At 41.1% G+C, this 110,323-nt stretch overlaps 1 protein-coding gene across 11 annotated transcripts; it reads left to right on the plus strand.

The window, feature by feature from the left end:
• Nucleotides 1-16,802: 16,802 nt before the first annotated feature.
• Nucleotides 16,803-79,493, plus strand: chl1b (cell adhesion molecule L1-like b). 11 transcript variants are annotated; one of them, XM_085776461.1, is made up of 31 exons: nt 16,803-16,925; nt 49,588-49,770; nt 51,791-51,808; nt 53,003-53,111; nt 53,346-53,536; nt 54,175-54,297; nt 55,284-55,454; nt 55,741-55,770; nt 55,947-56,058; nt 56,232-56,413; nt 57,804-57,935; nt 58,970-59,110; nt 60,034-60,145; nt 60,398-60,564; nt 60,645-60,810; nt 60,941-61,065; nt 61,409-61,510; nt 62,129-62,326; nt 62,565-62,635; nt 64,033-64,255; nt 65,719-65,834; nt 66,110-66,314; nt 66,447-66,569; nt 70,279-70,458; nt 71,578-71,607; nt 72,457-72,528; nt 74,765-74,872; nt 75,079-75,240; nt 75,601-75,732; nt 76,691-76,763; nt 79,066-79,493. In XM_085776461.1, the coding sequence occupies exons 2-31, from the start codon at nt 49,683-49,685 to the stop codon at nt 79,268-79,270; spliced, it is 3,867 nt and encodes a 1,288-aa protein (XP_085632587.1). In that variant the 5' UTR covers nt 16,803-16,925; nt 49,588-49,682; the 3' UTR covers nt 79,271-79,493. The 11 variants fall into 11 exon arrangements, with proteins under 11 accessions (XP_085632587.1, XP_085632577.1, XP_085632579.1 ...); XM_085776451.1 differs by lacking the exons at nt 74,765-74,872; nt 75,079-75,240; XM_085776450.1 differs by lacking the exons at nt 16,803-16,925; nt 74,765-74,872; nt 75,079-75,240 and adding an exon at nt 40,279-41,065.
• Nucleotides 79,494-110,323: the final 30,830 nt, after the last annotated feature.

A 110,323-nucleotide genomic window follows, 5' to 3' on the forward strand; every position in this document is an offset into this window, starting at 1 on the left:
ACAGTCACATTCACTTTTCTAAGAGGCTTGTCTCAATCTGCACTGCATCTCTGCTGAAGATACGCTCACATTACATACTGTAAATGCATTCTGACATAAATTAAATGATATTCTGCAAGCCAAAACCAGAGGAAATGTTGACAGGAGAAAAAGGACATGAGAATTCCCTGGATAGACAACGCTAACATAGCCTCAAAGATGCAAAAAATTGTTTCAAGGAACAGTTTAAAACCAACATCAGAAATTAAAGACACCAGTATGAGGAAGCTCTCAATAGCTGACTATGAGCTCCAGCCTGCAGGCGGAGGGAGGATAATTAATGTCAAAACAGTGCAGTGGTACAAACAGACTTCGGCTCTGCTCTCGGCCTGACATGGCTACAACGCACCAGCAGGCTTCAGAGCCCTTCCAGTGTTTCAGTGCAGACACATTCCAGCAGACTGCACTGCAACAAGCCGCCTCTGACTCGCCCTCTAATGAGGTTGGGGACTGTCAACAGCCTCCCTCAGTGCTTCTCCAGCCAGCCAGGGTGCTTGCTCCCTACTCACTGCCCTGCTCCCTCCGGGCCTGCCACACACTTTACACTCGCTGCACCGATTAATCAAATAAGACCTTCTGCTGCTCACTTTTACATTTTTTTTTTAAAGATTGTAGCCCTTGAGAAGTGGTCTTGACGGTTATAATAATTGGGAACTCGGCTGGGCTTGTTAGCAAGGCTAAAATAGGGTGGCAAATGTGTTTCCATGCTGTAATTAAATATTTGCAGCAGCAGCAGCAGCAGTGATGTTTGTCCATGTGCAGATTATGGACGCAAATTGTTATTGTATCAGGGATTTTTTTTTTTTTGGGGAGGATGACTGAACTCTCTTTCATGACAGACCACATCCTGCAGCACTCAAAGCCGAGCTACTTCAGCATTTTTATTAAATTGCACTACATTTGTTTCAGGATGAAGAGAGGGCCAAGGAGTTCTCACTGCATGCAGGAAGAAATTTCTTTATAATAACCACTATTACATAGCTTTTTAGTTCATGAAAAATCTCATATTGGTTTTCTTTCAAGACCTGTGATTTTCCAAAGAAGACTCCAGTGGAACCATGAAATAATATTTTTTATGTATCCTGCAGTAGAAGGGAAAAGGCAAGTGCAGTGCAAAACAGCAGCACAGCTCACTAAATATGCCACACAGTGCAATAATGGTCGTGCTCCATTGTTTCCCTTTGAGTATATATCACACACCAAGCCATCCACTTCCCTGTTAGTCAGAGGTAACTGTGTGGAAGCTCCAGTGTTCACAAAAAAATGTGAACAAAAACAATAATTTTAGTTTTGCCGACCACAGGACAAGGTAATACGGGCATTCTTCTTTATTGCATACATTGTTACATTAACATATTGTAACCCCTCCGATCTCTCTCTCTACTGTATAATGTCAGTGGAGGATAAGGTATCCCTCCACACTGTAAATATACTTCAGTGAATATTCTGAGTTGATAGTGTCACATAAATAATATGTGTAATGAGATACTGAGAAACCTATGAATAAATACACATCAAAATACAAATAGCAAAAGCGACACATTCAAGAGAAAAGCATGCTAATCTACAATATGGTAGACATCTTCCATGTTGTACAACTTGAATTAACCAGTGACTATCGCAAACAAATAAATGTAACTGAGCAAAAGGGAATTGTCTACATTCACAAAGCAGCATTAATGATGATGAAATAGAAATTAAAAAGAAAACATTAGATTTGTTGTTTGCTGTTTCAACACAACATTACCTAAATTCTTTTGTTTTACTTGAGTTGAACTTGAGTAGACTAACAACTACATTTCTTTCAGATGGTCATGAACATCACCTAAACAGCTAATGCTATAACATTATAAATTAGTAAAATATTTGGAATATTCCCTTTATTATGTGTTTTTTTTTCCCCCAAGCCATTTTTGGAGCCTTCAGTCCACTTTCACTGCATTCCTCTACTAGATTGTGAATGCCACTAATGAACTAATGATTATTTATAATGGTTTAATGTCAAACACTTAATTGGTGTCTAACAATTAAATACTTAGTAATTAGACAAATAAGTTCATATAAATAATTTAAGTTGTATTATCCTTTTTGGTTACAAAATACTAGCAAGACAGTACAGTAGAAGCATAAAAACTAACACTGAAAGTAAAGAGTCAATAACTCCTCAAGCAAGCGTTGGATCGTTCATGAACACAGTGTGAGAGCGAGGACAACACTGTCTACTGCTCTGCACAAACCATGCTGGCAACAAGGGGTGTAAGGAGCAACAACACGGTCTCCAGGGCTCATACAGAGGCTGGTGCTTTTTTTTTTTTTCTTGCACACAGAGAAAAGGAGCAGAACAGAACACAACAGATCTGCAAAAGCTTTGGATAAAAGCAAACAATGCGGTTTCTATCATATACGGTCAGAATGAGCACCCAGCGGGTTCTACATGCTTTACCAAAATAACATGAAACTACTTAACCAATCAATCACAACAAGCGTAAGAGCTCTAAATGTTATATTTTGGTATACATATTGTGGGAAGAGCTGTCTGTGTCTTGGTTGATAACCTGCATGCTCCAGTCAGCATCAGTCAAAGTGGTCAATATGTGCAGAGGCGTGAATTGCATGTTTGGTCTCTCCCCACAGAGCGACGGGTGCCAAATTAGGGGGCTGGCGGCAGATGGTGTGGGGTGTGAGATTAGACTGGCATTGACACATGGCAGGAGGCTGTGCTGGTGTGAAGTTGCTGTGGGTGAGAGTGGAGTTCAGAGATCTCTTCCATGGGAATTAGCACTAGCGCTGAGGAGGAGTAGATTTACATATGTGTCTGTATCACCAGTTCAGCTTCAGACAGTGTTTCTCCAGTACCTCGGGGGAAGAATGTTAAATGCAACATTTTTTTTTTTTTTTTTTTTGCTCTTAAAAGAATCCAAACAGTCAGCACAGTACTGTATGCTTTTTATGCTCCATTTCTCCCTCTGGACTAAACTGTGTGTCAGAAGTTTATATATAACAGGATGAATTACTAAGTAATCACTGACCAGCCCTACTTTGCATACGGCTGCGCTGGGAAAAATAGACTTCTTTATGTTATTGCTGCCATAAAGTAGAATGATACTGCTGCTCAAGTTCACTAATAACAATGCCGGCCCGTAACTCTTGAAGAAATATGATGTGTTTTATACATACAGGAGCACATTGGAACAACTGTATTTTTACTGGGGCAATTAAGGACAAGAACCTTGCTCAAGGGCATGAATACAAGTGGCTCTTTAGATTCATCTCCCTGGTGTTAAATCACTCGGCTATTGACCCTGTGTAATGCCTCCTGCTGAAACAGTAGAAAAAAGGACTGTAATTATATATTCAAGTGAAAATGGTGGGGGAAATAATGGGATACCCCAGTGGCAAGGGGAGCTCAAAGTCAAGAGCAGCTTGAAAAGAATATTAAATTTAAAAACATCACTTTTTGCCTCTGTGGGCAGGTGTTAATAAATTATGACGCTTGATCATTTTCAGGCATTTGACCAGGCCGACACAATGTGACACATCAGAACATCTGGTTTGTTAAGAAAAAGAAAAAAGAAAAGGAAAAATATTTCTGCCCTGAGTCCTATTATATTAAATCAGATGGGATGGGTTTTGAGGATTTGCATTTGAGGACTGTGTTTATATGCGTACGATCAAATACAGCCAGAGGAGGGCGACTGAGACAGCAAAAATGACAGTTAAAGGCAGGGTGTTTCTTTTCTTTTTAATTTTAAGAAATTGTAATTCTTCTATAGTACCAACAGAGGGAAGCAGAGCACAATTTTTATAAGCAGACTCTTCGTTGGGGGAGGGAAAGTAACTATACTCTGAAATCTCTGATAATTTCAGTAGATATGAGCCAATGAATCAATTTATGTCAGTCACTCACCACTGAAGAGACATCCGAGGTTATCTTTCCTCCACAATTCCCCTTCAAAATCACATTATGTTCTGAGGATTAAGATGATGTTCGACAAAGTAGCCTGCTAAACATTAATCCTTTAGCACATCACTGATCTTAGAAGTGATGCAAGGTCACACTGTGACACAAATTATTAGCACAGGGCAAATGTGAATCTACTTATCAAAGCCTGCCACTTGTGAGGGCAGCCTATAAACTATTCAACAGTCCAGAGCACATGTCAGTGAGGAGAAAAGCACAGAAAATATTTAACAAGAGCAAGGGAAAGTGATTTTTTCTGTTTTAAGATATTCAGTATAGATTTAAAAATATATTAGGATTTAAGGGCATTGTTATTTATTATTTGCAGACACTTCCCTATTTCAAAAGCTGTTTCCACAATGACAATTTCATGTGACGCTTAATGAATGTGATGTGCTCCATCTTTAAGATAATTAGGCTACATCAAACTTAGCTGTTGCTGTAAGGAGTGTAGATACACACATGCGAAAAAAAAACTTGAGGTCCATGTGATACAGATGCCCACGATCTAGCTCTGCCCTTTATTTAGCTTAACAGTTGCAAGCTAACTATGTTGGAGCTTTGTTTATAGGGTTAGGGTTAGGGGTTAGAGTTAGGGTTAGGACAATTGGAATTGGTTACATGAGTGGTTCTTCAAAATAAGAAATAGTTATTGTTATTGGCCAATATAACAACAAAAATGATAATAAAATAAAATGAATACATGAACACATGAGTTAAAGAGGAACTATGCAGGATTTGTAGCTTAAAACTATGCTACATTTTTACCATAATTAAACCGCTTTGGAGTAGAGGGAGAATGGAGACTCTCTGCCTTCCACATGCGTGTCACTTATTGCATCTCTAGGCTGAAAAACAACTTTGCAAGATCGGGGCCGCCGCCCCGAGGTCCCATGCTCTTGTCTCTGCACACAGCACCACAAACGCTCCCCGTAACCTGTAATCTCTTGTTTATGACAGATTAAACTACACAAATATCCACGTAATCATATGATAATGTATCTACCGCTCCATTGATTGATTTCTCGTCAGCTTTGTTGTAATCAAATGCACATGGCCAGGAGGAGGGTTAGCAAAACTGTGGAAAAGCGACCAGACTTGCATAATTCCTCTTTAAATGAGAGGACTCTTTTCATCTTCTGTGATGTTTTCAGTTTGCTGTTGATGTGAAGCTACTGGGCTACTACTAAATTTCAGAAAATGAATCCTCCACCTCCACACTGCTCAACCCTGGGAAATTCTCCCAAACTTTGATTTTGACGTCTTTAGGGATCCATGGTGTTAATTAGGGAGTCCGAACCCCCCTGCTTCTGCAACATTTTGACTGTGTTTCACACAAAAAAGAAAGAAAAGCAAGAAAGCACTTTGCGAGAGGCCACAAGACAAAACAGTCTATGTGGTTGCTCATACCAACAGAAACGACAGCCTACTGCGTAACACTGGCCTTTCTTTTGCATGGTAAACAACAAACTAAGTGGTTACCTACAGTAACACACAACCAAATGAAGCTAATAAGTAGAAGAAGATGCTGGTTTTTGTGTGGATAGACTTTCTTCACGGCTGATTTGACAGTTTAAGGATTGTTTGAAAATGTTGTTGCTAGTTTGTTGAGAGGTGCTTTTTTTTTTTTTTTACTAAATCTAGTTGTTAGTTTAAAGGTATAAGTGGAGAGCAGGTGATTGACTGAAAGGTGATTAAGTGCATAGAATCATGACAGAATATTTTACAGTAGTGAACTGTGTAAGTTATTATATTGTACGTACACACAAGTATTCAAACAATTAATTTTATGTTTCAAGGCTCAATTGCGACACAGAATCTATATATTCAGAAAATCAAACGTGTATTTCAGACTGGAATATGTGGGTGGGTCACTCAAACCATTTTGTTAATGAAATAATCATGCTCTTAATTAATTATTTGAAATTTCTATGATTACACTAGGAAAGCCTTCACTGCAACACAAGGATTCTGACTGCTAAGTTTTGTAATAAATATTCATGATGTGTACTGAGGTGGAAAATAAGTAGACACAAACACAGGTAGGGGCTGGTATACTATGTGGAGAAGGGCGGAAGAGCTTTTGTGAAGGGGGGACTTCATCAGAGCTTCATGTGAACACAAAGAGGCGAGACAGAAACTCGATTACTGCGAAATGGAAGTCTCCTGTCGTGTCACAGTGACAGTGTGTGTGGGGGCTGTGACTCCAAGATGATACCATCAAAGTCCTCCTTTATTTTGCTTGATGAGGAAGAGATGCCGCATCCCCAGAGCTGCCGGAGGGCATGCTGATGTCATCTGCCTGTCAGACACAATGACGGGAAGCCTCGCTGCTGCTGCTCCGAGCCGTCTGTAAATGAATGACTGAATGGAATCGGCTGGTGAATTCATCAGGTCCCACAACCGAAACTGGTCAAGGCACTGATAATGGACAGAGAATACATTTGCATTTTCCCAGATACTCCGGACCTGATATGTGCTGTGATATAAACCTGTGCCGGTGATAAGCCCTGAACCGCCCTTGGTGAATGCATATTGCTTTTCATTAGTGCTGCTGTGATGCTGTTTGGAATTCACATTGCAATATCGGGAGCTGCGCTTCTGTGCATTTGGGGGTTTCTTCGGTGATGTTGCTCGCTGCTCATGCTCCACCCTTGATCCTCAGAGACACAATAGAGCTGTGAGACAGAAAAGCAAGCAACTTCTTCAGAGTATTTTTGGAGGGAAATGCAAATCAAGGCAGGCTAAGTGTGTGTGCATGTGTGTGTGTGTGTCTTTTGAGGACTTTGTTGCACAGACAGATTTATCAGCAGGGCCTTTTGTGACCATCCCCAGCCTCCAGCACCTTTGGCTCCAGCACAGGCAGCGGGGACAAACACATGTGGTCTATCCAGATTATACCTCATTTGAGATCTACAATAGCTGCATTAGAGCATTTAAATGGAGCCCCTGAGTCATAAACCTTCACACTGCTGACAGGTCACAGATGCACGGATTGTAAACTGGCCGCTGCTCATTGAAGCAAACCGCAGGATAAGACACCCATGAATGCTTATAAGCGTAATTCTCCCTGATAAAAATAAATCCCAACCTCAACTACTCACCGCTGCCAGACAACATTTTAATGAGATGCAGCCAGATTGCTAATTGACTTCCCGAATTCCATGTAGCCTACATCTCCATGGCAACTAAACCAGCCATCTCGCTCTTCAAACTCACAGGAAAAGAAGAAAAGTTTTTTTTTAGAGCCTCCATTCAGTCTGCCCTCTTTTATTCTCCAAATAATACACTGATGATTACATTTAAACTCGGTGCTCACTCCAAACTATTAGCTGCTAATGTTATTCGTGAAATAATGAGGTTTAATCAGTGAAACACACGATTACACAGATTATATCAGCTAGGAGCATGAGTATTAATGGCTCAGATGTACAAGGCAGGACTGTGAAAGGAGGTAAGACCATTAAAAGAGGGACTGTAGTGGAAGGAGAGGGAGGAGGAGCAGGGATCGTCTGAGTGTCTGGCTCCCCACTGACACCAACATGGCCCTCTCTGTTCTCTGTCAAAGTGACATCAACCAGTCCTGAATCACTGCTGCTGGCCTCCTGGCGACGCCTCTGTGAATCTCTCCCCTTCACTGACACACTGACCCCCCATACGTCAGATCATGTGCAGCTTCAGACGGGTAACAAGATCCAGGATGTCTCGTCCTGCTCGAGCAACGCAGGAAGTGAGCTTTGCAGGAACATGCTGTAAATTGCACAAGAACAAGCTGCACACGCCAGCTTCTCCAAACAAACTCTTGATTTGGTTCTGGCTTTGCCGAGCCAAACTGTTTATAACAGTCACCCCATTTCCTTTGCTCATGGTCAATTTAACAGCAATGTTAGCTCGTCTTTTAAAAATACATATTACATTTCATGCAGATATTCATTGGAGAGTTGGTGTCTAGACCCTATCAGGATCAAAAGATAATCAGCTGGGCTCATATTTATGCGTTTTAAGTGGCTCCGTGGCAATGCAATATTGCACTCTTGTGGAGTTAAATTGAAAAAGAAAAATAGAAAAAAGGTAAGCAGTATATGATTAATATAAACAAAATGAGAAAGTCAGCGGATTTCAGTCAAGCTTTTTTCCCATTGTTTTTCAAATGCAAAATACACTTAAATTCAGCCAAGAACCGTCTATCTGCTGATGTCAGGGTTCAATTAAGGCCGTGAGACACTGATATGATGTCCACTAATTGCTAAAATGATTTTGCCACTGCCTGAAAATGTCACTTGTCACACTTCAAAATGTCACGACAACACTGTGATCATTATATCATACCGTAGAATATATGTGAATGTCTGAGTCTCAAGCACAAGAGGAAAGCCTTGAGCAAACATTAAGAGGGTTATACATTTGGTATTTACGTTTGTTTTTATTCATTATCACTATCTTAGTGGATAATGGGGATTGTGTGACTTTTCACTCTGACTAATTCCCCACATATTAAGGGGAAAGTGAGAAGACACTGAAGCAAACATGAAGGATTATTTTTATCGATTTGAATTGTTTCTTTTTAATTAGCCCCAGGCCTTAAGTCTTGATTAGATGGAGTGCTGGATCTAAAGTTATTGATTAGTTGGCAGACTCCTTTAAAGCCACTCTGTTGGTTATTACCAAACCTTTCTGCTTGCCTGTGGGGAGCATTTGCCCCACTACCATAGCTGTCGCTCCCCCTCCAACGGCTCCCAAAGACGTTTAATTGAAACAGACAAAATAACACCCCTGTTATCCCGTGGGCCCAATTCTATTACCTGCTTATGCATCCCCCCTGAGAATTGTGTGCAGCCGCAAACCAAGTGTAACACCAGTGCATCATTCATACCTTCAGACCTCATCTTGGGATGATCATACAGCCTGCAGGACCAGTCAGAGCGGAGCAGAGATATTTCCCTGTTTGTTGAATGAAGCTGCGGCATGACATCTTCCTTATCAGAAAGCAGATGATGTTGTTTATCCATTCACGCAATAATGAATTAATACAAACATCGCTGTGAGCTGCCACTTGTGTTCCTAGAGATCTGATATGGCCGTGCCTGTCGACCTATCTGCCCGAGTACTAGCGGAAAGGCAATTATTTGCATGATCACACAGTCATTGTGTTGCATCCAACCACAGAGAAATTTAATTATCTAATGGGAAATTCTTTCACAGGAGAAGAGTTGTTACTCTGCCCCACGTTCTCTTGCTGTAGTGGTTCGTGTCTTGGACTGCACAGCACGGTCAGTAGCATTTTTCAAGTCTCGAGTATGACAACAAGGTGCGATGTGTGAAACTCACACTGAAAACACAGCAGCTTTGCTTGGTGTTTACAGTAAATGTTCACAGTTGTTAAGTGCACAGCTTCTCCTCTTTGATTTCCACTGGAAAGGATAATTTAACTGATGGCGGATTAAGAGTATGGATGCTGCACTGCAATTGACTTTATTGTCTCATCCCAGTGGTAGCAAAATGGTAAGCCGCAACAGACAACCGCTCTCATGCACGCTCACAAAACCCACACGTGCTCTCATCTAATGATTACACTCCATCTTTATCTAGTGGTTCGGCAGTTATATTAGTGTTGGAAGTGAGAGAAAGCGTATTCCCCATTTCCTCTTTTGTTAAATGATTGACGGCAGTTTGGCACCAGTCTCCCACCTCAGCTCAAATTTCATCGCTGCAATATTTGGATTGCTATGGAAACGGCTTTCATAATGTGAGCTCCCCTCCCCTCTCCCGCTTTCATCCAGACACCACCGTATCTCCCAGTCTTTATTGGGTGAGAGGATGCTCCTTGTCGCTCTCATAAAGACTAAATGATTCCACGAAGGCATATGATGAAGCTCCACTAGTAGAGCAGTGTGCTCTCTGGGGAGAGAGCGCCTACGCAGAGAGCAATCTGCCACAGGAAAACGCCCTCTCCCAACCTGCCGCTGATATTAATTACGAATCGAAATCTACGGCTGTGCCTCCAGCGCTTCCTGTGTGATGCGGGGAGGGGCTACGAGAAGCCATGGGGAAGCTACAGATGTTACTCACACATTCTTATAGAAGAAAATGGGAGAGGCTCTTGCTTTATTCTGATTTCTTCGCTTCAGGTGTAGTAAAAGCTGAGCAATTGGAAGCCTGAGCAGAAAGCCTTCATGCAATAAATCACAACTGCCCCCAGTGATCATACAGCATGTGCTCAGCCGAGGATTCCTCTGGGTGGACTCCCATGATGTATCAATGTAATATATCCCATGTATGACTGCTTCCTGATAATCTTTATTCAGCAGTCGTGTGCCTGCGAGGGTAAAACTATACATTGATGAATAAACTATGTTAGAGCTTCTGTTCTATGGGGACATATTGAATGACTGGATCCATATCTACCAGTATCCACAGCAATGTTTTGGACTAAGAATACAGAATTAAAGAATTTAACATTGTGGTAATATGCCTTAATTCCAAAACTGAGAACATAAAAAAAAAACTCATGCCATTTCTCTTGCTGCAGTTTTGCACATACATTTAGGAAGAACAACCTCTGTGTCAATAAACTGGCAAAAGAAAATGATATACATGAACCGATATTTCTATCCACCACAGTTCTGTGTGGGTGCATCAAGAAGAATGGCTTGAAGCGCTATCCGTTTGGTCCCATGTGGTCAAACCCAACTCATGAGGAAAATGTATGTTTGTTTCATTTTATTTTTTGTCACAATTTATTATGTGTTTCATCTGTTTCCATTGCTTTCTGTAGAATTTTGTTTTTTGACATGATAAACTAATCTTTCCATACTTGAGTAGAAATACATAGACTGATGGCTGACTTTGGGATGCTGTGGTCCCCTGTTCCCATAATCAATGCAAGTTGTTTGCAGATGGGTAGACTTTGAGACATTTTCATCTTTTTCCCAGGCAGAAAAGAAATAAGTGTATTTCTCTGCATGTTGAGCTCTTGCTTCAGCTCAATGTGCTGTGTAAGACCAGTATGGAAGAGCAGAGATTTTACTCAGAGCATTAACAATGGCTCTGTTCTATTCAAGCGCCCCAGTAAGTCATGATATTTTGACAATGAGCCAGCAGGCAACAATACCTGATGGGACCCTGAAACTGAAGCAGCTAAATGGAATTCAGCTGGTGCTATTTTTACAATTTAGATCTCCACTTCTCCTGTGACAAGTCTTCTGTTAAAAAGCAATGCATAGTTGTGTTGCAGTATACTGGGTCATAATGACTTCAAGACTTGCTTTGCTACACAAAAAAAATCACAGAAATGTATTGTCACGCAAACAAAACAGGCAGATTTTTTACAGACTTATTAAAATTACAGCACCTTATTAACCTTGTGCAGTTTCTCTGTGTATGCTTGATCAGATAGTATGTGGCATGTTGTGTTTGTTGTTATCGGTGCAGACTGTACAATGAGTTAGTATTTGTGGACCAGCAGCTGTGGGTGAACAACTTGCAGTTCAGAGCACACGCATTTGATAACACTCTCTCTCTGAAGAAGATTTCCTCTCCAGTGGCTCCAGAGCTGACAAGCTGCACTACAACTTAGTGTTTGTTTACATCTGTGGTGTGTGAATTGCAGCCTGAGCTGTGTTGTGCTGGTTTCATTTTTATGAAGAAAAGCAGGGAATTTATTTTGTTGAGTTAGTCAGAGTAACAGAGCGGCTCCTCTAATGTTGTAACTCTTCGCCTTGATGATATTCATGAATATTTTAGATGTGGGGGTCTTGTGTAACGTTTACTGCACATTTCCCTCTTCACACAGAGCAACTGCTTAAGTGATGACTCAAAGAGCGCCTGTGTGGCCTGTTATACATATAATGAAACCACCAACTGAGCAACGAGAGGCTGGGAGTGGGGGCTTAAAGGACTTAGGAGTTGTAGGAGTTGGTGTTTCACATCAGTGGACTGCTATATCACAAGGTTCAATGTGATACAAAACCTATGTTAACTGTTTGTTTTACACAAGTGCAGTTCAATGTACTGGATGATCTCCATCGTGTTCTCTTCAAATAAATATCAGCAGTGAGAATAAATGCAAATAAAGAACAAGTTCCAAATGGGAATGAATGCACATGTTAAATCCTTTGAAATGGCCTTTGAATTCCGCCTTAGATAAATAAAACACCGTGCAGCATTTTTATGGGCTTTTGGCAACACAATCCATCTTAATTTTTGATGAAAGCCTATGGGCTGACTGGTATAGGGTGGCAAACAGCACACAGCCTGCATATTTACTTCCAGCTCATTTATTCTCATTATGCAGCCCTGCAGACGTCAATGAGGGGATTTCTGCCCCACAGTGATATTCCATGATACAGAAGGAGAGGGAAGGAGAGAGGAATGGGGGGGTGGGGGGGGCATCAGGAAAAAACAAGACGGAAGCGAGGCGATGGGAGGGGGGGTTCATTCATTCATGCTCTGCCCGTGAACTTTGACACCTTTGACAGAGGTACCCTCTGTTTTCAGACCCCACGTTGACGGCACTGCCTCATTCTTCTCCTCTCCCTCAGTCTCCATTAGAAATTTCACATTCGCTGTCACGTAATGAGGCCCTGCCCTGTCTAGCTGGAGAGATGCCATCATTTCATATCTTGGGTTTTCGTCCCTGCTGTAATTATGGCTTATATGGCCAACAGCATGTCACCTGAATAATGATGCAGTTTGAACATACATTATTTCTAAAGGTGAAAATATCAGTTAGAAAAATTGTCTTGACTGGATAGTTCAGAACATGCATGTGTCTAAGCAGAATATATGCATAATTACTTTGCATATAAATAATTGTGTAAAGTTTTTTTTAGGAAGATTGTTTCCTTTAAAAATGGAAATGTAAAATAATCTATTTTCTAAGCAGTTTGAGTCACAGCATAAAACCTTCAGTTTTTAAATGTTAATACTTAAAGAAGAAGTAAGCGATCCGGTCGTTTTGGCTAACTTCCTGTCAGCCGATGGAGTTAGCAGTCCACGCCCTCGTCCCTACGTCACCACATGCACGTGCATCCCTTGGCTGCGCACACAGAGAGGACCGTCCCTTTATGCCGTTCTCTCTCCTCATTGGATAAAGGTTGTAGGATACAAGGAAAGTTTTCTCCTCGGCTTACAGCAGAGCAGAGTGACTGACAGACCCGTGTTTCAGACCAATCACTCTATATAAGTGATTGCTGTCGGAAGATATAACTATTTAAGACTTATATTAACACAAACATTCCGCTTACTTCTGCTTTAATACTGTTAATATGTAGGCTAAAGATTTAATTTCTCTAGCATTCACTTTCCATGACTAAAGGCATCTCTGCAAATTAATGCAGAGCTTAAGGATAGACTGAATGCACTGTAAACAGAAACTTTGCTTACAACAAAAAGTAAGTTTGGAGATAAAATATTGTGAGGTATTGTTTATTAAGTTGTTGACACTCCCAAAACTCTGCTAACTCTGCACACAGTGATTTGATTTGATGCATTAGATTAGAAGAGCAGTCTCAGTTTCAGGATTCAACTGAACCACATCTACTTCAAACTTCTGAGCCCACACAATAAGTCAGCTTAAAAGTAACTTGTTCCTGTATAGGGCCCTGCAGCTCATAATCAGAAACTGGTTGGATCGGGATTTAAGAAAGGTCAGAAGAGAAAATCTTAGAATAACATAAGTGAGTCAGTTTACACATCTGTCCACCTTTTAACCTGGCCTCTGGAACGTCAGCTGAGAACTGGGCCCTCTAAACTACTTCATCACATTTACCACATAGAGATGAGACAGTTCCTGCAGAAAAAAGGAAGCAGATGTCCCACCAAATCTAATTGTATTTGATAAGAGCACTCACTGTAACACAGAGTCCTGCACAAAGGTATCTTGTTACATTTATTGCTCAGTTAAACCTTTGGATAATCCATTCAGAGTGATTATGATACCCTAAATCAGGTTATTTGGATTCAAGTCAATCTGTTCATTTCCCCTCTCAGTGTAACAGAGAGGTCTTCATCTCTCCTCTCTGGTGCCATTTGGCCGAGGATGAATCCACCGTGGATTGACCAAGGAGACAACCTGATTCACTACTCTCTATTCTGCACCTTTGTTACCTTTAGATCAATAGCATGTATTTGAATTGATGATGGTGTCTTCTGAATGTGCTTTATTTTGCCAATTTGCATGTGTTTTCTTGATTTGTAGTGTGTTATGCCCTAAGGGCCACCATAGTTACAGTTGCCATTCAATTTAATTACAATGGTGTTGTAGGTTTGGGAGGAAAACAACAACAAGTCTGGACTGGTTTCAGGTTCACACACACACACACACACACACACACACACACACACACACACACACACACACACACACACACACACTCATCACAGACCACAGCAAATGTGACAGGTTTGACATGGACACTCAGTCTTAGATATGAAATGAGATGGATGTGACCAGGGAAAGGCAGGACCAGAGCAATATCTCTGGAGGAGATGGCTGAACTACAACATTGGAAGATTTTTTTTTATTCCAGTTGTAACACCTGTATCCTGCCTTAGAATACAAAATCTTTTGATCTCTCAATACTGATCAAAGGCCTTTTTATGTCTGAAAACAAACAGCTGTATATCATGGGCTGTATTGACATTCAAAATGACCCAGTGAGTCAGAGATGACAGAAAGCGAGCACGTGAACATTACTGGCAGTGGTGAGAGGCTCTTTCCACCTCGTCATTTCCAAGTTGGAAATCCACTCCATCTCTGTCTGCGGCTCAGATTCATTGGATTGAATTGATTTCTAGCCGACCTTTACTGCCCACTCCTCTGATGCAAAGAGTTCTTAATGATCCTGTGCTGTCAGAGGTGCTGAAATCACAGATCCCTACAGAGACTATTAGTCTACAATACATGGGCTGCCATTATGATGAAAGGAGGGAATACTGTTGATATATCCAGCAAGTTGACACAACAACATGAACACCTGTTAATGTAATGCAATGAATCCAATACAGCAGCCATGCAGAGAATACAGCATTAGTGAAGTCTCAACCGTTCACCAGAAGGTATGGATTTTCCCTTATGGTCATTTTTGAGGCTTTAATTTTTAGTTTGGCAATAATATGGATTACACTGTGAATTGTTTTTGTTCTTTATAGTGTATGTGTCTGACAAGCTTTTTTTAAACTGTACAGTGCATTATTTTGTAATAATTCTGCAATAACAAAATCCGCTATGTTTTAAGACATTTAAAAGCACTTTATGTTATTATTCATCCATATATGGACATAAGTTTGGTTTTAACATGAACACAGTTCCTCCAAAACAAAGAGAACTTTACACTATCAACTGAATGGTTTTCTCACTTATGTAAAGATTATAAAATAACAGACAGACTAAAAAGAAAGGAGAGGAAAAGTAATATGTTGATAATGCACTGTTGAATCAGTACAATTTAATAATGTAAAGTTATTTTTAATCATAGTGGCTACTGGTAACCAAACAACAACTTTTGGTCTGACACTGATAACTGACCGTATACACTGATCTGCTCTTGCCTCATCACTGTCATTAAGCCTGATATTTGTACAGGCCATGAGTCTCTAGATAGAGGCCCCACTCTCTCAGTCAGTCAAATGCTTGCGTCGTCTTAGAGACGCAGCCAAGAGTTCACGCAAATATTGGTAGGGACAATTCTGTCCTTCCATATCACTGGTAGGGACGTGACCCTTCTGTTCATATGCAAACTGATGCCCTTGATCTATATTTTCTTTGCTGTTGTCTTTTTAATATCACAAAAAGATGTACAAACTACATTGTTTCCTTCACTGAAATAAATTACTGTGTGTGTGTGTGTGTGTGTGTGTGTGTGTGTGTGTGTGTGTGCATGAATATCAGAGTTAAAGTGATGGTGAAAGTGAAGATGTCTAATTTATACAACTAGTCGCGATGTAACAATATCCTACTCCAAGTTAAATTAAAAAGTATTTGTAGTTAAATCATTATAGGCTATCTTTTAGTTTCAGCCTCCAATATCCGTAAGGTTTGTGCACTAAAATCAAAATCTCTTGAGACCCTGTTGTTTAAGCCTATTGCATAAACAGATACTTCTGGGAGAAAATGCTGGATATTATGAATGAAAATTGTCACTCTTCTGTTATTCCTGCATTATTCAGGTGTCCTTGGGCGAGATATTTACCATTTAACTGTGAACATGCCTTGAATGCAAGTTATGAATTTAAAAAAGACCAATAGGCCTAAATACATGAATATTCTAAATAACCAACTAAAACATCCAGTTCTTTAGTAACCTACACAACAATATTATGATGCCTAATAGTAGCCTAGACAGTGAACATGTCATGGTCTACTGGACCCACAGTAAATGTAAACGTTATTTCATCTCATCCATATTTGAGCAGCAGCAGAGTTTAGTGCTCCGTTTTCCTCCCAGTCAGAGCCGCTTATTCCGGAGCTTGGGAATAATGTCGCTGTCACTGTTTTGGGGGCTGGGGAGCGCTTTAACCCGGTCACAACGTAGGGAAGTTGCGCACGGTTTTTCTACGTTGCCATGGGATTTTGTAAAAACCTATTGACTACGATAGGGTCCCTTCTTTCTTTTCTCCGGCTCTGTCTTTGTGGAGGAGGAGGAAGAAACTGCTATTACTTTTTTCTTACAGAGGCGGGGAGGTGGAGGAGGGTGTGTGAGTGAGAGAGACAGAGAGAGAGAGAGGGAGTGTGTGTGTGTATGGTGGGGGATAGTAGCATCCAGCAGGGGAGGGGGAGGAGAGGAGGTAGCTACTCCGGCTCACTGCGAGGCAAAGCGGCGTGAACAGTCAGACCTCCCTCTCTGCCCGGTCTGCTTCTTCCAGCGGAGGAGGAAAATCAACTTTTGTGAGAGGCTGCCTGCCACGGCATGACTTCCACCTGAACGTGAGTTGACACCTTTTTTTTTCTCTTTCTGTACTCTGTAATTGTTATTTTTTTCCCCCATGCACCCAACACATTGTTGAGTGTTGTCAGTTGTTGTTGCACACTTGTTAGAAATGTTGGCTGAAAGCTGTGAAACACGGAGCTCTCAGCTGGTAAAGCACGGGTTGAGCGGGCACCTGTGCAGAAATTGTAGATCCTGTGTCGCTGCAGGTGGCTGGAAATGAAAATTAAGAGAGGTGAGGTGAGATGAAGGGGTGTGTTCTAGGGAAGTGTAGTCACGACTGGTGTTTTATCTTCATTTTTAATAAGTAGACTTTCAGTTTAGTCACAAGCAGAGATGAGAGGAGGGGAACCAGTGGAGGGGCTAAGCTAGCTTAACCTGGTTTACCCACCTGCAGAGGCTACCCACCCACCCCTCCTTTTTTTTTCAATTTTTATTTAAGCTTAAACTATCATATTAAATATTTTACATTAACTATGTGATGCAAGGATGCAGGTGGTATTAGAGCTGATGGGAATGCTTTAATGTATCTCTGCGACAAAAGTTAATTTCTTTTATTACCTATTTATGTGAGTGCCTGATAATAATCAGTGAGTGCACATCACACTGTCATTCTTCTTATTTTCCACCACACTGCCCATCACTCATGTAATGATCTCAGCCTGCTTATCACTGCCTCTCTCATGCTGAATACCGAAACCGCAGGACTGAATCATACCTTGTCATCCAATGTGGTTGAACAGCATATTTCTCATTTTTGTATTGGCAGCAGATTTCTGCGGCTTGGCCGGCATAGAGGGACAGTTGTGTATAGAAGAGGGGGGAAGAAAAAAAAATTGCATGAGCAGACATCTGTGACTGCTGATGGTTGAACTACAGTACAGCAACATTTTACTGTGCAGATTTCAGTGTAGAGCAAATGCCATTTCAGCAGATTTATTCTTACACTGTGAAAAAGGTACCTAAGTGTTGTCAAGTGGCACTAGGAAAAAACATCGAAAGTCTCCAAAAGGTTGTTTTATTCTTGAGAATAAAATAAAGAATCCCCCTTTTCAGGACTTCCATTGTAGCTGGCGCCTGTGACAAACCACTAACTATTTGTCTTTGCAGAGAGCATTTCTTTTAGAGCAGTCAAAATAACCGAGGTTTACTTTAATCCCCTTTCACACTTAATGTAATTGCTCGTCATTACATGCATTGCTGTTGCACAAGTGTGAGGCGTGGATGGCACAAGATTAGAATGACTGATGAGACTTCAATGAGTGTGATTAAAATCACATTACACTGACATTTCAGTAGATTGGTGTTGTGGTTGTTACCTATAGCTTTGGTAATTGATGGGGATGTGGATGGAGCAGTTGTTGCTTGCATGTTTGATGTGTTTGTTGCATTTATAGATCAGATATATCTCACGTGGTTAACACAGTGATTCCCTCAATATGAATATTTACAATGTATGCAAATTTATCACACACTGTGTGGAAGTGCTACGCATTCGAATGTTGGTTTTCTCAGTTGTTGTTGTTGTTGTTGTTGTTGTCGTATTTGTGTGGTGTCTCATTACAGATGATGCCTTTGAGGGGATCCCAGGAAACAAAGAAACGTTACACAGTTTACCCATTATTTGATATTTGTATTCTTTTTGATGCCTTTCTTTCATTGTTCTCAACACACTCAGCCTGCCCTATATCGTCTGGAACACAGTCTGTGGCACATTTTCCCAAAAAATCAAGAAATGCGGTCCCATTGTAGTAAACACACTCCTCACTACAGCTTTTGCTACTAGTCGTAGTAGTGCGAGTGGTGCTGCCACTCCTGACTCTGATCCTGCTGCTGCTTAATGTTAAACACAACCTTCTGAAGGTCAGACAGCCATTAGTGAATATAATCATCTCAAGCTGCTCTTCAGGAGGAGCAGATCCTATTTATGTTGCCCCCCTGCTCCTCCCAGCAGCCCCGTGCCAAAAGCACGTAAGTTCTCCAGCGTTGCCAGAATTATCGCAGGTAAGTTGCCTGAATTTAATTTCTAGGCCAAAGACAAGAGCTCCTAATGGCACTTGTCATCACACGTGGTCCCCAGCCTCTCTGTATTCAGGGCAGTGGTGCTTTGTGTCCAGAAGTAGGTCGAATGCTTCTCACCAAACAATTTGAGCGAGAGCCAGTAATTGGACAAGCAAAGTGTCGACCATCTCCCAGCCGGTCCATGTCAGCCAGCCCCTCTCGCCACTTAATATGCAGCTCCAACCTGGCACATTTCATGGACCTTTTTCATCCTTTTAATCATTTAGATTACAAAATGCAGGAAACAGAACATCCTTTGTAGCTACAGACAGACTCATTCTTCATATGTTAGTGGTTGGCAGACTCAACCAGGAACAAATGTCTGCTCATGTGTCAAGAAAACACCCAGTTATGGTAACTGTTTGGATCAGACTTTCCTCCTGCACGTCACAGTATGATATCTGGCTGTCTTTGCTGAAAAACAGATTGAAACTCAGTCACACAGACGAGCGATAAAAAGCGCCGGAGCCTACGTCTCGCTGTGTTGTTTTCATCTTTTTTTGCGCGATCATCAAAAACTTGTTCGGAGGCAAGAGGTGCACTGAAGATGTGAAAGATGGAGGCAAGCTGTGATTTTGTCTTTACCCCATACAGGTGTGTGTTTGCGGTGATGCAGGCCTGTTTGTGCTCTCGAAACTTGGTGGGTTGTCCTTTGTGCATGAGAATGAAAAGGAGATAGGGAGAGAGAGAGAGAGAGAGAGAGACATTTCTTTACTGGCCTTAAACAGTGCACACTGACAGATGTATGCATGAAGACTCAGTGCAGCCTCAGTAATACATGGGTGTATGATGAGCCAACCAAAACTGGAACCTAAACTTACCACATATGATTTTGAAGGTTTAGCTTCTGTCTGTGAAACTTTGTGAATTTAAACCACTTTAAAATGTGTTTTCTGCTCAGTCATGAGTAGATGCATCTCTTATCAGCATCAGTGGTGTAATTTCAGGCTATAATTCAGTCTCTTGGATTGAATCAGGAGTATCAGATGGCTATTAGAGATTAGAGAGCAGGAGTGAATTGCTATATCAGTCTAATCGTCCATTTAAGCTGCCCTATCTAGAGCGTGTGGTGATGATTTAAAAAAAAAAAAACAGTGAAGACTATGTTTGTAGGTTGATTCGTGGATACCAAGTGTAAAACCTAAACTCTGATAACAAACACAAACACTACAGTGATACCTTTTGGAGTTGAGATGTTAACAGTGTGTGTCCAAGTGTAGCTGGCGGATGCGGCGGGAAGGTGTGGAGCCTAGCAAGTAGTACCCAGGCCCTAATTGAGGTTCAACTCAGGCACCAGCACTACAAGCAATTACAGTGACGATTCGTGCTCTCTGTGCTGCAGGCAGAGTTGAGAGTGCTGCAGCGCCATCGTACCTGAACACCACCCCACCACCACCACCACCACCACCACCACCACCCCTTTCATGTTTGTCACTTACTGACAGCCGGAAAAGGCACATTCTAGCCAGCATGCTCTGGAAATGTGTTTGGTTACATTAAATATTCATTTCCTTGTCTGCTGTCTGGCAATGTGCATATTTATTTATCAGATTTTTAATGATACCTGTGGCCGGTTGAGAGCAGAGAGAGATAGGAGAGAGAGAGAGCGTCGGTGATGATTCCCTCCTCACAGCCTCTGATGGGAATGGAGGAGGATGTGAAGATAAGAGGCTGCTGATCATCAGAAATCAAGGTTTATTTCTTATTTAACAGGCCAATGCATCATCAGGAGCCACTGGGTGAACGTGATCAATGGCTTCTGGAGCTGCACGGACAATTAATCAGTGAAGTTAATACTGAAGGACAAACCCGCAGTGAGGTCAATGTTATCTCGTGTGTTCAGCGCCTCTTTTCTCAGCAGGAGGGAATGAGAGGTCAGCAGCCAGCGCTGGCAATGTGTTATGGATATGTCTGCGCCTGAGGGTGGAGTTTAGCCCAATGTTGTCCTCATAAATACAACATGTAGCCCAGACATATTGTTTGTTGCCAGCTGTGAGGATTGTGTGCTTTTCATGCCTTTCATTACATTTCGTGCTTGCATGTCGCCATTCAGAAAAAAAACGGAGGATATCTCTTTATTGTTGTGTCCAAGCGACAGCATCCACTTGTTGTGTTTTACATCCTTACCCCTGGGCTTTTTGTGAATGCTTCTTTCGTGGAGATTCTTTACATCCTCTGTTGTATTCAATGCAAAGCCTGTGATTTGCCCTGATACCCATCCTCATAGGGTTTTCAGAATTGTAATTCTCTGTGTTTAATTAATCAACAGAGATTATGCTCACATGAAAACCATAACTAGTAAAGAGAACCAATAAGGGGATGTTTTATGAGAGCAATTCTAATCCCCATGTGCGCCGCTGTCAGCTCCAAACTCATTTTCCAATCGTATTGTCCCGATTCTTGTGTGCCTGCTCAGATTTATAATGCTGCTGTTGAATAACAGGGAACATATCCTCTAAATCCAATGTTTATGTTAAAAACCTTGGTGAAAAGGGCAGCACAACCATAAGATTCACCCAGGAACAACAAACATGACAGCAATGCCCCAAAGAGTAAGAAGTTATTGCCTTAAAGTCACCGGGATCCAGGGATGATTTCCATTTCAATTGCTGGCTCAATTTGGGATAACTCATGCATACAGAGAAAAAAGGAACAAAGAGCATAGAAATAAAACTGACAAATGTAGAGAATGGAACAGAGGAACGTGGTGTCATTGGCTTTGTGTCCCATGAAGGGTATTGTGTATGGCTTCATGGATAAGGTTGGAAGGAGACCCTTGGGACGTGGAAGTGAAGGGCACCAAGGATGAGGGGAGGACATGTGTGACAGGCAGAGGACATACAAGACAGAAGTGAAACACGCCTTATACTATAATGCTAGTGAGGTTGGTACTGTTGGCCAGTACCAATTGCTCAGTACAAATTCCCATAGTGCAAAAAGCATGCTTTGTCCAAGCAGCAGCCCAAAGGCCTACACTCCATTCAGCCATTCAGCTCTTAACCTCCAGCAAATCCAGTGGCCTTTGTGAAGCTCTAAGGAACTGTATCTTAGCTATGGTATCTATTAGAGCTTTATAAAAGGCACATGGAAGTCCAGTTGCCTTTTGTAAAACTCCAAGACTATTGTAAGCTTTGACTTGGTATTTCTTAGAGCTTTGCATTTTAGGTTGATAATTTAGTTATGAATCAATTTTAAATTTCAAGTTTTTTTGTCAGTTAATTCACTAATTGTTAATCCCTCAAACACATTTTGCAACTATTAAGCTGCATGTGTATATAGTCATCTAATATTTATCTTATTATTACATCCATCAAACAGATATTTCTCTATCTAGCTCATTACTTTGCTGGTTTCAGATTGCATTTCATCTGTACAAATCTCAAATGGCTGCTTTCTCTGAATACAAATTTAAAGTCTGGACCAGCCAAATAAAATGTCAGAATAGGATACTGGCATACAGACTTTTTTTTTTTTTTTACTCAGAACCCCATTCCCCTCCCCCCTGCACATTCAGATGTGATGTGGTACCTTACAAATCAATACTTGATCATTTGTATGAGATAATGTGTCCCTTAAATGCTGTAACAGCCTGTGTAGAAGTAGGTGGGTCATGTGTGTGTGTGTGCGACAGGGTCTGCTGTGCGGGGCAGCAGTGTCCAGAGGCGTCCCCAGGGATCTCATTACACTGTGCTGGGCTCCGCTGGGTACTGTAAGTGGACTGCTGGGAGCCCCAAGCCAGTGCAGCTACATGTATGTTGATTCGGTGTGAACATGTGAGCCGAGCACTTGCTCTGCATAGTAAGAGGCTGTTTACTGGCCCATTGAGGCCCAGAGTCAAGCACAGCGCTATCCTCCAAATGGGGGATTAGAGGGCAGATCAAGCATGATTAGAATGATGAAACAAAGAGGCTGAGCCTCTGAGTGGTCAATTAGCTAAGTCGGCTATGAGAAAGTAGCATAGTTCTTGTTTTGTTTCCTCTTGTAGTGGTTGTATTGGTTGATTTGCCTCAGATTGTCATTTTATGTTCAATCACAATGTGCAGACAACAAATGAACAAAATATTTTTTAGACCTTCCTTCCCAATATAAACTGAATGGAGACAGCCTGGTCCTGCAGCACTGTCTAGTTATTGTCCATTAGCTACACCATTGAAGTATTTTACTGCAGGTGCACAGCCCTCCTATCTGTGGCAGAACTGGACTATTTTCCTCATAACTTACATGTTCAGCAGATTTTGAGAGCTGAAATAGTTGTTGGGAGTCTTTGCACTTGTCCTTAAGGGTCTCCTTCCAAGAGTCAGAACTCAGCATGCCTCCTTCTTAATGTACTCACACCCACTCTGAGCAAATGTTGAGTGAAAGATCTTGCCAAGCTGGTACGAATCCAAATTAATTCATCAGCTTGGGGGAGCGCCGCTCTCCATTTTTACAAGTGTGACCCGCAGACCAGCCGTTATGAACTACACACCTTTTTGACCTCATTATTTTTACACCTCTAGATTCTTTTGGGTAGGAAACAAGACTTCTTGCCAGAGCACGTTTTTATGGCCCCATATCGCGTTGCAAAAGACCTCACCTTGTAACATTTTCTGCGGTTTACAATGGATTTTTAATGACTATCGGGGGATGGATTTGCTGTAGAATTGAGACCAGTCACAATGTCTCATTCTGGTTAGGTATTCTGAGGCTTAAAAAAAAACAGCCCGCTACTAAATTTCTAAGCATTTTAGTCACAAAACACTGGAACACGCAACAGGGCAGTGGTATGGATAAATACTGTTTAATTGCATTAGCTAATCAGTGTAATGCAGCCTTTCCTGAACAACTACGAGGGTAATGCTAATTCTGAGTGTAGTGCTCATTATGAAATGCCAACCAGTTAAGCATCCTCCATAATTGGAATTAATAATAATTATTTTCCTTTTAGACCGTAGCATGCAAAGACTGTAATGCAACAGATTGGACCTTGATTGGATGACAGTATAGAGAGAGCAGATCACAGTATAGATTTGTAAAGGTCTGTCTTAGAAATAGAGGGAATAGAATGAATTTCCACAGTAGACAAAACTTTGAAGGGTTTTTTCTCTTTTACAGAAATACAGCTGCAAGGTCCTTCTCTTGGCCATGATCCTGAGAGTTAGAAAACCATGTATTTTTGTATGTTTAGTCTTGTGTGAACTTTGTGTGAACTTCTACACTGAAAGAAAAACACAGAATACACTGTAAACTCTTACAGTTAGATTAACAACCTGAAAAGGAAATAAAAAAATGTTCTTTTCTCATTTAACATGGAAAGAACAGACAATTGTTTGATTCTATTAATATTAAACCAACCAATATTTAATAATATACTGATAATATTAGTGCTTTGCAGCTGTGGCAATTACTTCTAGTGGTTTGTCAGTAAACATTCATCAATGTAGAATCCACTTATCCTCCAACAAATTGTTTTATGTAGGCTTCACTCATATTTTATACTTAAAAGACATTGATAAAGTGAACTATCAAATTAGAGTAAGACAGAGTGATTTTTCCCCAGCACAGGAAATGCAATTACATCTGGCTCTACTGCAGGCATCTGTAGGCCATATTAAAAATCTGGGTTTAATCTGGTCTGGGTTCCAAGTGAACCAGTGGAGTCACAATTTTTGTGCTCAGTCAAAGTTGTTAAGTCTTTGTAAGAGGAAACCTACATGCGTTCAGTGTGAGTGCTTTGCCAATTTGAAATGGCTTAAAGGTTTGAGGCAGTGGCTTCGAGAAACAAAAACAGATCAATAGAGGTGATCCTAGTGGAATCCTGCTTTGATATCCTGGGCTTCAGCCTGGAAATGCTCCCATCAGTCTTCATGTGACATGTAGGCTATCACAGGCATGTTTTTCATTGTTTTGTTTTTTATTTTGCTCTTGGACACTCACTTCTCCATGGCTCACTTCCAGTCAGCAGGTGGTCTTCACTTGTATGATTCACCTTCATCACTAGAACTCCTTGAGATACAGCACTCGAGGCAGTTTGTTGTTTTTAACACTCACATTTGCATTTAAATTGACTTCATGCCACCATCATTTATTTTCTTGAGAGAGTGACACGTTCGTCGACGGCTTTGCTTCTAATTCTCTTGCATCTGCTCCAAGTATGATAACAGAAGCAGGATTATTATTCTGTGAAATGGTGGTCTAACTTTGTTTCATAGTGCACCGAAATCACACAGCAGCCCCAGACGGACCACTAGTGTCTTACAAATTCTTTCAAAACTGCAGATTAAATTCTGGTCAGTCATGCGTGATGGCTTTTCTCATGAATTAACTGTAGCTTAGAAGAAAAAATGTCTTCGTATTGGCGAGTAAAATGAACTCTGAATGTTGTTCGTAGGAATTTAGTCAAATTTTATTTCCATTTCTTCTACTGAGGTGAGAGGAACACTACGACAGAGCTGTGCATGTGGGACTGTTGGCGCTACATATCACACTGACTTGTAATGCAAACTGACGTGTTTCTCACACAGTTTTTGCATGCGCTTTAGTGTCAGCAAAAATGGGAATTACACCTGTTTAACTTGAAAAATAGATTTATTAATCTGAAGCTCTTTGAAGTCATGGTGATGTCACCTCTGTGATTTATCCAGCTTATAAAAATTGTTGAATAAGAGCTCTGCCAGCACTGCAGGGGTCATAATAATTTAGGAGACCACGGTGGGAGATGTGATGGGATCACGAGAGTGACAGTTTGACGCAGGATACTCGCACAGATCACCCCAGACAGTGACTATAATTGACACTATTAGCCTTGAGGTCTGTCAGTTTTTCTGACAGCCGGTGAATTCACGTGCACCCTCCCTCCACGATACATAACAAATTCATACCTTCTGTTTTTAAACCATTTTATGCCTCAGTAATTCCTTTCTAACAGCCACTTTCTCCAGCTGAGCCACAGTTTCCACCCTGTGTCATGGACTTGTGATTCAGAGACTGAAGTGGGTGAACCGGTGGCCAACATGCCCTCGTGAAATTCAGGTCTGCAGGTCTGATTCCCCTCAGGGTGCTTGTCTTCTTGCTGAACTGGTGCTGTATAGGCCCCTTGGCTCTTGCCGTGTGGCGTAACTCACCTGCTGTCGAAACATTTGGATCACATCCCCTAGTGCCGAGCAGTCCCCGGGTCTCCATTTGCAGCCAAGACCAAGGTTACAGATGGCTTTGCTTCTTCCTGTGGTTCATTGGTGGAAGAGGTACAGAGGGTCTGAAGGTTACGAGCAGGTCTTCCTGCGCTCCGTGTCGAATGTCATTACCAACACACAGAGGCCTCTTTAATACTTGAGCCCCCCTTTTTTCTTTACCACCTGCAGTGCGATGGGATTTTAGCCGGGGTCAAAAGTGTGCCAGAAGTACTGCTATTAACCCTGTGTATTGTGCCTTTCTATGAAGGGCAGTCCACTGGCAGCCTCTTCCCCTGTTTATAATAGAACAGACTGCATTCCTTCCAGTGAGCACGGACATCATCAGCTGCCTCTCAAAGAGCCTTCATGCCGATTTCGCAACAGTGGACACTGTTTTAACCCTCTTTTACACAGCCCTCATTTTTCAATCCTGTTTAGTCCAAAGCTGCTCTTCATTGGGGTTGGGTTCAGCCATCTCCATCATGAAGTAAACAACATCCCCGCTCTTACTCGCTACATGAGCAGAGTGTAAAGACTCATTCAAAGCGAGTGAAAAAAACAATGAGCCCTCTCCAGTGTGTGTGTGGGAGAGCTGTGTCTTAGCTCAACAAAGAACGACTGATGCCGTGTTTGCAAGTTGACAGAGTCATGTTAGCATCCCACTAAAGAGAGGAGGATTTTCCCAGCATTCACAGCAGCGCTATTTTGATCTGCTGCATCAGGGAGATGTAAATCACCACAGCGATGTTCCTCGCACTTCGTGTGTGGTGGTGTCACTCAAAACGTTAACCTGCACACATTTAACTTCACAACATCTTTTCTTGGACCAACTTATAAAGTTGTTTAATTGCTTGTTTATACACTATTAGTCTATGAATTAGAATTTTACACATACTGGCTGCGGTTGTAAGCGTAATTTAAATTCTCTACATGGTTTTCTAACACAGATGGTAGAGCAGCTGTGATAGAAAGAATTAGTCAAAAAAGCTCTCAGGCCCGGACCCTCCTACATCACTTTGTGACTGCATGATTACTACCCTGAAGGGAAAGAAACACACTGAATATGTGGCGTGAGTAATGGATATTCATCTACTGTCTGTGTGGTGATTCATTTTATATGTGGCTAGAGGAGTACAGTGTTACAAGGTGAGTGTGTGTTGCCTGTGGAGTCACATCTATCTGTTTATTTTTCTGTGAATTGTGAAACAGGGACCAATATTGATCAAGTCAACCGTAAGCATAGCTGTAGGCCGGGGGAGTCCATTACAATGCTCAGCCTGAAGAGACCAGACACTGTCCCCGACAGCAACTGGAGAGGGATTTGTTTTTCCCAATAAAGCAGGGGAAATGGTATCAAAATGCCCCCACCCGCAAACACAGGGGCTGATTTATAAGCCTGCATGGCTCCAGTTTCCTCCTGCCGTGTTAAAGCAGGAGGTGGTACCATTAAACTGATGGCACAGCTTTCATCCTTTTCCACGGTCAGTAAACAGCACCCAGGTAGAAAGCTCAGGTTTTACACTGGATTTCACTGCTTTGATTTGGTTAATTTGTAGATGTGTTTCTTTTTTTTTTTTTGCTTTGGACTTCAAAAGCAGCGTAAACGTACATGTAAGAGAGAGGGAAACTGGTTTGATCAAAGGTATACGTGCCCGCATCAAAGGGATGTTGTTCTGAGTCGTTTGGTTCTGGTCTTGACACCCTAAATCCAACAAGCCTACTATCTACACTAGAGCATGCTGGGGAATCCTTTTCCAGTCTGACCAGAGCCAGAAGCTCTGGTTCCCATAATGCAGAGCACAGCAAGTCCACAGCCATCATCATTAGAGCTGCACCACTGTGGACACTAATGGCTGTCCCTGTTCTGCTGCCTCGGCACATTCAGGGCTCATCTGAGACTTGGGGGGGTGTGAACACATGAATTAAATCAAGAGAGATGAATTCACTGGTTTTGTTCCTGCTTTAAAGCAAGACGCAGGACGCAATAACCCACTGAGCTGGGAGCCACCATGAGTGCATTTGTTGTGAGGTCTTCTTTCAACCACCCCTTGAATCATCAAAGGAGGCTTATTGAGGAGCCGGTCCTTGTTTATCTTCATTTAAAGGTTGGGAAAAGATGGCGTGTGTTTTTTTTTTTTTTACTCGTTTCAATATTGAGCAGAGAGGATGTGGGAGGAAAGATGAACAGTGGTGGTAGTGTTAACTGGGGGGATGGGGCTGGTAGAATTGATGGGCAATGTGTGTGCTATCCCTGGACTCCTAATTGTCTTTTAAGATTTCAAATAGCCTTATAAGCATCTCGAGATGGAAAACGCTCCAGCATCTTAAGATGCATGGTTGTACATAATCTGTGTGCAAATTTTAGGCAGAATGAAGATTTATCACCTCTGTTTTTCAGAAAGATGATAAAAAACAATATTTGAAAATCAATATAGGGTCATGACAAGGAACATTCATCAAATCTTTTTTATACATTTTTTTATTTTTTCAGTCATGGTAAAAAGCTTTAGATGGCCATCTTTTTCCAATTACATGCAAAGGCGGACATCATCCAACCCCGTTCCTGCTGTTTTTTGCAGTGACAGTATAGATTTTCAGCCATCCAAATGAACTCCTCACTGAAGAGCCTGCAGTCATTGTGCATGCCCTTTCCCTGGCTTTAGGCACAACCAGTCCCTCCTCCAAATGTACACTTTACAAATCAATAAGCTTTCACAGTAATTTAACTCCTATGTGTGTCCCTATAGAGCGTGCAGTAAATTCACTGTACATCATAGGTAGAGTTAAATCAGTGTTGTTCCCTGTTGTCCTCGCTACTGAAAGGCTGGTTAATTGATGTCATGGCACAGACTGTATGGTTTGTCACAGTCTAACATATTTATTTTACTCAGTGTAAGCCATTTACAGGCTTATACTTGTATGGAATGCAGAAAAATGGTGCTTGGTTTTCTGCATGGATTGGCTGCACTCATCAGGATTGCACATGAGATGCTACTTGATTTATGTGTTGGCTTTTGAATCCAGGGTGATTCTGGCAAGTAGGGCGTCATCAGTGATTAGTTCAGTTGCTGTGCTCTGCCCTACCTGATGCCGATCAATACTCATATTGAGGGAGATCGATCCCCTATATAGAGCAGGGGACGGGATCCCCAGTGCTGCTTTTTGGTTGGAGGCTGACTAAAGCTGGACTTCTGGGGCCAATGATTAATGATTTTCAGGATTAAAATATTCTCTTAACAATTTATCAGCTGATGTTCTTTTAGTTTTTATTTCAGTCAAAGAGAGCTAACAGACACAGTGCTAAAAAGTCAAAAAGTAAAGTATTTAAATTTTGAACATGCTGCTCTGCCAGCTCATTTGTACTCTGACTGACACATCTGTCTTTGTTAAGCCAGTTGCTGTCAATAATATCTGCCTTCCAATATGTTGGCCTGGCTCTAATTTTTGGTTTTTAATTACATTACCTTTGATTCCAGACCAGTAAGGGCAAACTCATTAGTTTTGTGGAAATGACATGACAAACCCAAAAACACATAATTAAGCATGCTGGCAGAAGGCTGCAGTCACTTGTCCAAGGTTGCTTAATTGTATAAACCCTCTGCTTTACATTGTAAACGTCCTCTGACAAACTTGTCTTGCTAAAATTCAAATTATTCCAAACAGCAAGGCCTCTACAGAAACCATATGTGGTGACATGGTTTTACAATTGTAATTTCCAGAGATATACTGTATCTAGTTCACTTGCTTTTTGATCAATTCTGCTTTTCAATAACCTCATTCTGTGACGGTAGTGCCCCGACTACCACGGACAACTGGTGAGGGAAAATCAAAGCCACCTACTGAGAAATGTAGGCACGTTGCTAAGATGCAGCGGACCGACCATTGTTCATCATTAGGCACAGCTGAAGAATATGCATTATGGATGAGTTAGCCATTGCGCATGTAACAGGTAAACTGATAAAGGTTTGGAGATGAAAGCTGGGATGTCAGACAGCGAAGAGCCTGCCTCAGACTGACCACAGATCCCGCTGCGTCCACAGCATGAGCCAGAATCAGAGATCAATCAAAGCCTTCGTTAATGGAGCAAACAGCAGAGAGGGATTCTGTTTGGTCTATTACCAGCCTTCTGAAAAGCAGCAAGGTAGAATACATTAAACACTTCTGTCTTCGTGACATGAAGCATCTGTAGGTATGTTAAAAAAAAGGAGTGTCAGTTGAAGATTAAATATTTAAGGCAAATGTATTCTCTTTTGGGTGTGGTTGGTTTCGTCCTTTGTCACAGCCAGAGAAGGTCATAAATGAAGCGCAGTTTCCTCTTATTGACTGTAATGTGATCTAAAACTGCCTTCACTCACTATGTGACCTTCAAGTAGGATACATTATTTCTATTCCATGTCTTTAACTTTGACAGGAGCAAAAACAAAATATAAAAAAAGTGTTTAAAAGACAGGAAAAAGTGTGGAATTTATTTACCATATTTATTTGGTTAAATTTTTCTGTGTACAAATAATAAAATGAGAAATAAAATGCGTAATTGCTGAATAAAAACAAAACATCTTCTAGGAAAATCTACTGTCAAATGTTCTCTTCATGCTGTCCCAACTTCAATATGTCCAAAACAGAGCAATTCCTAAACCCTTTAATAGAGTCTTTCAGGGAGGCACAGGAAGAGGAACAAATGCCTCTATTCAGCAGCGTCCAAAATGCTAATGCCTCCGGCTCTTAACACGTTTATAAGGGTTCCCATGTCACGACATGGCATAGTCCAACCCCTAATGGTGGCTATGGCTGTGGACAACATGAAAAAGCCAAGACACATGATGGGACATGAGAAATATGACAACAAGACTGCCGGTTTCCAGAGGAACAGAGCACATCTAAAAACCCTATTTTCCCTCTTGAAGATGGTCGTAAGCATGTTATGTCACAGCGAAAATTGAAATTTCTTTCCTCACAATCGCTCTTTTCACTGAAAGCTCTGTTTGGAATGCAGCTTCAGCCCTGACATTTAAAGTATCTATAAAAAGTTACTAGCGTTGCGCGGTTTTGTTATTACAACTGCCCACACATCAGTGTAGTCACGGACAAGTTAAAGGGGGAAACGAAGCATTAAAGTGACCAATAGCGCAGGTGTTGGCATTGGAACTATTGGCTCAAACCAGTGGGTTGTATTGAATTCTAGTAACTATGTGCCTCCATATGTAAATGATGTTAAAACGTGCTTCCGTATTGGACAAACTTTCAGCGAGCAAATAAATGAAGGGCAGGCAGGGCTTAGTGATTGCTTGGGAAAGTAATTACTCCTTATCTATATGGGTGCTGGGAGGCAGTCTGCAGAGCCAGGCTCCAGCCTCCAGGCCCTTTTTGGATTGATATTGTGTCAACCACTCAAAAGGTATTTCTCGAGTGACATTCTGGTCAACCTGTGGAACTGGCTCAATGTAGTATTGACCCGTTTGACTGATTAGTCAACGAAAACACGAAACTTCTCTTTCAAATCCTAATTCCATTTTCAATATGCTATTTCATGATCCAAGGCTTGTAGCTGTTGCAACAGTTGCCGGTCGACAAGGCAAACGCTGGGCTGACACTATTGAACTACTCTAGGGATGGGGTAGACATAGATGTAAATGGACTGTGCAACACTAGAACAACAGAGTGGCATGCTGCTATCAGTGCCTCAGGAGTGAATAAATGTGTCAATGTCTTTTCCCCAAGGCCAAAGCCTCATGCAATATCACTATTGGCAAACTCTTTTTGTGCATACCAGGTAACATTTGTGCCCAAGGTTTTTCAATTCCTCTGTTTTCCAGCATCGGTTTCATTCACTCAGAAATGGCAACGCTCATTGCTGTTTTCGGTGCCGCAGCAATCCGTGTCTCTACATTACCTTAAGTGATGTTTGTGACTGATGACTCATGACATAACTTGTGTGCTGCGTGCAGCTAGAGAGGAAATGGAGGATGTTACCCAAACTTCCTTGTGCTTTTGTCATCTGTTTTTTGGCGCTTTCTTTGCATATAAACAGCAGAAGCTGCTGGTTACCATCCGATGTGTGTTTAGCTACAGAACACACAGCAGCTGGTGTCCTCAGAGGAACTGCAGGGTCTTCAGTGTCTTGTGTAGTGTATTCGCTCAGACATAATATTTATTATTAAAAATTATACCATAATTTATTTAATGGAATTTGTTAGAATTATTGAAGGTCAGTAGTGTGAACATTTCCCACCATGTCTAAAGGCTGCTGGTCAGTGCAGTCAAACAGTTTGGTCAGATGTTCCCATGAACAAATGGACCACTATTATGACAATCTTGTAGCTTTGCTTAGTGGTATCGCCTTTTTTATGAACCGCCTTTTGTTGTCATTGTTCCAATTCTTTTCACATTGTACACTGCTACTTCACCATGACATCATTGACACAGCTTTCAATCTGTTGGCATGTGCATCAAAAGAAATAATCAGGTTGAAGTCACTGGTGCCTTTTATTCAAACAGAGCTCCTCCGTTTGTTGTTGTTGTGTTGCCGCCTGCCTCTGAGTGGCCTGTTGTGGAGCTCACAATGCTGTGTGTTCAATCATTAGTTAACCTGATTATCCAGACACCACGTGGAGTCAGCTACGTGTCTGGATAGCTATCGGCCAACCTGTTACTGGGATCTATTACAAACCACAAAGCAAATCTATATTGCCCTAGTGTTTGAAGTAGTGTGCGTAATGAGAGTACAACTCTGTGGCCTAGTCTATGGACAGAGGTAGCATGCCACCACAAACGATTTTTGTCTCCATTTCCTTCCCACACCCTGCCTTGTTGTAGGTTTGATTTTATGATCAAACTAATTAGATTTTATACCACTCAGTGCAGATGCTAGAATGCAGCATGGCTGTTGTGGAGTAGTACTCAGAACCTGAGGACTCCAGTCTCGCCTTTGCTCTATCCACTTGATACCTCTTGAGACCTGAATTATCTCCCCCTTTACTCATTTGAAACGTGGAGCTTTTTACTGGTATTACCTCTCAACCTCCTGCAGTTTAAGCCTTTACACAGGATGTAGTGCACATTTTTGTTTTGCTCTGCTTCACCTGCACTGTACAGCTTGAGCGGAAGTCAATTTGGTCACAAATTGTATAGACTGAACCTACAGGTGTCTGTGTTGGCTTTAAATCTAATAGCTCATGGGGTTGGTAAGGTTGCTTGTGCTTAAGAGAGATCCATGGAAAAGGCGAGGTTAAAGGTCTATTCTAAGGTGTTTTTATTACTTTCTTTGGATTTATCTGCAATAGGGTTTGTGGTCTGTGGTCTCTTGGTGTGTAGATATCACAGTTTTACCCCCATACACACTGGACCTTTAAATAACTTTTTTTCTTCTTTCCTTTTGTGTGATTCGTTAGGACTTCTTGACAATTGGGAGGCTGGGAAGAATAAGAGCAACACCCATCATTCTGATATGGGGGTGTTTATTCCCGGCCGCTAATTGTAGTCACACCAGCTAAATAGTCCGAATTAACTTCTGTTGTTGTTGTTATAGCGGTTCGTTAGCAAGTGAAATCAGATGTGGGTATGAGGTGTATTTCCAATGATGCAAGCTGTGTGAAATGTGTGAGTGTTAATATTGGCTTTTATTTGAATGTGTTTGCCAGTGATAGTGCATTTTCAGTTAACAGTTTGCTGATTTGTTTGTTGTTCTTGTCTTGCCAGAAATTCCGAGACAGAAATACGAAGTCTGAGTCTGACCTTAATGATTTTTTCAACTTGGCAGCTCAAAATTATAGTTTAACTGATACGATGTGAATGCAAAACAAGACATGCAGCGTAGATGTTTTGTTCAGTAACAAGACACTAACGCTTTTTGATATTGTAGTAACAAATAAGGATGTTTTTTAGGTAGTTTTCTTCCCCCAAACATCTCTTTTAAGCAGTAATTAATCAATTAAATTGCAATGTCACTTAATCAAAGAGAGCTACCGCGATTGATCTCCATCTCCATGGATCATTCTTGGTCATTGTTCAATAAAAATTTCCTGTTACCAATCACCGACTACAGAATAGGGTCACAAGTTTGCTGCTAAACATGCAGCCCAGTGTTGCCCTGTCTGGACTGAGATCTTTGACTTCCAGTTCCTGTTTCAGTGGCAAAGATGCAGAGGAAATAAGTCACGGTAAGAGCAAAAGGTCTGTTTTGTGTCATAGTATTTTAATGTTTTTTTAATCGCTTTGGACACTGGTGTGTAAAATGTGTGCAGTGATGTGTGTGGAGTGTTGCCAGCTGTTGCAATTGCACAGAATATCTAATAGGCGTTACCACAAGTACCTGCAGACCTGTTGCTTCACCTGCACTTTCTGCCACCATTCAACACATTGTTTTTTTTGTTTTTTTTTACTGCACCTTCCTTTTTCTCTTTGAGTTTCACGTCAGAGTAGAATACTTGTTGTATTTATCATTTGAATGTAAATCTATTTGAAATTACCTTTAGACCATAACAGGAGCTGAAAGAACTAGATCTTTGCAGCTAAGTCGTAAATCAGCGAAACAATACAGTATGTGGGAAAAATACTGCAAGTGCTTCTCAATGTGACTTCCAGTACAACAAACAGTAGACCTCCACCCACACACATACACACACAGAAAACAAAGTGATATTCTGTCTTCAGGCAGAGCTTTTGATGTTAGCCTGACAAAGGCACCAACTCCAAAAGCCCCTTTCACTGGATTTTTTAATGCCCCATGTGTCCTTTCAAGTTGTGGAAAGATAACTTTCTGGGTGTGCCTCGTGTTTCAGTCTGAAGCAGGCATTTGTTTCATTTGTTCAAGCATCCTTTCAAGTGGCAAAGGCTCTTAGAAACACGGAGAGCTTGTAGCTCTTGAATTCGGTGACACACTCCACATCTGTCACAGTGGTTTGATGGTGGGCAGAGATCTCCGCATACCTACAGCACAATGTCCTGTGGTTATATTTCCTATTTTATAGTTTGTTCCACAGCTTTGTCATTGCACTTTGGCACTGGTTGCACCTGAACCATAAAGCAGTGATGGAAGCCAGTCATTTTTTTTTATGATTGGCGGCTCAGAATTGCATCTAATGAGGAAACTGTACCTGCTTTGCCCCAAGTCGGCAGGTGCTGCTTTATTCTCATCCATAAATTTCTCTGCTACACTATTATTTATTAAGCCGACCGTGTCGTGCATGAGGTTCTAGGCAAATGTCAGGTTCTTGCACCTCCTCAACAGGCCCCCCTCCAGACAGGATGAATTATTTATGAAAGATTGATTCTAAGTTTTATAAACCACTACTACCCCGAGTCCCAAGTATGCTGGAACATATGTAACATAAAAATATAACTCCACACTGATAAGCTCAATCCATCAAGTGAAGCCAGGAGGCGTATTTGCATGGTAGCACGATTTCTGGTGTACTTAATAGAATTGTGCCTGTGGGCTACTACACCTGACATGGGCTAATTGGCTATCAAGAGAGGCTTTGAGAATAACAGGGCTACAGGGTTCCCACCAGTGCACACTGCCTGCGCCAGACGTAAAGAACTACGTGGCATTTAACTGTAGCATGGTGGTTCTTTTTAGATTTCAAGGTACAAATTGGAGAAACAAAGCTTTCCAAATTGTTGCTAAGGCTGAGAAACATTGAGACGGTGTTACCGGCCCACACACACACCCTGAGGTAGATGTGCCAGTGTTCTTTTTTATCTGCTCAGTGAGGATCACGTTTGAGAAGTTGTGCAGTCAACCTATTGACGAGCATGTCTGTGGAAAACACACACACACAGCCTCACCCACACCCACAACACCCCCCAGCTCTCCAAACACACACACACACACACACCCACCCACACACACCTCTTTAATTCGGCCCAAATATTGGTCTGCCTCCTCGCCTCTCGCTGTGCGTCCATGTGAGACAGATCCCGCCGACATTTTCCACCGCAGGATTAACTGTGTAGCGCGACGGGGCCGCTCTGCCTCAGCGCTCCTGAAGGGCTGACCCCGAGATGTGTGTGTGAAAAGGTGGCCAGCAGGGCGCTCCTTAAAAGGCTGTTAGATCCTTGCTGCTTATTATGAGTGGGCGTGCGACTAAATTATCTGTCCCGCTCTCCCCTTGTCACAGGACTATAGGCGGAAAAAAAGTTATTTTCCGGAAATAATTAATCCTACTTGTTGGCTTAATAATATTGTGGAGAACACATTGGTGCGGCGCCTTGAGTGTTTCCACATCATGAAACTTTTCTCTGACAGGTGGGCTGCTTCTGATGAACATGATCATCTTCTCATTTAGCTTCCTGCCTGCAGGACTTTTCCATTAAATTACAACTGAGCCCCCCTCTCTCAGGAGAAGGCAGGGGATTTGAGTGAACACTTGTGTGAGCAGGTTGTTGCATATGTGAGTGCATGTATGTGTGTGTGTGTTTGCATGTTTGCACACACACACACACACACAGTCTGTGTGCCAATGCGTGTATGCTGATCCCGCCAACCATTTGGAAGGCTGTGTGTCCAGGGTGTATCTCAAAAGCAGAGCCAAGCCCGGTTTCCATGCCTACACGTTTTCGCTGAGAGACAATGCGTGTATCTTAATGAATTCATTATTCAGGTTTATATTTGCCTCTGTACTCTCTGTCAGCTGGGTACACACTCTAAATAGCTGCGGAGTAGAGGCCTTTTCCAGTGCTAAAAGTGACCCGGGGGAAATAGCTTATTGATTCTTGGGGGGAAACATGATTAAATTGAGTTCTAAGTGGACACTTCATCTGAACTTGTCTACAGGAGAGGAGATAAGAAACTATAGAAGCCAGTCTGCTTTTGTCCAAGTTCTGGTCTAGTATTTCTGCTTTGATGTGCTCAGATTAATCGCTTGCCTTCCATTTCTATAATAGGCCGGCCATTTATGTTTGACTGTGGGTTTGAATTAAAGAAATAGCTCTTTATTTTTCTCCAGCCTTTTAAACTTAAAGGAGATGTGTTTTTCCCCATAAATGTGAATAGTTTCAATTTAATCAACAATATTTGTTGTTGTTCTGTAAGAGGCAGAGTGCTCAATGTTTGTAAAAGTCGTGTTTGCCTACTACTGTAGGTGTTTTGCAGCCAGAGTGAACAGACGTTGTTGTGCACACTGTGTTCAGTAGGTGTGCTAATCAGGAGAAGAGATCCCCTGATCACTGCCATGATCGCTGAGAGCACCATCTGTGATACTCTGAGGGCCGGCAGTCTGACTGAGAGAGCTGGAGAACAGTCTCTCTCCCGTCCCGTCCTCACCGGGCTGCAGTCAGATCCGTCTTTCTGTTTCTGGACTTGAAAGACCTGGAACCACTTAACACTTGCTTGCATCACATTTTAAAAACTACACCACTTTTAGAATATCAATCATTTTGTTTAGTATAAAACAGAATGTGTTCAGCAGCAACCCCCCGGACTGTATTTTGACTTATCTGTTTCTAGATACGTCTTGTTTGATCCGTTTCTTTGTAGTGTGCTGCACTGAATAAATCAGCTGTCAACACAGATCTGGAAATAATTGAGGAGACTATTAAAGTGCCATGGATAATGGAGAACTGCACATAAATGTGGGCAATTTCATCACAGGAATTTTGTCTGTTTTTCATTTGCAGTCACAGGTCATAAACTGCACAAGTCGCAACAATAATGGCAGTAATGACAATAATGTGCAGGTACTTCCTGAGTTCAGACGGTGTTGCAACTTGTTTGCGATGGAATTCCTAAACTGTGACCTGAACCAAACATGTGAACACCTCATCAGGTTATATGGTGTTGTTGTGACCAGCTGCACAGTGGATCAACACAATCAATGCCTGAGTGATCAGTATGAAGATCGGGGCACTTGTTACCATGGTAACCCATAAGATAACCATACACAGAAATGCACTGGTGTTCATATTGATTCAGAGTGCAGCGAATAAAGTGCATGATATCAGCCGAAGGCAGGTTGCCTTCCTTCTATCTGCAAGTGCCAGGTTAGAGGCTTATTGACTGTTTTTGACAGACTGAGTAACAGACGACTTTTTGGCGAAATGGGCTTTGTGCCCAAAGTTCAATTAAAAGCCTCACACTGTGTGTAGCCAGCGTATTTGCCAAATGGTGAGAAACGTGTAAATCAGTCTTCGTGCTTTCTCAGCAATCTGCTTCTCCTCGAGGGATATTGATGGCTCTGCCTTGACTCATTTTTTAAAAATTCCCTTCAGAGTTTCACCATTTGTCTCAGACTGACAGGTGGAGGGAGGTTTTGAAATATCACGTGAGCAAATGCACCAGAAACACACAGCTACGTTCTGGGGGTTTAGTAGGGGCCATGAACTATTGGTGCGACCACCTCCATTTTTCTTTAGCTTTCACTTTGAATGGGCTCGATGCGGTTTGTGATTCCCTCTCATTCTGTCTGACTTGCCTGTGGGGGGCCGGTGGGTCAAGGGAGCATTATTTAAATTCCAGTGACATGACATGGCTGCAGACCTCTATCTTGTAGAGGTTAGATAACACTTTGATAGCAGCTTGAGGTAGATAAGAGATGTGTTATAAATTAGATGTTGCACACATTTTCTGTGAATGTGCAGTGGATTTTCTCATTTAAATTGAATGTATGAATGAGTCCAATCCAATTGTAGCTAAAGGCCCCCACATACTCGGGCGTACTTGACTTGACTCCGCGGACGTCTGCGCGTACTCAAGGCGGACTCAGTGCGGACCCAGAGTGGATGTCCACCAGACCCGTCCATGCAAAGCTCAATATTTACGACCGCGTACATGTACTCTGTGTCACACAATAGACTGCTCAGTGGGAAATCTTCACATTGACCTGTTTTTAATGTGACACTGTACGCCCGACTATGAAACCTCGCTGCTCACAGTACGCCCGAGTATGTGTGCGTTCAAAAACTGTATTAGACAGGGAGAAGTTTCAAATGAAACATCAGGGGACAGTGAAGCGTGGTGACAGCAGAAAATATATGCTTGTTCGATTTATGAGAGTTTATGGAGTTATTTGATCTGCCTACACTTTCTCCCTGACTTCCTTTATGGCATTTTTAACAGTTGGTTCAAAGTGTGAATAAATGTTTGCCTTCTTGCCTCCGTAAGTCATGTCCAAATCAGTGAATCAACGGGGCTGGAAGTGTGAATGAGCCAGAGTAGCGGAGAAGAAAGGGGAAGAGGCTTTCCCCGGGGCAGTGCCCAGGACAATGTCAGGTTTGTCTGGCCTGAGTGCATGAACACTAAGCTTTTCGGAACTGGCAGCCCGCCCCGGTACCTACCCATCTCCCCTTGCTTCCAGAGCTGTCCAGCCCCGGAGCACTAAGCATTTGTGCAAAGTTCATAAGGCTTCCCTCTGTTTGTGTGGCCATAATGGCAGCTCCATCCTGTTGTAGCTCAAAGAGTGCTTATGGGCTGTGAGGGCCTGGCGCTGACGCTGCAGAGGCGTGTGAGTGTTCTCAGTTACTGACTCTGGCTGACTGCTCTCATTATGAAAAGACCGATGTAACCCCCACCGCCCCCTGCTTCCAAATCCCAGCTTCAAATATCACTATTTCCCTCATCATGTTCTCCGTCCGCCTTTTAAACCTAATTTGCTAAATGAAAACTCTCAATCTAGATGAAATGAAAAGCCAGTCCATTTACTTCAGTCTATTTATTTGAGCAAAGAAGCTCTTTCTGCATCAAATCAAGATGTTTTGTTAAGTAGAATAAAATGAATATATTTGAACAAGCTGCAAAATAACAAAATGCACTCGCTTTATCCTATAAGTGTACAATCTCACCTATACACCATTCCCCAACTGTCAGCATTTGCGAGGCCTGAGTGATAATAACCTTGTTATTCGTAGCTGCCAGTTCCGTCGACACAGCCGTGCCTACGGTTGGGTTTTTTTTTTTCTCAACGCGGTTACGACCCACATCAGCATAATTCAACCATGACCCTCCTCCCCTCTTTCATTTTCTGCCTTTCTCCCCCGTTAAAACCCAGAGTCTCAGACTAGGGTCCACACCATACATCATCCAGACTGGGGGCGCGTCCTCCCATCCCCCCTCCCCCGAGTGTCGTGGGAGAGCGAGGCTGCAGTTTTTTTTTGTGTGTGTGTGTGTGTGTTGGGCTGGTGGAAGGCTCTTATCGACAGTCTCAGCACTCTCAGCGCACTGAGCTTTCCCCCGACATGTCACCCAGCCTCCACTCAAGTCCATCTGTATAACCGTGGAGCTGGGTCCCTGTTCGCCAGTGCGGAACAATCAAAGTCCTCTTGAATCCAGATGCATACCCCCAAAAAACCCATTGGTTTTTCAACCAAATACCCTTATCTAAAGGGAAGATAAAGGGGAGGAGCATGGTTTAAAAGCTCCAACAATACTATCCTAATACAGGGTGACAATCTTCAGCAGTATTAGCAATTAAGGGGATTGTTACTGGGTGACAGAAGAAGATTTTAGCAGGACCAAAAACTCAACAGATTTTCACACAGCAGGTGATCTGTGCCCCCACCCAGTACACTCATATTTTCCTTTTTTCCCCCCCTCAATTGATCATCGCAAATAAACACTTATCCAGCCTTCAGGTGCTCCAAACATCTTTCATGATGCTGAACAGCGGGCAAGATGGAACTTGCATTCCACCACTCTCCTTTGTACACAGAATAGCCTTTAGATTGTTCTTTGTGGGAATGATTGTCAGTGGCTTAATGAGCGTCTTTGCCAAGCTAGAGGCTTTGGCAACATATGTGACTGCAGTGGCTCTTGCTCCCGTTCGTCTCCAGCAGCCTGTATGACACGGCACACAACCGGGCTCAGTACTCTCTGCTTTATGCAGAAATCTGATTTCACCTAACTCATGGTTTCCTTCTATTTTGGATGTTATCACTGGGAAAGAAGCGGTTGCACCTCTCATGGGGACCAGAGCTGAAGGCTGAAATAAAACCTTGTAAGTATTCTGTAGTTGCTGAGGGTGTGTGTGTGGAGCTGCTGCAGCACATTTGGGTTAAGCATGTTTTGGTCTTTCCACATGGAGGATTCACTTTAGGAGGTATTCAGTATTTACGTCCACTAGAAAGCAAAGTTGGCTGCTGATTTACATTTATGTCACTGGAATGTTGTTTTCTATAGGTTTTTGTATAACATCTGACTTCACAGTTTGTTTTTCTAAGTTTGTTTTTTAAGTGAAATGTCAGCATTTTCAAGTCTTTTTCTATCAGGGTTCAGACCTGCAGCCAAATCAACTCTCCAACTAAACAAAGTTCTGTTCACCACTTTGCATTTCCAAATAATTGTCACAGAAAAATCAACAGTTTACAAGACTGAGAATGTTTGCTTCATGAGGCATATTTGAAGTTAATATTTGAAGCTCGAAGCTTGAATCCATCTATCATGTTGGATTTTATCATTTATTCAGATTTAATTGTAAGGATGTGGCAAAACATGTAAAAAATAGTTTGTGCTTCGTGTTTATTTTTGATAATAACATTGAATGAAATGTGTTTTGAGTTCATTAATTGTGGTCTAGTGTCCAGAATTAACAGTTTTCAGCTCCACAATCATGGTTTTCTTTACTGTTATGAAACTAAAGTAAACAGTAAATGATGGACTGTGGGACGTTGTGTCATTTTATCACTATTTTCTAACATGCTCTGAGTAAATGTTAAATAATTCATTAGAAAACAATTGTCAAATGAATCAATAATGAACAACAACTGCAGCTCTAAGTAAGATTAATTGTTCATTCCGAGGTAAACACATTCAGATAAAGCGGTCCAGAACAAAGCTCATCTTTGGTTCCACAGGAAGAAGCACAGTTTGATTATGTTCAGGGTAATCAGGGTGATTCTGTTGTCATGTTTTCACACTGCATACTGTATTGTAACTATCAACTTCAAAAAGCCTTAAGCTTAAATGAAAGTCTGCTGTGATATAATACAGTATGTCTGGATAATGTCCAAGTCACACTCACCAGCCACAGACTGTATTCACATTCACTGGAGTTCATTTTGCCCTTGCTTCTTGCCAAAGCAAATTTACATCAAACTGAACAGTAAGACTAATGATTTTCAAACTGACTCCCTGGTGCAGCACTGTCGACCCCCAATTAGTCTTAGTTAATAAGCCATTTACTGTGGATTGAATCTTATAGTATGAACTTTCTTGTATCAGATTCTATGTGAAACCAAACCAATTATTTTCATTTGTTCGTCTCGGAGGCATCTTGCTTTGATGGGTTTGTTGGCTGATAAATGATAATAAAGAGGACGAGGGGAGCTGTATTTTTTTTTTACAGAGGAAGTCAGTGATAAGATGTACTGAATGAAACTTCCCGTCTCTTTTCTCTTAAATGTGCCTTCGAACATCAAAGCCAGAGTTGATTTTCCTTTCCATTCTGAAGTTTTTAACTTTGATCATTAATATTTCAACAAGTTGTGAGTTGATGACACTTTTGCTTTAAAAACAATGTAAAGTTATTGCTGGATGTTGAAAGTTTTATCAACATTTAAAGGTTCAACACTAGATGCAGTGACTTATTCCAATGGGCATCTTGTTTTCATCTCTACAGACCAGGAGAATCCAGTGTAAATACAGAGATTCATGCCTTGTCATATTTGAAAATCTTAAATCTTGAGCGTCTGGTCCTGAGCTCACTCCATTCGGTCGGTCTCAACACAGCCTCATCTCGACCTTATTAAGTGATGGAGAGGCACAGGAACTGGGCCACATATCCGACAGCTGTGTCAAACAGCTTACCCAGAGTAACACTGTCCAGATGCTCCGCTCCAGCACGGAACAGGAAATTCAAACTGCTGAATTAGAGTCAGTGCGGAACCTCTCATTTCACAGGCTGAAATTATGATTTTTTTTTTTTTAATATGCATATTGGACACCTGAAGGGATTAGAAAAATGGATGAAGCAGCAGAGGTTTTCCTGTAGAAAAGTGGTTTTTGCTGCAGCTGTGTATGTGTGTGTGTGTGTGTATGTGCTGTACGACATCAGAAATGCTCGGTTGTTGGCAGAAATAAATTGCTTCGGGGTCTGATGGAGGTAAGGATTTGGGATATAAGAGCCATCGATCATGTCTCGCTGTGGCACAGTTTCATCTGGGGAAATTGCCAGCATCAGTCAGACAAAGTGAACGAATGTAGAGAGAAGCAGCATGTGTTAGTTCGCCAAAAAAATAATATTCGGGTCCCCGCAGTCCCAACTTGTGAATTCATCTCTCTGCCGGCTACTCAGCGAGGATCACACACTAATGTGATTATTGTCCTGGGCAAGGGGCACTCCTGTGGGACTTCAAAGAGAGCAGATCAGAGGGGAAATGAAGGAAAGCTGTAAGCTGTGATGCAGACAGGTGCATGGCTCCTCATGAAACCTTTTTCCTGAGCTTGAAACATATTATTATCAGGTTCAGAGTGAGGTCTGAAAGTCTGAAAGCATCTGTTATGTGGTTTTATTATCATGTCATGTGGCGTTGTCGCACGATCACCATTCCCATTCTGCTTATTAATTATGCAACAGACTAGAATTAAAAGTCGTAATCCACAGCAGCGATAATGGTTACCTCCTGATATGGAGAGACTGCTGTAGTGGTGTGGTTTTCATTCCTGTTTAATTATCCACTGCAGAGTTTCATATTTAATGGAGACAAACAGCTTTCAGAAACACAAAAGAGCATCTTATCAGAGGCTGGAGGAGGAAACCGTCATTCCTTCCGTTTTATTCATGAACAGATGCAAAGCTTTTAGGGGGAAAAAAAAACCGTTCCTGACAAAATGAAAACCTCTAGTGGCTATCATTTTTTCAAAATCAGTTCCATCCAGAAACACGCTCACGTGTGCATGGTGGCTGCAGAATGTGTTGGTTTTGATTTCAGTCACCATGTTAACAGGTTAGAGCAGACACGCTGCCTGAAGGATGCATGTTCCACGCCTCACGGCTGCATCGCGTTATGCAGACATCCTACACCCTGAGGTCCCATTAGAAATAGACAGGAAAAAGACATGCTGATGTTAAACCGACTCAGTGGTTTTTGGTGTCCAGGTTGAATCTTAATATGACAGACATGAAAAAATAGAAATACATTTTAATACAAAATAAATCAGCGATTGATTCACAATGAAGAGAAATTCAATATTCGACTAGCCTGCAAACTATGTTCAGCAGTGTGTTCTCGATATCACATAAACTTCCAGAGCTGGTGACAGTATCATTGTAACTGTAGTTCTTTGTACTGTTACATGAAGCTGCTGCAGGGTCACTGCGCCATATACACTGTGTATCCCACTCTCTCCTGGGTGATGGGAGTTCATGCCGGGTCACGAGGGTCGTTCTTCATTAGTTCACAGAGAACACCGGGGTCAGACCCTGAACAGCTCATCAGTGCAGCCGCTCTATATCTGTCTACAACTGAGCCCCATTCCTCCACAGCTGAGAGCATCTCTTCCTCACTCCACCATCCTCATCCTCCTCCTCCTGTCACTCCTTCGCCCCAGCTCCAGAGCCATGTCCCCGCAGCATGCTGAAGCCACAAACCTCTGAAATATTAATGGTTTGATAATGGAACTGTCATGCTTTCTGAAGTGGAGTAAAATCTCGCCAAATCTCAATTAGACGAGCATATTATCTAATATTGCTCCCACTTCCTAATCTCATTTAGTGTCTTGTTTCTGTTATGTCTCCCGCCCCTTATATTTTAATAATGGATTAATTGCATTTCCAGGGTTGTAGTAGAATACTGACGTGCTTATCATCGCTAAAGGTCAGAGCAAATACTTCAAATTCAGAAGAGCAGGAGGGATGGAACAAAAATGCCTAAACAAAGAGGAAAATTAATTCTAAATAAAAAACAGTTTCACTCTCATGTGGATTTTGGTTTTTCAATGAGAGCCAGGCGGCGTGTCAGATGCACAGGCTAAATGAGCTATTGATTGCACACACAAAAAAAAGAACAAAATGACGACCCCAAAAAGCTGCATGCTCATTACACACATCTGAAGATGCACAAGTCAATTGGCGCTTAGTGTTAATCAGCTCGGTCGTTGTTTTAATTGTTCTCGAGTGATCAAATAGGAATCAGTGTGGAGGCATTATCAGGAGTGTGAGAGGGGAGCGTGGAGCTGCTGTCTTCCTGTTGCAGGTCTTTAACGAAGAGAATATTTTAATCCGGCCTGACAAGACGAGGATCTGCTTAATCCTATTACAGGCTTGCACTTTAAACTACAGTAGGCCCACACTTCTCGGCCTGTTGTCTTTGTGTGAGAAGCGGAGCAGCAGATGGTGCCAGCTCAAGAGCCTACTGTATTGAACTTGGACCGGTTGAGCCTGGACCCCGCCCCCTGCCCACCCCACCACTGAACAACACATCTACAAGTGTGTAAGAAACAACAAGTTGTGGCCTTTTTTTTTTTTTAAAACTTCACACATAGTATCCTTAGCAACCACGCGCAACGCTGGTTAATGTAGCTGTACGTTTGTTTATGGGTCACAGTGAAAGTGCGATGCCATGACCAGATGGCTGAACTATAGGAGTCAAGAGACAGACAGAGCCTGCCAGTCGCATGGTGCTGTGCCAGGATTGTTTCCTCAAGATAAAGAAGTGAAAGCTGCACAGTAATCACAGATGCAGGATTCAATAGCGTGAAGAACGGCTGAAGGACTCTTAGATACACTGACACAAGAACGAGCAGTATCCATTACGTGATACAAAGGGGGATAGGAGTTAGGTTTAGTTGCCATGGAGAGTTCTCTTCATAGGAAAATTGGAAATATACTGTTGAAAAATGCGGAAATCATATCAGACCTCATATCACCAGAAGTGAGGTATTTTCTATCTAATCACACGGCAGCTTTTTGAAGATGTAGCAGCTCACTGTGGGCTGCGAAGTGGCGATAGTTTGGTCAGCTAAACTCACTACATGCCACCGCTTTGATATCAAAAGTAGATATGAGAGAGAGACGAGCATCCCCGCTGAGAAAACTGATGCTACTGGCACATAAAGTTACAGCTCTGCAGCCACAGCCACTGATCATGTGAAGGCACTGGAGAATATAATCAACAGATTAATTATTGATGAAAATGATATTCAGCTGCAGCCTTATATATCACACACGCTTTTTTCCCTCCTTTTAATTGCAAAAGACATGGTTTCAATTAGGACTACAACTAATGATTACTTCCATTAGCGGCTAATCTCATCTGCTGCCTCATTTTTATGCTTTATCATATAGTCTATGAAATATCCAAAAAAGACAAAGCTGAGATCTGCTTGGTCTGCAGTGAACTATGACAATGAAAACCAGCCATAATTCTCATTTGAAAAGAAGCAGGGATTATTTTAGAGCATGTTTTCTTGAGAAAATGACCCAAAAAGTCTAAGTAATGATTTAAATCGTAAATTTTCTGCTGTACAAGATTGATAGATGCCATTTGAAATAATGAGTCAAAACAGACCCAAGATACAAGCTACCTGATGTGTCTCACTGCAGGATTTCTGGATTTAAACAGAAAGCACCAGACTTAATGTTGAGGTTTATCTTTGTATGACTTATTTATTCAAATAGATTCACTGTTTGCAGCTCATATAATCAGCTGACTCTACAACAAAGTTGTTTTTAAGTTGAAGAAAGTCTTAAAGCTCAAAGTAGAGAACACATTTATGTTGAATAAACAGTAATTCTGTAGTGCCGACATGTTGCCAAGTCTATATGCAGCTCATGACAGGATTTTTATTAAAGCTGGAAGCTCAAAAACGGAGTGAGCAGCCTTCTATTGTGGCAGACGCATCAATGATGACGGGCGAAATTGGGTTACAATGTCTTTGCATCAAATTGGTCCACATTCGAAAAGTGGTTTGGTCGTGTTTACGAGGAGAAAGTTTGTCGGAGAGTGCTCTACATATGTCACTCAGACAGGCTTTAAAGTATGGAGGCAGATTTTTCTTGGCCCATCTCGCTTGGTTTCCCTCTCTGCGCCCACCTCCTCGACGGAGCTTCTGTCCCCTCTGAGCCTTGGCTAAGTAAGGTTAGGGTTCATATTGGCCTTCCCACAGTGCGCAGCTTTTAACCTCCTGCCAGCTTCATCAATCTCCGGCTGGTGTGATCGCCGCTGAAAGGGGCGGGGATTAAGAACAGCCCCGCGGTCTCTAAATCAGCCGAGCTGGAGGGTTGGAGGTGGGGGGGGGATCTCTCATGTTTATGGTATAGGTCCGAGTCCGACACCCTCTGACTGCAGTGTAGACATTTTCAGCAGTTAAGCTCTGCGCGGACCTCCCTCAGCCAGATGGCGAGTTGGTTCTCAATAAATGTTTAACGAGGGGAGAACAAATTAAATCAAAAGGCAAGTGATCAAGCACAGTTTGAACAAAGTGTAATCCATCTAAGGTGTTGCCGGGTTGGTAAAGGATTTTTTGGCCGGCACAATAGGACAAGGAGAACACATTGTCTTGTGGGAATTGTAACCCTCCCTCCCACTCCTCTTAACCAGGCCAATCTTACCAACAAAGCACAAGCCAATTAGCACAAAGCCCTTACGTACCTTTTGGTTTTAATCTTGTGTTTAGTAGCATAAATCACTATGTGTGGGAAACACTGAAACAAAGGAAAGCCTCAGGCGTTTTTGTAGATGACTTATAACTCCGAGAGACCAATAAGCCCGAGTTGGGATAGAGGCAGGTGGATTTGTGTCACGTATAGCACACTGTCTCAAACCTCGTCTGCGATGCTATTGGTGGGCGGGGCAGGGGTCAGCAGTTGGTTCAGAAAAGGTCAATATTGAAGTCACAGGCGGAGTTAATACCATTACCATGAGGCACGGTTGAAAAGTTCAGAGTGTGTGTTCATAGTTCACCCAATGAATGAAATCGACTCTTTTGTTCTCTGGTCAATTATTCAATTACATCTCTTGAACAGGAGTCTGACCTCAGTGTTTCCTGTCCAGTTTGTTAAAGGCAGTGAGAGGATCAGGAAGAAGCAGGCGTCGGATTCAAGCTCCGTGGTGAACCGTAGCCTCTTTTTTTTCTAGACGGTACACAGCTGGCTGAGCGTGCTCCTTCGCTGTACTGTTCATCATCTTCATTACAACCGCTTGACAACACACAGATGCCTTTTTTGACATTAACTGGTTGCCCTGTCACCACTAACACAGTAACTGTGATTACTGAACTTCCTTTGCTCCTTTTTTTACTGTATTGTCTAGATGTTTTTAGTTATAATTTTCATCTCGGTTTCATCCTGCTTTTTTTAATATCATCACCTTTCTTTGTAAAGTTTGTCTTTAAAGGTCCAACATACAGTAAAAGTAAAAAATAATTTATCTATATTATCCATATTGTAGCATTTGTAGCACTGTCGTCAAGTGCTTTCTCATGGTAAGAACTGTTGACTGAGTTTCTCTCTGTAATATTATAAGGTCTTGTATTACAGTTTGTTACTACACATATAAATGAAATTGAATTATGTTTTATTAATCCCTGTAACCCGAGAGTATTATATGTTTTACCATTTGTCTAAAGCTCCTGTTTTGCAATTATTTCTCTTTTTGTTATGATGGTGCGAGTTAGCGGCTGAGCTAATTAGCACAGCATGACCTACCGAGCTGGGTCACAGCCAACACAGGGAAGACTAATGAACTGACACCCCACAGAGTTTCACAGAGCACAGACACTAAAATTCCCATACATCGCTCTTTTCCGTCCTCCTCCCTGCTTCACTTCTGCACTCCAGACTGATCATGTGCTCATTATGGTCCGGACTCTGGTTTGTTAGCTGGAAAATGATCCAGAGCTCTGTACTCTACCAGAGTCTGTCTGTTTTCGAGTGCAGACAGCTCGCTGTGACTGTTAACTATGTATGCGATTTATGACTCACACCCCTCAGGCAGCAGTATTTGCTGCAATAATAGATTAATGTTTGGCTGCATTGTTAATCTCTTTGAGTCATTGTTATCAGAATCATGCAGGCACTGATCAAAACAGCAGGACGATTAAATCGACTGAATAGTGTCTCAACTCCAGTGTTAATTCTGATTTCAATCTTGGCCATGTTTTGGAATAAATGGCTTTTTTTTTTCTCCCCGTCAATAATGTTGAACATCTGCCATGAATTAATAAATCCACAGGCTCCATTTGTTTATTTATTTATTTTTATCTTCACATAGAAATTATACTTTCTGCTATGCACTTCCAAAGACATCAAACTACAAAACAATTTTAGTCCCAGGGGTGGGGGGGATGATAGGAGGCTTTAATGTGAATATTCCTTTGTCACAGCAAAATTCAAACTAACACGGTACACAGTCCCTGTTGATGCAAATGAAAACGTGTGGCATGCCTTGTTATGCCTGGCTGAGCAGAGAGCAATCAGACTCCCAGTCACGGGGGGATTTGTTGTGTTTGGGGTTTGCCTCTCTGTCTGCCAAGCGCGTGGGTGGATTCATGGGGCCTCTTTCGTCTGTGCCGCTTTTGCAGGTACAGCATCTTCAACGCCCCAGAGAGATGAACTGAAGACGTGAAGAGGAGAGCGTTCGTTTCTTCAGGACGTCCGAGATTTGCAAAGAAAAACCATGAGGAGTGGAACGGTCACCGTGCTGGGTTTGATCACCTGTATTTGTGCCTTTCAAATGAGCATCGCCATCGACATCCCACTGGAAAGTAAGTGCCAACTTGTGCTGTAGCCACCTCACATGTGCTCACCAAAGTCTGCAGGAAGGTGCATGTGTGTCTCAGTGAATGCTCCAGTAAAGGGGCTGCTGACTTAAATTAATGCACATGTTCTCTTGTTGTAATTGCAGGATTACCACTTTTCTCCTTTCTCTTAAAGTTCCTATTTAAAACGACTTATCTCCAGATAAGCAACACCATTGTTTCTTGAATACATTGTTGTTGAATGTGTAAATTTAAAAGAATAAAGAGAGGGGTTATGCCTGCACACTGGTAGTCACAAAAAGATTACTACTTTATTTGCACACACAACTTTAGGTGGTCTTCTTCAGGTGCTATCATAGCACCTTGTGGCTACTAGTGTGCGGGCATACCCTCCCTCTTTTTTCTATGGCATTTTTTTGCTCTAAATGTAAAAGAATGTCAACATCTAAAACAATTCTATTCAATAGATGTATCAATAAAATTTTAATTATCTGCAGAGATACAGTAGAATTTATCTGAGGTCAGATATTATTATATTATACTATTATTCAACAATGGAGTCCAAGAAAAGAGGACATGAAGTTTAATATAAAAATTGGTGTGAACTAACCCTTTAAATAATTATTTGTACACCTTAAAATTGTGCTAAATTTAAAGACAGTCTTGTGTTCATCAATTGTTTGTCCTGCTCAGAACATGTTTTAATCCCTTGCAAACTTAATTTGAAGAGTTGAAAAAACAAACTTTGCAACACATTCATTCAAATAATAATTTTAAGTCACAACAAGAACACTTGCACTGAGTTAATGACCAAAGATTAGTTTATTCTAGTAAATGTTGGACTGATGTTTTGTAGTCCAACAGCTACATGTTGAGATAATAGACACTTAATAAACACACAGGAAAATGAAAGAACTGGGATCTGGTGGAATATATTAAAGGGATAGTTCAATATTTTGGCAAATTGGCCTATTGTCATAATCCTTATCGTCATAGGAGTAGGTTCATGACATTCATTACCTGCATGTTGTTTTGAGAGGCACGAGAGACGAGCTGCTCTGCGAACACAATGAGGCTGTCCCTCAAAACTCCAACAACTCCAAAACGCTCTAGTGGACAAGTAGTGACCTGCACATTCACCATGCTATAAGATAATAATGTAACACTACGAGACAAAGTTGTTTGTGAAGCTCGGCTGCTGGGCACAGTGATTTCAAAAGCACAAGTAGTTCCGGGTATTTGCTTCATGTGTCGTAATGTTACATTATACATGATTATTTCATAGTGTGGTGAATGTGAAGGTCACAACTTGTCCACAAGAGTGTTTTGGCGTAATTGGATTGTGTATTTGATGAGTTTGATACTGTAAGGGGCAGGGGACCTTGTACTGTTCACCTCCATTGTGTTTCCTGAGCAGCTCATGTCACTGCCCCCTGGATCTCAAAACAACACGCACCAATAATTAAAGGTAATGAACCTACTCCTATGATGATAGGGATTATGGCAATAGGCGAATTTGACAAAATGTAGAACTATCCCTTTAACAAGGAGAGCTTGTGTTCGGGGAGTCCCACGATTCTTTGTGCTCATCCTCAAAGAACCTGTCCTTGGTTTAACTAAGGGCTTTTATCAAGATGCTGAATAATTTAGAGGCAAATGAATCACACCACAGAGAACTGTTGTAATCATCAAACACTCTGAATCAAATAAATACATCTGCAGCTATTATCTCGTTTGACTGAGGTTACAATAGTGTTTTGTGTTGGGTGAGTGTGCGCCCCTGTTTCATTCAGAACCTCTCCCTCTAAATAATTCATATAAACATCTCCTAAAGGCTTAATAATCAACAGTTTTCTGAAAAGGCAAAAGCACTTTTGGGGCTTAGTGTTGTCAGAATATCTTTTTTAATTCAGTCGTATGTAGTGCATTAGTAATGTGTGTGTTTATAACGGTTTGTGTGCAGAGAATACTTGTGACAAAGCTGTTTGTGTTTTGTTTATGTTCCCTGCTGCGGTGGATTGTGTAGTTTTAGGTCATGTAAACAGTAAGTTCACCCTGCCATACTGTCGTTGGTATTAGTGACGACCTCAGCTCTGTCACTTAATCTCCTGGCTTGCTGTTGAGCACAGCAGCAGCTTTGCTCGTAGCCATATGTATTGGATCTGATTCTCATGTGTCATCAGTCATGACTCCATAACACTGGTATTTCAGCTTCTAAGACTCATGCGATTTCATTCTGCTTCACACTGAATCATCCTATTATCACACATGCTCCATCCGTACCATATGTCACAGTTCTGCCATCGTATGAGATTTAAAGGAAGAGTTTTATGCCAAAATAGAAACTAAACAACAAAATGAATTGGATCATTTAAATTGCACATGTTTATATAGTTAAGTTTGTGTTATATGATGTGTTTTGGGATAGAACTCTGCTTAGTCACTCTACTCACAGTCATAAACATCATTATACAGTGGTTTCCAATCCTCAGCCACAGGGTCCCGAAATGTTTAACCCAATAAGACCCATTTGTGTATGGCCGGAAAACAGATCAGATGAATCTTCCCTCTGTTGGCAGTGATACTGGCTCTCACCTGGTGGTTAGCAGTTAAGCAGATTGAAATCAGTATCTGAACCTTTTAAGTCTTGGTTGTTGTTGTTGTCGTTGTTGTTTTTCCTCCATGCAACTCCAGTAATCTGCTTCAGTATAACTTACCTTGCTCAGGTCATTAGTCACTGTCCAAACCACAATTTAGAAAACTTTGTTGCAGCTGAAAAGGCTGAAAAACAAACAAAATACTTTTCCCACGGTGGATTTAGCCTTCCTCCTGTCAATCTCAGCAAACAGCAATGCATTTCATTGGTCACTTAAAAACCACAAAGTCATAATTGCTGATCACATCAAACTTCAAAGGAAGAAACATGCACACATCTGGTCTTAATGGGCTTAAATAAGTTTTTTTAATCCTTAAATTTTTCTTCTTTTTCTGAAATCTTAGACACTTAAACTACTCAGGATCTTAAATTCCCTCATATAAACAGTCGCTGCAGTTGAACTGACCTCACTAAGACCTTACAACCTATGATCCAGAGACATAAGAAGGCGCCAAACGGGGTTGGAAACCACTGCTGTAGTATCATGTTTAACATGGTGTAATTTCTGAATTGGGGTTTCAGTATTGAGGCCTGTGTTGTATTTTGCACATCTCCATGCTTGCTTGTGTGTTTGTTGCCCAGTTGAGCAGCTGCCCACCATCACAGCTCAGTCGCCCAGCTCTCTCATCGCCTTCCCGTTTGAAGAAAGCTTCCCCGTGACGTGCGAAGCCAAAGGGAATCCCGAGCCGGAGTGAGTACCAAGCCTTGCATCACTTCAGATGGGAGGGGGAGAGGATGAGAGAGCTTGTTAGCAGCCAAACAGACACTAATAACAAACAAACAACAAAAACAACAGTTGGCCGTCGAGTTGATGATGTACTGTATTTTGTCGCTCTTGAGTTTGTGGACTGGCTTTTGGAAAAATGAGCATGCTGCAGTCTCAGATGTACGACTTGACATTTTAATACTGGCTTTCTTTATGTAGCTTCAAATGGACAAAGAATGGCCAGGAATTTGACCCCTCTCTGGACCCCCGGCTGATGAAAGAAGAGGATTCTGGGACCTTTGTGATACCCAATAATGGGAACCTTACAGAGTACCAAGGAACCTATCGCTGTTACGCCTCAAACAAACTGGGGACTGCTATATCGCAGGAGATTGAATTCATCGTGCCCCGTGAGTAACATACATCTGTGAGTGTATAGATGTATGCATGTGTGTGTGTGTATGTGTGTGTGCATGCAGGGTGCTCTGTTACAGTCCTTTCAAAGTGATTCAGGGCCAGCAGTCCTGTGTAATGACTGCACCTCTCCATTGTGAGATTTTCATTGTATTGGACGTGGCAGAAAGTCGTTGAGGCTCCCTAGTGCTCCACCCCTCGCAGCATCTCATCTATAGCTGGGTATTGGAGAAAGCATCGAATGTGATCCGGCCTCTCCATCATCGCCTTTGCTTCATTTTTCATTTTGCTCCCATGCGCAATAAATTCTCAAAAGGAAATCCACTCCATAGGGGCGCTTTGACTGAATTTGAGTGGGCCTCAGCCAGCTTCTCAGCAGTGGTGACGAGACACACACAATAGTCACAGTGACGTCTGTTTTGTTTCTGGAGGCCAAGAATTGAGAAAAAAACATAAATTCCCATAGAATCCAATCCACTAAATGACACAGAGCTCAGGAAAACACTCGTTCCTCACAGAATTCAAGTATGATATTACTGCCATCTGCTGGAGAGGCAGGGCACTGCATGGTCTACTGTATTTAATATTGTCTGGCTTGAACTGCTGCTCACTGTTGGTTTTGTCTTTCATCTAGATGTTCCAAAGTTTCCGAAAGAGACAACTGATCCTGTGGTGGTGGAGGAGGGCCAGCCTTTCACTTTAAAGTGTGACCCACCCAAAGGAATACCTCCTCTGCAGATCTACTGGATGACTATCAGTAAGTGATACCTTGTGCTGATGATACAAGTCTAATGGTGTATGTGCAATTTTGTTTTAAAATGACAATTTGAATTTTTACTTCTAAACTTTCATTCTCACCTATGATATCCTTTGATTAGGTTTAGTGAGATAGAGAGAGATTTCAGCTTTTCAAAAAAGCACTCTACCTCTGATTGATCCTGTAAATCTGCTTGCTGAGAGTTACAGATCTTTATTTAGATTTTAAGATCCTGAAGTTCCCAGACGTGATAAAAATGTTCAAGGTTTCAACAAAGAGCTGACACACAATATGGTGCATACTGTATGTGATGGTGCCAAATCGTGTGGAATAAATGGATTTTTCGAGGCATTTAACAAGAGTAATGAAAGGAGTAATTGCATCCTTAGCCCAATTTAAAGTAGAAACGCAATATATGACTGATAAATTGATTTAACAATAGACTGATGCATCCATTTTTCACTTTCTCTACTTTATAAACAGTTTGATAGTAAAGTGATTCTCAACATTAAAGTCAGGCCATCACAGTGTAAACCTGAGGGGACATGTGATTATTACTGGGGGAATAAAAGAAGAAAATGCTTCTACACTAAATTGGTTATTTGTTTGGTTTGGATTTTTTCAAAATTCTTTTTTGACTCATACCATAAACATTTTTACTTTTTCATGCCTCATATGTTGCAAGAGGATGAATCATAATGATTGGGAATAAAAAAATCCATAAATGTGATTTAGTAAAAAGTGCAGTATCTCCCTCTGAAATGTGGTGAGTAAAAATACAAAGTCATATAAATTTTAAACTACTCAATTACATCATATTTATAGATTAATACAGCACTTGAACAACTTGACAGCACAAAAAAATCATGTATAAATGGATAAAATCATGGCATTTAGAGTAGGCATGATTTACGTATATCCAGTTTTATAATGACATTAAAGCTCTGGTTAAACTCTGTCTAAACTGGTCCTGTGTCTGTCCTCAGACCTCCAGCACATCGAGCAGGATGAGAGAGTTTCCATGGGTTTGAACGGAGACCTTTACTTCTCCCACGCGGTGGAGAAGGACAGCAGGAGAGACTACTGCTGCTTCGCCGCCTTCTCAAGAATACGCACCATTGTTCAGAAAAACGCCATGTCTGTCATCGTCAAGACAAGTAGGTGTCACTTCGGCTCCTTTGTCTTCGCCAAAGCGTTGTTTTCCTCTCAAACCAGCATGACGCAAGCGTTGATTTGTTTTGAGCGCGCTGATCATTTCCAACATGTTCATTGATGTCCATGTTCATGGCAACACTTCAAAAGCCATTCAAATGTCATGCTGTCTTGTTTGTGCATATCCTTGGTTTTTTTATGTTGTGATTTTGATCTCGGTGATGTTTGTCATGATGCATCCATGTTGTCCTCATGTTCATTGTGCTTATGTCTCATCCGCCTCCATTTCAGAAAAAAGTGACAGTGAAAGTCCTGACACTGGTAAGTTGTAAGAGTAAACCTCCCCTGTGCTGTGCATCATCTGTAAAGAGCTTTGTGCACATTGCAGGGGTGTCAGTAGCAGTGCATAAAGTATAGACGAGTAGCCTTAAGGAAGCTGCATTACACCTCTGATTGGTGTCACACCCTCTAATTCTCTGCTTTCTCTGCTTCATCAGCGAATGCAATCCTGGAGAGAAGGCCCTCTCTTCTGACGCCCTCTGGTGACAAGTCAGCGACATCGCTGGTCAAAGGAGACGACCTGAAACTGGAGTGTATTGCTGAGGGAATGTAAGTAACACTATTATTATTATTTTTTTAATAATTTAGTGCTCTTACCAAAATAAACTGTGCACTTTAGACTCACTTTAAGACACATCACCTCTTTGAATGATATTTCCTGTAATGTATATGCAACATCTAACCTTTTTGAGACTCACTGTATTTCCCCCCTTTTCTTTTAGTCCAACTCCGGAGGTGGAGTGGGTGAAGGTGGCTGACCAGCTTCCTGTTAAAGCAAAACGAGAGAATCATGGGAAATTGCTGATTGTGCCATCAGTTGAACAAGAGGACGGTGGGACGTACATGTGCAAGGCAAAGAACACATTAGGAGAGGTGGTCCACTACTTCACAGTGACAGTAGAAGGTAACTGCTGCACACAGTGGAGCTACATTGCTGCTGTCACAGCTGACAGACGTATTTTAAATCCCTTAATATTTGCCCTTTCAATAATGGACTGATCCTTAATTTCTGGTCTAGAGCAGAATTATTGTGGGGGCTCTAATAATACAGTATTCAATCATCTTTTAAAAGGAGCACGATTAAGTGCTGGAAGAAAATTGATGAAGAAGTATGAATATAACAAAGAATAGTCCATAAATTCTGTCAGACATATTTTAATATATGACATTAACGGATTATTTTCATTTTTTTTTAGGTTTTTATAGTCCTTGCTTTTTTTTAAAATATTGGACAGTTTTATGTCTTTGTGACACCTATTTAAATGAAACTATCTAATGAACTATAAAGGGACAAATGTCTCTTTAGATGAATTAGATAAAATTGTATTATATTTTATGAACCGAGTTATTACTGAATAAACTAGCCCACTATGTTGTATGTAAAATCTTAAACCGAGAACTAACAGAGTAACTAGTGACTAACTGTGGCTTTCAGCTACGTGTGGTGTAGTTAGAAGTACAATATCTCCCTCTGAAATGCAATGGAGTAAAAATATTTAAGTAACAAAATGAAAATACTCAAGTAAAGTACAGTATGTTGTGCTTGAGCAGCAGTGTAGAAAACTATATTGTAGTGTTACAATCGTAGACTGTATCTAAAAATGTTACAATAGATGGTGTCTAAATCAGAATTTTAAATGCACTGGTTTCAGGACAGATGCCCAGAACCACAGTCCATAAATTCAGACTGATGTATTATCACAGATCTACGATAAATGCACTGTTTAACTTTAGAGTACATTGTTAACCCACTGTAGCTGTGTAGAACAGCTTATAGGCATATCACTACAACCATATGGGGAAAGATAACACCCACTGCATAACATATCAGCCTGGTGATGACTCAGCCAGGCGTGACTGTGGTGTGACACTGGCACTAGCGCTGTCTCCTGAGTAAACCAGGAGTCATCCTGTAGGTGTTGTGTCTGTTCTTGAGATATCCTATAAATAATATGCTCACTTGAATTGTTTCTATGGTCCCTGTTGTACTGAAAAAGAGCCATCTGTTTCAATATAAATACATTCATATGAATAGGATAATATTTGATAAAAAACTTTACACATCTTGAATATAATGTGCCAACAATGACATTGGGGAGAAAAATACAGAAGTGCCTTTGTGTCTCAAAGTGTCTGTCATGTGCCGACCTGTGAATGCAGCTGTTATTGTAACAGGGCTCCTCTATTGAATAACATATTCCTGTCATTCTGTCCTCTCTTTGTACACGCTTATTGTCTTTCTTCAATAGAAACTCTTCAGATTGATAATATCAGACTAACTGTGTTGTTCCCAGAGCCTCCAGAGTGGCTGTTTGAGCCTGAGAGTCAGCTCAGCATGATCGGCTCAGACGTGTTCATCAAATGCTCGGCTAGTGGGACCCCTCGGCCCACTATCACATGGAGGGTCAACGGTGTACCTCTGCAGGGTCAGTCGCACACATTTTACAGTCTTTTTAAATATAAAATGTTGTTGGAATAATCCCAAACTGTTCAACAGCCTGGACTCTTTGCATACAACCAGTGAGACACAGGTGTTTTGTGCAACGGAAGAAAGATCTGTGTTACGAGGATGATAACTGTGAAGGAGCAGATTTTAAACCAAATAACACATTGACTTCTCTTTGCTTTTTTCTGCTCTGCATTATAGTTAGATGCTACTTTAGATTAACTGATGCAAAAAAAAAATAATTCATTTTGAATAATCATGTATTTTTAGCCCAGATATTATTTACCTAACAAAAACAAGTATTCTGTGCTTAACAAGTGTAAAACTACATAACATCTCTAAATAGATTATGGATGATAACATTTGGTTGTGTTCAAATTCTGACCTCAACATAATGGAAACAGTATTTTCTGTGCCATGTTTAATTAAACAGAGTTTATGGAATATTAACTGCAGCAAGAAGGTTAAAAGCTTAAGTGCAACGTCCATGTACACGCACTTTACTTAATGATCCACACAATCCAGACCTTTCTATTATAGTCCCCATTTCCACAGTTTGTAGCGTAGTACCAACTCTTACTGTAACTGCCAAACTGCCAGACTGTAGACTGATGTGTGATTGGGAGACATGCAGGACTGGGGAGAGGACTGGACATTGGGGAGTGTGGTAAAGAGCTGGAGAAACTGGAGGGAAGATGGTTCCACGACATCAGCATCAGGATGGAGAAAAAGAAGTTTGTGGGAGAGCCAAGATGAAGTGGTTAAAGCAAAGGGAGGGTCAGTCAAGCAGAAATAGCAAAGTGTACAGTAGAGTTTAAGGAGCTGTTTTGCCACTTTTTAAAGCACCAACAGCCAGTGGAGTATGGATAAGACAGCAGCTATATCACCGGGTGTGGAAAAAACATCAGCTGCAGATTTAAATGCTGGCACCTGTTGCTCTTTTATTACCTGTATTTAAATATAAATGAAGAGTGTTGTCTTGTTTTGTTGAATGTTAATCTGATTTTATTACAGAGGTCCCAGCGACCAACAGGAAGAGGTCCGGTGACACTATAGTTTTGCATAATGCCAAAGTGTCCGACAGTGCCGTGTATCAATGCGAGGCCTCCAACACCCATGGGAAACTCCTGTCCAATGCGAACATCATGATCATGAGTAAGTACAGCGGCATTTGATTTAGTTTCACTGTGTCGTGATTTTATCAATTTTCGTGGAAATGCAATGTAAAAGTTTTTGCCACAAAAAAGCGGTAGTTTCACTTGTTCATGAGTGAGTGCAGTGAGTCCTTGGGAGATGTTTCAAGCTGGAAGGCCGGCGCTGATGTAGGCAGGCATATGCCCATAAAGCAGTGAGGAGCCCGGGGAAGCAGGGCTGTCTACAAGCAGCACTCCCTCATTCAGGCTGGCGGCTCTCCCTGCGGAGCAACAAGCACCGTTCCCTGACATTTATATGCTAACAAGTTCTCCTCTCAATTCCATACTGATTTCAGTGCCATAAGACAAACATGTGCTGCTTTACAAGTGCAGATAAAAAAATAAAAAAAAAAGACAGAATGCTGCTTTCCTTTGCTCTGCACAAAACGTGGGGAGTTTGTTCTTGGTGACACAGGAGTTAATAAAGCTGGACAGCCTCTGAATGCTAAGTCCCAGCTGCTGTCTTTGTAAACAATTAGGGGAGACAGACCATTTTAATGGGAGGCTGTGGCTACAACAGATAAGGTCCATGCGCCCGGCTAACTCATTATTCCACAGGTTTTTTTTGTTTGTTTTTTTTCTTTGATTTCATTTTAACGTTTACACATTTCTGACAACTTGACAGTTGAATCTTCTTTTTTTTAACACCCAGGAATCTACAATTAACAAACAATAAAAGCACCCTCATTTAACCCATAATTATCTGCCTCATTCCCCTGCAGTTTTATGTGTTTTTAAACACAGCCAAACTGTGAACTTGATTGCGCTCATTGTTGTTTTTGTGCCTCCTAAAAAGCTCCAGGAAAGCACAGCAGTCATCGTTCCATCAGTGATGTATCGCATCGCATGTGATCCATGACTAGATTCTGCTGCTTGTCTTTGCAGATGTAGCCCCCATGATTTTGACCGAAGAGGGCGAGGATTACTCTGCTGTAGAGAGGAAGGGAGTGATAATGCACTGCAAGGTGTTCAGCTCTCCTCCCTCCACCATCACCTGGTAAACACACATCCCTGTCCTCCATCCCACCAGCAGAGAGCAGTAGATCTCAACCGCTCGATGCACACAAGCCTCCTATCCCCTGCTTCCGTATTGATGACCTGCTGTTTCCTTAAAAACAAGCTTGTTACTCAACACTTATGTTCTATTCAGTAACTTTTATCTCATCTCTGCATTTAGACTGCTGCTGTGTTCATATTTAATTTGTTCTGACAGAACTTGGAAACCTAAATGGGTGCTTTTTCTTCCCAGGAGCAAAGATGACTCCTCTGAATCCGTAGAAGGGCCCAGGTTCACCGTCCACGACAACGGCTCGCTGGAGATCTACAGCGTAGAGAAAGAAGACACAGGACAGTACACGTGTTTAGCTAAAAACACAGAGGGGTCGTCCGCCATAGACGCCATGCTGTATGTGAAAGGTAAGCAGTTTTACAGCAAGCGGTGTGTGCTGTTGCTCGCAGACCTTGAGTTGTAAGTAACACGCTCTTGCCTATGGAAGATCCCACTAGAATATCGGGGGCCCCTGAGGACCAGCGGATCTTAATAGGTACCACGGCCCAGCTCTCATGCCTGGCAGAGTACGACAAGTCCTTCAGCAACGACTTTGAGCTCCTGTGGGAAAAAGATGATGTGGAGATAGCCCACAACTACACTGAGAATTCAAGGTAGGACACTGAATTTTATTTTTTTCTTTATTTTTTTTCTCTCTTGCGGCATCGCAGGCTCAATCCCAGATGGGAAGTTGTTCTACTATTCGTCAGTCAATATTGTGTCTCCATCTTCTTCTGTCTACAGATACTTAGTGGAGGATGGTATTATTCAGATTATCAATGTAAGCCACAGGGACCAGGGTGTGTACACATGTGTGGCAAGAACTCCTGTGGACCAAGACATGGCCTCGGCACTGCTCATGGTGTTAGGTGAGCTAACATTTGAACAGTATTTTTGTTCTGGGGCCAGAGAATCAGGGACCCCCAGTGCTGTATTAATGCATAACACCTCCATGCACAGATCAATATATCAGGAAGCCGAAGTAGATCATGAGCATGCAGACCATAGCTTTATTAGTGCAGGACTGTGTCTCACAGTCGCCCTTATGAGATGTCTGGGAGAAACACTCGGAAGCCCACGCAGCTTGTTCCACATCCCTTGACTCTCAGGATGCTTTGATTGAACATTTGTTCCTTTACCATTTTTTCTTTCAGCTGCATAGTTTGATGGGTCAGTGATTTTTCAAATCCATGTTGTTGTGATGGTTTTTAGATGTCCCTGATGCTCCTGAGAACTTGGTGTTATCCGAGCGCAAGGGCAAAAGTGTGAAACTGAAATGGATCCCCGGAGACGATCACAACAGCTCAACCACAGGTAAAAGGGAAGTCTGTGAGCAGATGTCAAGATTCAAGATTTCACTTTTAGACCATATACACAAGACAAGGGCATAGCAGAATTAAATGATGATGCATCCACCTCACGATGTAATTAGTAAAAAAAAAAACAAGGCAGGAAAAATATAATTATTTGTGGAACTACTGACCATTAGATGAAATAAAATGCACATGTTGAATAAGGTGATAAATATACAGTAGTCATGAGTTGCACATAGCTAAAAGAAAATTGCACATATAAATAAATATATTAATGAAATATGACCTGTATAATAAAACAGAGCAGAGAATATTGAACAAGACATAAGAATAATTTAGAGAGCAGCGTCGGTCCACCAGTCCAGGCATATATATAGTTGGTACACTAGCAGTACAGCGACTCTTGCAATTAATATGATATACACATGTTGGTTATCATTGTGCATGCATGCAGTTTGTTGGATACCATCTCGTACGATGTGAATCTCTTATTGATTAATCTGAGCATGAGTTATAATGTGGATTAGTGATTTAGGAGTTTTCTGCACAGTTGGGTTTTAGATAAGCAAGAACCACATCAGTGAGGGACGACTCTGACCGTCTGTCTACCTGTCCACAGAGTTTATCATAGAGTACGAGGAAAGTCAGTGGGAGCCGGGAAACTGGAAGGAGTTGCTCCGGATGCCCGGGAACCACAACTCGGCCGTCCTCAAACTCCACGGCCACGTCGACTATCGCTTCCGCGTGTCTGGACTGAACTCTGTAGGGAGGGGTCCTCCCAGCGAACCAACAGAGAGATACAAAACCCCAGCAGCAGGTCTGAGGCGTCCGCCGCTCATTGTTTATTATGCTTTCTGATAAGGTCCTCCAGGCCACTTGAGCTGCCAACAGTGCTGCTCTGTGAACTTTAAAACACTCAGACCTGCTACATAATTGATTCCACTCTTGTTGAAAATCTGCTCTCTTATGTGTGTGTGCATGTGTGTGCGTGTGCTTATTTCACTGGAGATTTCTTCCACTATGCCAACAAAATCTATATTCCCTCTTTTCTACAGCCCCTGACAAGAACCCAGAAAATATCAAAATCGAAGGTCATTTGCCACATGAAATGAATATCAACTGGGAGGTAAAGAGAAGAGTTTGGTCTTTTATTATCGTCTTTCTGCTAATTGTGCAATGTGGGCTACGTTTACACAGTGAATTATTCACATCTACTACAGTTTTTGCAAGTCAAAGAATTTCTCTAACAGAACATAGATGAAGTTTTATCAATGTTTCATAGGCAGTTACCAATAGCAATTTAAGAAATAGGAATGTCCCACTTTTGATATTTCATTCCGTGGTTCAGATCTTTAGAAAAGCCATTTCCTGGGATCACTGTGAAAGAGCTCCTATTGAAAGCTGCTCCTTTCCTTTGATTAGAAAGAGAAAAGGAGGGCCATGAAAAGGGGAATTTTCTTTTAATGTGTACAGTAATATATTCAGCTTTATTGTAGAAAGATGAATCTCTCCTTCACTTATTATCTGCTTGCCCTGTCATGGTAACGTAACCCCCGAATCCTGGATTCATGAGCTCTCCCACTGTTAATGATTTGCTTTTGTGGAAAATGGTATCTCATTCTATTTCTCACGGTCTGACTTCTGTGGGGAGATAAATCTTTTCATCTACGATGATGTACGTAGCCCTATATCAAAGAAAAGCCTCGCTGCGAGACCAGGTCAATTGTTCCATTGTTTATTAGATAGCAGGATAAAGCAGTGCCAGTGCTCCACGCACAGTTCACTGGCCTAGCTTGTCATTTTAATCCCACAGAGGCAGTGACACTGAGCAGTGAAATACAAGAAGCGTCTTATGCAACTGTGAAAGTCTGCATGAAACCCTTCTCATTGTTCTTGCTTTTCATGCCTTTGCGCCAGCGCCAGCCACGGCAGGAGACGTTACATTTTTCGGGTCGTCTGTCTGTATGAACATACACATGTCTGTCGGACCCATTATCGTGACCATCATATCTCAGAAAAGCTTTGAGGGAAATTCTTCAAATTTGGTGCAAACGTCCGCTCGGACTCAAAGATGAACTGATTAGGTTTTGGAAGTCAAAGGCCAAAGGTCATGTGCTTGTGACTGTGACAAATCAGAAATTCTCAGAGTGAATTTCATTGCATCTGGCGCAAACATTCACTTGGACACAAGGATGAACAGACTAGATTTTGGTCAGCAAAGATCAAAGGTCAAGGTCACTGTGAACTCAGAAAACGTATCGGGGAATAACTCCTTATTAGATTTATTACAACAAAATTTGATACAAATGTCCATAAGGATGAAATATTACAGTGATGATACATTTTATATCCAAAAGGTCAAAGGTCAACTTCTTTGTGGCATCATAACATTCAGCGAAAACACTTCAGTGCTGTAACTGAAGCACAGAAGGAGAGTTTGTGACCATACAGTATTCTGCAACTAAACATGGCAGAGGCAGTAATTCTGCTGTATTTCTGCTTTCTTGTGTTTCCATCATTCAGCCCTTGTTGCCCATTGAGCACAATGGCCCTGGTCTGGAGTATAAGGTGAGTTACAAAAGACAGGACATGGAGGAAGACTGGAAAGAGCACATGGTGAAGAGACACTCATTTGTGGTGAAGAACACGCCCACATTCGTCCCCTATGAGATCAAGATCCAAGCCAAGAACCATCAGGGCTGGGCCCCCGACCCCAAGATAGTGACCGGCTACTCAGGAGAAGACTGTGAGTAGATGACATTTCATTGAAACTGTACTACTTTATAATAATGCAAAGAAATAACACCAAACTCTGTAGTTCTCTTTATCTTTCGTGTCTTTTAACAAATTTATTCGGTTGTCCTCAGTTCTACTCTCTTCAGGGCATCGGTTCTAATAAACTGTATACTGTATCACCTGTCAAGCAACAAACAATAGACAAAGAAACTAGCTGGTGAGCATGTGGAGCATTCAGATGCTAAGGAGTCGGGTATTTCTCTCAGGAGTTGGTGGACCGTGATACAGAACTAAAATAAGAATGAATAAAATATACTGGACTTCCATTCATCAGGAGCCAGGAGACACACATCAGAATGAATGTTCAGTGATTGAAAGAAAAGATAACGCAAACAATTATCTCCCTAATGTCAAAAAGCTAGCAAGTATTACTTCTAAACACTTAGACGTAGACTTATATTACACAAACAAGCAACTTAATTACACTCAGTTCTGCATCTTTAAAACATTATGATGCTGAACTTTAGAGACAAACTAAAATGAAAAGATGATACTTGTTAGAGAGACCTTTGTAGATTTTCATTTAATTACTTTCTAACAGAAGAGTAGGAAGCTGGAAATCTGAATTTGTTGCTATTTTCAGTGGGTATCTGGACAGCATATAATATAATATAAACTTTATTTCAGACACAGGTCCATATCACAATCAATATAAATAGTACAAAAATAAAAAATAATATATATAGCATATACCCCTGATCATATTTTTGGAGTTTACTGACATAAAGTTAAATGGTTTCTGGGTATTAGAGGAAAGAATTTCACAAAACTCCCACTCACCTCTTGCATCTATTTGGAGCTGCCAAAGTGCAAAGTGGCCGCTGTTGCTTTAGGATATTTGATATATGGAGAAAGTTGTGGCTTAATTAAAATATGTTCTCCCCTCTTTGCTTAACTCAGCTGTCAGTATTCAGGTGGACTTTGTGAAATGATTTTCTATTTTGAAAGTTTTGTCTTGAAATTTCGAAGAACTTCCTTTAGGAGTTAAAGTTCGACTTTGAGATTCAAGGTTGTGCACTGTCGCAGTTGCAGTTTCCCCAGAGATGGAGTCTTTACAGAGCTTTACTCTATTTCCTGTGTGCAGTTTTCTTCTGGACTTGTCCCCAGGAGGTCACCTCAGGTCATGAAACGCCTCACTGTTGTTGTTGTTGTTGTGTCCTCGCTCAAGTGTGGTGTGAAATTGCAGTATTTACCTCCTTTAGTGTAGTTGATAATAGGAAGAATCCTTTAGTGATTGATTGATCAATTTATCCCCAGTGTCTTTTCCTATAAATACAGTAGGTGATCTCTACAGTAGTTATCTGCTGTTGAGTTATTTCCAGGATCACAGTTGTAAGTCCTGCCTCACTGCTCTGTGCTCCCTGACTTTACTCTCAGTTTACTGTAGATTGTAATGTGTGTTTGCCTTTGCAGTTCCCTCTGCTGCGCCTGATGATGTAGCTGTGGATGTGATGAACAGCTCAGTGGTCAAGGTTAGCTGGACGCGTGTACACAAGGACAAGCTACATGGACATCTGGGAGGCTACAGGGTAATACCTCAAAAACAGACCTTTGCTTTTAGACACAGTTTAAAAGGAATGGCCCTGACCTTGCTCCAAACATTTGCTCCTCTCACCCCACTCTGTCTCCTTTACTTGGCCGGCTCGATGTTTTCCTTCTCACACCAGCAGATAAAAAAAAAAAAAAAACAACAATAACTTATTTAGCATCCTCTCATACAGTGTAGTGTCTAGTGTGTGTGTTGTACAAAGTTTGATCAGTCTCCTGAGGATGGCTCTGTGTATCTCTCTCTCTCCTGACATAGATAAACTGGTGGCGTCTGCGGCGTCTGGTGGACTCCAAGAAAAGCCACGGAGACAAACACACACTGACGTTCCCCGGGGACAAGAATCACGCTACGATACCGGGACTAACGCCCTTCTCCGAGTACAGCCTCATTGTCATGACCTTCAACGGGCGGGGAAATGGCCCCGGCAGCCATCCCGTCAACTTCAAAACCCCAGAGGGAGGTAGGATTGTGGAAAAACAGCATGAAGTGTATTGATTCACAACTACTGAAGGGAAAATCTAATAATAGCCAAGGAAACTGCGTTGGAGAATTCAACTGCTTACTGTGTGTATTACCTTCTTTGCCCCCACAGTCCCTGAGAAAAATCCTGTTTTCAGGGTCACAGATGTACAGAGGCACACTGTCGCTCTGGTTTGGGCCCCGCCGCTGGAGCCTAATGGGATTCTCACCGGGTACCTCCTCGAGTATCAGCTCAGTACGTATCCCTGCGCCTCGTGCTCATACTTAACTAAGTCCGATATAATGACGATGCCCCCTTCTTGCCACTGGGGGATATTGTTTTTTTCCCTTGTGTTTAATTGTGCTTACATAGCTCTGTTTGTTTCCAGTCCGTGCTCTCATATGGAAAAAGAAATTAAGTACACAGAAACACAGGCTGCATATTTCAGTCTGGCAACACCGACTGCATTTTAGAGACCTAAATAGCTTCCCTGTTTTGAATGCACAGCCTCTGCCTCCATGTAATAGAGACAAGTAAGTCAGTGCAACAACTCTGGAGTGTATGGGTAAAGGAGGGCGGTTTATCTTAGGCTCGCTGGTGATTGTCTAACCCGTGATCCTCAGCACGGAAAGGAAAATCATTGTGTTGCTCTAATAGGGCCCAGGTCATAGTGAGGTCAGAGCATCTGTATAGGAAACATGTCAGGGTGATGTCTGCTGGCCCGTGTGTCACAGTCATGGCTCAGCTCCTGCTGACCAAGGCCACTGTGTCACCGTCTGTCAGGGTCCAGGCATACTGACCCCATACTGTCCGCAGGGGGACATCTCCACCATAGCTCACAGTCTCACGGGATACCGTCACCCAACACATCCCATGTGTGCACACACTTTGCTCGTCCTTAAACAAAAGTCATATAACGAAGCTAATGACTAACTCCCAACAGCATCTTAGTGCCACATTTCCCGGCTAATTGAGTTTGATTTGGCGGCTGCACGAGAGGGCCAAGTGTCATACGGTATTTCAGGAGAGGACGTTTTCATTGTGCCACGGCTATAAAGCTGATGGACCCTTTGAAGTGTGACTTTTTTTTCTTTTTTCTTTTTTTTTGAAGTCCCCTTGAGGGAAGTCATGTGCGAAATGTTGAGTATCAGTGTATCATCAGCAACATAAGTGGAATATCAAGCTGCAGCACAGCTGTTTGGAGGCAACGCCCACCTTCATTCCCGCCTTTAATAGCTTCACATCTCACAGGTTTCACTCTCGTAACATTGTGTAACACGCTGAACCCGGCTTTGACTAAACTGATTTGAAACTACAGATTATCTTCTATTGGCAGTTCACTGAACCCATGTGAGGATTTTCACCAGTGTTCTCTAAATCACTAAAATTAATTTCCAAATGTAAAGCCTTAATATTCCTTCCTTTTCCTGACCAAAAAGTGGGTGGCTTGTAACACGCAACCACATGGTGAGAACTCAAAATGCAGGTCTCAAAACAGAGCAATTAGAGACACAATCTCTATTACAAGCTTGGTCGATACACAGTGGGTCAATCAGGTCAGGCAAACAAATCCAAAGGGTGAGGTCAAAGACTAGGTTAATGAAGGAAGTTTACGGCAAAGACAAACACAGAGAAAAAGACAGAGAAAATGAATGCTACAACACCAGAAAAACTGTCACAGAGGACTAGGAGCATACAGACTTTTAGGAGGCGTAGTCAACAGGACACAGGTGCAACATCTGTTAGGGGTGTGGTCGACAATCACAGGCGCAGGAAACGATGGCAAGATGTGTGAATGTGAAACAAGAGGAAAGGTTGGACGCACCAAAATAAAACAGAAATTGATTAATATATATGAAACACAGATAAAAACGTGACCTAGGTTTCAGGACAGACATGACAGGCACATTCACATGGCTGTGAAGAGCCGCTTATTTTTCAGCAGGCTAGTTGCAGCATTGTCAGGTTAACGTAAGTGTGCCAGTTAAGTTAAGATGTGGACTCACATGTCCATTCTCTCTTTGTAAAGACACCTCTCCTACCTCCTATCTTCACTCTAACGAAAGATTTTTCTTTGTCAGTTACAGAAGGCAGTTTTCACCTCCACTCCAAGTGTATTTTAATACTGAAAGCTGAAGAATTTCTGTGAAGAGTCTTGTGCTATTGTGTATTCATGCAGACTGATCTTGCTGAACACTAGACCATTTTACTGTATACTGTACCAGATATACTAAAGAGAAAAAAAACATGTGTGGCCCAAGTGAAGTTTGATCTGAAGCACAAGTAGGAGTTCAAAGTGACCTTGGCTGCAGGTCACTCTGTTTTCTTCCCATTCGGCGCTAACTCACACTCAGTTTCAGCATTGCGGAGCCTCGTTTTGACTCACACCACACAAGGCCAACCGTATTTGGCCCAGCAGGCTGAAGAATATTTGGAAATATTCAGTGGAAGAGCCAAAGTGTGCAGCCTTCAGCCAGTTCACTCTGTCAGATCATGTGCACCAGCTGTCAGGCCTGAGTGTTTGTGGATAAGTGAGAGAGCAGACACACAATGTTCGCAGCCTCGATTGCATAATTCACCGACGATGGATCGCTCTCTACCCTAGAGACACAACAAAAAAAGATCATGATGTCTGATAACAGTGGACGGTATCCAGGCAAAAAGAGAAGCGACCCGATACATCCTTGTCATTGTTTGCTACCACAGAGACACAGCAGCTCTTTCACGACAAAGGTCACCTCAACACCTGGTGTGTTTGTTTTTGTTCCATTGAACATAAATGCCACCCTCTGACCTCCTGGCCTGCTTTACGTAGTGAAAAATGAGAGATCGCATCACAGTGTAGACAGAGAGCAGATAATAACATAAAGACATACTGGTTGAAAATGTGCAGGATATATGTGTATGTTTGTCAAATGGGCCATTACAAAAAGAAAAAAAGAAAAGAAAATAACAGCTTGCCTTGTGCAAATATTATGCAAGTCAAAAATAAAAGTGACATTTGCTTTCTTTGGCTTTGTTGAAATGTCTAATAATAATTCATCTAATTACTAAATAGCGGGCACCAATCCCAACACATATAATGGGTGGAAAAATTGGATGAAAATGGAAAATTACACAGTGATTATTGATATACAGTGCTTTTGTTAGCGGAGAACAAAATATTGGGGTAAAACAGGATGCTAACATGTTATTTGGTTTGAAACTGATGTGATGGGAAAATATTGGGGAAATAGCTGAGTGGTGCCTTGTGGTGCTAACAACAAAGCTGCCAAATACATGTTTTTCTGTCATTTCACCTGAGCTAATGGCTGACTGCAGTTGTAAAATAATGCAGCCACTGTTACTGTAATCACAACAAAGACATGTCAGGTATATTGGATGTGTGGTGGGGTTATATGTGTGAGGTAACCCTAAACCCACTAACCCTAAGTCCCAGGGGCAAGGAGTGAGATCACCACCGATGCATATACAGATAACATAATAACGTAAAACTAAATAAACCACCACACAATGACATGGTTTCGCTGTGTAAACCAGTGTAACCCTAAAGGTACCTAATATTAACAATGGTATGATTTTTTTAAACGAGCAATATTATCTTAATGTTTTTAATATGTTTTCCTTTTTTGAAAAATGGTAAACGCTTTGAACAATGCCAAAAATTACATGGAGAAAATTGGTAATGTGACCCATGTACTGTATGCTCTTGTTATTCTATTGAGTGAAACTGAAGAAGCCTGAGGATGTGTTGATTTTTCATTTAAGTTATTTCTGCAGCCACCTGATCACTGGTAATGGTTGCGCATAGGGAGTTATACTGTATGTGCTGTGTGAGACAAAACAACACCAATGGACCCAAAAAAAACAATATTGTCAGGAAAAAGAATTAGAAAACAGTGTAAAATGTTCATTTTCCCTTGATTGTACATGATGTGGTTTTATTTGATTTCTTTACATCTAGTCAACGACACCGAGGAGGTGGGGCCGCTGCAGACAGTGGACATCAGCAACCCCGACATCACCCAGTGGATCCTTCGCGACCTGGAGCCCGTGAGCAAATACAAGTTCTACCTGCGCTCCTGCACCACCGTGGGCTGCGGGCCTGTCGTCAGCGACGAGTGCACCACCACCCTTGAAACAAGTGAGTGATTGGAGGGGTCCAGAGAGCAAACGGCTGGGCGGTGTATGTCTGGATGGGCTTGTGGGTATCTGAATGGGTGAGCGAGCATGTTGAGAACACAGACGAGCTTTGAGGTGCAGAATTGGCTCGGCATGAATTCAAGCTGAGCGAACAAGGTGACAAAGCCATTTCACGATTTCAAAATGGCATTGAACTAGCAGAATATGATATATGCTTGGGCAGCCAAGCTTTTCATATCTCCATGTAAGTAATTTTTGTGGATAAACAATTTCATATGGGTGTAGTGGAGGTTTCCATTTGTCACTGTCATGAGAGAGCAAGTGCTTATTGATTGGACAGAGAGCGCAAGCTATGAAACAATCAGCTAAGAAAGAAAATTGCTTTTAGCAGGAGGGAAACTGCAGGTTTTGATACTGAATTGTATAATCATGAAAGAGTTGCTGGGTAAGTAATCATAATGAGCCAGCTCGCACTATATAATTTTTTTTTCTTTCGATTACATGTAATTTGTGGAGGACTGCACACTGTACCTTTCAGCTGGCCTCAACTCAAACCAAGTCTCTGTGAGATTGTGGGCAGCGGTACGAGTGATTGGACGGGAAATGAAACAGGAGGGCTGGACGTTTCAGTTTCACCCAAGTGTCATTAAAAATCCGACCGCAGCAACAGATACTGTCAGCGGAAATAATAGGGTGGCACACCTAAAGAAATTAAGTGTGTTGTTCAAGTTCTGTTAGGCAAAATACAAAACTTAATGTTGAAACACACAGCAGTTGCTAAAAATATGCCAGTGATTACTTAGCGCTGGAGAAGAATCACAGAATGAAACTTAATTGGCTCTTAGGGGTTGTTTATTTGCATGCTGAAAAGCCGGCAAAGTGATTACAGGGAGGAAGACTCATTTTTTATGTATTGAATAGTAATTGTGCAGAGCTACGTTACATGTGTGTGTGATAACTCTACAGTCAACAGTACGTTTATCACTTACACCACTAATGCTTCTGGCATTACCTTTTTATTAAAGTGTGTGTGTCATAAATGTGTGTGAACGTGTTACCGTCTGCTTAGAAATGCAATGTTTGTCCTTTCTGTCATTTTCTTTTTTTTTTTTTCCTGCAGCTTCCACTTTGGCTCCTACTGTTGGTCTCAGTATGTAGATCTGTGTTTATGTAGAAACTGTGGCCAGTCATACCTGCACACACAATCTGACACTGCACTGCAGATACTATGTATTTCTAATTGTGTGTGTTGCTATGACATGTTTCACGGTATCAGTAGCATTAGGGTAGTAAGCAAGTGCATGGATTGGATGCAGAAATGTGTACGGGTGCGGATGCTCTAGGCCTGAATAAATCATCAGCTTTGGAGTGTCGACCAGCTGAACACATTTTATTTTCCCTGTTCAGAATTAAAAAGTGCTAAACACTGTGCTCCTCTGCAGATAATTGACCTTGTCTGCTGTTTGCCCTTGCCATCAGCAGAGAGCACTCTGATGCCTCCTTTCATTAGAAAAATGTCAACTTCTTCTTAGATAAAGTTTGTGGCTTTCTCGCTAATAGCAATGGTAATGAGTAACCTAATTATAAATTCATATTAATCTTGGCTCATTAGTGACTGTAAACGAATATTGACTTTTATCCTAGCAACAGCAGACTCATAGAACATGTCTACCAACTCAAGCTGAGGAAATAAATGATGCTTTAAGAGCCAAACCCAGGAAGAAGATCAGACACGCCACACATCCGTCCCTCTTCCATTTAATGATGTACAAAAAGGAAATTAAACCTAATTTAAAAGGCAAATTAAAATCCCACCATCTCACCTTATGTATACAAATGTAAAATGTTTGTTTTTGTAGATTATGTTTTACTATAGCCATGTAGTGACTAATATTAGACTTTAGCTGAAAATAGGATGCATGCTAACAGTAGAACGTAGCACCCCCCGCCTCCCTGGGGTTCGAGCACAATCGATAACCACGACTGTCTTTTTTTTCAGGCAAGTCAGCTTCCCCCTCACCTCCAAGCACTCGAAAGTCCCCAGTGACCAAACCCACTCGTTCCACAATAGGTAGAGGAGCCGCAGCACATTTTGACACAACAAGCATCAAACCGCAGAGACAAACAAACATGAAACAATAGACACTGAATATTTTGTTCGAACATTTTCACAGTGACATGACAGCCCGTAGAGCTCCCCGACTGTCGGCTCAAAGTAAACTGACAACCCAAAAACAAAGATGCAAAAGTAGCTGTGTATCGCTGTGTGCAAGCTAATTCGCTACTTCACTTATTTTTCCTCGATAGTTTAAGTTCTGGGTTCCCAGTGCAACAACTGCAGAGGTGTAAGGTAGCAGCTCCATTTCATTGTTTGTTATATGACAAATGCATGCTAATGAAAAATCCGGTTTTAATTTCTCTGCTGCACCACAGGGAAATCTAGGATACTAGATCTATCCTGATCCAACAGTGGAGCTGCCTGAATGGGACAAATATGTCGAATTGTCAGTGATTGATTTGTTGGGCCTCAGTCCCGTTGTACAATGCAGCGTATTGACCCACCAGCCACCTGACATTTCCATGAAATCTTCAAGTGGGTAAACAGCAATACAGCCCTGGGAGGAGAGTGTGTCCCAGGGCAGCGTCTGAGCTGAGAGCGAGGAGAAACGTCCTCCTGGGCATTGATAGGGAGGTGTGAGCTCAAACTGGGAGAGTGATATTTACAGGACACTGAGATAAGTGGATAAGTGGAGGCTGTTGAAAGCTCCTATATCAGAATATTTGGTCCCTCCTTATAAAAAAAGAAAAAGAAAAAAAAAAAACTCTTGACTTTGAAGGGGCGTCTTCCAGGGCATCAGTGTCCTGCTGGGTGAGCAGCTGCTTTCTGCAGCAGTTAATAGCAAGCTGCGGAGTGTGGTGACAAAACGCAGCAGCCTGCCTTGGGATATTTTTAGTTCAGGGGCCTTTGTCAGTTGAAGTCATCGCACAGCTCCAATAATTGGAATTACCATAGTTGCAGACTAATCCATCAACATTAGTCAGAGAGTGTCATTTGCAGTGGTTGGGACAGGCAGCTCAGACACAGGTGTCCTTGTGTGCTGAATTATCACCTGAGCAAATAATGCACCTGAGCTGGAGACACAGCAGAAGATTTGCATGTTTGCCACGGGGAAATGAAGTGGATTGTGCTTTGTTGACTCGCTTCAACAGCTGCTGTCAAATCATACTTTTCCCATACTAATGATGCACATCATTCACTACATTATTAGATTTTTTTTTTCTCCTGTCGATTACCAAAAGGCCACATTACATGTCGGAGTTAGACGGCGCTTTGAATTGCCTTCAAAGGAAATAACATGAAAACAAAGTTATTAAAACCCATAAATAAAAATAAGCAGGACTATATCTGTCATTGAAGACAATGACTTCATGTCCTCTGTGTTATTCCTGCTAATTAAATAATGCAGACAACTCTGCCTGATATCTAGCTAATTGTTTATTTACCTTCTAATAATTAGTGTTTTAACAAGCAAAAATTGCCCCAGGTTCCATTTTCCATTAAATGTGAGGATTTTTTTTCTATTGTAAATTCATTATTTAAAAAAAAGTATTTTGGTTTTGGGGAAAAATGAGAAATTTGTAGATCTTCTTTCATCAAAGAAAATAGTTATTTCACTAAACATCTTCAAATTCAATTGTTTCTAAGGTTGGAAATATTGTAATAAAGGAACATTTTACCCTAGGGTAGTAGTAACGTACCAATCTGGAGAGGGTTTGTACGGTATAAATAAAACAATATAAATAAAATGATAATTGAATATTCTGTCTGACCAGCCTTTTTTGTCAAGTGAAAAGTTTTTCCTAAATCCTGGCTACAGACTTAAGTAAACTACTTATTAATTAGTGTTGGACATATCCGTCTGTTATATTACAGCACAGTTATATAAGAACATACAGAAACATGCTTTTGATTTTAAACCCTTTAAGATTGCAGCAGCGGCTAATTTAGCTCTGCAGGCTTAACTCATCTCCATATCCACGTTCCTTACTTGTCATGTGTGCTGCTACGCTCGACCAGTGTCACATTCTGTCAGATGTAATTGATGCGCCCTTACAACAGTGTTAGGAAACAGAGGAGCACGCTCTGCCCTGTCGTAGAAGGTGAAGAGCAACATCCTTCATTGCACGGTGACAATACTCCTAACTGCTCCATGATGGCCTTGACCTTTTCTGTCCTTTACAGTCCTTTACTAATCCTTCCTCAATGTTTCTCTCCGCTTCTCATCTTCTCTCATTTCTTCCATCAGTATCTGCCCTGTCGAACGTTAGCTCCGCTGTTAGCGACAGCTTTGCAAATATCACCTGGATATGTGAAGGGGAGCACACAGAGTTTTATATTGCATATATGAAAAACCGTAAGCTCATGTTGTCCTTTTTCCTTGTTAGTTTTTGGACGTTGTTTGAGTGATTGAAGTAGATTCTGTAGGTGAAACATCTAATAACATTGGCTGTGTTGTGGCTACTTTGGATTTTTGTGATTTTTCTTTCATATCTACATTAGATTAGACTAGTTTAGTCCTCATGAGTACTAACCCACCATGATCATTCACCCTCTGCACAGGTGATGGTCTCTGGAAGATTTCAGAGGCCTTAAACACCTCTAAGACTTTCCACATCATTGACGGGCTTGAACCTGGGACTGAGTACACTGTGCGTCTTATTCCTAACAGAAGGGTTGAGAGCTCTAGTATATTTGAGGATGTAATCACGACCAGGTTCACAGGTGAGGCTATACGTAGGAAATAGCTCAAGTTAAAACAAGATAGTGGCAGAAATGATTGACCTCTCAGTGAACAGAGTACAGGTGCACCAGTGCACCTCAAGCCGCGGAGCGTGGTTCTTTGTGATGTCGCTAGGATTTAGACTCGCTGAGAGGAATTACATTTGTACAGCGTCCCGTACTTGATTAATTAGACAAGCAGGATTAGCTGTTTAATATTAATATTGGACCGTTTCCATCAGCGGCGTGCCCTACCACCTTCTGTCTTTGCATCAGATAGGCTTTGTCGATGTAAACATTCAATCAAGTCTCCTGATGAAAAGGCCAAGGCATGTCAAAGTCATTGGGTATTGTTCTCCTCAGGTCTGGCCAGCATCCACGGAGGAATATCCACCCAGGGCTGGTTTATCGGCCTGATGTGTGCCATCGCTCTCCTCACACTCATTGTGTTGATCGCCTGCTTTGTCAACAGAAATAAAGGAGGAAAGTATTCCGGTAGGTGCTCACTCACAAGCACACACACTTCACCTCGCTTGAATACTAATTGCAGCATCATTATATTTCCATTCTGGTTGTTTGTTGCTAGGAGAGAAATTATCAATCATCCTTGAAGCCACTGCAGGAGTATGTAACCTGATAGGTTGTATTTTTTTTTTGCCCCCGAAGCCTCAAAATTATTTTAATGCAAATTTATACATAAAATAGGCTGCTGTATTGATAGGAAAATGAGCCTTTTGCACTGTATGTCCAGCATTTGAATGTTGCATTATTTAGACACGCAGCTTTTTCCAGCAGCTATCCAAACAAAGTGCAGCGCACAGCGAGACGAAAAATGCAAATGCTGCACGCGGGGTGGCTGCGCGGGGAGCAATGACATAAGCTCTGTGGTGTGTCCCAGTGCTATCCCTCCTGTTGGGGACATGAGAATCCTTATCAGCTTTATTATTCACTGCTAATGGCCATCAGGTTGTCGTCTGGGCAGCCATCGCTTCACTCATCAGCAGAAAAAGAGCGAGGCACAGCTCTGTCCTTTGTTTTCTCATTAAGTTCTCATTATCGCCCGTAGCTCCGACAAAATTTTCTTTCATTTGCCTGAGCTATGTGCCTTTTTTTTTTTTTTTTTTTGTTACACCACATATATACTGTGTTTTTTTAACCGTGAATGTAAGGTTGGTGTAAAAAAAATAAATAAAAGCATTTCAGTGAAAATAAAAGCTAAAGTTCTATATAAAACTAGGTTTATATTTGAAAAAAAAAAGATAAAAAATGAACACTACAATAAAAATTTTTGCAATCTTCGCTTTGGCTTGCATTGAACTTTCATCTGGTGAATAAGAGCAGGGAATAAGTAACTGAGAATCAAACAATGCTACCAGTCAGGGGACACAGTGATCTTCATTGGCAGGAGTCTCCTGAGGTAATCACTGATATCTTCTCTTCATTTTGCGAGCAGTAAAAGAGAAAGAAGACCTTCACCCAGACGTGGAGTCCCAGGGCATGAATGACGACACATTTTGCGAGTACAGGTAAGCATAACCCCTCAGAGCGCTATTTCACCACCTCACTGCAATTCACGCGCAACACCGTATGAATTTCTTCTTCTCCTTCTTCTTCTCCTTCTGGTGCTCATTTCCATCTTCTTCTCTGAGTAATTCTCTCTGCTTTTTTCCTCTTGCTGAAAAGACAACCCAACACGAGTCAGGTTCACGTGGAGCCTCACACTTCCGTTTGATGGACGGAGTAACTGGAATGTATGTGATGAAGAGCAGTAGCATCCCCGAGTGTCGTCGGATTGTTAGCTCCTTCCCCTTATAGGCCCATTGTGAACTTAGACATGGTGTTGTGTTGGTGGTAGACAACGTGGTAGACGCGTGCATCATAAACGGATCAGCAGTGCCGTTCAGATTCGGCCATTTTCTGTCCTTATGGTGCTAAACGCAGGCAGCCCGGCACACAGCGGGATGCTAAAACCAATCAGCGTAATTGAAAGCAGCTCATCTCCAGGGCAGTAATATCTGGGCACGTTTCATTAATCCTGTAGTTGTCCAATTCATATCAGTCCACTGCAGTAGGAGTCCCCGTCTAATCCCCCGATCAGTGGGATCTACACACCACAACGCTGATATGATGAGGTTAAAAGAGGCTCGGTGTGCTGGGGTTTATGTTTTGTCAGGCTGACTTCTTAAATGCTGCTCGCACCAGCTGATCTTAAATCTGTCACTGAGTGTGAGTGGTAAGCACTTCCTGAGTCCGTAGTAACTACTGTAGTAATCAGGTCACACCATTAAAACGCCAAATTACGTGACAACTTCCTAGCTAGTAAAAACCAATCGCTCAGAAACATCTGTAGCAGTGTCACTTTCAGGGGGACAGAGAGTTCATTAAAACTTAAAGGAACAGTTCAACATTTTGAGAAATATGCCTCTTTGTGTTGTTGCTGAGAATTTGATTCGAGCACTGACGCCAAGCTCATCATCATCTGTCCGTTCAGCAGGTCAGGTTAGCTTAGCTCAGCACAAAGACTGGAAACAGCTACTTTTTCGTGGCTGGGATCTCTGCTTGTTGCCTGGCAACCTCACAGAGATGACAAGAGGAGATGCAGGAAGTCACAGTCCCCAGCCAAAAAATTGTGACATAACTCCAAATAAAACTGATTCATACCTACTTCTGAAAATGTTGAACTTGTCCTTTAACTGGTCCTTTGTAATTGTATGTATTTTGTTTTATACCGGCATGTCTACATGGAGAAGTATGTGTGTTCTCAGTCACAGAGAGGCTGCATGATTTCACTTACACTTTGACACAGTAGGCTACTGTGGTTAGAGCCAGTGGAAACAGTGGGCAGTCACAGGCACAGTGTTTGTCACACATCTTGCCCTGACTTTTTTACTGATGACCTTACACTGTTTATTTAGAATAAGTTGGACTTTTGCGCTTAGCTAATCAACTTTATTTTATTTTTTTGTGCTTTAAGTTATTAATTTCAGCAGAATTGTATCTATTGTATCAATTTAGATGTGATGTGTTGGGTTAGGTGAAGGTGAAGTACAGTAGTAATAGTAGTATTAGGTATTTATTTTTAACCTGCAATATAAAGGGGTTATACATGGAAAGCTTGGACTAGTTTTGTTAGCTATTAGTTGCTGAGTGTAGATAATTAGTAATAACTCATTCCCAGTAGTTTGTGTGTTGCAGTCTGTTTAAATGTAGGTAGATAGTCCCTTGATTGGTGCTGTAGTGGTTGTGGCTGTGCTGGAGTTGTTAGTTGATGATCTCCATCCTCTGTCCTTTGTTGTTCCCTGTCCTCTGATTTAGTGGGGTGTAAATTTGCACTTAGTAATCACTCATTATAATTAGGCTCAGTTACAATTTAACAACAACTGGCACAGCCGACTCCTGACTGACAGGAAGCTCTTAATGCTGTATCGAGAAAGTAAGTTACTTATGAACCAAATCAAATAAAAGTACAGACCATTTAATAGCCTCACAGTTAAAGTGCAGTTAAATTACAGAGCCACAGCATGTGCAGCCTGAACATCAGCACCGGTTTAATGTCCTGTTCAGTGTCTCACTTCTGTCCTAGTCATCACTTTGTCAAATGTACTGTATTCACATATGTACAGCAAAGTGATTAATATCGTCTCAACATGTGCAACTGTGTGATTATTTCCCATTGGTCATCCAGAAGTAAACACCAACACCAGTCACACAGTCTCATCGCACAGGCAGTGATTGCTGAAGCCTGCACGCCCGTCCTCTCCAATAAGCCGTAGAGTGAAGCCATGAGTGAAATGAGGTGATTCTAAATCCACTGTGCCTCTCTTGCAGCGACAACGACGAGAAGCCACTGAAGGGCAGCCAACACTCGCTGAGCAGAGAGATCAAAGCGGGGGACAGCGGGGACAGTCTGGTGGACTATGGCGACGAGGACGTTCAGTTCAACGAGGACGGTTCTTTTATCGGCGAGTATGCGGGGCGAAAGGAGAAGAGAGTGTCCGCCGAGATCAAAGCCACCATTCAGACCCCAGCATGAGGAGCGGAGCCGCCATCCGTCCTCCCCTGGACACCGTTTTCATTAAACCTGCTGGGAGGAACAAATGAAAGAGGAAACAGACATTATCCATACCGAGCACAAGATTTGTGTCAAATGTAATGCGTCATTGCCAACTGCACACTGCCATTCTCATTTTATGAAGCTCTGTTTTGTCAAGTTGCAAATGAATGACCATTACTAAATAATGTGTATATATAGTGTATATTCTAAGTGTGGAGTGTCTTTTTTTTATAATTATTATTACGCAAACATTTAGAGAGCTTGGATTTTCTTTTCTTTGTTTCCCTCTTCCATTACTTCAGCTGCAGTACTGTTTGTGCAAAATGTTAGGAACATTTCATTCACTCCCTATTGCACATGGTTTACATGCAGCTTTGCCTCTGATGTCATCTTGTAGCAGACCACACATGAGTGGGGATATCAAGCTGATATTTTTCAAGTGGAGCAAATATTACTGACCTTTTATATCTGAAATGGATTCATTAAATATGATGTACGATGTGTATAAAAGTTGCTTATTAACTTATTTTTCTCAGTGGTTTTATACCTGACAAAATAACAAGGAATTTGACATATCATTTCATATCATAAACATTGATATTTGAATTGCCCTGTGATGCTAGAAGAAAATATAATTTAGTTGGTATGCCTTGTTATGAACATTTAGATTGGACATTTTACACTATTTTCCTGATTTTACTGTAATAAGATCTTGTAGTGTAAATCAATAATCCACATTTTTATCAAAATATTCAAAGCGCCTTGAATTAAAAGTATAGTAAAGTATGTTGTAAGTATAATTACAATGTATTCCAGTTTATTAGAGGTACTGTTTCAAATGGTGACATTTTCTCAGATTTAGTCCCCACAGAAGGTTTTAGTTTTTACAAGTGGCCATATAAACTTGAGAGGGACAGTTTGGTATTTTGGAAAACACAATTAATGTTTTATTGTAAGAGTAAGAAAAGAAGATTGATAAAGTCCAGCAGCAGGTTAGATTATTTTAGCATAAATACTGGGAAATAGCTAATCTGGCTAAAGGGAACAATGTTCTCCTCCCTACCCCTCTGAAATTCACTGATTAACATGTTTTTAAAAAAAATATAGCAAAAAATAACTTTTTTCTTCTGTATTTATAATAAGATGTCACAAGTTAATCAGTGATTAAGTTATGCTAATTGGCTGCTAGCTGTTGCATCACATTAAGCTCTTACCCCTGACAGAGTGGTATTGATCTACTCCTTGCAAGAAAGCACATGAGCATGTTTCTCAAGAAGCCAAACAAGCCTTTAAAAGGGGAAAACTCCAGTGATTTAGTGTTGCATCTCCATGAAGTTGAAAGATTTGACATACTCAAAGAAAGACTGTTGCAGCAGAAGCCATGATATCCTGACTGTCATCCCTCAGCATGGGTCCCTGGTCAGGCTCCAAAACAAAAGTGGATCACAAATTTTTCTTAATGCAACTCAATAGCGTCTTTCACCAGAAACTTTAGGATCTTTCTAACTGTGGACTTTAAAGCAGATTTCTGTTTAATTTTTTGGTGTTAACACTGCAACGTCACCAGAGTTACCTCTCTAAGTTGAATCCAGGACCACAGACAACATTGTATCAAGTGGACACAGCAGTGCTCTGTCTGATCAAAACACTTATTATTATTACTTTTAATAATGTAAGTTGATGGAGTGTCCCTTGAAGAAGAAAATGCATCATAATTGTAATGACTTTTTTATAATCAGATTACTGTATTCTGGTTGCATATTTGATATCTACCAATCCTGCTGATCCAATATTCTGTAAACATGAATGTTAACAATCCTTACTCTGTCAATTCCAGTATACTGCCATTCAAAACACAAACATGATGCTGTTCGGGAATTAACATTAGAAGGACCATGATCAGAACAGTCACAACGTTTTGTAAAACTTCAGCCAGTGCATGGTAAGAATTGTTAATTGGTGTTTTTTGATGTCATTAAATTGCTTTACTTTCCTACTTCTAGTAATGGTCTGACTACCTGTCTGGTCACAGCCATCAGTGACAGAATATTATTAATGTGTTTGATGCCTTCTGCACTGCATGGAGAGCCCCCATGGATGACCAACTAAATCCCTGTCTTCATCTCCTGTCTGCAGTAAGATATGAGTGGAGGGAAAGCAGTACCTGGAGAAACATCCCAGTTCACTCTGAATAAAATGGCAGATGTTTGACAGATTGTTCCCACTCAGAGTATGACTTTAACAAATGTCGCACCAGGGTCAAGTCTCTGTCTGAGTTGAGCATCTTGTTTGATTACTTTAGCTGCAGGAGAGAATCATGAGAAATCAAAAGAGTGGGCTCAGACAGGCGCTGGATCAAGGAGCGAGAGCTGTAATCATGTCTGATGGTTGATAGTATGGAGTGAAGAGTGTCACTGCGAGGGTTCTCACTGCGTGGGTCACATCTGCCTCAAATACCCTCTCATCACTCAGCCAGGTTTGCTTTATCTGCTGAAGTCACAGGCTTCGGTTTCAACATGTAGGACCTTCAGGTGTTCAGAGTGGACCCTCTGATAGCTGCACGGGACATTTTCAACAATGTGAGCAGCTGGATGTGTCTCGACACATGCAATCAATGTTGGGGGAAGCTACTTACCGAGGATAATTCTCCAACATGATAATTGCTCCTCTCTGACAAGCTGTACACACAGTTAGAGACACACATTAAAGCTTTGTAGAGAAAAGTAGAACTAGAAGGATTTGTCCGGAATTTTCAAGTCTGTGTTATAGTAAAACCTATAATTGCATTAAAGTCATATATTAAAGCAGAAGTAAGTGATATATTTGTGTTAATATAAGTCTTAAATAGTTATATCTTCCGACAGCAATCACTTACATAGAGTGTTTGGACTGAAACACGGGTCTGTCAGTCACTCTGCTCTGCTCTGAGCCGAGGCAGGGCTGTGTGTGCAGCCAAGGGACACCGTGAATGTGGCGACGTAGGGACGAGGACTGTTATGGTGCGTTCAAGGAAACTCGTATTTTTCCGACCGTGAAGCCGTTATAGTGACTTTCACAGGTAAAACAGGTCGGAAAAACACGAGTGGGTTGCCTGGAACGCTACAAAGTCGTAAGTTGTGACTTGAAGCTGTAATTTACGATTTCAAAAGCCTGCCTGGAACGCAGCATTAGCGAAAACGACCGGACCACGTACTTCTGCTTTAAATCAAGTCATCAATTCAAAAAAAACACAATTTACCTTTCAACATGGATGTGTATTGTGACTGACATGGGAATCTGTTCTATTTCATACTTATGTCATCTTCCTTGTATGAAATTTGTGGTTGTTAGCTTGTGGTTCTTAATCACACAGTCATAGCTATTTAAAAAAAAAAAAAAAACACTTCCAGAATGGTTGACTGATAATATTTTTTTTCCAGACCTTGCTGACTCAATTTACAAGCAGCGTGTCATTTTAAAGGGATAGTTCACCAAAAATTGAAATTTCACTCATTATCTACTCTACTACTCATGTCGACTAAGGGCTGGGAGAAGTTTCAGAGTTATCCGTGGCTTCTCTGAGTTACAGGGGGTCTCGGCGTAGCAGTGCATGTCCATATAACGGTTGCAAATGGATAGCAACTGTCTTTGTAACAAAAAGACACACCAAAAAACATCAAAATACCTCCATGCTGCTCGTATGTAATGTCCGTCTTGCATTGAAGCCCCAAAATGCGAAATTCTTCCGAAAAAAAGTAAATAAGTCTATATTTCAAGCTTGTTTTGTAGCCGAGGCTCCTCTTCCCGGAAGAGGACAGACCCTGGTTCTTCCAAATTGGACGAACCGGGAAGAGGAGCTTCCGCTACAAACAAGCTTGAAATACAGACTTATTTAATTTCAACTGTTAATGTAACTCAGAGAAGCCGTGGATAACTCTGAAACTTCTCCCAGCCCTTAGTCGACATGAGGGTGAGTAGATAATGAGTGAAATTTAAATTTTGGGTGAACTATCCCTTTGAAGGCTCTTGACAGACTTTGTAACAGCTAACAGCCAGGTGTCCAAGCTCCTTCATAAGGTGCCTAGCTGGGAAAACCCTAGATTTCATGACATCCATAGTGGTACAACATGCTTTAAAATGTGTTTGCTGAGGGGAACACATGGTATGAGCAGTTAAACACATTTCTCAACTCTGTATCTTCTGAGGATGAAGCAAATTGGGTTGATTCATGGTGCAAATTGACACTAAGACAAATATGCAAGCTGTAAATATTGCTGAGGTCTGAATTCAGTCAAAAGCTGAGTTAAACACACGGAGGCACACTCCCACTTATCATTCATACATAACGTACTAAAGTAAAGTTGGTGCATTGGCAAATAAACACAAACTATCCAGCATTTCAATATTTGCAGGTGATAGTCTTTCTGTCCCAATACTCTGATACGTAATGATCAGCTTCATTTTGCATTCACTGAATTATTCAGCTAACTATAAACTACAATATAAAGAGGCTAGCATGCCTTGTGGCTATAGCCTGGTATCATTCACCAAGATCAAAATTGAAATGCAGATGTTGTGTTTGGCCAGTGGAGGATTGATGCTGAGGAGGTCTTAGTCCTTGTTCACAGTAGCAGCCACATAGTTCTTCAAGATCACTGACAGCAAAATTCCAGGTAGCCTACACTATGTCAATGTTTACACACTGCAGAGCTTGTCAAAGACAGTGAAAAGTTGAACCACAAAAGTTTTAAAGAGTAGAGGTAAGAAGGTACATTTCAGATTCCTGGCATTAAGAGATCGGTTTTTAAGATTCTTTTTGTTTAGTTTTTTTCCGTTAAGCATTCAGCATCCACCACCCCATAGGTGTCCTGTTGAATGGTGGCGCTTAGGCTGCATGTTGGATAACAAACTGGATGTGGGCTACTTTTCATTCACGGCAGTTACAGTACAACAGATTCTTGCAGTGACAAGTTTTCACAGAGGAGAAAAGAAGCAAAAATAACCTCAGAGTTACAGAACCACTGCTGCAGCATAATAATAATAATTCATTTTTCCTCTGTCCATCTGTAGGCACACTCACACAGCTACTCAACAGCAATATTGCTTCTGTTTATAGCATTATCTTTCTTGACTGCATCTTTTTTTTGTTTGTTTGTTTCTCAATCTAATGATAAAGCACAAAGTGTACAAAATGTGCTATATACATTCCTTTATTTTTATAGTCATAGTCAGCTATGAAGCTATGCACGCTAAGAATAGTAAAAAATAAAATAAAATAAATTTGGTTTGAACATCCGTTGTTCATTAATAGGATATCAGTTTGAAAAGGATTTACAGCTATATAGTTTTTGTGTGTTTTTCCCCCTCTATGCTCTTGTTATTGACTCATCTTGTTAAAAGTGATATCCTCTCAAAAATTATTTTGTTTCATAGGGGTTATTTGTTTTCTTTGCTGTAGAATGGGGTTTCTTGCTTGGACTTGGTGGTGATTGTTGCTTGACAAAAGCTCCAGCCAGAGTTGCATTTATAACATAAGGTTCTAATACCCATTTTCATCAGGGGTGTATGTATTCAGGGTACAATGGAGGCAGCAGTGACTATTAGAAAGCGGGACAGGCCAGGGCTTACTAGTAAGCATGCCAGCCTGATGTGAAAGATGTGATTGACTTAACATTGTGTTGCTTTCCACAGCTGTTGGTGCATTGAAGAATGTTTGATTCTGAGCTTGTGATGTTTCTTTTTGACTGGTGGGCTAACAGCTGTTAATGCTTACATTAGTTTATAACAAGAGCGGCATTGCTCTATTAACCATATGTTTAGCTTTACATCTCATCAGGAGCTCCAGTAACAATGGGAGAGAGCCAATTAGAAGAGAGTCTCTGAACCCCCTGTTCTGGCTTTCTGTTTTCTGTGTAATCAAATAAAAATATAAAAGTTCACTTAAAGATGGTGGGTCCAGGTGAGTGTTGCTTGAGGCATAGCTCAGAGTTAGGACTCCGTTGCTGTAACATCACTAAGTAACGGAAGTCCTGATGGCTCATTTTGGTTCAATTTTGCATTTCTCTGTTGGCTGAGCACTACTTTCACAGTGTTAATACATAATGAATGTTTATTATAAGTGCTTGAGCATCTCAAGTATTCTAATCATTAACACTGTGATTAGAGTAAGTTGACAGGTGTCTGGACATATTTAAAGATTTTCCTTATGAGCCAGCTGGGCTATGAAGTTCTAAATACATGAGGTGAAGCTGATTTGAGCTGAGCTGATTTGAGCTGAGCAGGCTCCTACCACTATCACTTCCCTTTAGTAGCAGTTAATTATTCATGTATTAAAGAAAACAAAAACAATCCAAATACTAACAGCCTTGGTGCAATAATGAGTCTTTGATGCATATAACTTCCCATGCTCTTATTATCATAGCATTTAGCTTTATGTGTGCACCGACCCAGTGGATATGAAAGAACTTTTATACTGGAGTTGCACATGTTACATCAGGTGTTTCCAACCAAGGCTTCTTAAATTTCACATTTGATGTTGCACATTGATAGTGACTTTTTGCATTAGGATTTTTTTTTTTTTTTTTTACAGCACCTGCTCCACATCACACACTCCCAAATAACTATTCCGGGTTTTGAAGTGTCCCTGTCTTTTTCTATGGCTAAAAGAGCAGCAATCACTACACCTATCGATCTTTTGTCAACATGAGGTAGAGTGGTTGATTTGCTTCTCTCTCTTTTTCTTTTTTTTCTTTTTTTTTTACATAATATATGGAATAGATCAAAACTGATGTTGCAGTTTATGTATATAGATGTAAGATATACAGTATTGTTATATTATCTTCTGGATATATGGCAATATAAGTCTATATATTTGAAAAACCCATAGTAAAAATGTATGTTCCAAAAAATACATAAATTAAAGTCACCCATCTATGTTTGTTTTTTATATATACGTATATACTTTACACATAAATATACAGGTTTATACTTCTCACTGTTTCCATTCTTTTGCTAAGCTAGGCTAAAACCCAACTCCAGCTCTGCAGGCTACCCGAGACATAGCAATGATATTGATATCCATCTTCTCATCTCAATCTGGTGCTAATGTGCTGATTAAGTTTAATGGATCAGAATGAAGGTTTTATTTGTTGGTGATGGGGTGCCGTCATTGCATGACATCATAATAGAACTTGAAATTTGGTTTTCAATTAAATTCTCAGTGGCGTTACAATGATCTAATTTGTATTTGTTCTAATAAACAAACAAACAAAATAAATATACAGTATAAACACATAAGACAGGTCCAATATAACATTCTTAGAACAGCAAATACATTTGTCTACTTCAGTCTTATCAACTAAACCAGTGCTCACGCTTACAAGACCAATTGTACCTGCTCATTATTTTTGTATTTACCAGCTTTGCAGTATTTATTTATTTATTTATTTATTTATTTGGTTCATTTCGGGCATGTCAATTAGTCATCATCATCACACATCATCTCAAGTATTTATTTTATTTATTTATTTATTTGGTTCATTTGGTTCATAGTATCAGGAGCACCTTGCATATACTCAACTTAGCCAATATTAATGTCACACACAGACGCATACACTCACACGCACACACATTGTTTGTGTGTTTTGAATCACCTGGGTACCATAATTAATTTGACAATGATGTATTCAGGTAAACACTAATGTGACACCCCCGCAGCAGGGCTAAGGATAGAGGTGAAAGGATTTGCCTATAATGTGAAAGCCATATAGTAGTCACATGTATTCAACCAGTCTTCTCCTGAATTATACTTGACATATCAGCCCATGACCTCAGTCCATTACGACGGCAATGTCAAAGACTTAAAAATTGCTCCTATTGTGTGTCTGCACCTCTAATGGAATTCACAGCATGGCAATAGAAGAGAGCCGTACTACGGACATCACCATTTGTTTGGCGATGAATAAAAAAGGGGGAAGGTGAATGACTTAAAGCACAAGGTGGATTTTTTAAGGGATACAATGATGTGAAAGGTTTTAAGAAAAAGGACCCTGATGGTTTTTCATCTAAATCAGAGTTACTATTGAACAAATGTTAGAGGACAAATGGACTCCTTCCCCTGCAATATGAATGTCTTCCCATGTTGCTGAAAAACCTGCTGCAAGGCAGACATCACAAAAGCAGAGGAAACCCGTGGATCCAATTATCATTTCACAGTGTAGGAGTGATAAAACGTCTGCATGCTGTTTGCCTTGTGCCAGATGACTTCACATTCCTTGATAAAGCAGGAGATATTACAATCGGTTTTCTTCAATAGACAGAAATGTAAAGTCACTTCCTTGGCCTTCCGTAGTCTACATTAGAAATTACAAGTGAGAATTAAGGTGGGGGATGTCTGATTTATAAAGAGAAGTCTTGTGTTGCAGTGGCTGTGAGGGCTCTACACTCCAAGCACCAATTCATTTAGAGTGCTGCAGAATTTCTGGTGCCGACACAGGCCTTGTGACTCTTTCAAAGCGCTCAGGCATCTGGGACATCTGAGGGACTGATCTCAACATATCGCACTCGCGCTGCAAATGAATTGGTCCCCCAGGTCTCCGGAGCTGTCAGCAACTCACTTTGTATGAGAACTTCATTCATCAACACTTTTTTTCCCTGAGCAGCAACTTTTGAAAAAAAAAAAAAAAAAAAAAGTGTGGGTGAAAGAAATGCAGCAAGCCTTTTTTTGAGACTTGTCCTGCTTTGGCATGCTGAATATACATGTGGCATTGAAGAACATCTGTAGAGCTAAATCATGGACTAGTGCCTGCCAGGCTGCTATATTTCTCAAGTGATGCGTAATATCAATGTTCCCACCTTATAAGAAATGGAAAACAGTGCTGTGTATGCACTTCATTTTCATTGTATATTTGGGTACAAACACTGGGTAACTCATACTTTGGTCATAGAAAATATCAATTTCACCTTTAGAAAAGCATAATTAAATATGAAGTAAATATAATATTTAAAACAAAATTCTGAATATGTGTTTGATCTCAGGTTTTTGCTGTCTAGAAATCTCTCAGCTTTGTGTTTGTGTTGTTATCTGGAGTTTTACCTGTTGAAACTGTCTTTATAAAAAAAAAAAGGTACCAAAATGCAGTCCTTGTCTTCTACAGTTATCCAGAAACATCTTGGCAGAGACAGAGTGGGTCACAGGAGTAAAAAGGCCCTTCAATGCAGGGTGTGCTGCTAGTAAGGCCACACCAGTTGCATTTGTGGCAAGGTGAAGAAGGCCCGGGCGGGGATTGAACCCACACCTCCCGGGTAACAGTCATGCACGCTTGCCAGTCACCCAAAGGGACATCCCCTTGGCCAAGTAGCCAGGGCATATGATCAATTGGAGGCATAGTGACAGGAACCTCAACTGTCACACATAGAAACTCCACCATCCAATCAAATTGCAGCTAATGTGGTCATATCTCTATTTCTGCTCCTGAGTTACAGCACTGAATAATGGTCAGTGCAGTTGACTTTGACTATTTGGACATAAAATGTTGTCAATTCATCATCATTATGGTATTAGACATGCATGTGTTTTGTGAGGTAATAGTGAACTTGACCTTTTGACCTGTGACCACAGAAATCTGATGACCTTTGACCTTTGCCAAACCAAAATCGAATCACTTTATCCAAATTGATGAAATTCTCTGAAGGCGTTAAAGTGATATTACGTTCAGGAGAAAAGGATGTAAGAATGGATAACTTGAAAACATTATGGCTCCAGTAATGGCTGTCACCAATGCAGAGGCATAGACAAGGAGGCCTCCACAAAAAAACAATCCTTTCTATTTTAGATAATGTTTCATACTCATATCAAGTATATGTCGGTAACAACTATTTTCCTTTGTTTTTTATCTGCATCATCAACACAGTGTGTTGAACATTGCAGACTAAGACCATTCTGGGTGTGACCACATAATGACTCGCCAGCATCAGATTTTGTTTGGTTGGGTTAACACACATTTGCATGAACTCATAGTGAACCTCTAGACCATCGCTGTGCCACTGGAAATTATTAATGAAAAGTAATGAATTATTTGTGTTAGAATAACTTACATTGAAAAAAGGCCTGTGAAGTCTTAATTTCTTCATGTGCATGTGGGAAAAAATGCCAGAAGGAAGTTCACGTCACATGTCAATTGAAAGTCAGTTTCTAGGAAGGCTGTTAAAAAGAAATGGCCCCACTAGTATTAACAAAAATTACATTTGATTGTAGAAAATTACTAGGGAAATGATTGGACACAAGCTGAACTTATCCAATGGACTGATTGAAGTGCTTTTACCAAACTATAAAGTGCGGGTTACAATTCTGTGTCAGTATTTGCCTCTGATGCCTCATCCATCTTGTTGTATCCTGTGGCAGACAAAACACAAGATTTTAGGTTAAAATGTAGTCAATACATTTTTCTTGGTTTAATGGGGGGGATCATACTCTGTATATTTTCTTATTCTTAAGAGACCCCCATATAAATCATATTGGTTATATTACACATCCTTTCTTTCAATGTCACAGTCAGTTTCCAAATCTTTAGAGCTTGTCAGGCGCTAAAACTTAGACTTCTTCAGAGAAGAGGCAGTTTTAACATTCAAGCATTTACACAGAATTTATTGTATGATACTTGAGCACTGACTTCCTTGTGACCCTACTTGAGAGGCAGTGAGGGTAATGATGATTACACAGCAATGTCAACTGTCTAGGCGCAGCCCTTGATGTTGTGTCATCCAAACTCTCAGGCAGCGTGATGCTTTCTTTCTGGGGAGGTGATAATTTACTGGAGAAGTGTGGGAAGCCTGGAGTGCAAGAATATCCTCTCAGTATTTGTGAGTGAGCCAGCGCGGACCGACGTATCTAGCACAGACAGATGCTGGATGTGGGCTCAGCTGCCACCAATTTAGGAATGTAGGCTATGGGGGAACACATGGCGGGGCAAAGGTAGCAGGAGACCCAGGGGAGGCAGGCAGATGGGCCAATATTAGACAACTCAAAGAGCTTCTCTTCTCTCTGGACGCTGCCCAGCACTGCCAGGTCAGGGAGTGAAGCATCGGCCTCTTCAGATCCAGGTGGTTCCGTGTTTGACCTCAACTCCCCATTCATCTGCAGCCACTTCCATGCCTCATTCTGCATTGGTCTGATGAACAAAATTTGGAGACACCTGCTTTTTATCCAGAAAGCTACAGTTATATTTATTATCTCCTTCAACAGTCGTAAAGCTGCAAACAGAACAAAATGCTGAGACATTATCAGCTTTTTAACATATACATAGTGAATGCATCTCATAGACACCAACATTAAAATTAGCATTAGCATTGTTTCATGCCACACAGTCTTTTCCATGGTGTTAAGTATTTTTTATATACATAGCATGTTGTTGAGAAAATAATAGCAACAGTGTAAAGGATCACCACCTCAGTGATTACCCTGCCGTGAAACGCAATAGTCACGTGAAATCATAAAAACACTGTCACAGCCTTTATTACATATAATGGGCAGATTAGTGGATAATTACTGAAAGTCAAAAGTTCAAATGATGATTAAATCCCATAAAGCTCCTCCACAGTAAATACTCCCCATCTGTGTGTAATGTGAACTGATACATGGGGTAAAAGGGTAATCCAGGAATTGCCCCGAGCTTGTATTCAATAACAATGCAATTTCAGAGCTGCTTGTATTATTTATTGAAGTGCTGTTGAGGGCACTGAACAAATTGTCTTTATTGTCCAAATGGCTCCTTGCAAATCCTGCTTCACTGTATTTGGGTTTGACAATTATTACCCTAGATACAACGTCCTCTGCAAAGGACAAATAGATTTCTTAATGTAAGTGTGCGGCAATACATATGTTAATATACCGAATTTGTTGTCATAAGCTTTTCGGGGCATTAGCTGTTCAATTTACAGGACATCTGGGGAGGGTGTACAGCAGATAGCCTGAACACAATATGTGGGGCCTTGATGCAAACCCTCGCTGCTCTCCCTCAAATAAAGTTTTATATGAGTGGTGCAAGGGATACTGGGAAAAATTCATGGTTTAATGATACTGCACCTGTGCCAGATTTTCTTTTCGAAGCTGTGTAAAAAGAGGAGGAAATGTCCCTCTCTGCAAAGAGATGCAGGGTCAAATTAACAGAAAACAGGCTTTAGCTAATTGAACAAGAAATCAATCCAGTGTATTCACTAATGCATGTGGTCAGTATACAGTAACTACTGTGTCGCCAAATTTGTGATCAGATGAATATAGGTTATAGTTTTAATTTTACTAATGAATGTTATCCTGCAAAAACTGCAGTAGTGTAATCAATCAGATAAAGCCTCTTTCTGACATTCTGCATGGTATGAGGCGGGGCGTGTCCCCTGGGCCTCCGAGCCTAGCTTAGGGTAAGACTAATGACTCTCTGGCTTGAGTGGGCTCAGCCTCAGTGTAGCTGCCTCCCCACCAGCTCCAAGCTGCTGCAGTGTGGACGCGAAGGCTCCGCTGCTCTGATCCAATCGGGGGAGGACTTGTGTTATCTGCCGCCAGTTCACCTGCACTTCCAACCTCACCGGGAGAGAAGGTGGTGGGGTGGGGGCTTCAGAGGCAGGGAAAGGTATTTCAAAGATTTGGTTCACATTTTTCACACCAGTTACTGCAGGATAAGCTCTGAGCCAATCCCCTCAAAGTTTGAGGGCACTTTGAAATACCCTCCAACTCTTGAGAGGATCAGTGTCGGTGCACTACAGTCATATCAATTCTGAGTCTGATGATTCTGACCTTCAGGAGGGAAAGAGAGTTGATAAAACAGCAAGCACAGAAATAATAAACATGAGTCATGTGACGCGATGCGATAAGGGAGCTCCGCACTGCATCGCTACCTTTAATTTTTAAAACATACACACCAGAGATATTACCATCCAGTATACTAGTTCTTAATTAAAGGGGGTGCAAAAAATGTCGAGACTTTCTAAGTCTTCGGCCTGTGGAGATATTAAAAGACATCTACGGTCGCACAGGGCCGATGATGCACGATCAAGATGGAGCTAACGAGCCAGAGTAGTAACAAGCTAACGACATAGCTCAAGAGCTCGGTAACATCTACTCAACACTAACACAGATTTCTGAAGATTTGGGAGGGCTGGCAGAAATACGTCACACTACTGCGTCTGTAGAGACTAAACTCTTAAATAATGAAAATAAAAATAAAAAATGTTAATCACTGAAAAGAAAGAATAGCTAAACACAATTTTATTTTGGTTGAAAAACCCCTAAAACCTGCTGGACTAAACCTGCATTAGTCTAAAGGGGTTATTGATCAATAACCTACAAATTCAAGTGCGATAGCTGTCAAAACTTCCTTGCTGTGCTTTACCTTGTCTGTTTGAGAGTCCTCTCAAACTACAATGTCCTCAGGCAGTGGCACCTTTTCTACCTGACATTAGCATGCCGCTCTGACTCCATACTTCATGTCTGGCATATATATTAAAATCCTATTTCTTTCTCCTTCACCAAAAATTTGTCATGCATAGATCTTCTCCAATATGTTGAACCATTCCGCCAGAGCCAACGGCACATCCGTCATCACAAATGCATGCTGAGCATACACATTGTTCAAACTCACATAACAATTTACAATTCTAGACAAGATGCCCAGGTTTATATATGTCACTCTTTACTGTGGAGGGAAATGTATTAATTCAACATCATCGTCGTATATCTTCACTTGCTGTAGGACCCTCCTGCGGTGCACCAGGGTTGTTTCCTCAGCTGAGTCTTGTTGGTATCTTGGTGATTGGCCTTTTGCCCCAGTGGGAGGATCTGCTCCATCTGCAGCCTCTAACAGGAGGGATGGTGTCACTGTCATGCCACAATTATACACAGCAGATATTGCTGGTTCAATTTGGTGATGCCACAACCAGGCTGTTGCCGAAGCCTCCGTGTTTATGCATCAAACTAATTATTCCACAGTTTCTACTGGACACCAAAAAGTCCTGGATCGCTTAAAACCTCATTGTCCTTTTTCAGGACTGTCCAATCATCTCTCCTCTTCCCTGGTGTCTCAATCCAAAACCCCAGGTAACCAAAGCAACAGCTGCGCCCTCCATCTTCTTTTTAACAAGTCTGGTCAAAGTAACACCTGGAGCTCTGCATTCTTAATTGCAATAAAAGTGGGGAATGACGGCTTTTGCCAACAAGATGTGACAGAGACTTTTAATTATATGTCAGTAATTTTTCGGAAAACAAGACAGGATCATATGAAAACTGTAAAAAAAATATTAGACAGTCATTTTCCCATTTAAAACAAGTACATTTAGGATTAATCAAAAATTTAAATGCAAGAAATACTTTTATTTATTTATTTTTAAACTAAAAAAAGAAAATAAATAAAATAATCACAGTGGATTTGACAGTACGGTGGTAGAAAGTTTGTGAACCCTTAAATTGTTATTTGTTCTCATTTTAACCTAGATCTTGACTTCACCCTCTGAAAACTAGATGAAAGTAACCTCCAGAAACACACAACACGTTTTAATTTATTTATTGTGCTGAATAAACAAACATCACACATCACACACATATAGTAGGTATAACTAGGCAATTCTTGTTGTTCAAGCAGCCTTGTAGAGACCATGGGGGTGAAGACACACCACAGATATGTGCGTTGCGTTACTGTGTGAAGTGTGATAGACTGGCCGCCTGTCCGGGGTCTCACAACCCTGCACGGATAAGCGTTAGCAATGGATGGATGGTTGTTCAGGTTGGGGGATTTGTTGAGAGAGAGATCCCCCAATCCAGAACAGGTTTGTAGCGTTACTTTGTAATGACCACAGTGGGTCTGATGTTTAGTTGTTTTTTTTGCACTTATCCCAAAAACTTCACAGCAGGAGGCCCATACAGCGGCGGTGCCATAGGAGAGATTATTTTCAGAGATGACGACCTCCTTGACATTGATCTCGTCTACATGGGAGGAGATGAAAGACGCTAACAGGTGACGCTTATCTGATGTTGGAGAAGATTATCTGATTTCAATGTCTAACTTACCGGAACCCTGCTGCTGCTCTTTTTTCTCCTGCACAGCTCACGTATCTTAACTTGATCTCAGTCCATAAATCAATCTGAGGCTTTGTGTTTATTTTTATGTCTTGAAAATGTTCAAGCAAATGTAAAAAGGTTAATCCATACAAACGTGACCCTAACTTTACTGGTGACAGGAGATATGATCACAGCCATATGGGCATAGTGATATGAGGGATATTAAAAATGGATTGTTTTTGCATGCCATGAGACAAAATGATAGCGCAGTGAGTTTTTTTTTTTTTTTTGTAAAAATCAAACAAAACACTTTTCTCCAAGAAAGATGAAGTTCCATCTCATTGATAAACTAATGATGTATGCCATGGGTCAGGCAGGGAGAGACAATAATGATGATAGTCATTTAACATATTTACTGGCGTACACTGGATTACCATCTGCAATTTTATGGTTGATTTAGAATCACTTTATCCTCTACTTTATAGCGGAGATTTCACAATCAAACGTGCATCAGCCGTCCTTTTATCATCTCATGTTTGCTGAGCCAGCAAAGATAGGCACATCGCATTTCATTATGTCTCAATACATGCACATTGCTTTTTTCAAACCAGTCTGTTTTCAGAGGGGAGGCCTCCATGTGCTGCACGACCAGTTCCCATCATCCTTTAGCCTCTGCCTGCACACAACACAGCCTGGACTGAGTTGCCAGCCTGTTGTGAATGTGATGTAATGATGATGTGATGATGTGAGTATGTTATGAGCACAGTATAAAAGCCAAGGACAGTGTGTGGTTGGATCATAATACTGTATTGGAATCAAGAATGAGAGGGGCCAGAGAATTCAGCTGAATTAGGATGTTAAATACAGGCAAATACATAGTGCTCATTTTGATTAGAAAGTAATAATACTAATTTTACACACAGTGTACGTTTTGTTGGGAGAGTACCTGTATTACCATCATATATAAGAGTCTACAGTATACCAGTATTTGAGTGCCATTTATTTGGCCTAATTTTTTGTAACAAAACTGGGGAGGTCTTTTTTTCTTAGTCATTTAAAGGAGAATTCCGGTCATTTTTGACCCCTAAATCGTTGTCCTGATAGTCACCCAGTGTTGGGGGGAGCAAAAAATTTGACTAAAATTGATGCAGGCAAACCGGAGTTACACCATGGCTAGACGGCGCTAGCGACAACGCTAACCCATGGGGGCAATTTTTTCAACCACAACAAACACTCAAAAAACAATCAAATATCTATGGTACATGACTCGAATCCTAATGACACACCACTGAACTCATATAGTGTAGCTAAAGTATAAACAATATGAACTTTGTGTTTTTGCATGTGATCACTCACCTCAGACAGCCTAACTCTGAAACATCCTGGAAAGACATTACTATTGGATCGCAGAGCGCCTGCTCTCTCCACCACAGAAACAAACACTTTTTCCTTGTTGTGATGATTTCTTTACAAAATAAATGGTCGAGCAGTGCAGTGGTAATGTCCAAAATATCTCCGACCGCCTCTTCTTTTTTTCGGACACCTTTGCCAGAGATTTTTTGGAACAATAAAAGTTTGTTAGCTTCTAACAGAGTGACTAGTACGTTTTGGAAGTTCAAACTTTGTGCCTTTTCTGGCTGGCAACAATATAAAAATCCCTATGATTGGCTTATCACAGTGACAGGCCGTAATACAAAAAAAGGTTTGCTTGTCTTTCACGTCTCACCAGATACAGTAGTTCAGCTGGTCTCAGTGGTAGCAACTCTCTCAGCCTCCAAATATGAACTTGAGATATCTCTGGGGTTTTCCCTTGTGTTTCTAGCCTGGTTTTCTCCCCTGAAGCCAGGGGCAGAGCCCCAACCCATGCTGCCTCCTCATCTGCCAGAGTACACTTCATCCTGAAGTGACTCCAACCTTCTCCCCAAACAGCCAGCCCTCGCCCTTCACCAACCTTCAACCCTATGTAACTAATTTTCTAATAAATATGTTGCCAGCTCTCCAACCGAGTCGTGTGTCTGCACCAGGGTCAAAGTGTTACTAGAGCCATTGCACACATGCATATATACTATAAAATTGCAGAGTTGTAGAGGCCCTTTTGCAAAATCGTCATGAGCCACAGGTTGGGAACCAAAGGTCTATGCAGGGCACAAAACATGAGCAAAGATCACACAAATGAAAAACAAGTCTTAAGATTGTCTTTATATTCTTTTACATGTACATCTGATAAATATATATACATTTTACAAACTTGAAGAGGTAAGAGAGTATAACAACACATTGTTGGTTTATATGTTCATGTTTACACAGACATCAACCTCATCCTTACAGTTTATTTATATATTTTTACACTTTTAAACCCCACAGTGCCTCAGTCTATCCATTGCCATTATCACATTTCCTATATGTAGTTTACTCTGAGAATTATCATGTTTATTATCATTAAAGTCCAATGGCTGCTGCCTACACTGACATAATGTAGGGTATTGCACAAAAAAGGATCTGGCCGACTGGCTGTGATGTTGTGGCACACTGCCAACCTCACACCTTTCCCACCTGTCAGGTTGTGAGCTAAGCAGTGTGCACTGTGGTTGTCTTTAAAATTAACAAAAAATAAATCAAAGCCAGCAGATGGGCAGCAGGACCTGTGTTTACCCAGATGGCATTTGAACTGACAAAAGAGCAAAAGACTTAAGCAGTGATTAATACTGTTCACTCTGAGAGAAACAAATCGTACTCGAGGAAATATGTTTTCTTTATCCTCAGGTTTACACAGGCGCATACTACAGTAATTCAAAATGAAACATTGTAATTAACCAAAACCTGTAAAAAGCATATCAGTCTCTAAGAAAGGTGATGCTGATTCTTTATTCATAATATCATCCTAAAACTCAGTGTATACTCTGGGAGAAGCTGTTATTCTCCTGCTGAATTTAGACCCACATCGGTGATGCTGGTCAGTCTTTTTATTCATACGTTTTTTTTACTTTTACCGTTCAACTCTTGGGTTTTCAGCAGTTAAAAATAAATGCAGACAACAAGCATCAAAGCTTCTTTTGTGCAGAGTGACTGCTTCTCCTGTCTAAATCTAATGGTTGTGGCAGGAAAACTAAACATGTAGGAGTTGTGCTGGCATGTTTAGCTGAGAAGTGAAGCCATTACAAGACTTTCCAACATCAGAGTTATATTTAAAACAATGCCAGTCTCAGAACAAAAGAAATTCAAGAACCGTCCCATCAATACCAGAGAGGATCAGCTGCCTTTCAATACAATTTCAATATTCAAGTTCAAATTTCTGACTCAGTGACAGAGTATAAAGAGAGAACATTAAACATAAACCTATCCCCAGAGGCCAACTTCAGGAGAGGCAAACCAGGCAAATGTTCAAGGTAGAAAAGTGGCCCCTGATGGGCCCTCATACTGCCACATTTGGCAACGACAACTATAAACCCCCTTAAACCTCTCATAAAGAAACTTTAGAGTGCACTGCTACTATGGTGGGCCCCCTGGTGATATACACTAGCCTCTGGGAGGCGTAGGGGACATTTGTAAATTGTAGTGTCTCCCGATAGTCTGAATGTGAAGCATCTAAGGGACATCTGTGCATTGTAATAGCCTGTTGGAGGCGTTTAGGAGACATTTGTGAACTGTAATCCCACAATCATCTATGTGGGAGGCTTTCAGGGGATATCTGTAAATTGTAGTGTATCCTAATTTTCTGAATTGGAGGCATTTAGGGGAAATCTGTAAATTGTAGCATCTCCCAGTTTTCTGCATTAGTGGTGGCGAGGGGGAAGCCCAGAATCCAGAATCACCACTGTGAAATAAAACATTAATGAAAAAATATGTAAGAACATTATATTGCTAGATCCCACACTGAATTGCTTTCTGTGAGTCTCTACTGTGTGTTTAAGCAGCGGGGGGACTATGACAAGGAGACTAACAACAATAAAACTGTATACAGAGGAAATGATTACACAACAAAAATACACTAAATTGTTATTGCTGAAAAAAAAAACCCATGGCAAAAAACAGAATTTGATATCATCAGAATCTCCAATTGTAGCAGTGTCCTGTCAAAGAAGAGAAAGGGGCTTACTGATGTGGATTTAGGCTGTCTTTCATCTCAGTGCTGGGAAACCCAAGTCTAATAAATATGCTCAGATTGTCGTTGCTACCTATTTTATGTGTCCACAGGCAGAAGGTCCCTGTGGAGATCTCCATCTGTAGTATTCTGATTGGATTTTAGCCACAATATTATATCCTGAAAATGATGCCGTCCCACCCTTGCGCAGCTAACATTAGAGGAGTTAGTGAAAATGAGGAACATATGATTCAAAGTCTGATCCGGAGGCTAAACAGCAGGATCCACCGTTAGAAAGGCCTCTCTGAGATGTGCAGGAAGTCTGCCCATTAACTGCTACCAAGGCACGAATGTGACAAAATATAATAATGAGTATCACAGTGCGGCAGAGGATAATGTGCCATGGTCTGGGTTTCCCACATTCACAGTTATTTACAATTTCATTTGGCTCTCTCTGGATCCAGTTTGCATGTTTTGCACGTGGAAAAGTTTGGAGGCATAAGACATGAGGGTAAAGGATCTTTGATCCTAAACAGGAAAATTACAGTCAGTTACAGTATAAGCCTATCTGGGCCTGTTTTATGCTCGTTTATTTTCTCTTTTATTACTTTTATGTGCATGATTTATTATTCATTACCTTCACTTATGTATTACCCCTTCTGGTATTATTGAGGTATCCTGTCCTTTCCCTGTCCTGTACTCCATTGTATTGCAGGCTAAACACGATGAGGTAGGCTACAGTATAAACGACTAAGGCAATAAAGGTTTTTGTATTTTTGATCGTAAAAGTTGAGTCATTTTTAAAGCAGAAGTAAACGATCCGGTCGCTTTGGCTAACTTCTTGTCAGCTGATGGAGTTAGCAGCCCCCGCCCTCGTCATGGACCTATTGGCCCTCATCCCTAGTCACCACATTCATGCGCATCCCTTGGCTGCACACACAGCCCTTCATGCCGTTCTCTCTCCTCATTGGATAAAGCTTGTAGGATACAAGGAAGTATACAAGAAGTTTTCTTCTCGGCTTACAGCAGAGCAGAGTGACTGACAGACCCGTGTTTCGGACCAAACACTCTATGTAAGTGATTGCTGTCGGGAGATATAACTATTTAAGACAATTAACACAAACATTCCGCTTACTTCTGCTTTAATGCTGATAGTTGAATGGAGAGTTGATATGCTTCATTGTGCAGAAAGTTGCTCTTTCTAATTCTTGTGCACTCTGCAGTGATCCCACCTGTGGCCTGGTGAGCAAGGGGAAGAAGGATGCTTGAAAAATCATTGTTCTTGATTACACACCTCATGTGGTTTATATGTGAGGATCAGTGTTGGGGCTTGTTACTCAAAAAAGTAATATATTACACATTACACATTGCTCTTAAAAATAGTAAGGTAACGCTTTACATTACTTGATTACTACCTGGAGAAAGTAATTAGTTACATTACTCGTTACATTTTTTCTACTTACTGTACTCTGTAAAATTGTCTGAGATGCATCTAAACATACAAAGAAGGAGAGTTCTTTAGGCTCTTTATTACCATTAAGCCAACAAGCCATTTCTTGGACAATCAATAATCGAATGATTTCACTGTGTCCAATGTTTTTAAGTAATGTTTGAATCTCCAACCGTCAAAAATGGCTTTACGTAGCTGGAGCTTTCAGGCAAGGCGCATGCAGCAGCATGTTCTGCTTGTGTCATTGACACTGTCATTTTTATCCCATCTACCCTTGCGGGTGGCGACTAACCAATTGGTGATGGTGAATGATACCTCGTGCCAAACCCCAACCAATCACTGTTCCATTATGTGACTTCTATCATGTATAAGTGAGGATTATATATTCTGTGTTTCAGTGAGAGATGAAGGCACTGAAGAAAAGGGATCATATCACCTCAATTTTATATTCTTTACATTGGTTACCAGTTAATTTTAGGATCCATTTTAAGATTTTAGTACTTGTTTTTAGAGCCCTCCATGAACAAGCTCCCTCGTACATCACCGAGCTACTGAGACCCTATTCCCCCTCACGTTCACTAAGGTCATCAGATCAGAAACTCTTGATGGTCCCCCACACCCGTTTTAAAACACGAGGTGACTGCTCTTTCCAGGCCTGCGCCCCTCGCCTTTGGAATGCTCTACCATCGACCTTGCGCAGCATAGAGTCCACTGAAGGTTTTAAGAAGAACTTAAAACCTATCTTTTTGGACAGGCTTTCAACTGATGTTGACGTTGTGAGGCCTCTGTAAAGTTACCTGTAATTGTGCTGTTATGTATTTTTTGTTGTGATTTCTGTACTGTATTTTATTGCATTTTATCCTTGTTGCACTTTGTGATTTTATATATGAAAAGTGCTTTATAAATTAACTTTACTTACTACTTACTTACTACTTGGAGGAAGCAAGAGATACACTGTGTTTTCTAAAACTCAGGTTGCCAATCTGAATGTGCAATTTACACAAATTTACACAAATGATGCCCTTTTATAATTTACCATATTTTATGAATTAACATTGCTTCCTGGTTTATTCATTTGGCCCAATAATATGCTATTTTCTATTTCTATTGATCTTTTCTTTCTTTTTTTAAGAAGTAATTTTCAAATAGCTCTAGGACACAAAATCTGAGTGCACTACGTGATACAAGTCACATAATGAAGCTCTATCTCAGGCTGTTCAAGAAAAGCCTTGATTTGTTATGTTGTTGAATAACTTACAACAACAAGGAGAAAAGTGTTTAAAAATAATGAAAAACACATCTGTGTAGACTTGCAGTATGGTCCATTAAGGCAAAACTGTCTGTGGAGATATTTCTATTTCTGTGTCTTAATTTGCGCAACACTGCAGTGATCCAACTGATGACAGTCATGTAACCACTGGCACATTTAGTGAGAGATCAAATCACAGACAGGGCCTATTACTGTATGTGTTGCCATAATTGTATAGCTTTTTCATAGCTCAAAGAAACTACTTGTCATTCTCCAAGACATGCACAGATTTGTGTTTATTATATGGCCAGTTGTCTGTGTATACTTGGGCTTTTGTTTCCGCTGGTTTTGTTCGTCATGTTCAGTCAAACTCCAGCCTCACACTGCAATTTAATGTCTGATATATTTTTGAAGATAATGATATTGTTGCAAATAACGTATGTCTCATTAAAATGATAATGTTGTGTCATTGTGTGTTTTTCTGAGCATATACCGAGAGCTGAGACACAAATGTGGCTCATTTGAAATTATGCATTTAAATGACAAAGGATGCTCACGCCGGGATAACACAACAGCTATATTCAGTTTTGTCTAATTGAAGTCAAAAGTCTTTCATCAGCTTTCGATTTGATGAATGAGAGAGCAGCTTGGGCTGGGCCCTCCACTGTATGCCGATGCGCCAATAGTGTGACAAATGGCTGTGGGCCCGGTGACTACAAAGCACAGTAAACAGAGCCGGAGCTGCCACTGCTTCACGCAGCCCAGCTTTCCACAGGGCTTCCTCACACATCATTCATCTTCCTCATGGCTTGATGAAACTGTAGAGAACGCACAATAAGGATGGCGTAATAGTTCATACTGTATACGCTGGCGCTGGGAGACACAGTTGTTTTTTTGTTTTTTTTGCCTCCTCTCTGAAATACACACTTGTGCACAAGCAGTTTCCTGCCTTGGATCAATATGGAAGGCTTCACTGTATCTAGGTTTCAAGCAAACAGCACAGCAAATAGCAGAGCAACAGTTAGGAGGAGTCATTTAAGGTCCCATATTGAATAAATTGATTTACATTACTTTTGATCAATCATAAAGCAGGTCTAGGTTCTAAATTATAGGTCTACAAATATATCCACACATCCTGTATTCAGAGACTGACCCATAAATCGAGACGTCAAGACTTTGTGATGTCGCTGGCATATTTCTGGGTCATTTCATTCAGCAACCTTCCTGTGCCAAAAAGACTTTTCGACTGCAGCTCATTTTACTGAAGGATTTTTCAACCCCAACCCTGAACCATCTGAGCAGTTTATTTCCTGTTTTAGATTAGGGTGTTATATGGTTGTTGTTTACATGCTATATGAGAATGGCAAATAATGAGGGGTCAGTGGCAGAACATCAAAATTGCTAAATGGATCAGAAAATTACGTAAAGGCCAGCACCAACATCTCTGCCCCCTAATGGTGTTTCCCTTCCTTTCTTGTACCAGTTTTTTTTTATGTTTTTTTCAAGAAACCAGCCTGACAAACTTGGACAACACTTACAAACCACACCATGAATAAATCTGACTTGACCATTGTTGCTAAGCAACAGGTTTTCTGAAGACCTCCGCATTGTATGTCTCGTCAAAAGCAGACAAACAGGCAGGCAGTAGTTTGACTGAAGTAAAGGATGTAATACAGAAATAAACACAGAAATATGGGGAGAGTTGAGTTTCCTCCACAACAGGCGCTCACAAAATGAAACACTCACCAGAAGGCTGAAGTCAACTCAGTTAGTCACACAGATGCTGTCCATTCCTACAATAAGGTTACCAGCTCAGGGAGCACCAGACCCGATGTGAAGCCAATTTCAAAATGGAGAGCTGTGATTCCAGCTCAGACTTCCTGCCCAATAGGTGAGATTTTCTGATTGTTGCTCTTCACACACTCAAGAGATCTTCATGTGGGATATTACCTTTTTGAGACTGCACCTCATTTTGGTCTGTTTAGTTTTACAGTAGACTCAGTTGCATTGTACTAATTGTCATACATGACACAACTCAGCCAATCTATAGTGGCATATGTGGCATATCTGTGAGAATACACCACAATTATTGCCATAATTGCATCGTTGTTTCAAGATGAGACATAAAACAAAATAATACTTTATAAAAATGTCTATTAAACGGGTGTGTTCACCAGATAATCACTGCCTGCAGGTTGAATGAAATGAGGTTAATTACAAGGCCACTGAAGAGTGGGAATAGAATAAAATAACTGAACTTGAGAGAAGTCATGATGTGTTGTGTGAGCTGTGGATAACACAAGGTTGACTAACTCAAGAGTATTGAGTTCATATTGTTTTGTTTTTTTTCCAGAATACAAAGCTTCAAAGGGATGACACAGCAGCTAACCTCTCAACCAGGTAAAATGTGTCTCCTGCAGCCTCTCTCTTTTTCTTTCAACAAGTTCTTGTACCTAAAGGCAACGACAGAGTGGGACATTTAACTTTACTGAGAAATTGAGAGTTCCAGGAGCCTGGGGATGATAAAAACCTTTTAAATGGTCATTACTTCCATTAACTAACCATTAATTATACATAAAGCAAAATAGTCTGCTCACCCCAGAGCCGGCCAAAAACAACCTACCTTGCTCGCTAAATTTCGGAAGCAGGATGCTGATTTAATATCACTAGTGCTGTCAAAGTTAACTCGTTCATTTTGGCGATTCATTTTAAACATTTAACGCATAAAAAAAAATTAACATAATTAACATTGTTTGACCCATAACCTTTGGTGACGTGTGCAGGCAAACCAGGCAAACCGATGTACCAGCTGTAGGTCTGTTATTCATCACTTTATTAAGTTTTAATATTTTTTCATACGAGTAATTAACTGTTTAAATGCCCAATATGCAGTAAGTTTATCCAAATGATGCGTGTTTGGAAGTTTGCTCCGACATTTTGGGAGAAGTGAAGCTCTATCTGTGGGAGCACTGACCGGGACCAGCGGGTCATCACAGAGGCAGCAGCCCGGTCTCCTGAGGTGGCCAGCCGGTCAACCTGCATCGTCACCCTGGGGTAAGAAAGAGGGCCGATTAACTTACCCACAGGTCTTTAGAGGTTTACCGCCAGATGGTTCTTTTTAGGAGATAAATATTGGTCTCATTGATTAGTTGGTGAATGTTTGTTTAGTTGTTGATTAGTTTGTTTGAATGAAAAGTGAAGTTTGTGTGAACTGGACAGAAGAGCAGCGCTGCCTCGGGGCTCTGTATGTACAGAAATCATCACATTTACATCAATAAATTAAAGCAGAAGTAAGCGATCCGGTCGTTTTGGCTAATGCTGCGTTCCAGGCAGGCTTTTGAAAACGTAAATTACAGCTTCAAGTCACGACTTACGACTTTGTAGCGTTCCAGGCAACCCACTCGTGTTTTTCTGACCTGTTTTACCTGTGAAAGTCACTATAACGGCCACTCGTAACTTCTGACCCGTGAACTCGTACCAGATCGAACTGGTATGACTTCACGGGTCGGAAAAACACGAGTTACGGGCTGCCTTGAACGCACCATAACGTCTTGTCAGCCGATGGAGTTAGCAGCCCCCGCCCTCGTCATGGATCTATTGGTCGTAGTCCCTATGTCACACAGCCCTTCATGCCGTTCTCTCTCTTCATTGGATAAAACTTGTAGGATACGCGAAAAGTTTTCTCCTCGGCTCAGAGCAGAGCAGAGTGACTGACAGACCCGTGTTTCGGTCCAAACACTCTATGTAAGTGATTGCTGTCGGAAGATATAACTATTTAAGACTTATATTAACACAAAAATATCGCTTACTTCTGCTTTAATGTTTTACAATGAACCGATCAGTCTACATTAAATTTAATTCACAGAGGGAAATTCAGTGCGATGTGTTTGTTTTTCGTGCACGTCCATGTCGCACAGCTCCATAAAGTGTTCCGTTCATGCCAGCGTGGTAGGAGAAAAAAAATATATATATTTTTTTTTAAATATATGTTGGAGCTTGCATGTGCAGAAGCAGTCTGGAGTGGTCTTGATGGTTTTGATATTCAACCTGCACTTCAACCATACAGTCTGACTTCAACACATGTAGGCCTGAGTTTTGTTATTATTTCTGTTGGAGGATATGGTGCCGTTTTGTTCTGCTCAGGAGAGAAACTGTGTTCAAAGTTGAAAGAAAGCCATTAAATTAGTCTTTGAAGTGTTTATTTTACATTAATTTGATTCCATTTAACATAAATCAATATTCATTATAAGCTTCAGTCTTCAATGGACAAATGCAAATGATTTGTTGATAAATTAATCGTGATTAATTACAGAAAATTGTGCGATTTATTAATTGTTGTTTTTTTTAATCGATTGACAGCCCTAAATATCACCTGAGGTAGCACCCAGCTACAATGTTCCTGCTGAGCATCTCAACTGCCTGGCCTTTAGATGCTCTGATACAACATGTTTTTGATTAGCCTGAAACAGAGTTTAGAGTTGGTACTGGGTCATTAACTGTTACTGAAGGCACAATGGAGCAGTACCAATAGAGATGAGCTACTCGTGTTCTACCCCAAAGAATTGTTTGGAGCTGGCAAGGCTCGGATAAACAATGCATGGATTCAAGGTGGTCTTGTTTATATTTACCAACGCTCTAGCCTGTAAAATGCCAATGACCCACCTAAAATTCTCCTGACCCTACCCATTACTACTCCATTACTTCCTGAAGGACATACTGTTGGCAGTTGTCTGTCCTTCTAAAGTGACCGAGTAGTGTTGCTGAGCTGGTTCCACGTCAGTAGGACAAAGAAACACTTCATCACTTTGTTAAGGATAAGTTTTCTTGTCAAGAGAACTTGTTCTGTGGGCAGACAGACAGATGACTCAAAACTCATCACTTCAGACCATTCTAACATAAGGTTATGAGGCTACATCCAACAATGTGCCATTTACACCCACTTCCAAGTTTTCTTTTTTTGAGTCTAGTATGAATAGGTCCTACATGCTGCAGTAATTAGTCAATCAACAGAAAATGAATCATCACCTCTTCTGCTAACTGGTGGATTGCTTTTACTCTGTTTCTTTGGTCAAACAACAAAGTAAATTAAATGTTTTTCAGTTGTGAATAGGATAAAAAAAAGAAATGTGTCCATGCCGACCATGGCTATACAGTAGGAATTTGTGGCAGGGATTTGCCCCATTTTCTGACTTAAAGCAGAAGTAAGCGATCCAGTCGTTTTGGCTAACTTCCTGTCAGCCGATGGAGTTAGCAGTCCCCGCCCTCGTCCCTACTGTACGTCACCACATTCACGCGCATCCCTTGGCTGCACACAGAGAGAGGACCGCCCCTTTATGCCGTTCTCTCTCCTTATTGGATAAAAGTTGTAGGATACAAAGAAAGTTTTCTCCTCGACTTACAGCAGAGCAGGGTGACTGACAGACCCGTGTTTCGGACCAAACACTATAGCCTAAGTGATTGCTGTCGGAAGATATAACTATTTAAGACTTATATTAATACAAACATTCCGCTTACTTCTGCTTTAAAACAACAAACAAATAAAATAAAAAATAAAAACTCATCTAAAGAAAGTATTCAGATTAAATATTAATTTAAAAATCATAAGGTGCAGTTAGGTACTGTGAGTGTCTTCCAGGAAATATGCCGTCATTATTAAGTGATTGTACTTAACAGTGCTGTTGAGGTCTCATCGACCACTAAAAGAGCTTTAAAATGGAAGCCACTTTCACCCATTTACAGTACACACACATTCACGCAGTATGTCTACCATGATGATACACTGGGGACTGATTGGGGTTTGGTATCCTGACCTGGGACACTTTTAAATATGGACTCAGGAGACCTGGGGACCCAAACCATCCAATGTCTTATTAGTGGATGTTGACGACCCACTCTAACTTCTTAGCCACAGCTGTTCCTGTTTTCATAAACAACCACCCACCACTATCTTCCCTTCAGCTTCTCAGTTTGACCCTGAAAAGATTTGATTTTTGATTTTTCTTGCACAGGCTCATGAAGAAAGGTCTCGAGTAAATACTGTAAACATCGATACCTCACTCCTCATACAGGAATGAACTGTTTTTTCTTAATCCCCTTAAACTAAAAAAAACACTTAATAGGTAGAGGGTCAGAGATGGTGAGACCACAAATGTTCTGACCTGACATTAAACATCATGTTGAATGTTCCACTTCCTTCCCACAGCAACACTAGTTTCTTTTTACCACAGCCACAAACCCTAGTTGGCTTAACCGTCGACATTAATATTTCCCTGACTTTGACCAAGTAGGTTGGCCCAAACTTAAAAGCATGGTATGTCAAACTGTCAATCACAGCCTTGTATGTAATCCATGATAATTGTGTGAAAACAAAGATTAAACAATGGTTTGTGAATGTAGCAACACAGCTTCTCAGTGATAGCATTATCTTGTTGATTTCTGCAGGTCCTCATTCCTTCAAATTTAAGCACTGTCTATTCAAGATGGTTTCTATTCAAGATTTCAAATGTTTGTCAAATCTCAAATAGGATGAATAAAGAAAAGGATGAATTCGCTGTGGATCACTTTGTGAGGTAAAATCTGGGGAGGAGAAAACACAATTTCTGAGGACAAAATGTCTAAATAAACAATGCTTTGGAGTGAGCAAGTCTACCTTTTTCTTCAGAACAAAAGTGCTCAGCTTCCCCACAGTGTCATTTCTCATTTTTCTTATCTTCTGCACCTTGAAGGCTGCCACAGAGGAGAAGTCTACAGTGAGCGCTCCAGGAAGGCTTCAGTGGTCTCCAGAGAAAAACTCTTTCGTTTAGTATTGAACAGTCCAGTAACCATGTCTTTGAGCTGTGTCTGAAGCCTTTCCCTCCTCTCTGAAAACTCCAGTTGTGAGTTTAAAGTTGCGGTGGAAAACGTTAGAACATTTTCTCAGGATCTCTGTGGATATCAATGCCTTTTTCTCTCGACAGAGTCTGGGCTTCAAATTGCTCGCCCACAAATGTCATGAAATTGAAATTCTTCAGGATCTGTTGACAGTCGATTTGAGGAAAAAAAGACGAAAAAAATGAGGAAGAGAAACATTCGTCAGGGCTGTTCACTGTTTTTATGTGACTGACACTGGGGAAATGGGAAACGCCTTATTTGCTGTAGGGTGGGATTTTGCTTTTGCTGACAATTTTCACACCCTTGAGTTCTGCACATTTAAGTGAGCCTGAACCACTTAATACGGGCAGAAAAAGCTATTGCCAGTGTCATCTGTAAAATGGGATTTGTGATATATAGGCAGCTATTTCTTATCCACTGTCTCTTAACATACAGTACTTGTAAGAACATGGCTTGTGTCATCGCTGTGTGAACTCTATATACCCACATGGTTTTATGCTGTGAAAACTGCACGTATTTCCAGATCATCTGTGACAGTTTCTATTGAGAGTTTATGTATAATGCAGCTTTTATATATCAGTTGTATCTGGTGAAAAGCCCCAGTGGCTCCCTGCATTTGAATGTGTCATCTCTGACCCTCTTTTGGATGGCAGAGGGTAAAGGACAGTTGAGGATCAAAGTCAGTTACCCAGAACACACACTGATTCCTTTCTTCTTGCGCTCTTTGTGGAGGAAATGTATTTTTAACTCGTCTTTCATAGGGAAGGACATGTAAAGGGTGCAGCTCATTGTCACATCTTTTGATGAACCTATTTCTTTGAAGGTGAATGGCCAGCTTGTGTACCTCTAGTTGGATAATGTCATATGTTGCATAAAAGAAACTGTTACGACAACTGCTGTGTTTTCTTTTTTTCCGGGAAAGGTGTCAAATGTTTAAAACTAGAATAAAAGCTACAATGCTAAATCCAACAGTGCATGGCCCCTGGGCGGAATGTCAGACCTTCCATTCACCATTCACAAAACTTGAATATCACCAACCTTGACGCTGTTCGGCAAAATGCTATTCATTGCTCCATAGATGTCAGCCAGAAAGGCTTTTTGATGGAGTCCCTGGTGGTTGGTTTGGGTCTCTGCTACTGTGTCACACACATTAATTCATTCCCTGCAGATTCTCAAATATCTTGAACATAATCTCATAAACCTTGGAGGAACAGTGTCGTCAATAGGATTATTTTCAGTCAGGCTATATCATATACAAGGTATATAACGTGAAACAGGTAGCTCATAGTGAAGAATGTCCTCCAGAGCCCCATGGCCCTCTGCCCGGCATTCTCCTCACCATCTTTTTTTCCTTCTTCTTGTCTAGTCCTGGTATGCTCCCTGAATTTGTCCATAAGTGAATAAATACCTTTTGTTCCACCACACCCGCTTTCTGTGTCTGCATTTGGGTCCAATCTCCTCAAAAACCTGACAATTTTCCCCCACAATGTAACATGACTGCTTTTATAAAGACGTATCTAAATTGATTGTCAGAGAACATTAAAAAACACAATCAGAATGAGGTATGGCCTGGTACAACACACAAATAGAAAGTGAGTTCAATCAGTGGTATGATAGATGTCACAACAAGGCTCCTGAAGACTCAAGGTCTCCAAAAATAATCCAAATTAGTAAAGAATAAACAATAAATCACACCTATGATTTTGTTTGTCAGGTATTCTTCAAATACAGCAACTGTTTTCACACATATGGCACCATGTGGGCGTCCTACAAGTCAGTTTTTTATTTTATTTTATTTCTGTTATTGAAAGTGACAAATCCGCACTTACACTGGCTGCAGCAACACTTAAAACCACATGGGACATGATTTTGGAATTGCTCAAAGAAGAGTTGTTAGCTTTTGTTGCGTGTCCTGGGACTGACTGTCAAAACATACCATTTACTATCACATCACATAGACTGCACATGGCATGACAAACTTGTATGACTCATTTATACAGAGAAGGCACTAGCAGAGACTGGATGTAAATTCTGTGGTAAATGTTTTGAATGTATTTCCATTGCATCATAAAAGTGATGAAAATGTGGGATGAGGTTTTAAGAAAACACAATCCACAGTGATTTGATGCCAGAAAAATGCCTGAGGTTTTGCTGAGACTGATTTGGCTTTTCTTTTTTTTGTTGGCAAGTTCCAGGTATGGAAATGTTGGTAAACTGTTGCTAAAAAAAATAAATAAAACATATTAAGTGTCTGATTACAATTTATTCCAAGTCATCCTTATTTTTGTAGTCTTGGGTTTTGTTTCTATCGTTTCTGACAACATTGTACTCATTACCAGGGACGGACTGGCCATAGGGCA

This window comes from Trachurus japonicus, chromosome 5, assembly GCF_045865225.1.
Source record: "Trachurus japonicus isolate A0001 chromosome 5, Traja_1.0".
Lineage (NCBI taxonomy): Eukaryota > Metazoa > Chordata > Actinopteri > Carangiformes > Carangidae > Trachurus > Trachurus japonicus.

Bases quoted from the DNA above. Each gene is read 5' to 3' on its own strand.
- chl1b (XM_085776461.1), top strand. From the start codon at position 49,683: ATGAGGAGTGGAACGGTCACCGTGCTGGGTTTGATCACCTGTATTTGT. The intron at 64,256-65,718 runs GTGAGTAGATGA...TTGCCTTTGCAG, and splicing joins CGGCTACTCAGGAGAAGACT to TTCCCTCTGCTGCGCCTGAT. The intron at 65,835-66,109 runs GTAATACCTCAA...CTCCTGACATAG, and splicing joins GACATCTGGGAGGCTACAGG to ATAAACTGGTGGCGTCTGCG.